Source organism: Mixophyes fleayi, chromosome 4, assembly GCF_038048845.1.
Source record: "Mixophyes fleayi isolate aMixFle1 chromosome 4, aMixFle1.hap1, whole genome shotgun sequence".
NCBI lineage: Eukaryota > Metazoa > Chordata > Amphibia > Anura > Limnodynastidae > Mixophyes > Mixophyes fleayi.
In genome coordinates this window covers 10,441,894-10,586,072 of record NC_134405.1, presented here as the reverse complement: position 1 = coordinate 10,586,072, position 144,179 = coordinate 10,441,894, and the positions used below count along the sequence as shown (strand labels likewise).

Here is a 144,179-nt window from a genome sequence, read left to right as displayed (position 1 = left end):
GATTCAAGTCCACGTGGACCAAAATCAAATATTCAAAAGTTACTTTTAAAACTTGGAAAATCTGTCGAAAAAAGGTGCCCGAACTCAGTTCCCGTGAGTTCTATGACAAAAAAAGCACTGGTCACAACTAAAAGCTGGAGAAGGTGAGAAGCTGACCTATTCTCTTTTTTCACTAACAGGGAAATTGGATCAGCAACTCGTAAGACACCTTTCCTGTCGCAAAGTGTCTGCAGGTACTGTAGAGCAGCTAAATGAAATAATACACTCATAGGCAAACCGAGGGGGGATTCCTAGTGCCTGGAAACCCAAGCCTGGGGCACTGTATAATTGAGGCTGGACCCTACCTCCGCTTCACACGGCTCTGCTTGAAAAGGGAGAGCTGTGTGTACCTAACAGTAGTGCACGCAGCATTGCCCATGTATATTATGGGGATAGGAAAAGTTGGAGAGCAGCCAAGCACTGTCTAAAATGATAGCCACGCCCCCATGCATGGTCACACCCACTGGCGGCGTGGTGTGAAAACCCCCCTCTACAAATCCTGCGTTTGCCCCTGACACTGTATACTTCAGTATCTTTTCCCTAAACACGACATTTGTTGTGACAACTGAGAATGCTGAATAAATGCTATAATCTATGGACCAACAAGATTCATGCTATGGCAAAAGAAGGCCATCCGGTAACATTTATAAATGGCTTCAAACCTTCCGTGTTCACATGAGCAAAGGGACTGATTTATTGTAGGCAACAATTCTGCACCTCGAATGTACACATAAAAATATGGCCACACAATTGTAGTGTAATGTGTGCATTTGGAGTTGTCCATATCCTAAGAGGACCTGGTTGATGTTAATTCTTGACCTCAATGTTTCCACAGTAAAAAATGATGAACTAGGATTGTACTTTATGTGTGTCCAAATTTACCCGGTGCTCGGCACTGAGGAGCACTGGTCTCCTTTCAAATAAACACTATTAATAATAATAATAATTATGGTTACCTATCCATAGTGGTGTTTTTAAAGTCAGTACCTTAAAGCATATCATCTTCAGTGGGATACAAATGAAACAGTCTCTGTGTAAATAAATGTACTGTACATTACCCTAAAATGTCTGGCTAATCATTCGGACTATTCATATAGATCACTGACTTTACACATCATATTAGCAGAGGTACTGTCCATCAAAGATAAAATAAATTCAATTATTATGAAAGAGTGTAAGTGTATTCTCAGTTCCAGAGTAATATTTTTCCACCAATTACGTGACATTGGTTTGTTTCAATGTACAACTTTTAATGATTTGCGCTCTGAGACAGAAGATAATTATACTCCTGGGTCACTGGGATTATTATAAAACAGCAGCTTGATATACAATGATGAGGATCCTGGATGTCAGAGTATTATGTGTCAGACAGGTAAGAGACAGATATACACACCTCAACATAGGAACCATGTTTGCTACTTTTATTGTAAAAACATGATCGAAGAAACGGTGACTGAAGTATGAGTGTGACACCTTACGACACATTAAGGAATGTTAGGGGAATTAAAGCTGACATAAAATTTGTAGAGGATTTGTAGAATTAGATTGTCACACCTAGTACTATGCCGGTGATATCCACTGACTGGCAGAAATACATTTACAAAATCAGCAAAGAAAGGGGTTCTTTACTGTAAAGGTAGTAAGACTTTTTATAACGCTTTAACTAAGGAGCTGATGATTAGCAATTAAGGATGGAACTAGCACTTCATATCAACTCTCAGATTCATGTTTTTAAATGTAGAAGAGAAAGGTTTTGAGAATTCTTAGATATGGGAATCGTATATGAAATATTAGTCACTTAACTAAGCAACTACACAATCATGTAATATCATGTCCTGAAATAAGATTTACAACCTTCTTTTGTTTTCACACACTTGTTTGTAACAAGGGAGTTAGGGAAGTGGAAAACAATTACCTTTACTCCGGCAGCCTTGTGATCTGCAGGGCACAAGCAGAATCTGGGGGCAGCATCATGCAACTTTAATTCTCTTGATTCACAGAGCGATTTAATATCACACTGGAACCCAATATTATTAATATTCTTATCTACTATTTCTAAGGTTCCACAAGGCTTATGCAGTGATGTACATATGGTGTTTAGAACATACAACAAATTACATAAGTACATTCAGATAAGAACAAGGGGTACAGAAAATCAGACCAATAAATTTATCAATTTATTTAACTGAACAAATCATAGGGCTTTCAAAATCAATTTAGCATAACACAAAACAGAGACAGAGAGGAGGAGGGAGAGTGAGCAGACATGAGAGATAAGGTAGAGCCTGAATGTCGATATTCAGTGACAAGCTGTGGGAGAGAGGAGGATGCTGGGTGCCGGCGCAGCGCGGATTGGTGAGTTTTTGTTTTGTTTGCTTTTTCTCTGGCTGGCCCGCGGCACCCCTGTGACAGCACCGCGGCACCACTGGGAGCCGCGGCGCACACTTTGGGAACCGCTGGCTTAGGTGATACAGATTCCTGGTGGGTCTAGATGGTGCCCAGTTTACAATGTCCAAGATGGTCAGGGACGAAGAAGGTGCAGGGGCCTTGTTGCTTTCAGGGGTTTAAAAAAATAAACTGCGTTCTCTGAAAACCCCCCTCTTCAGACAAGCTTATAATATTCCTCAACTGCCCTCTTAACTTCACTACATTATCCTATTACCCTATTACCATCCATTACACATTTTAACACAAGACAACTACCCCCTGACCAACATTGTTGTGTGACATTATCATTTAGCTTATGAGTCACTTTTACCTTTGTAGTCTGGCTGGACCGAAATGCAAAATGTAGACTTAACCTCATGTGTCAAACTCCCATTGTCCCATAGATTGTAAACTTGCGAGCAGGGCCTTCTCACCTCTTTGTCTGTTTTACCCAGTTTGTTTATTAATTTGCTGTGTTTGTCCCCAATTGTAAAGCGCTACAGAACATGTTGGCGCTATATAAATAAATGTTGATGATGATGTCGTATATCACACAGGGACAGATTTGTTGACACCATAACAGATGACGTAAGATCTGATAGTCAAATGGAGCTGTGGTGTGGGTCCCTAGTTAACAACACTAAGTAGAGATTTCTAAACATTTCTCACCTCAAAGTGGACACTAGGGTTTGTAAAGCAAAAGATTAGTTCTGAGAACGAAGTCCTTAAAGGTGAAATTGAGGCTTTATTTAAAAATATAGATCTGTATTGAGCCACCTTGCTTCCCTAAAGTACAGTCATGGGCAAAAGTTTTGAGAATGACACAAGTATTGGTTTTCACAAAGTTTGCTGCTTCAGTGTTTTTAGACCTGTTTGTCAGAAGTTGCTATGTTATACTGAAGTAAAATTACAAGCATTTCATAAGTGTCAAAGGCTTTTATATTTGCAGTGTTGACCCTTCTTTTTCAAGACCTCTGCAATTCACCCTGGCATGCTGCCAATCAACTTCTGGGCCACATGCTGACCGATGGCCACCCATTGTTGACTAATCAATGCTTGAAGTTTGCCAGAATGTGTGGGTTTTTGTTTGTCCACCTGCCTCTTTAAAATTGACCACAAATTCTCAATGGGATTAAGGTCTGGGGAGTTTCCTGGCAATGGACCCAAAATTTTGATGTTTTGATCCCTCAGCCACTTTTGCCTTATTGCAAGGTGCTCCATCATGCTGGAAAGGGCATTGTTCGTCACCACCAAACTGTTCTTGGATGGTTGGGAGAAGTTGCTCCTGGAGGATGTTTTGGTACCATTCTTTATTCATATCTGTGTTCTTAGGCAAAATTGTGAGTGAGCCCACTCCCTTGGCTGACAAGTAACCCCACACATGAATGGTCTCAGGATGCTTTAATGTTGGTATTGACACAGGACTGATGGTAGCACTCACCTGTCCTTCTCCAGCAAGCGTTTTTCCAGATGCCCCAAACAATCTGAAAGGGGATTCATCAGAGAAAATGACGTTACCCCAGTCCTCAGCAGTCCAATCCCTGTACCTTTTGCAAAATATCAGTCTGTCCCTGATATTTTTCCTGGAGAGAAGTGACTTCTTTGCTGGCCTTCATGGCACCAGGCCATCCTCCAAAAGTCTTCGCCTCACTGTGCGTGCACATGCACTCACACCTGCCTGCTGCCATTCCTGAGCAAGCTCTGCACTGGTCGTGTCCCAATCTCACAGCTGAATTAACTTTAGGAGACGGTCCTGGCGCTTGCTGGACGTTCTTAGGCGCCCTGAAGCCTTCTTCACAACTATTGAACCTCTCTTCATAAAGTTCTTGATGATCCGATAAATGGTTGATTTAGGTGCAATCTTACTAGCAGCAATATCCTTGCCTGAGAAGCCCTTTTTGTGCAAAGCAATGATGACTGCACATGATTCCATGCAGCTAACCATGGTTAACAGAGGAAGAACAATGATTTCAAGCACCAGCCTCCTTTTAAAGCTTCCTGTCTGTTATTCTACCTCAATCAGCATGACAAAGTGATCTCCAGCCTTGTCCTCATCAACACTCTCACCTCTGTTATCGAGAGAATCACTGACCTGATGTCAGCTGGTCCTTTTGTGGCAGGCCTGAAATGCAGTGGAAATGTTGTTTTTGGGATAAAGTTCATTATCATGGCAAAGAGGGACATTGAAATTAATTGCAATTCATCTGATCACTCTTCATGACATTCTGGAGTATATACAAATTGCCATAAAAAAAACTGAGGCAGCAGACTTTGTGAAAAACAATATTTGCGTTATTCTCACAACTTTTGGCCATGACTGTATACATTTTCTCTTTCCTTTGTGCTCTCCAGCAGCGCACCATGGATATTAGCAAGAACCTAACTCATCAGCTGCTCATAGGTCCCGCCTGTACTGCTTAATGAGTTTACGTATCTTGTTCCACGTGGCCACTCTGTATATCACCACTGAAAGGACCTACCCAATCAGTGGCAGAACTACCATTGGTGCAGCAGGTGTCGTGCATCGGGTGCATGGAGACAATAGGGCCAGAGGTATGGAGAACTAGTGAGCTGTGGGCCCTGGATCCCTCCTCCACGCTTCCCTGTACCGGGGCCCACAGCTCACTAGTTCCGCTTCTGTACCCAATATCTCAAGTGTCTTCAGAGATCGACCCACATGTAATCCTCCAATGTATAGCGCAGACAAATTGAATCTGTTAACTACCAATCTTTGTATTTTTTATAGGATTTAGATGTTATAAATATTTATAATATTGGGCTCATTCAGGGTTGAATCATTGCAATGTATTTTTATATACATGGGGTGTAGTGGGAGATGGAAGTATGGAGAATTATTGTGGCAATGGTTGGGTGGGGAAGTTATAAGCCAGAAGAGAAAAAGGGACTTTGGCCAGAGGCTGGCTGGCAAATTCTAGCCTGGGGGGGGGAAAGACTTGGCTCAGCAGCCAATTAAATGTTAAATGAAATAAAATATAGATAGCCCATTGACCCAGCCCAAGAGAGCAGATGCCCTTCTTCCCCCCAGCCCAGCCAGCCCCTGGCCTCGGTGCATAAAATGTAAATCTGTGCCTGGAGAAGCTGCAATAACTCTACTAAGTGGCAGTAAAACTGGGGCTACAGTGACAGGCAGTGGCCGGTCCACATCTACCAGTTCACAAAATTATCAATTAAAGAAAATCAGTATTGAGAAACTACAAACTGAAAAGATCAAACATTCTGCCTGGGTGCAAAATGTGGCTTCCATTAGTTAGCAGGTGACCTGGATCAAATTTGATCCACACTCACACTTCAAGTAAGTAGCAGTAAGTGTAAGTAATGCATTAAAAAACTTTTCTCCAATGGCCACATTGTTTTCAATGTCAGCAACCACGAAACTAAGTAGCTTGATGCCACCTCCGAGCACATTCTATAATCCTGAGTGGCACTGTAGGAGGACACTATTTGTGTGGAGTTTGTACGCTCTCCCTGTGCGTAGGTTTCCTCTTACAATCCAGCAACATACTGGAAGATAAAGTGTCTCCTGAGAAACATGGAACTAATTTGTGCAGTAGGAAACGTAGTCTTTGAAATAGCAGCACAATCTGCACCGGGTATTACTGCATCCTGGGTGACTTCTTATTAAGTCCACAGATCAAATTAGTAAAATATTTACTGGTGGAGCTTCTTTAGTAAAATGTTTTTCTTGCCAAAGCTAATACTAGCGAAATGCGCATCGCTGGTTTGTTCTGACCTATCTCCTACAATATACTCACTATGAATGAATGTAATGGGGGTATTGTAACTATGGCGCCATGTACAATGTAGAACCCTTTATAAAGTACATTATACATGGCCCCATAGTTACATTACCCCCTTGAGAGCAGTGTTAACGGCGTTGCCTATGTCAGTGACGTCATCCAGTCCCGCCGGAGTCTACTTTCTTCGGGATTGCTTCAAGTCGCTTCACGGAACAGTCGTGATGGATCCTTGTCGGGAAAGCAGCCGTCCGAACTCAAGATGCCATGGTAAGTCTTGTCGGTACAATCAGCACCGTTATTCCGTACCCCACCCATCTGCCTTACATGGCAGGAGGGTCACTTACATAGAGCTGTCTGATTGATGTCTATCCATTGAGTAGAAGGGGGAGCAATTACTAACTTCATCTATACCTATTTAAGGAGTGATAGGAGAGGAACAGCTCCCTAATAGAACAATTAGGGGGAGATTATTTTATTAAGAAATTAATATGGCTCCATTTAAGACTAATTCAATAGCTATATCTCACATTCAATTGGTAACAAATTAGCAGTTTACCAGCAATCCCCCTGTAACACAGGATTATATGTGACACATTTTGAAAAGTGCTCATAAGGGGAACACATTGTTATATTGAGCGAGATTATTGAGATATATTTGTAGTTTCTAAAATCCCAGAGTTTCCTGACATACACATACTCCATCTCTTTCTTTTCTCTCTATATTTAGTGGAGTAAGATTTAGAGTATATTTATTAAACTGCGTGTTTGAAAAAGTGGAGATGTTGCCTATAGCAACCAATCAGATTCTAGCTGTCATCTTGTAGCATGTACTAAATAAATGATAGCTAGAATCTGATTGGTTGCTATAGGCAACATCTCCACTTTTTCAAACCTACAGTTTAGTAAATATATCTCTTAGACTCTAAAATGTCCAGGGGGGCAGGGACTGATATGAATGATTGAATATTCTCTACACTGTTTCATATGGTGGCATTATACTATGGAATGATAATAATAAGCATGACACAACTTCTCATCCAGATCAGATGGCTTTATTTAGATGACAGATAATGTAAAAACTTACATTTCCTCTCTATTGTGTTTTTCCTGGCTTATGTGCTGTATTGTGTGTTTTGTGGTGTATTTTAGATTTGTAAAATTTATATATTTTTTTTTCCACCACTAAAGATAAAGAAAACAATGGACGTCCTAAACAAGACACAAGTGAGAATATTTGTGTTTTCCGGTCTGACAGACAATGACAAACTTGTTCCATTCCTCTTCATATTCTTCTTGCTTGTTTACATGGGCAGCATAGTTGGCAATGTTGGCATGATTGCAGTTGTCCATAGCACCTCCAACCTTCACACTCCAATGTACTATTTCCTGAGTTACCTCTCCATGGTGGACCTCTGCTACTCCTCAGTGATAACACCTAAAATGCTCTTTGACCTTTTCTCCCAGATAAAGTCCATCTCGTTCAATGGATGTGCTCTTCAGTTCTTCTGCTTTGCTGTCTTAGCAGGCACAGAGTCTCTCCTACTCTCTAGCATGTCATATGACCGATATGTGGCAATCTGTCAACCTCTCTATTATGTCTCAATAATGACCAATACAAAATGTTCCTGCCTTGTTCTACTTTCTCTGTCTATCGCTTCATTGCAGTCATCAGTGCAGACCAGCTGTGTATTCAGTCTCCGATTCTGTGGATCAAACCTTGTAGAACACTTCTACTGTGATGTCCGTCCTTTACTCACATTGTCCTGCTCTAGTACTCTCCCGTGTGATATAGTAATGGTTTTCTTCACGTGTTCTTGTGGCATTGGTTCCATGATGACCATCCTGATCTCATACACTCTAATCGCTTCTTCCATTTTACGTATAAAATCTGCAGAGGGCAGGCAGAAAGCGTTCAGTACTTGTTCTTCACATCTCATGTGTGTCTCCATCTTCTACGGGACAGTTTTCTTCATTTATATACGACCATCTACCAGTGTTTTTGAGAAACAAGACAAGGTGGTCTCTGTTTTCTACGCAGTGGTGATACCTATGTTGAACCCACTTATATACAGTCTGAGGAACCAAGAGGTGAAAAGGATCATAAAGGAAGCCTTAAGAAAATTACATTCAAATGGATAACATGTTCCACCTGTCCACGGAGCTTTTCTTCTTAGTTTTTTCCACGACTCAAGAAAGCCATCTGAGAAATAAAACAAATAACACAGTATAATGTTCCATTGATCTCTGTGTCATATATGATTTGGACTAGACATTCATTTCTTGCAGTAACATCAAAGCCACATAATAAATTGCTGTTGCCCATCCCAGCACAGCTACCCTCTTCTACCAATGCACAAAAGTCGCTACTGATACTAGATTATGACAGGGTGCATAGACAAACCGAAAGGGGTTTCCTAGTGCCTGGAAACCCCCCCCCCCCCTCCAAGCCTGGGGCACTGTATAATTGAGGTGGCTGGACCCTGCTCCCACTTCACACGACTCTGCTTGAATAGGGAGATCTGCGTGCACCTAGCAGTAGTGCATGCAGCATTGCCCATGTATATTATAGGGATAGAAAGAGTTAGAGAGCAGCCAAACACTGTCTAAAATTATAGCCACGCCCCCATGCATGCTGGTCACACCTACTGGCGGTGTGGTGTGGAAACCCCCCCTACAAATCCTGCGTTTGCCCCTGGGGTGTGCTGGTAACACGATAGCGTTGGGCCCCATGTAATAATGTCACTCAGATCCAGGGCATTAGGGCACCTCTTCATCCCTGTGTGGTGTGCATTGGAGTAATACATTGGTAAAAGATAGATATTAGCATATTCTACTACTGCACTACTGGACCCAGCAAGCCATGGCAGTCCTAAACTGTTTTGGTGCTTGAAAACCTACAAGTGACCGTAAATCCAGAATGTAGAACTACAAGCACCAGTATGTCCTGGCATCCTTGGCCAAATGGGAGCGGTAGTGCACTTGCAAAGAAATATACTGCAAAATAAACACACTGACACCATGAGATAAACACATAAAAACATTCATAAAATGTATTGCTGAGCTTAACCCCGGGGGCTGGTTTGGTCTTATCAATACAAAAAAGCTCCACTCTGGTTTGTCAGACCATGAGAATCCCGCTCTATTGGTTAGTGGTGGTTACAGACAATATGGGGAATAACCCTTATGTATTACTATGAATTACATACTGCAATGTTATTCATTGAATGTATAAATTTGCCCCTACCAGCCTAGGTTATCATCAGGTAACCTGATGATAAGCCTAGGTTATGACTTATTTGGAGGGGGGATCTTGCTTTTTTTGTTTTGTTTTTATTATTTATAAACTTTTTTTCTTTTTTATAAATTTGCGTATTTTATGCTAAGCTAGCAGGTGTACCCCCAACTCAGCATGAGCCTCTCTATGTACTAACTTACATAGTAGCAGCTAGAATGTATAAAGACGTCAATACGTGGTTTGCGTTTGGGTTGTAGGTCTTTCTCGGCAAGCCACCACACACTCCCTATTGGGGGACTATTATGTGGCTCCCTGATTAAATCGTTAATTGAGGAAGGTGGTCAGTCTCCAGTCAGGTTATCTGACAGTAGACCCAAGTGAATGTTTCATTTTTTAGGGCCTAATTTAGAGTTGGACATAAATCTATGCATATGTACCAAAATGCACCCATGATTCAAGTTGACCGTATTGTGTTCATTACTGGTGTAATATCCAATTGTCACTTTAATTAAATTTTTTCCCCTTTTTTCATTACCCACAATAAAATATATGAATCTTTTTCAGAATAAAGTTTCTTCCTTAAATCCTCTGACTCACTATTATTTTGTATTATATCCTTTATTTTTAGAGCCTTTGTTTATAAACGTATAAATCAAGAAACCTTAATGAATAGAAATATAAATCCAATATGTTTCTGACTTAATTAATTATTTAGGAACACCACATATCATAGGGATTGTACTGATATCTCAGCATTTCTCTACTTGTTCTCTTGTAATTTTCTATTCCTATATGACAAGGGTAAAAATTATCCCCTATTGAATGTACAGGGGCAAAATATTCCCTTCAGATACACATCACCTATTTTGAATCATTGGTTTAAGAGGAAAAGTTATGCTGCCTAAGTTGTATGATTCAGCTAACTCGTCAGGCTGAATCAACAGCCATAAGGTACGTATATAAGGCTCAAATTACAGAAGTCTAGCTTAGTCCTATGGTCTCTTATATAAAACACCCATTTGTAATATCATATGCGGAATCCATGGATGTTTAAATAGATTAGCTGGATCCAATAATATTTAGATATTTAGTGACATGTACAGGGTAGAACAGCAGACGCAGATTCTGATGACACGCGTTTCGCTATAAACTTTGACAGGGCTGTACTATGACTTAGTACATTTTTGTGCTTTCGGGGTTTATGTACTTCTAAACCAAAGAAATACATATGTGGATACAAAAATATTTTTTAATTTCAGAATTGGAAGAAATAGTGAACTATTAGATAAAATTGCAAGGGTGACAATTTTGTTTGCCAACAAATGTATATCACATATGTCAGATGTTACAGAATATGTGGTAGCATGCTATTAAACCTTCAAGCGTTCTCTGAAAACCCACCTCTTCAGACATGCTTATTATATTCCTCAACCACCATCTTAATCTCCCTTATTACCATACTCTACACAGCTAATACAAGATAACAACCCTCTGACCAACATTGGTACACACACAGCCAACTCAGTACTTTTACCTTTGCAGTCTGGCTGGTCCAGTGTGCAATATGATGTAGCACATGTCCTTGTGTGTCAAACTCCCATTGTCTCATAGATTGTAATCTTGCGAGCAGGGTTCTCTTTCCTCTCTGTCTGTATGTATTACCCAGTATTGTCTTATTAATGTTTGTTCCCAATTGTAAAGCGCTACGGAATTTGCTGGCGCTATATAAATAAATGATGATGATGACTATGATAACGATGATAATAACAACATGGGGGAGTCTATTAATGTCATTGGCTGACAATAGCAGACATGGCAGACTGCTTTCATTGATCAACTGGATTTTCTCCTTGACTGATAGATTCTGATCAGATCACAAATGACTTTTGACATTGACCCAGTTTAGCCTAACTCAAACAAACTGTCTGTCCAAACTGCTGCATATATCGACAGATGCCCTGCAATATACAATAACATACATCAGTATATATCAAATGTTAGCTGCAATCTGTATAGCAGTTAGTAGAACAAGTGACACAATAAAAACAACCTGGACATGTGTGACATGTAGGTGTGAAAAGGTAATCAAAAAAAATTGTCTGACCTGTTTAAAGCTGGGTACACACTACAGTTGTTTTTGTCCAATAATCGGCTTAACCAGCCGACATACAACCGCTCGTTCGAAAGTCGGGCCAGTGTGTGTAGTAACACGATGGTCGAAAGTCTGCCCAAATGAATGATTGTGGCCTCATTTGGTTGGTCGTATCGTTGAATATTTTGGTTACAGTCTCCTTTCCGTTGTGTAGTGTGTATAAGTTTCCGACCGATCCACGACAGTAAATACGAAATTACAATCATTGCTCACGACAACATGGCTGTAAAAAGTCGCTAACGGGACAGCTGCTCTTCCCTTTATCATCCTAAACAAGGCTAGTGTGTATACAGTCCATGGACCGAGTGATCGGACCATCAATCGGATGTAAAATCGATCGGCATAAAAAGTTGGTGGAAAATTCTGTAGTGTGTACCCAGCTTAAAAGTGACTAAAACATCCTAAAACTCTCACGCTCACTGTTAAAAACAAAACACTGACACCACTAAGACTTAATTTAAGAGCTGTCACTCTTAGGAAGTCTTCAGTTACTCCTTGACTTGCCAAAATGCAATACAACCCTATGTAGCAAAGTCACTGTAAATCAAGCAATATCCTGCACAAATGTAGTATTACAAAATCCATGACTATCTGACACATGAATTATTTAAGACGGAACATTATTAAATGTGGTTTAATATGACAAGAATGTAAAATTGCATATTGAATACAAATAGTTATTAGGAATTTGAAATACAGACATATGTAAACCAGTTTTTAAACTAAAATGGAAACAAAACACACAAACTGCAAAATTGGACTCACAAAATTCTAGAGAAATGTGTGACCTGGTGAAAGGATAGAAGACAACAATATTTGCCTTTCTTGTCCAAGCTCCTAATCACTGTGCTCTTACTGAAAGAGGTGTTCTGGTATGCTAATATGTTTCACAATATTTTTTTCTTTTAGCCTTCTGATTCAAGATCATTTCTATTTAGGGCTCTCAAAAATATACACTACTGGAAAATAAAGGATATATGTTATTAATTTCAATAAACCTGGTATAATTTTCTGCCCATATACATATGAAACATGATTTAGTTGTATTGATTTCTAAGAAAGATACTCCCAAAAGGTTCCTTATGGAGAGCACATGTATCAATGACACATATTATTTTGTTGTTTCAGATGATATACATTTATGAGTAAGTGAGTCTTCACAAACTTTTGTTCTTTCTGGCCAAAGGAAGTGTCCTTTGAATAATAAAACAAAATGATTGCATCTCTATGATAACATATCAACTCGGCATAAACTCAAGGCAATGTGAAAGCAGTTTCTGAAGTATGTTTCCGTTATCAAAATACATTGACCCCATGTTGGCTTATAGGGAACTGTTATTTACTGAAGACCATTTTGAGTACAGTAACTCCTGATGTTAGAATATCATGACATTATTAACATATTATTTGCACAATTATCCTCATTAAGCTTTAATCAATTGACCTTAGTCTCTCTCTCTCTCTTTCTGTGTATGTTAGAGAATTTAGACTGTAAGCTCCAATGGGGCAGGGATTGATTTGAGTGAGTTCTCTGTACAGCGCTGCGAAATTAGTGGTGCTATATAAATAAATGATGATGATGATGATGATATCATCCCCCTTTCCCTTCTCTGCTCCAAACTATACATATTAAGATCTTTTAGTCTTTTTCGGGTAAGTTTTGTGCTGTAGGCCATGCACCATTTTAGTTGCCCTTCTTTGTACAGTTTCTAATGTATTTATATCCTTCTGGAGATATGGCCTCCAGAACTGAGCACAGTATTCTAGATGAGGCCGTACCAATGACCTATACAGTGATATTATTACTTCTTTCTTTCTGCTACTGATTCCTCTCCCTATGCAACCAAGCATCTGTTCTATGTAGGAACATTTGGTCATGACCCAAGCAGAGTTGGTGAGTTAGGAAGTTGAAATGCAGGTTTTAGCTTTTGTTTAGTAAGCTGGAATCCGAATCATAGATTTAAAGTGTGACTGTATAGTGACACTACGATCCCACCATACCTCTTCCAGTACATAGAAATCCCATAGCTCAGAGAGAGTGATACATTTTCTCAGAAGGCTCTTGATAAATCACCAATGTAAACAATGTATTTTATCCCTACCCCTTATAGTCTGTCTAAAGTGATCTGCACCAACTTGCTTATGATCCTTAGAGTTACTTTGATGATATTCTGGAAATGTGTCTGGATATGCTATAGACATATTTAAGCATTATTAAATGTGCTGGGGTGTATTATTCTGGTTAATAATCATAAAACAATCAAAAGAAGAGCTTGGTGGCAAGGTTTAAGCATTGCATATTTTATATGGCTCACAGAAGTCCTCCAACGCCTTTACTATATTGAGCAATACACTGTTCAGACAGACAAAATAATTTTTAATTGACAGAACATTGTCGTTTTCACCCAAATATATCTCCGCTCATATGACAAGAAAACAGCAAGTTCTTTGTTATCAGTCTTTGGCATTACAATGAAAGTACTTCATAGCTCTACATTTACATAACTGCTTCTCTGCAATATCCAGGCTTTAAATGTGAATTAAGAAAGAAATAAGTTTATTCAACTAATTTAGTTTGTTCAGTGATTGATATGAACAACACTGTTACTGTGTACCGACTTATACAGGTGGAAACTGCTGACTTCAAGGAAAAGATGCAGTAAATTAACCTGGAGAAATGGAAGCAGAATGCGATTGTCTTGACCTTAAAGTGTATTATCCCGAACAAAGTGCTAAATCGGCTACATATATGATTTACGAGAGTTTATCATGATTGATAGAATCTCAACTTATCTCTAATAAATAACAGAACATTGGTAACATTGCGTATTCCTCCTGTAATGACTCTCTTCACCTCTTGGTTCCTCAGACTGTATATAAGTGGATTCAGCATCGGTGTCACCACTGAGTAGAAGACAGCAGCTATCTTGTCTTGTTTCTCTAAGACATTTGAAGGAGAGCGTAGGTAAGTGAAGAAAATTGTCACGTAGAAGATGGAAACACACATGAGATGAGAAGAGCATGTACTGAAGGCTTTCTGTCTGCCCTCAGCAGATTTTATCCGTAGAATGGAAGATATGATGAAAGTGTATGAGATCAGGATGGTTAAGAATGAACCCATCCCACAAGAACCTATGAAGGAAAGAGTAAATATGTCACAGGAGAAGGTATCCGAGCAGGACAATTGGAGCAGTGGAGGCAAGTCACAATAGAAGTGGTCTATAAGGTTTGATCCACAGAATTGGAGACTGAATACACAGCTGGTCTGCACAGATGACAGAAAGAAGCTAAACGAGAAAGCCAGGACAACCAGATACCAACATTTTTTCTTGGTCATTATTGAGACATAATGGAGAGGGTGACATATGGCAGCATATCGGTCATACGACATACTTGAGAGAAGTAAAACCTCAGTACATGCCAGTGCAGCAAAGAAGAAGAACTGAAGGGCACATCCATCAAATGTGATAGTCTTCCTCATGGACATAAGGTCAGATAACATTTTAGGAGTAATAACTGAGGAGTAGACAAGGTCCACCAGAGAGAGGTAACTTAGGAAGAAGTACATCGGAGTGTGGAGGTTGGATGTGTTATGGACAACAGCCATCATACCGATGTTACCCACTACAGTCACCATATAAACATGCAAGAATAATATGAAGAGAAACAGGGCAAGTTCTCTATTGTCAGTAAGTCCAGAAAACACAAAGACTGTCACTTGTGTCTTGTTAATGATGTCCATTGAGATCTCTCTCTCTCTCTCTGTAGTGGTGAAATGAATATAGATTACAAATATCAATAATAATAAGTCTACAGCTAGTTGTAAAACAGACAAGGCCACATAAAGCCAAGAATACATAATACATCCTGCAACAAGGGATTTTGTGCAGGAGCATGCACAGAATCACACTGTGTCATCAAGAGAGTATTAAGTCATTTCAACATGTGGTCCACGAGATAGACTTTCAGCAGTAGATGTGTGTAAGGCCCCTAGGTCTATGCTTTAATCAAAAAATGTCTGCAAAAGTTTGGTGGGGAACCTGTAAATAAAACATGTCTCAGATTGGTGTTCTTGTTGCTGTAACATCTGAAATATAAAAACTGGTTGTATTAGTTTGTCACGATCATCATCAACATTTATTTATATAGCGCCAGCAAATTCCGTAGCACTTTAAAATTGGGAACAAACATTAATAAAACAATACTGGGTAATACAAACAGACTGAGAGGTAAGAGAACCCTGCTCGCAAGCTTACAATCTATGGGACAATGGGAGTTTGAAACACAGGGGCCAGGCGTCATGGTGCCGCTGGAGGAAACCCTACCAGGATAGGGTTGGTGTGAGCCAGTAACCCAGGCTGAGAGACACCATAACTGTTTTGCTAATCGGTAGTGGTAATATTGCGGGAGGATAAGACCCTGAAAGAGACAAAGATTATTACTTTGGAGTGCTGACTGCAAGAGGCTGCTGGAGGACACATGCTACCATTTACCCTGTAACTTGTGAACATCTTGTGGTGTTGTGCTGTAATAATAAAGTCTTATTTTGGATATATTCTGGTCTAATCGAGTGAGTTGAATCCCACAGAGGGTAACTGCCATCCCAGCTAAGGGTGGTATCCTCACACCATCAGTCCTTTATAAAATTACGTAGACTGACTGGTGTCAATTTACTTGCGGAGTTTACTTTTGGAATCACTAGTATATAATTAGCATATTCAACTGTGCTCCTAGGTACAATTTATACAAAGAAGCAAATTTATATGCAAACAGTCCAAAGTGCACGAAGGATGACAGAAAAGGAGAATTGTGGGGGCCACCAGGGTAACTGGCTGGCTCTGATCTATGGGCAATTACACCAAATCGAACAAACTGCAGCTGTGAATGCTATAAATGACCATTAGTGACTCTGTCTATCTTTATGATTGTAAGTACTGTTTACATTGTAGTAACAGGTACCAGACATGGGATATAAAGCGACATTTCTGCATGACTTGTTCATAGACAATGTATAAGGTCATCGATAGATTTCAGTAGAGCCATTGCTGAGTTCTGAAAAGATCCAGGGTCTCTCCCTACAACCAAGCTCAGCACACTGAAGTTGTTCCTATCACACCCACTCAGTGACACTAATAACAGTGGACGCTCCTGATGATTGTTGAGTAATTCGAAGAAGATGATAAAATCATTTAAAGTAATAATAACAGTGATTAAAATAAAATCCACTGTCAAAAAATGATCCTGGTGTCCCTGTATCACATCAACCTGTTTCCTGTCTTACAATTATATAAAATGATAAATAATATGATACCTGTGGTAAGAGATGAATATTGGCTCTTACCTGTCTGCATATAATAGTTTGACATCCACACGGCTTCTCACTGCTGTGACTGATGATCCTTCTTTATATAAAACTCAGTGACCCAGGAGTATAAATCTCTCCTGTCCCAGAGAACATATCACTAATTATTGTAATGTAAAAACAAACCAATTAGTGAGTTTCCAGTAAGTGGTGGATTAATTTATCTCTACATTAAGGAAAACAGTTATATTCTATTTAATATTTAATTAACTTATTGTGTTTTTGACTTGTGTTATGGGTAAAGGAAAAAATATATTTATGTCAACATTGATCTGTTAATTACCTACATTGTTCAAAGGTGTAAATCTGCAGGAAGCCCACGGCAACCAATCAGACTTTTACTTTCATTATCCAACTTGCACCAGACAGATAAATACTAGTTAAGCTCATTTCCAAAAGTGCAAAACCCCCTAATTCCCCGCCAACCCCACTCATAGGTGTAAGTCCAGTGTTCGAAAGTGCCCTGAGAAAATCGGTCACCACACACACACACACTCATTCATACAGACACTCACACATGCTGTCTTTCTAGGCCAGTTTACACAAACACCCTTTTCCCACCCACTGGATGTTTAGAACAAGTGTCTTCTTCTGACATGACCTCATTAGAATGATGGGAAGAGTTAAGGAGAATTCCAAATTGTGATTTTTCCGCAAAAACTCAGTGGTTGTGGCACTGACACAAGGGGCTGCCAAGGATGTCACTTTAACCAGAAGTCCATTCTCTATTCGGAGTCGATGATTTGCCTGTTTGTCTTGTTCTAGTCAGGCTGAAAGCATTCAACAGAAAGAAAGTAGCCCAACAAAAGAAACTCTGCGTTCGATCTTTTACAAAGCCCTCAACAACATCACGCCTTCATCTCAGTCTCATCTCAGAATACTCTCCATCTCACTCTCTTAGGTCTACTCATGACCTGCGATTCTTCTATGCTAACCACCTCTCACTCCTGCCTACAAGACATCTCTCGTGCTGCTGCCCACTTATGGTATTCACGATCACGAGCCGATCAGTTTCTCCAACAACCTTCACACCCTCACAACCGTCTCAGTATCCACTCTGAGCAGGGGAGGGCTGGCAAGTTTTAGACTTGACTCAGCATCCTACTAGGAATATTTAAAAAAAATTCAGGTGGCCCAGTGACCCATCCAAAGGTAGCCCACTATGGGTCCGGCCTCGGGGGCAGATGGCCCTCAGCCCAGCCTGCCTCTGACTCTGAGCCACACTCTCAGGAGCAGAGTCCTAAGGTGTTTATTTCATCTGTGATATTCAAAATCTTAGATAGGGTTGTGGAGAAGAATGTCAGCAAGGTTGGACCTTTTATTGATTCTGAACATGAAGATTATTTCTCCTGAATCTATTTTCCAGGTCATCTAATTTGTTCAACATTTGCTTTTGAATTTTAAATATGGTGTCTTTGAGAGGTTTTCATTTTTCTATTTCATGCATATTTTCTTCTATCCTTCACTCATTAAGCGGGACTTGATTCTCTGTTTGGGAGACTTAGGGGTATATTTACTAAACTGCTGGTTTGAAAAAGTGGAGATGTTGCCTATAGCATCCAATCAGATTCTAGTTATCATTTATTTACATTCTACAAAATGACAGCTAGAATCTGATTGGTTGATATAGGCAACATCTCCACTTTTTCAAACCCGCCGGAAAAGTCTCAGCTTGATACATATACCCCTTGGTCTCTTATCTCTTGTATCGCTGCAGTTAGCTTATTTACTTGTGGTTTCCTGAGCGGTTCCATAGTTTCATTGAAGAAAACAAAAAAAATCCACACAAGGTTAGGATTATACTCATCCCTACATTGTCATTATTGATTAAGGTGAGGGGGTGCTCTTCCCTATTAGCAGACATTAAGGAAGAAGAAAAGACATGGATACAAGAAGGCACTCCTATCCTATTTTGACAAATATATTAAAATACATTGGTTTTACACCTTTATTAATTATATATTTTTTAAATTATATAGTTAACCCCGAGCACTTTGTTAATCCTTGGTCCATAGCGGTAAAATATTAAAACATAGAGAGAAATATGTGAATAGAAAGAAAAAAGTGTGTTTAAAATGATCAACCCTTAAGTGAAGCCAGTAAATGGGATCCTTAACATTAAACAGTTACTATGTAACTGAAATTGTTACATTTATTAACATATATTCTTATCATTTGTTTGTCACATATGTGACTTCTAATGAGGTCAATAAAAATGTTCCACATTTGCCAGTTATGTCAATAAAATGTACAATTGCATGTATGTATTGCTGTCATTTTTATTATGCATTTGCAGAATATTTACATATTCTAAGTATTATTGCTGTTATGGCTCACGCCCCAGGTATCAACTCCTAGAACCGCTTCAGAGGTCTTCGCCTTTAGCAGCCGCCTTTCCCGTAGAGCTGAACTTGCTCACAGGTACTCGGATGCCCCCAGGTCTTGTTCTCCAGTAGTAGGAGCTAATAACCTGAGATCGTAGCGCAGGTGATTAAGAAGAGGAGGAACTCCTGGTGGAAGGTGGTATGCAGTATTGAGACTTCCTTCAGCACTACAAAGCCCAGGCTTGATGGACTGAACACATGGTAGATCTGTGTCTGAATCCAGGCAAAGGACCTTGGTAACTGATGAAATACCAGTGTCAAGTATCCAGGCAAAGGTTTCAGGGTCACAGGCAAATCAGCAATGTCAAAATCCAGGCTAGGGGTCAGTAACAGAAATACAGAAGACAGGAGGAACACAAACAGCAGGAGAAGTATGCTTGGGAGCAGGGACTATAACCGGCAGTGAGGCCTTAAACACTTTGATGGACAAATCATAAAGGAGAAGGACAGGGCTGACAATCAGCCTCAGGAGGCTGCTAAATAATTTACTAGCTTAGAACAAGCATAGGTCATATCATAAACCAGGAACATGTATAATTATATAAACGAACAAATTAGAATCATGCAAGAGCTCCCCTGGAGTTGGAGGATGTCTCTACACCCTCCTACTCTATGGCACAAAGATAACAGTGCATTGTAACTAATGTGTATGCTCGGCTGCTACATCACGCCAGGATGCGGCGTACCGTCGCGGCTCGTGATATTTGCAGACTTGTGGACACCATTAATGAGCTGTCAATAATTACTCATGATAGTATAAAGGATTCCCTAAATATTCACACCCCAGCACACACACAAAAAAATATGTCCAAGGGATTCAGATTTCATTATTCCCTTATTAATTATTTTTAATCTGTGTTATCTCGGCCAGAATAGTTTCCAAATTATATTTCTCTTGCAATACCATTCACTGTCCGTTATTATAAATATCAACTCAATAGTCTCTCAATATCTATCATGGAGATGTGGCTTTTCAAATAGATATGTGGCTCGTATTAGATAAGGCAATAACCTATTACATAAACCCCAGACCTTCTATCGCTGGTTAACCAAAAGGAGTACCAGTCTTACGGCCAAGTCTCTACCTATTATATATACACAGTGAAATGACAGCTAGATGTATAGATATAAATTCAGAGGTAACTTTATATTGGATCAAAAATGCTATGATATGTATCGGTATTCAAATTTGTTATAGCGCTTGCTGGGGAGCGCTAGCGGCACTGCCACTTTCCAGGTGGTGACATCATACATGGCGTTGATTACCTGACGTACATTTCACTCTTTATAGCTTTAATCCCTTGATAAAGCTATACCTTGATAAAGCTCTTAAAAGAAAGAGTTGTAGAATTTCTCAAATCCAGTAACTTAAAAAAGGATAACAAATAGCATGTATAAAAATATAAATGAACCAGTTTAAATCATATGAAAGCTCTCTCTGGTGTTGGAGGATGTCCCTACACCCTCCTACATCTATGTCACAAGGATAATAACAGAGCATAGAAACTAAAGCACGCGCCGGGCTGCTAGTTCACTCCAGGATGCGGCGTAAATTAGGGAATATCTAGGTTAACACTAATGAGTTGTTTTCACCTATTGCTTTTAACTTCATATCTCCTAATTTATATTAAAACATAATGCACATTACCATTTTGTCTCTGAAATACAGTACTTCATAGTGCTACATTTACATATCTGCTTCTCTGCAATATCCAGACTTTAAAAGTGAATTGAGAAAGAAATAAGTTTATTCAACTAATTTAGTTTGTTCAGTGATTGATATGAACAACACTATTACTGTGTACCGACTTATACAGGTGGAAACTGCTGACCTCAAGGATAAGATGCAGTAAATTAACCTAGAGAAATGGAAGTAGAATACGACTGTTTTGACCTTAAAGTGTATTATCCCGAACTAAGTGTTAAATTGGCTACATATATGATTTCCGAGAGTTTATCATGATTGATAGAATCTCAACTTTATCTCTAATAAATAACAGAACATTGGTAACGTTGCGTATTCCTCCTGTAATGACTCTTTTCACCTCTTGGTTCCTCAGACTGTATATAAGTGGATTCAGCATCGGTGTCACCACTGAGTAGAAGACAGCAGCTATCTTGTCTTGTTTCTCTAAGACATTTGAAGGAGAGCGTAGGTAAGTGAAGAAAAGTGTCACGTAGAAGATGGAAACACACATGAGATGGGAAGAGCATGTACTGAAGGCTTTCTGTCTGCCCTCAGCAGATTTTATCCGTAGAATGGAAGATATGATAAAAGTGTATGAGATCAGGATGGTTAAGAATGAACCCATTCCACAAGAACCTATGAAGGAAAGAGCAAATATGTCACAGGAGAATGTGTCCGAGCAGGACAGTTGGAGAAGTGGAGGCATGTCACAATAGAAGTGGTCTATAAGGTTTGATCCACAGAATTGGAGACTGAATATACTGTTGGTCTGCACAGATGACAGAAAGAAGCTAAACAAGAAAGCCAGGACAACCATATACCAACATTTTTTCATGGTCATTATTGAGACATAATGGAGAGGGTGACATATGGCAGCATATCGGTCATACGACATAATTGAGAGAAGTAACACCTCAGTACATGCCAGAGCAGCAAAGAAGAAGAACTGAAGGGCACATCCATCAAATGAGATGGTCTTCCTCATGGACATAAGGTCGGACAACATTTTAGGAGTAATAACTGAGGAGTAGACAAGGTCCACCAGAGAGAGGTAACTCAGGAAGAAGTACATCGGAGTGTGGAGGTTGGATGTGTTATGGACAACAGCCATCATGCCGATGTTTCCCACTACAGTCACCATGTAAACATGTAAGAATAATATGAAGAGGAACAGGGCAAGTTCTTCATTGTCAGTAAGTCCAGAAAACACAAAGACTGTCACTTGTGTCTTGTTTATGACGTCCATTAAGATCTCTCTCTCTCTCTCTGTAGTGATGAAATAAATATAGATTACAAATATCAATAATTCATAAGTGTACAGCTAGTTGCAAAACAGACAATGCCAAAGCCATAAAGACCAAAGACATAAAGCCAAAAATACATAATACATCCTGCAATAAGGGATTTTGTGCCGGGGCATGAACAGAATCACATTGTGCCATTAAGAGAGTATTAAGTCATTTCAACATGGAGTCCACAAGATAGACTTTCAGCAATAGATGTGTGTAAGGCCCCTAGGTCTATGCTTTAATCAAAAAGTGTCTGCAAATGTTTGGTGGGGAACCTATAAATAAAGTATGTCTCAGATTGGTGTTCTTGTTGCTGTAACATCTGAAATATAAAAACTGGTTGTATTAGTTTGTCACGATCATCATCAACATCATCAACATTTATTTATATAGCGCCAGCAAATTCCGTAGCGCTTTACAATTGAGAACAAACATTAAAAAAACAATACTGGGTAATACATACAGACAGAGAGGTAAGAGAACCCTGCTCGCAAGCTTACAATCTATGGGACAATGGGAGTTTAAAACACAGGGGCCAGGCATCGTGGTGCCGCTGGAAGGAACCCTACCAGGACAGGGTCGGTGTGACCCAGTAACCCAGACTGGGCGACACCATAACTGTTTTGCTATTTGGTAGTGGTAATATTGCGGTAGGATAAGACTTTGAAAGAGACCGAGATTATTTTTTTGGAGTTCTGACTGCAAGAGGCTGCTGGAGGACACATGCTACCATTTACCCTGTAACTTGTGAATGTCTTGTGGTGTTGTGCTGTCGTAATAAAGCCTTATTTCCTCCCCCCAAACTCCCCTCCCACCACAACCTCTCTATCGTTGTTAACAACACCACCATCTCCTCTGTTACCCAGCTCCGTTGCCTGGGTGTCACCCTTGACTCCTCTCTCTCTTTTGCCCCCCTTGTCCAATCCCTTGCCCAAGCCTGTAGACTCCAACTTCGCAACATAGCCCGCATCCGACCCTTCCTCTCCCAAGACGCCACCAAAACCATCACCCATGCACTCATTATCTCCCGCCTCGACTACTGCAACCTTCTCCTCACTGGCCTCCCCCTCTCTCATCTCGCCCCCCTCCGCTCTGTACTCAATGCGGCTGCTCGACTCATCTTTCTCTCACGCCGCTCCGCCTCTGCTTCCCCTCTCTTTCTCGCCCTACACTGGCTCCCCATCCCCTACAGAATCCTCTTCAAACCCCTTACCAACCGTTACAAAGCTCTCTCCCAGTCTACTGCCCCCTACATCTCCGACCTCCTCACCCTTCACACTCCTGCCCGATCCCTGCGCTCTGCCACTGACCGTCGCCTCTCTTCCACTCTCATTACCACTTCCCACTCCAGAATCCAAGACTTCTCCCGAGCTGCCCCCCTACACTGGAATGACCTCCCTCGCTCCATCCGTTTCGCTCCCAAGCTGTGCTCCTTCAAACGAGCACTTAAAACTCACCTGTTCCTTAAAGCCTACCAATCATCCACCTAACCCTTCACCTACTCTGCTCGCTCTTCCCTCTCTCCCCTGATATCACCGCTCCCTCTTGTGTCTGTTTCGTCCACCCTCCCTTAGGATGTAAGCTCGTTTGAGCAGGGCACTTCTTCCCTCGTGTCTCCACACCTGTTCTTCTGCTCCGTCCTTACTCCATTTGTCTGTCCCGGAGTTTCTGAAGCACTGGTACTTTGTGTTTACTGTTCTGTACTGTTTAACCCTGTATGGTTTACTGTTTGTACTATGTACGGCGCTGCGGACACCTTGTGGCGCCTAACAAATAAATGATAATAATAATAATAATAATAATATATTCTGGTCTACCCGAGTGAGTTGAATCCCACAGAATGTAACTGCCATCCCAGCTAAGGGTGGCATCCTCACACAATCAGTCCTTTATAAAATTACGTAGACTGACTGTTGTCATTTTACTTTAGGAGCCTACTTTTGGAATCACTAGTATATAATTGGTGTATTCAACTGTGCTCCTAGGTACAATTTATACAGAGAAGCAAATTTATATGCAAACAGTCCAAAGTGCATGAAGGATGACAGAAAAGGAGAATTGTGGTGGCCACCAGGCTAATTGGCTGGCTCTGATCTATGGGCAATTACACCAAATCGAACAAACTGCAGCTGTGAATGGTATAAATGACCATTAGTAAATCTGTCTATCTTTATGATTGTAAGTACTGTTTACATTGTAATAACAGGTACCAGACATGGGATATAAAGCGACATTTCTGCATGACTTGTTCATAGACAATGTATAAGGTCATAGATTTCAGTAGAGCCATTGCTGAGTTCTGAAAAGATCCAGGGTCTCTCCCTATAACCAAGCTCAGCACACTGAATTTGTTCCTATCCCACACAGTCAGTGAAACTAGTAACAGTGGATGCTCCTGATAATTGTTTGAGTAATTCGAAGGAGATGCTAAAATCATTTATAGTAATAATAACGGTGATATATAATAAAATCCATTGTCAAAAAATTATCCTGGTCCTAGTAATGTCCCTGTATCACATCAACCTGCTTCTTGTCTTACAATTATATAAAATGATAAATAATATGATACCTTTGGTAAGAGATGAATATTGGCTCTTCCCTGTCTGCATAGTCTGACATCTTGGATCCACACTGCTGTGACTGATGATCCTTCTTTATATAAAACTCAGTGACCCGTGAGTATAAATCTCTCCTGACCCAGAGAACATATCACTAATTATTGTAATGTATAAACAAACCAATTAGTGAGTTTCCAGTAAGTAGTGGATTCATTTATCTCTACATTAAATAATACAGTTTTAACCTCTTTAATATTTAATTAATTTATTATATTTTTGACTTGTGTTATGGGTAAAGTAAAAAATATATTTATGACAACATTGGTCTGTAAATTACCTACATTGTTCAAAGGTGTAAATCTGCAGGAAGACCACAGCAACCAATCAGACTTTCATCATCCAACTTGCATCAGACAGATAAATGCTACTTAAGCTCATTTCCAAAAGTGCAAAATTCCCCGCTTACCCCGCTCATAGGTGCAAGTCCAGTGTTCAAAACTGCCCTGTGAAAATCCGTCACCACACACACACTCTGATCCTTACAGACACTCACACATGTTGTCTTCCTAGGCCAGTTTACACAAACACCTTTTTCCCACCCACTGGATATTTAGAGCAAGTGGCTTCCTCTGACATGACCTCATTAGAATGATGGGAAGAGTAAAGGAGATTTCCAAATTGTGATTTTTCCGCAAAAACTGGTTGTGGCACTGACACAAGGGGCTGCCAAGGATGTTACTTTAACCAGAAGTCCATTCTCTATTTGGAGCAGGGATGTGCACCGGCGACTTTTGGTGTGTCGTGTTTTGTGTTTTGGATTCAGATTTGCTTGAGGTTTTGGGTTCGGATTTGTTTCGCAAAACACCTGCCGAAAGGTTTTGGTTCGGATTTAAGGTTTTGGATTCGGATTTTTTTTGAAAAAAGCATAAAAAGTTCAAAAATCAAGTTTTTGGGCTTATTTTCACTCCTACGCTATTATTAACCTCAATAACATTCAATAACAATCATTTCCACTAATTTACAGTGTATTCTGAACACCTCACAATATTATTATTAGTCCAAAATGTTGCAACGAGGTATCTTTCTGGACTGCGTAGTGGAGTGGTCCCCACAATATAATAAGAAAACCGGCATCAACGGGTCTTAATTACACCAAAAATTGTATCTGGACTGCGTAGAGGAGTGGTCACCGCAATATAATTTAAAAACCCTCAAATGGTCTAAATACCACCAAAAATTGTACCCGGACTGCGTAGAGGAGTGGTCCCTACAATATAATTAAAAAACCCTCCACGGGTCTGAATTCCAAAAAAAAAGTTTCTTGACTGCGCAGTGGGGTGGCCCCAGTAGACAATTTTTTACCGGGGCCACAATATAATTAAAAAACCCTCCACGGGTCTGAATTCCACCAAAAAAGTTTATGGACTGCATAGTGTAGTGTTCCCCACAATATTATTTAAAAATTTTGCAGCAACAGTCAACGTTGTTTAATATCTGATACACCTCGATCTGGACTGCATAGTGGAGTGGCCCCGGTACTAAATTTGGTACTGGGGCCACAATACCTCCTTAAACTTCCAAGTGTAGTGTTTATAACATATAAACACTACAGTAATTCTAGCACGTCAATACCTCTTGTTTTAAATTATGACAGGGCATTTTACTTTTGGTTTAATTTTTTAAATTTGTTGACATTTTGTTTTACTTTTTGAACATGGCAAACGACTGTTGAATGGTCACATAATGCCAAAAAAAGAGTTGCAAGATGGAATTGTCCTTGGGCCCGCCCACCCACCCTTATGTTGTTGAAATAGGACATGCACACTATAACAAACCAATCATTTCAGCGACAGGGCCAACCAAACAACTGTGGCTGAAATGATTTGTTTGTTTGGGCCCCCACACCAAAAAAACAATTCATCTCTCCCTGTACAAACTAAACAGGCTCTACTGAGGAAAGATGTCATCCTCATCCTCAACCTCTGATTCCTCTCCCCCTACAGTGTGTACTTCCTCCTCCTCACACAATTCGTCCCCGCTGGACTCCACAACCATAGGTCCCTCTGTACTATCTGGAGGGCAGTGTTGTACTTCATTGATGAATTGATTATTCATTTTTATAAACATCATTTTTTCAACGTTGTGAGGATGCAACCTCCTTCACCGCTCACTGACCAGGTTCCCCGCTGCACTAAAAACTCTTTCTGAGTACACACTGGAGGGGGGACAACTCAGGTAAAATAGAGCCAGTTTGTACAGGGGCTTCCAAACTGCCTTTTTTTACTGCCAGTAACAATATGGACTGTCAGACATGTCTATTTGGATGGTGTCAGCAAAATAATCCTCCACCATTTTTTCAATTGTGACAGCATCCAATGCAGCGACAGTAGACATGTCTGCAATGGTTGGCAGGTCCTTCAGTCCGGACCAGATGTTATCAGCATCCCCGCCAGCGCCTCTTTTAGGAAAACTGAGCTTTTTCCTCGCAGCCATAGATGTGGAAGAAAATGAGGGTGGAGCTGTTGGCATGTCACGGTCCTCTTCAGAGGACAATCTCCTGACCAGCAGGTCTTTGCACCGCTGTAGACTTGTGTCCGCCGGAAACAGAGACACAACATACGCTTTAAACCGAGGATCGAGCACGGTGGCCAGAATGTATTCCTCTGACTTTAAAAGAGTGACCACCCTCGGATCCTGGCAAAGCGTACGAAGGGCTACATCCACAAGAGCTACATGCTTGGTGGAATCGCAATGGTTTACCAGCTCCTCTCTCACTTTCTCCAGGTGCTTCTGCAACAGCCTGATCAGGGGAATGACCTGACTCAAGCTGGCAGTGTCGGAACTGACTTCTCGTGTGGCAAGTTCAAACAGCTGGAGAACCTTGCACAACACGGAAATCAGTCTCCACTGCGCTTGACTCAGGCGCATCCCCACTCCTTTGCCTATGTCGTAGGTGGCTGTGTAGGCCTGAATGGCCTTTTGCTGCTCCTCCATCCTCTGCAGTATATAGAGGGTGGAGTTCCAGCGCATCACAACCTCTTGTTTGAGGTGATGGCAGGGCAGATTCATGGTTTTTTGATGTGCCTCTAGTCTGCGGTAGGCACTGGCTGAATGCCGAAAGTGTCCAGCAATTTTGCGCACCACTGCAAGCATCTCCTGCACACCCCTGTCACTCTTGAGGTAATGCTGCACCAACAAATTAATGGTGTGGGCAAAACATGGGACGTGCTGGAAATTGCCCATATTTAATGCCCGCACAATGTTACTGGCATTGTCTGACACCACAAATCCCCATGAGAATCTAAGTGGGGTAAGCCACTGGGAGATAATTTCCCTCAGTTTCTCTAATATGTTGTCAGCGTTGTGCCTCTTATTAAAGCCTGTAATACACAATGTTGCCTGCCTTTGCACGAGCAGCCATTTTGTAGATGCTGCTACTGATGCAGCTGTTGCTGTTGCTGCGGAAGGGGATGCATCTACCCAGTGGGCTGTCACAGTCATATAGTCCTTCGTTTGCCCAGAACCACTTGTCCACATGTCCGTGGTTAAGTAGACAGTGGGTACAACTGCATTTTTTAGAGCACTGAGGACACTTGATTGTACTTCTCTGTACATTTTTGGTATCGCCTGCCTAGTGAAGTGGAATCTCGACGGGATTTGGTACCGGGGACACAATACCTCCATCAACCCTCTAAATCCCACTCCACTGATGGGGGACACCGGGCGCACGTCTAACACCAACATAGCAGTTACAGCCGCAGTTATACGCTTTGCAATAGGGTGACTACTATCGTATTTTGTGGTCATGGCAAACGACTGTTGGACGGTCAATTGTTTTGTGAAAGACTTAGCGGTCTTACGACTTCCCCTCTGGGAAGATGACCGACTAACAGCAGCAACAGCAGCAGTGGCAGTAGTAGGCGTACCGCTGCAGGATTCCTCGGATGAATCCCGTATTGAAGAGGACTCAGTCTGGCTGCTGACTTGGGCTGCAGGACTGAATCTGATGGAGATCGTGGAGGAAGTTGACGAGGAGGGTGTTGCTGGTGTGTATCCAACTGGACCATGGGATTTAGGTGTCCCTGTACCGATGACGGTCCTAGCCCCAGTTCCTGAACTAACCACTGAACTATGAAGGTTATTCAGGTGACGTATAAGGGAGGATGTCCCTAGGTGGGCAAGATCCTTACCCCTGCTTATTTGAGCTTTACATAAGCTACATATGGCAATACAATTGTTGTCCGGATTGGGATAGAAATAACTCCAGACCGAAGAGGTGCATTTTTTGGTCTTCTGACCCAGCATGACAATGGGCTTTTTAATCCCATGGACATCAGCTGTTTCACCCACTGCTGCCTCATTTACAATAACCACATCAGTATCATCATCATCAAGTTCCTCCACACCGCCAGCTACATCAATAGCCTCCTCCCGAGCCACCTCTTCCCGTACAGTGATGGGAAGGTCAGGCTTGACAACCACCAACACCCTTGGACTCGCCTTGGAGATTTGTGATAATGTTTTTTTAGAAGGCCGAGTTGTTTGCTGTGTTGTTGCTGACAGCATAACTCTCTTAAATTTTTTGTAGGGGGGGGAGGAGGAGGGCTTAGTTCCTTGGGTGAAGCTGAACCACTAGTCATGAACAAGGTGCCAGGGGCTAATCCGTTCCTTGCCACTGCGTGTCTTAAATGGCATATTGGCAACTTTACGCAGATGATTTTAAGTTTCTCTTTTTGCTACTTTTACTTAACTTGGGCTTTTTGGATTTTACATGACCTGTACTAGGAGATTGGGCATCGGGCTTGGAAGACGACGTTGATGGCATTTCATCGTCTATGTCATGACTAGTGGCAGCAGCTTCAGCATTAGGAGGAAGTGGGTCTTGATCTTTCCCTACTTAGTCCTCCAAATTTTTGGTCTCCATTATATGTAGCACAAGATACTGCAGAATGTGTGAACTTGGTAATATTGCAGTACCAATGGACTTATACTGCTGGATTGGTTTTGCAAATTTTGGTATAATTACTTTTTTTTATAAAAAAAAAATTGTATTTTTTTTTATTTTTTAAAAACTTGGAAATAATGGGGAAATAACTATGCCCTTAGAAGCACAGAGCACAGGACACAGCACCACTGGACTGAACAGGACACAGCACAGGACCCAGCAGCACCACTGAACTCAGAAGGACAGAGCACAGGACACAGCACCACTGGACTGATACTGCAGAATGTGTGAACTTTGTAATATTGCAGTACCACTGGACTTTTACTGTTGAATGTGTGAACTTGGTAATATTGCAGTACCAATGGACTTATACTGCAGGATTGGTTTTGCAAATTTTGTTGTAATTAATTTTTTTTTAAATTATTTTTTTGTATTTTTTTTGTATAACTTTTTTTTTATTTTTTTGAAAATGGGGAATAATGGGGAAATAACTATGCCCTTAGAAGGACAGAGCACAGGACACAGCACCACTGGACTGAACAGGACACAACACAGGACCCAGCAGCACCACTGAACTCAAAATTGACAGAGCACAGCACACAGCACCACTGGACTGATACTGCAGAACACAGCACAGCACAGCACAGCACAGAACTAAACAGCACAGCACGAGATCTACCAGGACAGAGGACCACCTAACACACCCTCCCTCTACCCTGATCAATGCCCGAGTGAAGATGGCGGCGACTAGCGGGGAATTTATAGGATCCGAGTATCGCGAGATCCGACAGCGGGATTATGACTCCGAGCCTCGGTTTCAGGTTTTCATTTGGCGCCAATACCCGGATTTGTCTCGGATCCGGCTCGGATTCACGAAATCCGAGTGCGCTCATCTCTAATTCGGAGTCGATGATTTGCATGTTTGTCTTGTTCTAGTCAGGCTGAAAGCATTCAACAGAAAGAAAGTAACCCAACAAAAGAAACTCTGCGTTCGATCTTTTACAAAGTCCTCAACAACATCACGCCAACATCACGCCTACATCCCTGGGCCTGCCCTGTCTCTATGACCCACTCCTCGCCTCTCCCTGAACTCTGGTCCCTCCGGTCTGCTCTGATTCCCTGGACTCTTCTGTTCCTCCTGGAACAGGCTCTCTGCAGCCATCCATTATTTCTAACACCGTGTGTTTCTCATTTAAAATTTACCTTAGCTCATTTTAACTTTATTTTACGTTTACTATTTAATTTTTATCTGATTGTATTGTATTTCACCTTAACTTTTATTGCATTTTAATTTATCTCCATTTTATTTTAATCTCTATGGCACTTTACATTGCTTTTGCCACTGCCTTTTGTGCTCGCTCCATTCCATTGTCCCTTCAGTTTTATCCTTTGACTTACTCTGCTCTGTCAGTCCTTAACTTAACTTAACCGCTCTGGTCCATTTCACTCCCCTATTGCTGCCCTCACCTCGGTGCTAATTACCCTGTTCCTCCTAGTACAGGCTCTCTGCAGCCATCCATTATTTCTACTACCATGTGCTTTTCATTTTAATTTTACCTTAGTCCATATTTTACTTTTACAATTTTATTTTATCTGATTGTATTGTATTTTCCTCATTTTATTTGCATTTTAATTTATCTCCATTTTATTTAATCTCTATGGCACTTTACATTGCTTTTGCCTCTGCCTATTGGCTCTGCCTTTTGTTCTTGCTCCATTCCATTGTCCTTCTCAGTCCTATCTTTTGTCACCCCCCCTCTCTCTCCCAACTATGCCTCCCCGCTCTTGTTCCATACCCATACTCTCCCCCTGCCCTACCTCTCCCGCTCCTCCCCGCCCTCCCCCGCACACTGCCCATCTTGCTAACCTCATCCCCATCTCCCCCCTCTCCTCTCCCCCTTTCGCATGTGCCCTCTGGAACGCTAGATCAGTCAGCAACAAACTGACTACTTTTCATGACCTCTTTTTATCCAACTCCTTTAACCTTCTTGCCATAACTGAAACCTGGCTCTCCGATTCTGACACCGCCTCCACCGCCGCCCTCTCAAATGGTGGCCTCTCCTTCACCCACTCCGCCAGACCTGGTGCCCGCCCAGGCAGGGGGGTGGGCTTCCCCCTATCCTCCACCTGTACTTTTTGTGTCATTCCCCCTGAACCCTCCCTCTCCTTCTCCTCCTTTAAAGCCCACTCCATCCGCCACTTCTACCCTATCCATCTCCGTGTCACTGACATCTACCGCCCCCTGGCCGCATCTCCATCTTCCTTTACAACTTTGCTGCCTGGCTTCCTCACCACCTCTCCTCCGACCTCCCCTCCATCATCCTCGGCGACTTTAACTTCCCCATGGACAATCCACCAACCCAGCTTCCAGCAAACTGCTCACCCTCTCTTCCTCCCCTGGTCTTACCCAATGGACCTCCTCCTCTACCCACTGCCTTGGTCACTCACTTGATCTTGTCTTCTCCTACATATGTAGTCTCTCTGACTTCTCCATCTCTCCCTTTCCTCTATCCGATCACCATCTCCTCTCCTTCTCTCTCTCCTCTTCTCCTGCTCCCCTCCCCCTTCCCAAACCTACTCTGTCCATACGAAACCTCAACGCTCTTAACCCGGCCTCTCTGTCCTCCTCTATCGATACCCTCCTTTCTCCCCTTTCCTCCCTGGCCTGCCCAACCAGGCGGTCTCCCTCTACAATCTCACCCTCACCTCTGCTCTGGATGCGGTCTCCCCTGCCCACTCCGTCCACACTCGCTGCTCCAAACCCCAACCCTTGCACTCCTAATTTACCCGCTTCCTCCAAAATTGCTCCCGTACCACTGAACGCCACTGGAGAAAATCCCGCTCCCTCGCTGACTTCCTCCACTTTAAATTCATCCTTTCATCCTCCAGCTCTGTCCTCTCACTCGCTAAACAATCTTTCTTTAAATCCCTCATCTCGTCCCAATCCTCTAACCCCCGCCGCCTCTTCGCCACCTTCAGCACTCACCTGGCCCCACCCCCTCCTCCCTGACTGCCTCCGACCTCGCCTCCTTTTTCTCCTCTAAAATTGAGGCCGTCCGACTTGAAATCTCCTCCTCCTCTCTCTCATCCACCCCCACTCTTCCGTCCTCCCCCCCTAGCCACCTTCCTCTCTACTCCTTCCGCCCCACCACGGGCGAGGAAGTCCTCTCTCTCATTTCATCCTCCCCTCCTCTACCTGTCCCCTGGATCCGATCCCCTCCCACCTTCATCGCTCCCTTTCCCCCACCACCTGCTCCAACCTCGCTCACCTCTTTAATCTTTCCCTCTCCACCGGCATCTTCCCCTCCTCCTTCAAACATGACACCACTTCTCCCTCCAACTATCTCCCCATATCTCTCCTTCCCTTTGCCTCCAAAATTCTCGAAAGGCTTGTCTGCAGCCGTCTCTCCTCCTACCTTTCTGAACATTCCCTCCTCGATCCTCTCCAGTCTGGTTTCCGCCCCCTTAACTCCACTGAAACTGCCCTGGCTAAAGTCACCAATGATCTCCTCTCTGCTAAAGCCAGGAGCCACTTCTCCCTTCTCATCCTCCTTGATCTTTCTGCAGCCTTCGACACCGTCGACCACCCCCTCCACACCCTCCAATCCTTTGGCCTCTCCGGCTCAGTCTTTTCCTGGTTCACCTCTTACCTTGCTGACCGTCCCTTCTCTGTCACCACATCTGTGTCTCTCTCCCCCCCATCCAACCTTCCAGTCGGGGTCCCTCAGGGCTCTGCTCTGGGACCCTTACTCTTCTCTTTATACACCTCTTCCCTGGGTGAACTCATCAGCTCCTACGGCCTCAACTACGACCTCTACGCTGACAACACTCAACTATACCTCTCCTCTCCTGATCTCTCTCCCTCCCTCCTCTCTAGGGTGTCCGCCTGCCTCTCTGCCATCTCCTCCTGAATGTCCTCCCGATTCCTCAAATTCAACCTCGCCAAAACTGAACTCATAGTCTTTCCTCCCCCTCACACCTCGCCCCCTTCTGACCTCTCTATCACTGTCGACAACACCTCTATCTCCCATGTCCCCCAAACTTCACTGCCTCTGTGTCATCCTCGACTCCTCTCTCTCCTTTGGCCCCCACATTCTCTCTCTTGCTAAATCCTGCCGCTTCCAGCTGCGTAACATCGCTCGCATCCGGCCCTTCCGCCCCCAAGATGCCACCAAATGTCTTATTCACTCTCTGATCATCTCCTGCTTGGACTACGGTAACCTCCTCCTCACTGGCCTTCCCCAATCTTATCTTGCTCCCCTTCGATCTGTTCTTAACGCAGCCACTAGGCTTATTTTCCTTTCTCGCCGCTCCTCGTCGGTCTCCCCCCTCTACCAATCCCTTCACTGGCTTCCCTTCCCCTACAGAATCCTCTTCAAGCTCCTCACTCCTACATACAAGTCCCTCGCCAACTCCACTGCACCCTACATCTCCACCCTCCTCACTATTCATGCTCCATCCCGCCATCTCCGATCTGCCTATGACCGTCGCCTCTCTTCCCCCCTGATCACCTCCTCCCATGCGCGTATCCAAGACTTCACCCACGCTGCCCCCCTCCACTGGAACAAGCTCTCTCCCTCCATCAGAACTTCCCCTAATCTGTTCAGTTTCAAACGGGCTTTAAAAACCCACCTTTTTCTTAAAGCCTTCCAGTCTCCCACTTAATTTCCTACCTTTTCTTCTGCCTCTTCCCCTTCATTCCCCTTCCCTTATCCTTATCCTCCATTCCTTCTTCTCTCCCTCTCTCCCCCATGTCTCTCTGTCTGTCTACCCCACCCCTTAGATTGTACACTCCTTTGAGCAGGGTCACCTCTCCTCCTGTCTTCACCACTTTTAACTCTGCTCTCCAGCTACCATGCCCTTCTCAAGGACCCTCTCCCCCCCATCCCCTCTTGCTCTGTCCTCTCCCCTCTGGGGGTCTCCCTGTCATCCGTGCCCTCCCTCTTGGGCTCCGTCGTATGCGGACCTTCCCCTCTCCCCTCCCCTGCCCCTAGCTGTGCTTTGAGCTCACGGAGTTACTGTGCTTATTGTTTACTGTACTGTGCTGTCTCTCCTCGTATTGTAATTTCGTTTGTCCCTGTACGGCGCTACGGACATCTAGTGGCGCCCTATAAATAAAAATTAATAATAATAAAAATAATAATCTCAATCTCATCTCAGAATACTCTCCATCTCACTCTCTTAGGTCTACTCATGACCTGCGATTCTTCTATCCTAACCACCTCTCACTCCTGCCTACAAGACTTCTCTTGTGCTGCTGCCCACTTTTGTTATTCTCAATCACGCGCCGATCAGTTTCTCCAACAGCCTTCACACCCTCACAACCGTCTCAGTATCCACTCTGAGCAGGGGAGGGCTGGCAAGTTTTAGACTTGACTCAGCATCCTATTAGGAACATTTAAAAGAAAAAAAAAAGGTGGCTCAGTGACCCATCCAAAGGTAGCCCACTATGGGACCGACCTCGGGGGCAGATGCCCCTCAGTCCAGCCCCGTCTGACTCTGAGCCACACTCTCAGGAGCAGAGTCCTAAGGTGTTTATTTCATCTGTGATTTTCAAAATCTTAGGTAGGGTTGTGGAGAAGAATGTCAGCAAGGTTGGACCTTTTATAGATTCTGGACGAAGATTATTTCTCCTGAATCCATTTTCCAGGTCATCTAATTTGTTTAACATTTGCTTTTGAGTTTTAAACATGGTGTCTGTGAGAGGTTTTCATTTTTCTATTTCATGCATATTTTCTGCTATCCTTCACTCATTAAGCTGGACTTGTTTCACTGTTTGGGAGACTTAGGGGTATATTTACTAAACTGCAGGTTTGAAAAAGTGGAGTTGTTGCCTATAGCAACCAATCAGATTCTAGCTATCATTTATTTAGTACATTCTACAAAATGATAGCTAGAATCTGATTGGTTGCTATAGGCAACATCTCCACTTTTTCAAACCAGCAGTTTAGAAAATATACCCCTAAGTCTCCCAAACAGTGAAACAAGTCCAGCTTAATGAGTGAAGGATAGCAGAAAATATGCATGAAATAGAAAAATTAAAACCCTGAGCATATTGTTAATCCTTGGTCCATAGCGGTGAAATATTAAAACAGAGAGAAATATGTGAATAGAAAGAAAAAAGTCTGTTCAAAATTATCAACCCTTAAGTGAAGCCAGTAAATGGGATCCTTAACATTAAACAGTTACTATGTAACTGAAATTGTTATATTTATTAACATATATTCTTATCATTTGTTTGTCACACATGTGACTTCTAATGAGATCACTTAATATTTACCACATTTGGCAGTTATGTCAATAAAATGTACAATTGTATGTATGTATTTGTGACGATTATATAGTATATTTAATGAATGATTGTTAATTTCTGTTGAATTCATGTATGACCATGTATATTGTATGTAACCTCATTAATCTGTTAAAATCTGTTGAAAATAGCCAGAACAGGGAGAGATAGGACACACCAGGGGGTAAATGTATCATACTCCGGTTTCTTCAACTTGCGGGAGTTCGGCGAGATGACAGCTAAAATTTAAAGCCGCTTTCAATTTTAGCTGTCATCTCGCCGAACTCCCTCGAGTTGAAGAAACCGGAGTATGATACATTTACCCCCTGGTCTTAACTAATATAAAGTAACTCTGATTTTATTTCCTATTTTATTTTCTGAAACTTATTTGTGCAAATATATTGTATGTATTGTTATTCATTTTTGAAACTAAGCCTTGGAAAAAAATTTCAGATTAAATAAATTAAATCTAGTGTGTTCTCCATGATTCTTTGTGAACTTACGAAGCCCAGGGAGGCTCATGCTACATGTGTATGTGTATTTAAGTGTGAAACATTAATATTCATTGCTAAGTGACTAAGGTGACGCCAGTCACGGCCAGCTGTTCAGATTGCTGTACCTGTGACAGGCTGGGTGTTCGTGACAGTATTGCTGCCATTTTTATTATGCATTTGCAGAATATTTACATATTCTAAGTATTATTGCAGACTTGTGGACACCATTAATGAGCTGTCAATAATTACTCATGATGGTATAAAGGATTACCTAAATATTCAATCCCCAGCATACATATAACAAATATGTCCAAGGGATTCAGATTTCATTATTCTCTTATTAACTACTTTTAATCTGTGTTATCTCGGTTAGTATAATTTTCAAATTATATTTCTCTTGCAATACCATTCACTGTCCGTTATTATTGTCACTCACCGGACCGTGAGTGCCTCTGCGCTGGTGCGTGGCTCCCTAGCCTTCCTGCCGGCACCTATCCTGAACCGCGGCCGTCCGCCATCCTGATGGTCTGCGCATGCGCAGCTCCCAAGAACTCTTGTGACTGTTGCTTTTAATCCAAATTGGTTGATCAGGCAACTCCCTATTTAAGGCACCTGTGTGCATTACCTCATTGCCTGATCTTGGAGTCTCATTCCCTGTGAGTCTCTGAAGGTGTTCCCTGTGTTCTACTAGTGTCTTCAGTTTCCTGCTGATTCCTGATCTACTCATCGCTGGTTTCCATACCCGCTACTATCTCCTGTGTACTACTAGTGTCTTCAGTTCCTGTGGATTCCCTGTGCTACTCATCGCTGGTTTCCATACCTGCTACAGTCTCCTGTTTCCTGCTTGTGTCCTCAGCTGGACTCTGATTACCGGATCTACTCACCTGTGGTTCCTACACTCGTCTCTGCCGTCCAGCGTCTCTGCAGTTCCTGCATCTCCCTGTGGACAGACTGTTCTACTGAATAGCGGAATGCCTATCTGTTATTGACTTTCTACGTTTACTCTGCATATTCGCTAGGACAAGTTTCCACGCTCAACAGCGGTATCCATACCCGCTATAGACTGTTATTGTTACGCTGCATACCTGTTTGGAATTAACCGTACTACTCAGTCGTTATATGCATAACTGTGATTGACTATCCATTATTGGCCTGCATATCTGTGCTGAGCAAGTCTCTACCAAGCAGCACCACACATACCGTTATATAGACTTTGTTGGATACACTGCATACCTATTGGGATCAAGTTCCTCTGTGCTCTCAGTGTCTGCATCCTATTATCTTTGTATGCTTCCACTCATCAACACTTGTACACATCCTCACCTATTAAGCAGTGGTACAACTTGCTATACGCAGACCACTGACTTCCCCGCTACCTACCTGCACCTGGACAAGTCTTCTCACCATAAGCAGTGGTACAACTTGCTATACGCAGACCACTGACTTCCCCGCTACCTACCTGCACCTGGACAAGTCTTCTCACCATAAGCAGTGGTACAACTTGCTATACGCAGACCACTGACTTCCCTGCTACCTACCTGCACCTGGACAAGTCTCTTCACCATAAACAGTGGTACAACTTGCTGTACGCAGACCACTGACTTCCCTGCTACCTCCCTGCATCTACTCACGTCCATCCTGATCTCCGTGTTCAAATCTGCCTTTCCATTATATCAGCTAGTTGCTGATTCTTTGACCAAAGATTGCTGCAAGTCACTGACTTTCCTATTATTCATTGGCATTCTCTCTCCATCTGCTGTGATATTTGTTCCGCTAGTCACCCTGCTACCAGAGGACCGTTGTGTGAGCTTCACTACTCTGGTAAGCCCAGTCATCTGGTGAAATCCTGGGCAAGACTCCTAGTGCCCGTGACAATTATAAATTTCAATTCAATAGTCTCTCTATATCTATCATGAAGATGTGGCTTTTCAAATAGATATATGGCTTGTATTAGATAAGGCAATATCCTATTACATAAACCCCAGACCTCCTATCACTGGTTAACCAAAAGGAGTACCAGTCTTACGGCCAAGTCTCTACCTATTATATATACACAGTGAAATGACAGTTAGATGTATAGATATAAATTCAGAGGTAACTTTATATTGGATCAAAAACGCTATGATATGTATTGGTATTCAAATTTGTTATAGCGCTTGCTGGGGAGCGCTAGCGGCACTGCCACTTTCCAGGTGGTGACATCATACATGGCGTTGATTACCTGGCGTACATTTCACTCTTTATAGCTTTAATCCCTTGATAAAGCTATACCTTGATAAAGCTCTTAAAAGAAAGATTTGTAGAATTTCTCAAATCCAGTAACTTAAAGGATAACAAATAGCATGGATTTACTGGGGCGGGGGTTCCTGTCAAACAAATCTTATTGACTTTTTTGACTAGGTGACTAAAGTAATAGAACAAGGGGGGCCATAGATGTAGCTTTTCTAGATTTTAGTAAGGATTTTGACACTGTCCCACATCGCAGACTGTTAAATAAACTTGAGAGCATGGGATCGGATTCAAAGATGGTTGAATGGATAAGATGTTGGTTGCAGGATAGAAAACAGAGAGTTATAGTAAATGGAGTGCATTCACACGAGGGAATGGTTACCAGTGGAGTACTCCTGGGATCCATACTTGGACCAGTGCTTATTAATATCTTTATTGGTGACATTGCAAATAGTATTGAAGGGAAAGTATGTCTTTTTTAAGAAAGCACAAAGATATGCAACAGGGGAGACACACCCGGAGGGGTAAAAAATATGAAGTTTCGGATGCTTGCCCCGGAAGCAGCTCTTAATGGTGGCGCAGGGATTTTTCAGAATTTTCTCTCTAAAAGTGAACCTGATTGGCTATTGGTACCACAAGGTTTTGACGATTTTTACCTTCGTCTGTGTTGCTCATTTTCTTCTTCTGCTCGACCTTCAGCTAATTCTTTTTTGTTTACAACCTAGAGAATTGTGTGATTCCAACTTTGTGGCATCAATGTGGGGAATGTCCTTTCCTGCTTCAGCACGACAACTTCTCTGTGCACAAAGCAAGGTCCATCAAAAATGGTTTCCTGAGTTTGGCGAGAAAGAACTTGCTGGCCTACAGAGAGCCTTAAATTTAACCCCATCAAACACCTTTGGGATGGATTGTAATGCTGACTGCAATCCAGACATTATCACCCAATGTCATTGCCCAACCTCACTAATGCCTTTGTGGGTGAATGGATGCAAATCCCTGCAGTCATGCCCCAAAATCTAGTTCTATGTTCGGGTGTCCACATACTTGACCAGGGGGTAACCTGTAATCACTGGACACTATAGCAAACATTTGGAGGTGGGGGGGGGTTACGATTTTGGATCCGAACAATTAGCCATTTGAGTCAACAGAAGTGTTCAAAAACTTAATTTCCATTATGGCTGCATGAGGCCTACAAAGACGTTCTTTTGCAGGACACAGGAATCAAGATAGATTTCAGACGGATCCAAGAACCCAGTTTAGAAGTATTACAGTAGTAGTTGTCTTGTGCTACATTGCACCAGGTCACACCTCAGCTCCAGACGGAAATTGGAAATGTGACTGTGCCTGATTTACTGCCTTAGTGGTCAGGTGGGAGAAATGCGTTAAAGGAAAGGAAGATTGCACGTCCACTGTGTGACATGGCCATGCCCCCACATGACAGCGCCCTTGTTTCTAAAAGTGGACTTTCACCATGCTGAGAGGTATGGCAGGACTACTCTTATCCTGTAGTAAATTTCTATGTAGTTTAATTTTTTAGGCAAGGAAAACATTTTAATGCAGCACTTTCAAATGAATCCAGTCTTGTCCTCAGACTATAAGAGCTTATGCACCCTTGCTTTATGGTAATCTTACATGCTGTCCCTCACTGGGCCTTTAATGTGAAAAATAGACACAACGGAAGCTGCTGCAGGACCTGTCTTAACAAGCGCTCATCAACTAAAAATATATTACACGCTGCACCGCTTGCTCTTTCCATGGTCTCTTCTCATCATTGTCCTCTTCCTGAGACGTGATAACTTTTATGAAAAGACTTCATTGATACAATGAACTTCATTTATAGCCCATGTGGGGTCTACATGCAAGTGGCTTTCCTTAACTGTAGCCAATAATTGGATACTTGTGGACTGGGCCATTGGCTGTTTTTTGTGTCGTGGCTCCTAATGAAGCAATGTGATCAGCATTCTTTAGTGTTCTGTTTTTCTTTTAACCAATGGATCACAAACAGATAATTCTAGGAAAGAAGAAAAGAAGATTCCTACGGATTAGAAGAGTAATATATAAGGCAAAGAGGTAATGAATGAGTAATTAAAATATAATATTTTCTACACAGTGTCTGTGTCTCTACTGACTAGTAGTATTCTATGTGGAACTACTGGTCACACCACACCCTGGCGGACAAGAAATGCTGGCACTTGTTGTGTATCAAGTGCCAGTATGCTTCTGACAGCCAGGCCCTACCACAGGAGGGGTCTAGGGGGGAAATTTCCCCAAATGTTACGACTTACTGTTTTTGTATTCATTTTTTTTTCTTTTTCTTTTTATTTCTTGTTAATATATATTTATCAATTTGATGATTTGTCAATTTCCAAGTAATAAATGTTCAAACCTAGAACCTAAACATGTTACTTGGTTAAATTGGCACAAACCGCAGCCGTCATGAACTTATTGCTCTCTCTGTGCACGTTGCATCTATCCACACAGACACCTGAGAACGTCACTTGTCCTTGAGATTTCGCAAGGGAAGAGTTTGTTTTTAATTAGGAAACCGGACTGGACTATTTGCTGTTCAACGTTTACTCAAAGAATTGCAGAATTGGCCATTTAATTTCATAATTTTTTATTATTACTAGCTCATGCTTGTATAGAAACAACAGGTTTTGTTTTTATTAATACATTTTAAAATATCCCTTTTTTTTAGTGAACAACTGAACGCTTTTAAAGGTAAAAAGCCATAATTTAGGTAATAGGACCGTAACTAGGGTGGTGCGGCTGGAATATTCAAAGGAACTTTTCGAGTTCTTGTTTAGTTCGTTCAGTGAGCCCATTGGACTGGGGGTGATACACTGAAAAATCAAGCTTAATTCCCAATTTGGAGCAGAAGGACATCCAAACCTTGAGATAAACTGTGACCCCCGGTCAGATACAATGTTCAGAGAGCAAACATGAGACAAAACACGTATTTTATAAAAAGATCAGCTAAAAGTGTAGAGGATGGAAGTCCCATGAGTGGTACAAAATGGGCTGCTCTTGATAAACGAACAGTAATGACCCAGATGGCAATATAAGACTTGGACGGAGGCAAATCGGTAATAAAATCCATGGAAAGCTGAGACCAAGGAACTTCAGGAATAGGTAAGAGAACAAGAGGACCAAAAAGACAGAAGCACCTTATGTTGGGCACATACAGAGCATGTGGAGACAAAACTCTTAACATCCTTCAACAAAGACGGCCACCAACAATAGTGGGTGGGAAGTTCTCCAGTCTTCTTAACTCCAGCATGACCCGAAAAACAAGAGACATGAGCCCTTCGTAATAATTTGGAACCCAAGTGTGGTAGGATAAACATTTTGCCAGGCAGGCAAGAAATGCTTTCAAGAGGTGTAGAAGCTAGAATACAATTGGTATCCAGAATGGGCTTAATCTCCGCAGGGTAGTCCTGGTCATCCGCATTGAAAGACCTGGAAAGCGCATCAGCTTTCTTAATTTTTGATCCCGGACGAAATGTCAAATTAATATTGAATCTTGAAAGAACAATGACCATCTGGCTTTAGTGGATTCAAACACATAGCAGAACGAAGATAGAGAAGGTTCTTGTGATCTGTATAAATTGTTACTGGGAATAGAGCCTCTTCTAGCAGATGATCATTACCACCACAATAGAGGGACAGTTTGTTTTTAAATCTTCTTTCCCTCTCCTCCGGAGAAAGATAGACCCTGCCCAACTGCATAGGCACCTCAGGGGGTGTACTAGGTGACTGGCACTGGGAGGCAAGATGGAAAGTAGGGCGCCGGGTCTGTTCCTTCTCCTGAGATCTCTCTTTGAACCTTAAATCCACTTTGACACATAAGGATATAATTATTATTATTATTATCCTTTATTTGTTGGGCGCCACAAGGTTTCTGCAGTGCTGTACACAGTACAAACAGTAGTTAAAAAACAGGGTGACAAAGTACAGAACAATAAACACAAAGTACCAATGCTTCAAGAACTCCAGGAAGACATATGGAGTAAAGACAGAGCAGAAGAACCGATGTGGAGACAGGAGGGAAGGGGGGGCCCTGCTCATAAGAGCTTACATCCTAAGGGAGGGTGAAACAAAAACAGGCATGAAAGGGAGCCAGTGAAGCAAGGACAGAGAAGAAAGGGGCCAGGGGAGAAAGGGAGAACGAAAAGAGTGGATGAGGGTTAGGTGGCTGGTTGGTAGGCTTTAAGGAACAGGTGGGTTTTAAGTACATATAAGTACATCAAGAGAGGATCGGAGACAACAGGAAGCCAACTTGTCTTTAACCTGGTCAGACAAGCCTTGCCAAAAGGTAGCCACAAGCGCCTGGTTGTTCCAGCGCAGCTCAGAGGCAAATGTTCTAAACTGAACGACATATTGGCCAAGTGATTGCGAGCTTTGTCATAGACGAAGAATCCCTGTGGCGGCACTGGAAACTCGCCCAGGTTCATCAAAAATGAATTCGGCATAGTCCTGTAAAACTGGATCATTCCTCTCCCATAAAGGTGAAGCCCAGGCAAGAGCCTGTCCCAAAAGATGAAAAATTATATATGCGACTTTAGCCATCTCAGTAGGGAAATTTACAGGCAAGAGTTCAAATTGGATTGCACATTGGTTTAGAAAACGTCATACAGTGCAAAATTGTAGCAAAAAACATTGAGATTCCAACCGAGTTCTCCACCAGTTGCCACTTACCTACTCAGTCTGATGCCGAAAAGCACTATGAGAATGGAAACCCGCACTCTGGGTTCCCCTGTTACAATCCAACCAGCTGAGCCAGTCATAGCCTGGTGCTGGTTGCATCTTTTCCTGGATGACTGTTCATACCCCTGCATGGAGCAGAACGGGTCCCCACAGAAAAAGTCTCCTTGGGCTTTACTGGTCATAAGCGAAACTGACCCATACTCAGAAGAGTCCCCTGTTACGCTATTCTGAGAGCAGAGCACGGGACTCGGGAGGGTGCTGATTTATACAGATGGAAACTACTATCTTCAGGGATCAGTAAATTAACCATTGAGACATAGTAGCAGAATGCCAAGCCTCAAACTCTGTTGTAAAAATCTCTGCACTCACCCACCTTCATTTACTGAACCATAAGTTCCCAGCTATCCTCTGTGAGACCATCTTCACTTTAAAATTTGTTAACCCATATTGGGTGTTTCAGGGGCTACATATATGGTTTCTGTAAGTTAAACATGACAACTCTATACTAATATATGACAGAATATAAGTAAAAATGTGCATTACTTGTATAATGGCTCTTTTCACTTCTTGGTTCCTCAGACTGTATATAAGTGGATTCAGCATCGGTGTTACAACTGAGTAGAAAACAGCAGTCACCTTGTCTTGTTTCTCAAAGACACTGGAAGGAGAGCGTAGGTAAGTGAAGAATATTGACATGTAGAAGATGGTGACACACATGAGATGGGAAGAGCATGTACTGAAGGCTTTCTTCCTGCCCTCACCAGATTTTATCCGTAGAATGGAAGAAATGATGAAAGTGTATGAGATCAGGATGGTTATAAATGAACCTAGGCCGAATGAAAGAATGAAGAAAACAGCTACCATGTCACAGGAGAAAGTATCCGAGCAGGACAATTTGAGTAACGGAGGGATGTCACAACAAAAGTGGGTTATAAGGTTTGAACCACAGAACTGTAGACTGAATACACAGCTGGTGTGTATGGATGACTGCAAAAAGCCAAAAGTGAAAGCCAGGACAACCAGACACCAACATTTTTTCTTGGTCATTATTGAGACATAATGGAGAGGGTGACATATGGCAGCATATCGGTCATACGACATGTTTGAGAGAAGAAAAACCTCTGTCCCCGCTAGAGTAGCAAAGAAGAATAACTGAAGGGCACATCCATGGAATGAGATGGTCTTCCTCATGGAGATAAGGTCAGAGAGCATTTTAGGAGTTACAACTGAGGAGTAGAGAAGGTCCACCAGAGAGAGGTAACTCAGGAAGAAGTACATCGGAGTGTGGAGGTTGGAGGTGCTATGGACAACAGCCATCATGCCGATGTTTCCCACTACGGTCACCATGTAAACATGTAAGAAGAATACAAATAGGAACGGAGCAAGTTCTCTATTGTCCGTAAGTCCAGAAAATACAAACACTCTGACTTGGGTTTTGTTTATGACGTCCATTGAAATCTCTCTCTGTAGGGGTGAAATAAATATTGATTATAAATATCAAACTTTAAGACATTCTGTCTTCGTCTATGGGCAGCACGGTGGCTCAGTGGTTAGCACTTATGCCTCACAGCATTGGGGTCATGAATTTGATACCAGACCATGGCCTTATCTGTGTGTATGTTCTCCCCGTAATTTAATTCAGTTAAATTAACTCTAGTTTCTCTCAGCTGTGTGTGTATGTTAGGGAATTTAGACTCTAAGCTCCAATGGGGCAGGGACTGATGTGAGTGCGTTCTCTGTTCAGTGATGCAGATTTAGTGGAGCTATATAAATAAATAAATGATGATGATACTCTCTCCCTCCTATGCTATATCTATTGTTCTACTTACTAATCTGTTTGTTTAATTGTATTCTTGTTGCCGTTAACATCTGAATATACTGGTTTAGTAATATCCCTGTATCACATTAACTTGTTTCTTGTCTTACATTTATCTAAAATTATAAATAATATGGTACCTCTGTTAAGAGATGTATATCGGCTTCTTACCTGTCTGCATATAATTGTCAGACATCCGGGATCCACACGGCTTCTGTAAAGAGTCTTCTTTATGTAAAACTCAGTGACCCGGGAGTATAAATCTCCTCTGTCCCAGAGAACATATCACTAATTATTGTAATGTAGAAATAATCTAATTAGTGAGTTACCAGTAAGTGATGATTAATTTATCTCTACATTAAGGAATATAGTTATACCCTAATTTAAAATGTAATTTATTTATTGTATTCTTGACTTGTGTTGTGATAAAGGAAAACATGTTTTTATGTTAACTTTGAGTGTTATTTACTAAGATTGTTCAAAGACACAAATCTGCAGTAAATCCACAACAATCAATCAGACATTTGCTTTCATTGTCCAACTTGCACAGGACAGATACATACTAATTAAGTTAATTTACAAAAATGCAAAAGCCCCTAATTCTCTGCCAAACCCCACTCATAGGTGCAATTTTGGTGTTTGAAAATGCCCTGAGAAAACAAATCACTACATAGCGTCTGATTCATACAGACATTCACACATGCACCTGGATTTTTAGAGCAAGTGGCTTCTTCTGACACGACCTCATCAATGCAGGATGAGATGTTCAGGTCAGGATGTGAAAAACCTCACTAGAATGATGGGAAGAGTTAAGGAGAATTCCAAACTGTGACATTCCACAAAAACTCAGTGGTTGTGGCATTAACACAAGGGGCTGCCAAGTATGTTACTTTAACCACAAGTCCACTCTCTAGTTGGAGTCGATGATTTGTATGTTCTTGTTCTATTCAGGCTGAAAGGATTGAAAAAAGGAAACTCTGGGTCGATCATTTGCAAAGCCCTCAACAACACCAAACCTTTATCTCAATCTTATCTCAGAATATTCTCCATCTCCCGCTCATAGGTCTACCTATGACCTGCAATTCTTCTATCCTAACCACCTGTCACTGATGCCTACAAGACATCTCTCGTGCTACTGCCCACTTATGGTATTCCTGATCACGTGCCGATCATGTTTCTCCCAAAGCCTTCACACCCTCACAACTGTCTTGGTATCCACTCTGAGCAGGGGAGGGCTGGCAAGTTTTAGACTTGACTCAGCATCCTATTAGGAACATTTAAAAAAAAAAAATTCCGGTGACCCATCCAAAGGTAGCCCACTATGGGTCCAGCCTCTGGGGCAGATGCCCCTCAGCCCTGCCTGCCCCTGACTATGAGCCACACTCTCAGGAGCAGAGTCCTAAGGTGTTTAGTTCATTTGTGATATTCAAAATCTTCGGTAGGGTTATGGAGAAGATGTCAGCAAGGTTGGACCTTTTATAGATTCTGGACGAAGATTATTTCTCCTGAATCCATTTTCCAGGTCATATAATTTGCTTAACATTTGCTTTTGAGCTTTCAACATGGTGTCGGTGAGAAGTTTTCATTTTTCTATATCATGCATATGTTCTTCTATCCTTCACTCATTAAGCTGGACTTGTTTCGCTGTTTGGGAGACTTAGGGGTATATTTACTAAACTGCAGGTTTGAAAAATATATAAGCAGCTTTGTGAGAGCATCTCACTGCCAGTCTATTTTAAATGTCTTAAGCGCACAGAGACACAATGGGCCTGAATCATCAAGAAACGTATCTGCCATTTTTGTGTGTATTGTATGCTAAATTAACCTGTGCATGCCCAGAACCGCACCATACGCAGCTAAATGCAGCAATGTTCGAGTCACCTTCGTATGCAAAGGACACTCACTACAACCTATGATTTCCGGGGCAGGGAAGGGACATACGCCCGTAGTCAATGTAAAGTAAGGGAGAGCCAAACTCGAGCGAGCGCGGCATCGTCCAATTCAAGCCTTGGATATCTCAAAGTTACTTGTTTTTCCTGAAGTATCTCTTGCTCCAGCTACAAGGCTAGTCTAAGTCCTGATTACTAGTGACGACGGCTGTGTATGCATGCTATAACAGGTGGTTGCAATCAGGAGCAGGTGCATATATTATTTTATCTTCTTTAGACACTAAGATCATCTGAATAATGTTTGCTTAGTCTATTAACTGTTGACATTAATTTAATTGGCTGTTTTCTTTCTGTGCGTCCTTTAATGAATGTATATTCTACATAAGCATTGGCCGCATCCTGCAATGTCTTCTGTAGTGGAGCAGACTTGCACCTATTCATTCATCACCGCACGTATCTTCACATCCGTTCCTTCGTGAATTCGGGAGTACGCAGAACCGATTTTGCATTTTAAAATAAACGCACAGGCCCTGTCTTTCCTCACCTATTTCCATTTGGGTTCCTCTAGGATTTGTACTTTACACCGAAAAAAAAAATGGTTCTACTGGAAAATTTACCACCTCAAATAGATGAGTGGAAATCAATTTGCACATTGTTACACTACTGAATTGTGAACAGTACACACTATATAATTTTTTCTTTATTTTGGGTCCATTTGCAGCAGAAAAGTCAAATGATTAAATGCCTCATCATGCTGCTCGCCTCTGACGTCCGCACACCCCTCCATGGCTGCGTCCTCCTCGTGGTCTCTCACCTGGTCCTGACTTCCGGCCGCCGAGATGATTGTGAAGAGAGAGTCCTGGCCCTGCCTGAGCCTGTGTCAAGCCGCCATGTGACCGCTGCTTCCGGGCCCCGCTGACTGGTCTCCTGACCGCCACTTCCTCCTACCTCCTACCTCCGGCTGCCGTAACTTCCTGCTACTGCAGGCCGCTGCTTGGGCCTACCACTCGGCTGTTCCCTGCTCCTGCTGTCTCCAATCGGGTCTCAGGGTCCTGCCTCCTCCAGCTGTCCCGGACTCCTAACGCCTCTCTGCTGCCTGCAGTCTCCTGCTTGATGCCTGCTTGTTGCCACCTACTGCCTCGGCTCTCCCCGCCGCCATCACCTTCTGCTTCGGTCTCCTAATGCCTCCTGCTCCAGTCCCCTCAGCCAGCCTCCTGACGCCTGTTGCCTCCCTGGACCGGTCTCCTCATCCAGCTTCCTGATGCCTCCTGGTTCCCGCTCCTCCAGCCCTGCTTGACTCCGACGGGATTCCACGTGCCCATCCCTGATTTGGACCTCTTTTCCCGCCTGCTCTGGACTCTGTGGATCTCTTTGGACCTCCTCCCTGCTTTGGATCTTTTCCAGCCTGGTGCTCCACTGTGATCCGTCCATCCACTCACCGCTGACCCCTGCTCCTGGGGACTCTCATCCCGGTCCTCCTGCTCTCGTGGGCACCCATCCTGGACATTCTGCTCCCGTGGACACTCATGCTCCGGATGTACTGGTGGTCACTCTGCTCTCCTGATTGTTTGCTTCGCTGACTGTTATTGCACTATTTTTTAGCTGTACATGACTGTTTTTGCTCTGATTATCCGTTTGCTCTGCCTTCTCATTACCCACTATTGCTGTACCTTATTGCTTTAATTGGTCATTTATTATTATTGTTATTGTTCCCCATCCACTGTTCTATTGTTATTGTTCCCCATCCACTGCGCTTCATAGTAACCTGTACATTAGCTTCCTCTTCCGAGTGCTCCTCGCCTCTCTCCCCACACTCTGTCCTCTCCTTCTCTCCTGTGTTGCTCCCTGCTCCAGTCTCTCACCATGCCGCCCCGCTCGGATCCTATACCCATCCTCTCTCCTCGCCACCTTCATGGTCCCAACTCTCATTGTCCCATCTGTCCCTTCTCTCACCCCCCCCCCTCGCTCCATCAATCCTGATAATCTTATCCACATCTCTCCACTTCCCTCCCTCCCCTTCTCATGTGCCCACTGGAACTCCAGGTCCATCTGTAACAAACTCTCCTCCACCCATGACCTCTTCATCTCCAACTCTCTTAACCTCCTCGCCATCACTGAAACCTGGCTCTTCTCTTCTGACACCGTCTCACCTGCTGCTCTCTCCTACGGGGGTCTCTCCTTCACCAACTCCACCAGACCTGATGGACGTCCAGGAGGCGGAGTGGACCTCCTCCTGTCCCCTAGCTGCACTCTGTCCTTCTCCCAGGCTCCCACCTCGCCAAAATCTACCTTCACTAGGCGCAACCTTGATGCCATTGACCCCGCCATATTCTCCTCCTCTCTCGATACTCTCCTTTCACCTCTTCCCTCCCTGGCCTGCCCTGACCAGGCGTCCTCCCTCTACAACCTCTCCATCACTACTGCCCTGGATGCTGTCGCCCCGACCTCCTCTCTCCGCCAGCGCCGCCTCATTCCCCAACCCTGGCACTCCAAATTCACCCGCTTTCTCCAAAAGTGCTCTCGCACTGCTGAACGCCTCTGGAGGAAATCTCGCTCCCTGGCTGACTTCCTTCACTTTAAATTTATCCTCACCTCCTTCTGCTCCGCTCTCTCCCTTGCTAAACAATCGTTCATTAAGTTTCTCTCTTCTCAAGACTCTCTTCTCAGTCCTCCAACCCCCGCCGCCTCTTTGCCACTTTCAACTCCCTCCTCTCTCCACCCCCCCTCCCATCCCGACTTCCCTCTCAGCTTCTGACTTCCCCACATTTTTCTCTTCCAAAATTGAGGCCATCAGACTGAACATCTCCTCCTCCCATATCCCTCCATCCTCCTTTTTCCCCTCACCTTCCCCCAGCAACCAACTCTGGTGCTCCTTCTGCCCTACTTCAGGTGAAGAAGTTCGCTCACTTATTCTATCCTCTCCACCCTCTACCTGTCATCTCGATCCTATCCCCTCTCGCCTCCCCTGCTCGCTCTCTCCAACTGCCTGCTCTTACCTAGCTCACCTCTTCAACCTATCACTCTCCTCTGGCGTAGTCCCCTTTTCATTTAAACACGCTCTCATCTCTCCCATCCTCAAAAAACCCAATCTTGACCCCACCTCTCCTGCCAACTATCTCCCTATCTCACTTCTCCCCTTTGCCTCTAAACTACGTGAGAGGATTGTCCGCAGCCGTCTCACCAGACACCTCTCGGACTATTCCCTCCTCGATCCTCTCCAATCTGGTTTCCGCCCCCTCCACTCCACCGAAACTGCCCTGGCCAAAGTTACCAATGATCTACTTTTAGCCAAATCCAAGGGTCACTTCTCCGTACTCATCCTCCTTGACCTTTCTGCGGCCTTTGACACCGTAGACCACCCCCTCCTGCTACAAACCCTTCTCTCTCTTGGCCTATCTGGGTCTGTCCTCGCCTGGTTCACATCATATGTCGCTAACAGCTCCTTCTCTGTATCCACGTCTGGCTCCTCCTCCACCCCTTACTCTCTTTCTGTCAGATTCCCTCAGGGCTCTGTTCTCGGCCCTCTACTCTTTTCGCTCTATACCTCCTCCCTTGGTGCTCTCATCTCCTTCTTCAGTCTTCAGTATCACCTTTATGCCAATGACATCCAACTCTACACCTCCTCGCCCGATCTTTCCCCCACCCTCCTCTCTCGTGTATCCGACTGCCTCTCTGCCATCTCCTCCTGGATGTCCTCCCGTTTTCTCAAAATTAACATCTCTAAAACTGAAATCATTTTTTTCCTCCCCCCAGGCTTTCCTTCCACCATGACCTCTCTATCACCATCAACAGCACCACCATCTCCTCTGTCACCCAACTTCCCTGTCTGGGCGTTACCTTCGACTCCTCTCTCTCTTTTGCACCCCACATTCAATCCCTCGCCCAAGCCTGTCGCTTCCAGCTTCGCAATGTTGCCCACATCCGGCCCTTCCTCTCTCAGGATGCCACCAAAATCATCATCCACGCACTCATTATCACCCGCCTTGATTATTGCAACCTCCTCCTTACTGGCCTCCCCCTCGCCCACCTCGCCCCCTCCGCTCTATTCTCAATGCGGCTGCAAGACTCATCTTCCTCTCTCGGCATCCCCCCTCTGCCTTGCCCTACACTGGCTCCCCATCCCCTACAGAATCCTTTTCAGACTCCTGACCACAATGTACAAGGCTCTTTCCCAGTCCACTGCCCCCTATATCTCTAACCTCCTCTCCATTCACACTCCTGCCCGCTCCCTGCGCTTGGCCAATGACCGTCGCCTCTCCTTCACCCTGGTCACCTCTTCCCACTCCAGAATCCAGGACTTCTCCCGTGCAGCCCCCTTCACTGGAATGACCTCCCTCGCTCCATCCGTCTCTCTCCCAATCTAAGCATCTTCAAACGGGCACTTAAAACTCCCCACTTCCTTAAAGCCTACCATCCTTCCACCTAACTCAGTATCCCCTCTCTCCTACCTGTCCCCTCTCCCTCCCATATGCGTCAACTGACTCCCTTTGTGCCTGAGTCTTGTTCACCCTCCCTTAGGATGTAAGCTCATTTGAGCAGGGCCCTCTTCCCTCCTGTATCTATACCTGTTCTTCTGCTCCTTCCTTACTGCATTAGCCTGCCTGGAGCCTCCGAAGTTTGGTATTTATTGTTTATTGTTCAGTAATGTCTTACCCTGTATAGTCTACTGTTTGTGCAGTGTACAGCGCTGCGGAACCCTTGTGGCGCCAAACAAATAAAGGATGATAAAAGTAATCATGTATTCCACTTCCCAATTGACTTCCTTTCAATAGGTAGTGTAAACACAATGAACCACTAAATGCAAATGACAGAGCCATATGCCTAAGTGAGATCCTTGTAGACACAGATAGCATTTGAAGACTGCCTATGAAGATATATAGATATATGAGCTTCAAAGGAAAATTTCTTCATAGTTCATATTTTAGAAAATCTGGGTGCCATTCCATACTGAGGAGCAGAAATCACAGCAGGGTTGTGAATATCAGGTACTGGTGGTGTCTGGGAACAGTTATAATCACATAACTTTGGAAAAGGTATTTCACATTGTCATAATTCCATCATGTTTGCTATCAAAAGATGGACAAATTCATAAGGGATGTATTAAAAGTTAGGTCACATAGTAGAATTGGGTAGAAAATCAGGCAACATGCAAATGGTGATTGAAAAAAGTATCACAGCCACAACCCCTGGGGGTGGGGATAGGTGTCTTTAAAAAACTGAGACCAGTTACAACAAATTGTCAGACTTGTTGGGAAATCAATTCACATTGATAAGCTGTCCATCTTCCATGCCAATTTTCCTTGGCCAGAAAAGGCAATTCACGCAAGTGCTACTCTGAATGTAACCGCCTTTTATTTTAAACTGTTTTGCTTGTTATGTCAATCTATTAATTATTTATTCATTATTTGTTTATATCTGTATGCCCTGTACTTTTGTATATTAAATATATAATTTAGCATCTTGCGTCCTTGATACTCTAACGAATCCATTAGCCTGTTAAGAAGAATATAGCTGGGCAAGTTAACCCTTTGAATGCCAGTGTGGGATTTGTTGATACATTTGATTTACAAGCTGTGTGTGCTTGCATTTACATTTGTGTAACAGTCTGTAGGTGTGAAGAGTTAACCCTTTGCTTGCTGCTATGGGTCTTGCTAGTCTATGGATAGCTAGAAGCCTTGTGGGCCAGTGTGGGACAGTATATTGAGGTCCTATTGCCCGTATTCATTCGGTGGTGGCAAACCTGAAGTGTGTGAGGTGTGAGCGCTGTTTGGGGGTGATTCAGTAGGTCTATAACCTGTGTGATAAGTATAGAGAGACTGCGGGCTACAATCGTGTGACCTCATACAGCGAACACCTCAAAGTCACGGCAGCTGGAAGCGTGTTCGCAACACTGTTTATCCTTTCATCTTTACCATTTTCTTTTGGCCTCTTCTCATCTTTACCATATTCCTGGAGAATTCTCCTATGTTTACCCTCTTCCAACTGCCTTCTTTTATCTCTACCCTGTTCGTCGCGCCTCCTATCACCTTAACCATATTTCAAGTGCCTCCTCATCTTTGCCTTCTTCCTGCTGCCTTTTCTCATCTTTTATTATTATCATAGGTTTGTAAAGCGCCACAGTGCTCCACAGCACCGTACAGTAGGGAAAACCGTACATACATAAAACAAGGACATACAAGGTAAACAAAATAAATGCAGACATAAAAACAAAGGGTATGAAGGATCCTGCTCATTGGTGAGCTTACTGTGTAAGTGGAAAAGGGAACAGCTGAAACAAGAGGAGCAAATATGGCTGAGTGAAGATTGGGACAGTTGTGAGGGTGCATTAGTGTGAATAGTGTTATTGGGGATAAGGTCACCTCTAAAAAAAGAGATGGGTCTTCAAAGAGCATCTAAACATTTGAAGGCTGCGGGAAAGTCTGATTGAGCATGGTAGGGAACTCCATAAGTGGGGAGCAGCACGGGAGAAATGTATGAGGGATTGAGAGGTTGTTATCAGAGATGAGACAAGGCGCAGGTCAGAGATACATCAAAGGGGGCGGGAGGAAGAGAATTTTGATATGAGATTTGAGATTTATTGCTGAGGACTTTGGGCCTGATTCATCAAGGTACGCAAACTCATGTTTCATACTTTGAGTGACGCAAACCCTTATATTTGCATTGGAGTTTGAGATTGAGTTGACTTTGAGTGCCGTATCTGCTCTGTTTGTGCTGCGTATGTGGTGTTTTACGTAGCTCAAGTCCCGTTTAGCAGATGCGTATGAGTTTGCGTACCTTGATGAATCAGGCCCTTTGTTGGTAAGGGTGAGCAATTTGAATTTGATTCTGGAGGACACAAGGAGCCAGTGTAGGGATATTCAAAGTGGTGCAGCAGATGTGGAGCGGTGAGAGAGGATGATGAGCCTTGCAGCAGCATTTAGGATGGATTGAAGTGTGTATATATGGTTGTCAGGAATGCCAGATAGCAGGAGGTTGCAATAGTCAAGACAGGAGATGAGAGAATGGATAGGAGTTTTGGTAGCATGTTGAGTAAGGAAAGTGGAGTTGAGAGGACTGGGAAAAATCTTTACCATATTCCCCATGCCTTCTCTCTTCTTTTGGTCTCCTCTCATCTTTTACCCTCTTTCCATTGTCTCTTCTCATCATTCTCCTCTTCCTGAAACGTGATAAATTTTATGAAATGACTTCATTGGTACAATGAACTTCATTTATAGCCTATGTGGAATCTACATGCAAGTGGCTTTCCTTAGCTGTAGCCAATGATTGGATACTTGTGGACTGGGCCATTGACTGTCTTTTGTTTCGTGGCTCCTAATGAAGCAATGTGCTCAGCATTCTTTAGTGTTCTGTTTTTCTTTTAACCAATGGATTACAAACAGATAACTCTAGGAAAGAAGAAAAGAAGATTCCTATGGATTAGAAGAGTAAAAAATAAGGCAACAAGTTAATGAATGAGTAATTAAAATATAATATTTTCTACAAAGTGTCTGTGTCTCTACTGACTAGCAGTTTGCTAATATGGAACTACTGGTCACACCACACCCTGGCGGACAAGAAATGCTGGCACTTGTTGTGTATCAAGTGCCAGTATGCTTTTGACAGCCAGGCCCTACCACGGGGAGGAGCTAGGGGGGAAATTTCCCTGGGCTTCTGACTGGCATTGGGCTTCAAAATTTTCTGACTTACTGTTTTTGTATTCACAATTGTTTTTCTTGTTTATATATATTTAACCATTTGCAAGCTATGGGCACTGGTTCTGGTTTCATGCAGCTTTTAGTATTTCTAATTTTTTTATATATATATATTTTAGTCACCAGTCATCAAGTTGATGATGAAGACTGGTGCATGTAATGTGCAGCGACTTCACACCTCTTCCCCTCTCTCCCTTCCCTTACCCTGCGTTCCTCCATCTCTTCCTCTCGCCCTCTCTCCCCCGTGTCTCTCTCTGTCTGTCTACCCCACCCCTTAGATTGTACGCTCCGTTGAGCAGGGTCTTCTCTCCTCTTGTCTTCACCACTTTTAACTCTGCTGTCCAGCTACTTAGCCCTCCTCCTTGAGGACCCTCTTCCCCCGTCCCCTCTCGCTTCCTCCTCTCCCCTCTGGGGGTCTCCCTGTCATCCATGCCTTCCCTCTTGGACTCCGTCATTGGCGGACCCTCCCCCCTCCCCTCCCTCGCCCCTCTAGCTGTGCTTTGAGCTCACTGAGTTACTGTGCTTATTGTTTACTGTACTGTGCTGTCTCACCTCATATTGTAATTTTGTTTGTCCCTGTACGGCACTACGGACACCTAGTGGTGCCCTATAAATAAAAATTAATAATAATAATAATCAAGATATGCTAAAGATATGTGCAACTTTAAATATACACATAAAATAATCGACGATAATAAAAGTTCCTTACTGATATGTATATATAAAAAGAACCTTTATTTACTGAAGCATAAGTTCCCAGCTATGATCTGAGGGACCATCTTCACTTTAAAATTTGTTAACCCATATTGGGTGTTAATTGGGCTACATATATGCTTTCTGTAAGTTAAACATGACAACTCTATACTAATATATGACAGAACATTAGTAAAATTCTGCATTACTTGTATAATGGCTCTTTTCACTTCTTGGTTCCTCAGGCTGTATATCAGTGGATTCAGCATCGGTGTCACTACTGAATAGAAAACAGCAGCTATTTTGTCTTGTTTCTCAAAGACACTGGAAGGAGAGCGTAGGTAAGTGAAGAATATTGACATGTAGAAGATGGTGACACACATGAGATGGGAAGAGCATGTACTGAAGGCTTTCTTCCTGCCCTCACCAGATTTTATCCGTAGAATGGATGAAATGATGAAAGTGTATGAGATCAGGATGGTTATAAATGAACCTAGGCCGAAAGAAAGTGTGAAGAAAAGAGCTACCATGTCACAGGGGAAAGTATCCGAGCAGGACAGTTTGAGTAACGGAGGGATGTCACAACAAAAGTGGGTTATAAGGTTTGAACCACAGAACTGTAGACTGAATACACAGCTGGTGTGTATGGATGACTGCAAACAGCCAAAAGTGGAAGCCAGGACAACCAGACACCAACATTTTTTCTTGGTCATTATTGAGACATAATGGAGAGGGTGACATATGGCAGCATATCGGTCATACGACATGTTTGAGAGGAAAAAAACCTCTGTCCCCGCTAGAGTAGCAAAGAAGAATAACTGAAGGGCACATCCATGGAATGAGATGGTCTTCCTCATGGAGATAAGGTCAGAGAGCATTTTAGGAGTTACAACTGATGAGTAGAGAAGGTCCACCAGAGAGAGGTAACTCAGGAAGAAGTACATCGGAGTGTGGAGGTTGGAGGTGTTATGGACAACAGCCATCATGCCGATGTTTCCCACTACGGTCACCATGTAAACATGTACGAACAATATGAACAGGAATTGGGCAAGTTCTCTATTGTCAGTAAGTCCAGAAAATAAAAACACTCTGACTTGGGTTTTGTTTATGACGTCCATTGAAATCTCTCTCTGTAGTGGTGAAATAAATATTGATTGTAAATATCAAAGTTTAAGACATTTTGACTGTCTTAAGTCTTCTTCTATGGGTGGCTCAGTGGATAGCACTTCTGCCTCACAGCACTGGGGTCATGCGTTAGATTCACGATCATGGCCTTATCTGTGAGGAGTCTGTATGTTCTCCCCGTAATTTAATCTAGTTAAATTGACTCTAGTCTCTCTCGGCTGTGTGTATATTAGGGAATTTAGACTGTAAGCTCCGATGGGGCAGGGACTGATGTGAGTGAGTTCTCTGTACAGCGCTGCGGAATTAGTGGAACTATATAAATAAATGATGATGAGGATGCTCTTTCCCTCCTATGTTATATCTTTTGTTCTACTTACTAATCTGTTTGTTTACTCAAATCCCAATGTTTACCTCATAAATATTCCTCTTTTGACTGACTAATTATCTACCTCAATGCTATCAAAATCTCTTATGTTGTCTTTTAATCTACTCCCTCTCCTCTCCGTCTTCACTGCTTCTTATAATCCCACTCTAATGTCCTTTACTCACACTCTGTTACACTTCTCCTTTTCTTAATAATCTCCCTCTATCATTTCTGTCAACTGTTTTTTCCTGTAGTGCTGTGTGAGGACCATCGCAGTGTGTATCTCATCTCCTGCATGTCTTCATCTAAGTCTTGTGATGTTTTCATGGCAATACATATAGTATATAATATATGTAGTATATAATCCATGCTTCAAACTATCACAATGTTATCAAAACAATACATTTTCACACCGTGTGGTCTTCCTGAAAGCCACTACACCTGGCAAACCTAACAATATTAACACCTCACGAAATGATCACCAATGCTTAATACATTAAATACTGTAACACCAATAAACATCTTTACATCATATTGTTATATAAATAAATGGTGATGATAATGTATCTTCATGTCAAGAATTCCTCTACAGATATATTCCCTTTGTATCACTTTCTAAGGGGCTGGCTGTGTTCTACAATGATCATGAGTGCTTTTTAGGACTGATGTGATTTGCTTGATTATTGTTCATGGAAATGGATATCACCCTCTGCTGCCTAATCACCAACATCTCTTTGCTCTTGTTGTTCCTCGCCACCAAGATAAGTCTTCAGTAGGTTGTACTTCTTTACCAAAAGTCTCATCTTCCAATGTGATGCAATGTGTTGGTGGTCTGCACTCAGAATTACTTATACCTTTTATGAGTTTTGATGGCAAGTTCTATCGCCTTCTGGTTAAAGGGGCCATTTACTCACTCTCTGAGAAGGGTTCTCATACTTTTATTTAACATATATGATAGAAAAAAAAAACAAGTCTCATCAAAAATGTGTTTTACACTAAATACCCTCTAATATGTGCAAACATATTTAATGCATCCCCTAATCTGAGAAAAATATATCAAATCATCACCAGTTATTTATATAGCGCCATTAATTCCGCAGCACTGTACAGAGAACTCATTCACATCAGTCCCTGCCCCATTGGAGCTTACAGTTTAAATTTCCTAACACACACACACAGACAGAGAGAGACTATGGTCAATTTGATAGCAACCAATTAACCTTCTAGTATGTTTTTGGAGCGTGGGAGGAAACCCACGCAAAAACATGGGGAGAACATACAAACTCCACACAGATAAGGCCATGGTTGGGAATTTAACTCATGACCCCAGTGCTGTGAGGAAGAAGTACTACCCACTAAGCCACCGTGCTGCCCAATTATCCTTATTAATTTACATTTCATGGGGTTCTTCTTGTTAAAAAAAAACCCTCATGAATAGTTGTGTATGTTTTATTCCTTACGAATACATGTGATCGATTTTAGGTATTTATTTTAAAAGACGGAAGTATCCTTAATCAGTATATTTATTGAAAACAAATTCATTAGTTTCCATCAGATCTTTTCAAAATAAAATGGTTCTTTTTCTAATTTGATTCACCTTCATGATTCATTTGTTACAAAACAATATCAAGGTTAAATAAGGGGGTTTATGAGGCTAATAAAGATAGTTGCCATTACTGGGAAGTACCTACAATAGGTCCAAGACTGGTGACATGTCCTTAGTCACTACAATTACTGTAGATAGTCCTATAAATGACTCTGTAGGAACTGTCCATTACCGTCTCCGATAACTGAGTCTCGGTAGAATTTCTAAACAATCAAAATATTCGTCATCACTAGGAAATCACTTCGAATTGTCTTCTACATCGTGAACAATCTTTTCCCTTATGTAGCACTAACTAACTCCTCCAGTTCCGTTTTTCCATTCTCATAAACTCAATGTATTTTATAGACATTAAGGTTTCTGCAAAGTAAACAGTCTTTGAGTCTCTTGTTCACACAGGTACCTCTTTCTCAGTATGTTGTGTTAGAAGGATTGATAGATAAAAAGAACATTTATTCAGTATTTATTCCCACCTTTATTTAATGATGGAGTGCACCAGATAGACTTTCAGCAGTAGATGTGTGTGTAAGACCCCTAGGTCTATGCTTTAATAGATAATTTTCTGAACAAGTTTGGTGGAGAACCAAGAAATAAAGTTTGTTTCTGATTGGTGCTATTCTTGTTGCCGTTAACATATTAATATACTGGTCCTAGTAATGTTCCTGTATCACATTAACTTGTTTCTTGTCTTACATTTATCTAAAATTATAAATATAATGGTACCTGTGTTAAGAGATGTATATCGGTTTCTTACCTGTCTGCATATAATTGTCAGACATCCGGGATCCACACGGCTTCTGTAAAGAGTCTTCTTTATATAAAACTCAGTGACCCGGGAGTATAAATCTCTCCTGTCCCAGAGCATATATCACTAATTATTGTAATGTAGAAATAATCAAATTAGTGAGTTACCAGTAAGTGGTAGATTCATTAAAATGTCATTTATTTATTTAATTTTTGACTTGTGTTGTGATAAAGGAAAAAATGTATTTATGTTAACATTGAGTGTTATTTACTAAGATTGTTCAAATGCACAAATCTGCAGTAAATCCACAACAACCAATCAGATGTTTGCTTTCATTATCCAACTTGCACAGGACAGATACATGCTAATTAAGTTAATTTACGAAAATGCAAAAGCCCCTAATTCTCTGCCAAATCTCACTCATAGGTGTAATTTCTGTGTTTGAAACTACCCTGAGAAAATCAATAACCACACACCATCTGATTCATACAGACATTCACACATGCACCTGGATTTGTAGAGCAAGTGGCTTCTTCTGACATGATCTTACCTCTCTGTCTGTATGTATCACCGAGTATTGTCTTATTAATGTTTGTTCCCAATTGTAAAGCACTACGGAATTTGCTGGCGCTAAATGTTGATGATGATGATGATGATGATGATGATCTCATCATTGCAGGATGAGATGTTCAGGTCAGGATTTGAAGAACCTCACTAGAAAGATGGGAAGAGTTAGGGAGAACTCCAAACTGTGACTTTCCACAAAAACTCAGTTGTTATGGCACTGACACAAGGGGCTGCCAAGTATGTTACTTTAACCAGAAGTCCACTCTCTAGTTGGAGTCGATGATTTGCATGTTCGTGTTCTAGTCAGGCTGAAAGGATTCAATAGAAAGTAATCCAACAAAAGAAACTCTGGGTCGATCATTTACAAAGCCCTCAACAATACCAAACCTTTACCTCAATCTTATCTCAAAATACTCTCCCTCTCACACTCCTAGGTCTACCTATGACCTGCGCTTCATCTAAGCTGACCACTTCTCACTCCTGCCTACAAGACTTCTCTCGTGCTGCTACCCACTGATGGAATTCCCTACCATGCCCGATCAGTTTTTCCCACGACCTTCACACCCTCACAACTGTCCCAGTCTCCATTCTGCTCCTCTTATTTTAGATGTGCCCTCTTCCAATTAGAATGTAAGCTATCTCAGCAACAGGGTCCTCAGTTTCCTTTGTTCATATTTGCATTTATTTTGTCTACCCTGCTTTATATATGCCCTGTTTTTCCTTACAAATCAACAATAAGTGTAAACACTTAAGGAAAGTGGTGTGGTTTGGCTTAGCATTGAGTAGAACGTTAAGCTTCTTCTCTTCTGCAATATCCTAAAGCAAAATCCTTTTTCTACACTTTCTGTTGTTTAGACCTTTAAATAAGAGGTTCTCTGCAGCTCTCTGAGGCTCAAGGTGCACTTTAATTCAACACCATGTCGTTGGACAATTTCATCGACATTGCACCATAGAGCCTGGCTGGCAGCACCAATTATCCCTGCAACAGGGTAGGAAATAGGAGTATATTTCCTCTGAGAGAACTTCTTTCCTGGCTGCCTGACCCTCCTTCCCGGTTTAGTGCCACAGTTACACTTACCTCGATGAGGCCGCCATTACCAGAGACCACGTCTGTGGCATGATACCACCACCGGTGACTTGAGGTAGACCCAGCCAGTGCAGAGCTTCAAAGGAGGAGGTAGAAGCCGGGAGGTGGGATCCATTGGCTGGGGAGGGAGATCTTGTGAGCCCCCTAGTCATTTGGTAGGAACTTTTGGCCGTCATCTTGGAACGAACCGTGACTTTAGTCCCCAGCTGTAGAAGTTGGAGACCCACAATCACCATTATTGCACTTGTGCCAATTATTTATTAGCTCCTCAGTCCTGACATCTAAAATGGTAAATAAACGATATATATCATCAGAGTTGGGGTTCAGCATGAGTTGCTTGTCTAACCATTTGTCAGCTTTGACCAGCACTGTGATTGCCCTCTCAGGGTTTTTGATCATACCATATATAGTGGCAAAAACTTGCACTTGAAATATCTGAGCTCCTGAAATACTCAGATCTACAACCAGACTATTAACTTTAGAGCTCAGTACTAATCACTGGGATGAGCACTGCTGTCTTTTGCTGCTGAGGAAAAAGCATACGAGTGTATACTTTTGCAGCCCAAGCGTTGCCTTTACTGAGGAGACTTTGTACAGACTGGGATCTAACCATTGTTGGATATAGCTGTTTATACCAGGAGATGCCTCAAATGTCGCAGTTTGTCTACAGTAGAAGGCATCGCCAAACTTTGGGGCTGCCTTGGTGTGTAACTCCATTTATATTTGGCTCTATTTACTCACCTGGAACATCAAGGGCTTTAATGATAGTGTAAAATGTTCACCTGTACTGGTACAAATGAAAAAATATAATCCTGATATCACGTATCTGTCACACGCCGGGGACCTGCTAGCTGGGACCCGGCTCCCTCCAGTATTTAAACCTGCCTCTTCCTCTCCTCTGAGCCTGTTCTTTGATTCAGTTGGGATTTTCCTAGTGAATGCATCCTGCAATCTGAGCTACTCCAGGCTCCATACAGTTTCCGCTATCCCAGCGGTCATCCTGCAATCCGCAGGCTCCATACAGCTTTCGCTATCCCAGCAGTCATCCTGCAATCCGCAGCTGCTCCATACAGCTTTCGCTATCCCAGCGGTCATCCTGCAATCCGAAGCTACTCCAGGCTCCATACAGCTCCCGCTATCCCAGCGGTCATCCTGCAATCCGCAGCTGCTCCATACAGTTTCCGCTATCCCAGCGGTCATCCTGCAATCTGCAGCTACTCCAGGCTCCATACAGCTCCCTTTATCCCAGCGGTCATCCTGCAATCCGCAGCTGCTCCATTCAGCTTCCCCTATGCCAGCGGTCATCCTGCAATCCGCAGGCTCCATACAGCTCCCGCTATCCCAGCGGTCATCCTGCAATCCGCAGCTGCTCCATACAGTTTACGCTATCCCAGCGGTCATCCTGCAATCCGCAGGCTCCATGCAGCTCCCGTTATCCCAGCGGTCATTCTTGGATCCACCAAACTCTAAACTCACTGAACTCCGTGGAACCTGCCCCACTAACAGAGGACCGCGACCTGCGTGGCGGTTGCCGCAAAGTCCATACCACCTTGCGGCGGTTCTTGGTGAAGACCAGCCGCTACGTTAGACTTCGCGCCTCTGGTGAGTGTTAATCTTGGCAGGTCAGGGGTCTGTATTCCAGTTATGATTACAATAAGAACAGGCCATGTCGGAACCCTCCACGGAGCCCTCAGCAAAAGATCTACTCCAGCACTTGGTCTCCCGAGTAGAACAGCAGGATGCAATACAATGACAATTATTGCAGTGCTTCCAAGCCTTGATCACCCGTGTGGATTCTCTGCAAGTCTCTGCCGCTCCTGCCGTTGTGGATCCCCCTGTTGCCGCTCAACCCACCGAGCACCTTTCTGCTTCTGCCCTGTATACCCTGCCTACTCCTACTAAATTTGAGGGAGATCCGAAATCCTGTCGGGGCTTCCTCAATCAATGTTCTATCCATTTCGAGCTTCAACCTCAGAACTTCCCCACTCATCGCTCCAAGGTGGCTTACATTATATGCTTGCTCACCGGACAGGCCTTGGCTTGAAACTCCCCCCGTGGGAGAGAGACAACCCACTTTTGAGCGATAGCGCCGCCTTCATTGCGGCTTTTCGAAGAATATTCTACGAACGCGGGTTTCCTCAGCGGCCTCCAGTCTCCTCCGGCTCCGTCAGGGTACTCATTGGGTAGCTCAGTATGTAATCCAATTCCGCACCTTATCCTCTGAACTCCAGTGGAATAATGATGCCCTGATGGCCGACTTCTGGCAGGGTCTTTCTGACAAAGTCAATGACGTTCTGGCTTCTCAAGAGCTACCTCCCACCTTGGACGCTCTAATTTCTCTGTGCAACCGGCTTGATCTGAGGTTCCGGGAGAGATCTTCGAGGAAGGAATCTTCCTTCTGCCCCTCCACCAGAATGGCACCTCGGTTCCAATGCCCGATATCTCCCGTGGAGCCCATGGAACTGGGTCGTTCTCGCCTAACTCCGGAAGAACTAGCGCAGACTGAGAAACAAGCTTTGCATCTATTGTGCTGATCCGGGTCATCTGCTGAATTCGTGCCCCAAGAGGCCGGGAAACTTAAAACCCTAACCTGCTCCGCGGAGGTCAGGCTAGGGTTTTCCGAATCCTCTCCTATTCGTTCTGGCTCTAAAACCTGTTCCTTTCCCGTATCCATCTTGGTCTCCGGGAACTCATTTACTACTACTGCACTAGTGGATTCCGGGGCAGCAGGCAACTTCATATCTCAGTCTCTTGTTACTCAGTGCGCTTTACCTTTACCTTTATCCCCCTGGAGAGGGCCATTGTAGTTACGGCCATTGATGGTTCACGAATACCTAGAGGAATTATTACTGGACACACTTCCCTGCTCAGCCTTCAAGTAGGAGTTCTACATCAGGAACAAATCTCCTTCCTGGTCCTAGCTGTTGCTACCAGTCCGCTCATCCTGGGCTTACCCTGGCTTCAACTTCACTCCCCGCAAATAGATTGGTGTTCACCACAAATTCTCGCTTGGGGTTCCGCCTGCCATCAGAGATGTATTCCTCGTATTCTGCCTGTCAAAGTTGTTACCCCTCTTTCACAAGGTCTCCCTTCTCAGTATGCTTCCTACACTGATGTATTTGATAAGGCTAGCTCCGAACACCTTCCTCCTCTCGACCTTGGGATTGTCCGGTGGTTCTATAACCTGGGAAGATACCACCCAAAGGTCGTGTATACCCACTTTCGTTGTCAGCCAACGTCAAAGAGAACCTCCACCGCGGATTGATCAGGCCCTCTACTTCTCCGGCTGGAGCAGGCTTCTTCTTCGTCAAAAAGTAAGACGGGACCCTACGACCATGTATCGTCTATCGAGGCCTTAACGCCATTACAGTCAAGAGCCGCTACCCCATACCGCTTATCACGGAACTCTTTGATCGTATCAAGGGCGCACAGATTTTTACCAAGTTGGACCTCCGTGGGGCCTATAACCTCATTAGGATCAAGGCCAGCGATGAATGGAAGACGGCGTTTAACACCCAGGGTGGTCACTACGAATACCTCGTTATGCCGTTTGGTTTGTGTAATGCCCCGGCCGTCTTCCAGAGCTTCGTGAACGAGATCTTCCGGGACATCCTCTACGTTTGTGTGGTCGTCTATCTGGACGACATATTGATATTTTCTCAAGACCTCCTTTCTCATCGGAGACATGTGGCCGAAGTTCTTCTCAGACTCAGACTGAATCAACTATTCTGTAAATTGGAAAATGCTCCTTTGAACTTCCACAAATTCCCTTTCTGGGCTACCTGGTCTCCGGATCCAGTCTCGAAATGGACCCTGAGAAAGTATGAGCTGTCTTACAATGGCCATTTCCCACAAGCCTTATAGCTATCCAGCGCTTTTTAGGCTTCGCCAATTACTATCGGCGCTTCATTCAAGGTTTCTCCACCATTGTTGCTCCTATAACTGCCGTCACCCGCAAAGGGGCCAATACTAAATCCTGGTCTCCCGAAGCCTTACGGGCATTCCAGTTTCTAAAGAACGCTTTCTCCACTGCTCCGATGCTTCAGCAGCCTGAGACGTCTCGCCCGTTCTTTCTCGAAGTCGATGCTTCCAATATCGGCATAGGGGCCATCCTGTCCCAGAAATCTGAACAAAACAAATTCCATCCCTGCGCCTTCTATTCTAGGAGCCTCCTGCCAGCCGAGAGGAATTATACCACCGGAGATAAGGAGTTATTGGCTATTAAGGTGGCTTTGGAGGAGTGGCGATATCTCATGGAGGGAGCTCTGTATCCAGTTACTATTTTCGCTGACCATAAGAATTTGTTGTATCTACACTCTGCTCAATGTATGAACTCTCGGCAGGCCTGTTGGTCATTGTTTTTCTTCCGTTTCAAGCTCATTATCACCTTTAAACCTGCCACCAAAAACAAGAAAGCTGACGCCTTATCTCGGGCCTTCATTTCTACCTCTGACTCGGAAGAACCAGTTAAACGCCCTCTCTTGGACCCCAGATGTGTGCAGTTGTCTGCCTCTACTCCCTATACTCCACCTGTGGATAAGATTTTTGTTGCTCCCGCTTTTCGAAAAAGAATCCTCTCTTGGTACCACGCTTCTCATTTCTCTGGACATGTTGGAGCCCGGAAGACCCTGGAGATCCTATCCAGAAACTACTGGTGGCCTACTATTCAAAACGATGTAAAGGACTTTGTAGCTGCCTGTGGTACATGCGCCCAATCAAAACCCTCCCATCAAGCTCCGGCAGGTCCTCTTCAACCGCTACCTATTCCTTCTCGGCCTTGGTCCCACATTAGCATGGACTTTATTATGGATCTCCCTCCCAGCAAGAGATTCAACACTATCTGGGTCATCGTAGATAGGTTTTCCAAGATGGCTCATTTCGTTCCTCTGGTGGGTCTGCCTTCCTCTCCTGTTCTAGCCAACCATTTTATCAAGGAGATTTTCCGACTTCATGGATGTCCTTCCGAGATTGTGTCAGACAGAGGAGTACAGTTTGTTTCCAAGTTCTGGCGGGCTCTATGTAAAGTTTTGGGTATCCGCTTATGTCTGTCATCTTCTTACCATCCACAATCTAATGGACAGACCGAGAGGGTCAACCAGGATCTTGAGGATCTTTTCTTCTGCTAACCAGGATGACTGGGTGGACCTTCTACCTTGGGCAGAATTTGCGCATAACAATGTATACCATGAGTCCACGTCCTCTACTCCTTTTTCCACTGTATTTGGAATTCATCCACTTCTCCCTGAACTTTCGTCCCTCCCTCCCACCCAGGTGCCTGCCGTGGATTCTGTACGTCAAAGATTTTCTTCCATCTGGACTCATGTTCGGTTTGCTCTCAAGAGATCGTCTTCCAGATACAAATTTTTTGCTGACAAGCGGAGGCGGGACGTTCCTGCTTTCAAGGTCGGGGATCGAGTCTGACTTTCTACAAAGAATATACGCCTCAAGATGCGGTGTATGAAGTTCGCACCTCGTTATATAGGTCCTTATAAGATCCTGCGAATCCTAAATCCAGTCTGCTTTATGTTACAGTTACCCCAGATTCTTCGTGTCTCAAACTACTTTCATGCCTCCCTGTTGAAACCTCTTATCATCAACCGTTTCTCCACTCCCTCCTCTACGTCTTCAACTGTCCAACTCCAACGGGATGAGGATTTTGAGATAACTCACATCTTGGACTCAAAAATTTCCAAAGGTCGCATTTGGTATCTGGTCCATTGGAAAGGATTTGGTCCTGAAGAGCGCTCCTGGATCCACGCAGCCGATATCAACACTCCAGGCCTTCTGAAGAAGTTCCATTCTAAGTTTCCCGGTAAACCTGGGCCAGGTGTCCGGTGTCCACCCTTAAAAGGGGGGTACTGTCACACGCCGGGTACCCGCTAGCCGAGAGCCGGCTCACTTACCCCTCCAGCGCTCCGATGGAGTACCGCTGGCGGCCACCATCTTCGACGGGTCTGCGCATGACCCGATTTCTGTTTTAAAGGCTTTCTCAGCCTCCTATTGGATGGAGAATCTCCCTCCAGTATTTAAACTTACCTCTTCCTCTCCTCTGAGCCTGTTCTTTGGTTCAAGTATAATAGATACACATATGTGCTCAGTAACAGACTACAAGACTTCTTTTGTTCTTTTGTTCTTTGGTTCAGTTGGGATTTTGAATGCATCCTGCAATCTGAGCTACTCCTGGCTCCATACAGCTACTGCTATCCCAGCGGTCATCCTGCAATCCGCAGCTAATCCAGGCTCCATACAGCTCCCGCTATCCCAGCGGTCATCCTGCAATCTGCAGCTGCTCCATATAGCTTCCGCTATCCCAGCGGTCATCCTGCAATCCGCAGGCTCCATAAAGCTCCACATAACACACACTTTCCCAAATAAATGTAATTATTTTATCATATAGTTTAGCTTCTCTTGTTTAAGATATAGAACACCTAGCTAGAGGGATCATCAGACCATTTCCCAGAAATGTTCTCCATGGACATTGCAGCAGATAAAGGGGAATGTTTTTGCAAATTTAACCCATTTTGGTTAAACTCAAAGGTGGTTGATTCTGAAGTAATCCATTTGTGAGAAGGTTTCTTTAATGATAATTACCAGTTGTCTAACCGGGGGGAACCATCTGGGATGCCTTTAAGTCTTTCCTTAGAAAAAAATTAATTAAAAGAATTTTAATGAATTTAAGGCGAGCTCAGGGAAGACAAAAACCTCCCATGGAGCAGAAGATTCATACACATCCGAAAATTCGGGGGCTTCTAGTTGGAGAGGACACAGATGCCATAGCACTATGCTCGAACAACATGCTTCTGTTCTTGCCAGATACGGGGAACTTGTTGGATGACCTTCTTCACACAGTAGATGACTTTGTCCAGTTACCAGGCCTCAAACTAGACTGGTATAAATGTAGTCTATTCATATTGCATGTACAACCCCAGTTTGTGTGAAGTCGCTCCACTCCCTGCAAATGACCCTGCTCTTTATGTACCTGGGAGTCTGGATATTCAATTTGCTCACAGAATTTATTACACAAAATATTCACCCAGTAACAGACTTTTTTTAACACATAATCTCACTCGTGGAAGAAACTTCCCCTTAATGTGACAGGCAAGATCAATCTGTTTAAAATGATTGTCCAACCCAACTATCTTTATCTATTAGATCATCCATATCAGAATATTCCAAAACATTAATAAATATATTTTCACTTGTCTGAAGGGGATAAATGGGCCAAACTCAAATTGGGCACACTTAGTAGATCTAAGGCTTCAGGCGGCCTCAAATTGTATCACCTTGTGGCACATCTGTCAAGTTTAACCGAGTGAGTGAGGGGCTCTCAGGGGAGTACTCTGGTGGGCTTCCTGGGTGAGCAGACTGGGCCTCCTTTAAATTTGCTACAGGTCCTTCTTGCTGGTAAAAGGTACAAAGAGGTTGACCGTGATCATTGGTGAAGCAATTGAAATATGGAACACAGCTCATAATATTTTGGGGGTGAGTGTTGTGAACCAACCATGCCAATATGGAATAATAGTAGACTCCCTGAACTGGATCAATTGAGGCAGGTAACATTTTGCAAAAGTCCGGTATGCTTGCAATGGGTCACCTTTGTCTTGATGGATATTTAGAACAACTAAGACAGAAATTTGTGCTTCCCAACTAGGCTTCTTAACATTACTTGCAACCGAGATGTGCTATTAACACCCAGTTTGGTGTCTCTCCGTCTCACATTATGGCCTCTCCTATCAAAAATATATTTTTTAAATGTGGTTCCTTGTAAAACAATATCTATTATATATACTCATCTTAGCTTTCATATAGCTCCAGAGATATTACTGACTCTTAAAACTAAATGTGAGGACGACTTGGGACCCCTCTCTACTGAGAATTGGAATCATATAAATAAAAGTATAAAATTTGCCACAACACGTCTATGGTATGAACAGATACATTTGTATGTAGTTCATAGGGTATATCACAGACCAGTAGGCTTATACATGGGTAGAAGAAATAATATGTCCAAAATGTGGATCCAGTATGAGTTCATTTGGTATAGGCTGTGGGTGTGTCAGCTGGTGAGAGGATTCTGGATGAGGGTTTGGGAATGTAACACAGCATTTGCAGATCCTCATCTTGATCCCAAGGTGTCTAGCTATAAAATGGTCTATAAATATACATTTATCTTGGTGACTTTGGCAAGGTTCATCATAGAGGGAACTTGACTTGATACAGAATCTCCTGACTTCAAGAAACGGAGAGAACTTGTTGGTTATTATTAATCTTTTATCCATAATGTGCTACAAGACTTCCGCTGTACATAGGTTAGAACATACAACAACATTACATAACTACTTACAGATAAGAACAATGGGTACAGATAAGCAGAATAATAAATGCATGGAGGAGAACGGAGAGTAGATAGACATGATACATAGGGTACATGTATGAGACATAGGGTAGAGGACACCGACTGTGAGAGCTTACATTCTAAAGCGAAGGGAAAATGAGAGACAAAAGGAGCAAATGGGAACAATAGGCATAGATTGGTCCACCATGGAGCAGAGGTCTGCAAGATACTAAGACCATGATGTAGAGAGGCCTAGATGGGACCATGATGGTGCAGGGGCCTAGGCGGTAGTGTCCTGGAGGGTCAGATGGTGCAGGGGCCTAGGCAGTAGTGTCCTGGTGAGTCAAATGGTGCAGGGGCCTAGGTGGTAGTGTCCTTGAGGGTCATATGGTGCAGGGGCCTAAGCGGTAGAGACTTGGAGGGTCAGAAGGTGCAGGTGCCTAGGTTCAATTAATGGCTTGATGGCTTTTTTTTTGATGAGGTAATAAAAGGCAGGAGGTTAAAGGAAGAAGGTAGGGAAAGCTGAGGGAAAAGGGGAGTCAAAGTAAGGTATTGTCACCGGGAGACATTGGTAAATTAAGACCATAAGTTCCAGAATTTATAATAAGAAAGTGATGAGTTTCTCAAGACACTGGTCATCAGCTCCATCTCAAGAATGGACCAGATTGTCTGCACAGGGCACTCGCAGTGGGTGGATTCTGTTTTTTCCAGCAGAGGGCAGTCAAGCAGGTTGCTGCACTTAGAAAATGCCTGATAAGCTGGGTAAGATGTTTTGTGGGTCTGGGACAGACAGCGGCAACAGAAAGTGCTTGGGTTGAAAGGAGATGTCTGTGGCTGTTATGGACATGATAAGGTTAGGGACCTCAGCTCAGAATCTCTGCAAGGTTGGGCAAGATCACCATATATGAAGGAAGGAAAATGATTCTTGGCAACCTCTCCAACACAGGGGAGAGGTGTTGGGGCACATTTTATGGAGTCTAGTAGGCACTAGGTACAACCAGCATTTATAGCTAACCTCTCCCAAATATCGAACCAGTTGTCTATATCCAGCTCCTCTTTGAAGGCCCTTTCTTGATTTTTTTCATGTGAAATTTCTGAGACTCAGTAGAGGTCAACATGGAGTGATACAATGAAGAAATGAGATCTCTAGATGAGCCACAGTGCAGGTAATGGTGCTCAAAAGAGGTCAATGGTCTAGCAAAGATTTTAGTGGACAAGGTCTGTTAAAAGTGCCTAATTTGAAAGTCCTGGTGATGAGTAAAATTCAGGAGATCCTAAGTGTCTCAGAGTAGATCAAATGTGGGGAATATCTCCATTCATGTAGTTATAGAAGCATCAGCATGCCCACACTGTTTAGGGCAGCGTGGGCTGGCTGGGACTTAGTTCCACAAAACAAAATGGCGGCTGTTTGCTTATTTAACTACTGATTTGCCGATATTACCCTACACACACTGCCCAGGGGTGTAGGAAGAGTCCTAGTGCTTTCAACACTGGGCTGGGTGTCCCTGGAGAGGGGGGGGCACTCTTTTTTTCCGGCAGATTTTTTTTTTTAACATTTATCTATTAACTTTTGACAGCGGCCGAATCTGCGGCTGAATAGACAGTCAGTGGAACAGTGATATGCTTACTAATCACGCTGCTAGAATGCAGCGTATGGTATCTAGCGATTTTTAATGCAAACAAGGGAGAGTTTGTTTAATCGCAGCTTCATACATTTGAGACTTGTACAGCTGAAGTGGTAAACAGTCGGGACTTTGATCTCTATCGATTTTTGAAATAGCAATTTTGACAGAAACACAACTCTGGTGATTTTACATAAAATCTCAGGATCATACATCTGCGAGTTTCAACTTTCCCGAGAAAATCGCTGGATTTTCAAAATGGCAGCTTCATACATTTACCCCCTGGACTCGTAACATAAAAGGCCAATTTATGCGATCAAAGGTTTTTTTCTGCGTCCAAAGCCATTAAAATGGAAGGGGTCTTAGTGGTGTTAATTTGGTCAAGTAAATCGATTGCCCTTCTGGTGTTGTCCAAGGCTTGATGGCCAAGGACTAACCCAACCTGGTCATGATGGATCAGACTAGGAAGCCAGTTATTAAGCCTATTAGCCAATATCTTAGAAAAGATCTTTAGATCAACATTCCGGAGGGAAATCTATCTAAAGCTCCACACAACAAGAGATATTTACTTTCTTTATGAATGACAGATTGTGGTTGTTGTAGTGGCTGAACCAGAAGATCCTTCATCCCAAACAGAGTTAAAAAAGTCAGTTAGTCTAGAAGTGAGGAGTCCACTAAATTTCACAGCCTCTGAAGTCCACATGGGTAGATTGTAGCTAGTCAAATAGTTATCAATTTTCTCCTGTAAAGCCTGGAGGAATCTTCCAGATTTGGTCAATTATACAATTCATTGTTAAAAGCACGGATTTCTCCAGTTATTTTTTGCAGGTTGTAAGTGGACCCAAATGGACTCACTTTTTTCATAAAACCTTTGGTTCAGCCATTTAAGTGTGTTAGCCACTTTATTTTTAGCACGGATCATATTAAATTGGCCTCTCAATGAAGCAAGGAGTCTAAACGGTCTCTTGGTGCCGGGCCCGGGCAGTCTGAATCTGGAGTTCTAGAGCTTAAATACAATCACGTTCCTCATTTTTCTTAGCTGCAGTTATACTGATTATCCTGCCTATTATGGTCGCTTTATGGGCATCCTATAGGATGGAAAGGGAAATATACTCAATGGAATTTAAAGTGAAATAATCTTTCAAAGCTTCTGAGATCTCAGAACAGACAGCCAAGCTCAGGAGCAAGAAGTCATCTAATCTCCAAGAAAAGTGTCTTAGCTGGAGAATGTGTCATGTTGAGTAAGATTACATTGACTGCATGACCCATCCACAAGAAGGGGACTATGTACTGTATGCCCTCTGTTCTTGCAGAGCAGGTCCAGATGGCTCAGTGGTTAGCACTTCTGCCTCACAGCACTGGGACCATGAGTTCAATTCCAGACACTGGGCTTATCTGTGTGGAGTTTGCATGTTCTCCCTGAGTTTGAGTAGGGACTGATGTGAATGAGTTCTCTGTACAGCGCTGCGAAATTAGTGGTGCTATATAAATAATGATGATGATAGTGTCAACAAATAGTATATCTATCCATGAATAAGTTTTGCATGGAACAGAGAAGAGAGTGTCCTCTCTAGATTCAACATTGGCCAGCCGTCAGGAGTCAACTAATGAGTGCTCTGTGAGAGCGGAAGCAAATTTTTTAAGGGAAGTCTGATTGAAATCTTTTTAGGGGGGAGCCAGATTGCCGAGACTCCTCCGGAGAGGAGTCTAATTTTAAATTACAGTCGCCTCCAAGAATCACATGTCCCTTTGTCAAATAAAGAAAGGTGGCCAGTACTTGGGGCTCAACAAGAAACCTATCTATCTAACCTATCTACCTAAGGAACCTACCACAATGAGAAACCTCCCCTCGCGGTCAGAGTATCAGTGTGATAAAGTAAAATATTCTGAATTACCTTTACACTCAACGTTTGCCAAGGGGAAAAATGTTTGGGAGAAATGTTATACACATCTGTGGGCAGCACGGTGGCTCAGTAATTAGCACTTCTGCCTCACAGCACTGGGGTCATGAGTTCAATACCCGACCATGGCCTTATCTGTGTGGAGTTTGTATGTTCTCCCCGTGTTTGCGTGGGATTCCTCCGGGTGCTCCGGTTTCCTCCCACACTCCAAAAACATACTGGTAGGTTAATTGGCTGCATAGGGATTTAGCTTGTAAGAGATATCTTTTTTATTGTAGTACAAACACTCAATTTAAAAAACAATGGAGCCCTGAGGCTGAAGATGGAGCTGTCAGTAGCCGCGGGCACTGCCGCAACTCTCCATGGCCTGCTTGTCACGTCCCGGCTGTCTTCAGGATGACCGGGGTGTCACTTCCGTTTCCTGTGTCCCGGTTGCCTAGACAACAACTGGGATGTATCAGGCTCCCTGCCGCCGTGCCCGGCCAGCTGTCAAACAGCCGAGCGCGCTCCCTCAGGGCTGTTCAAGTTCAGCCTATTAAGGCTGATTAGGTCGCAGCTGGGCACTCTGCTTTGTCACTGGCAGCATTGCCAGCAATTTATTGTACTAAACCTGGGAGCACTTGCAGGGCTCTGCCCTGATTGGTCCTTAGAATTATTTAGGGCAGGGAGGTCTGAGCCTGACTGCCGGTTATAGCGTTCTGTCCCAGTACTGCTGCCTGCTCCTGTGCTTTATTGGTGTTGTTAACCTTGGATTGCTTTCTCCATGTATGACCTCTGCCTGTTCCTGGATTCTGAACCATTGCCTGTGACCCTGACCTTCTGCCTGTACCCGGACTCTGGGGCGGGGCCTAAATCGCCCCCTTACCCTTAAATCGCCCCGGGTAAAACTATTTTCTACATCCGCCCCTGATCTGGATGTGGCTGCATTAGTAAAATCAGTCTCTGAAATGTCTACTGAACAGCAGGTAAATGCAGGAGGAGCAGAACACTTACAATTCAGGGGATATGTAGACACAGGTAAATGCTGAGAACCAGATGCTGGAAGAATGCAGGCAAACTGTCAGTTTGGAATGGTGGTAACGGGTACAGCCGAGGATACAAGGAGTTTTTGGTGCTCTGCTTCTTGCTGTTTGGTTTCCATAAAGGACTGTATAATAAGAAGCTCTTGCAAAATTATACCACAGTTGAAGTACAAAAATGTCTGAAGACCGCTCACAGTGAGGAAATCAATGGATCATTGTAGGACAAGTTTATGTTCATGGAAGGCAGAGGCATGACCTGCACTAGTGGATATAAATATATTATGCAGTTGGTTAAAGTGCCAGAGTTGTAGTGATGGGAGTACTTCACACTATACCCCACAGGAGGGGAAAGAAGAATTATGATGTTGTATTACAGAAGGACTGATCAGCAGGTGACCCTAAGAGACAAACACCAGGGGGTAAAGCAGTTTTTCACAGACAATTACTGTGCCCGATTGGAGAGAGAGAACGTAAGCCTAGGAATGCTAATGTGCGAACTTCTACAGATGTAGTCTTAGGTACTTAGTTTCACATTTCATCAATGAGAAGTCCAGAGCTTCTGCAGAGATCACATCAGAGTTCTTTTGCAAACACAATATAGCTGGCTGTACGGACTTTAGCAACCAGCAGGTGGCACCAGTGCAGCAGCGTAAGGCTGGAGAGCCTGCAAATGTTGGACACTGCAGCAACAGATATTTTAGCTGGCTGTCAGCTCCAGAATAGCCAGCAGATGGCAGCAAAGACTTTGCTGATATGTGTGATTGCTGTTTCCATAAGATCTTGTGATCCAATGATGTAAAACTTATAATACAACCCTAGTTCAGTGAGTAGGCAGACCTTGCTGGATCGACTGAGATCCTTTTTCCTCCTCTATATAGACACTCCTAGAAATCTGAGGGCTTAAATCATATATTGTTAATTATTGGAATTCAAAATTTTATTGAATCTATTCAAAATTTCTTTGAAACAGGTGGTGGTACAAAATTTGTACCACCACAGAAGGCGATTAAGAATCTCCATATGATCAAAGGAATTAAGTAAAATCCTAATTAAAAAATGCATTGGAAAGATGTGAGCCTTATTTCATCATGTCTGCATTGTGGGAAACTAGTAGGCTTATCTGAGAGAGCACAAATGAATGACTTGGAAGGACATCAAACAAGTGGTTGGCTAGCTTGGATTGTAGTTACAGGTTTGGTATAAAACCTGTATAAAATTCTCTTGGACAGACAAAAAAAAAATTAATAAAATGATAAGACTTGCTGAAAGCTGCACAAAATGAACACATGGAAATTGATTTAAGCCCCAATGTAAAACCATCCAAAGCAGCTCTAATGGAGTACCAGATGGGGCCTGATTGTTGTGCAAGGCTCTAGTTAAGCATCTAATAATAATGCAATTGACATATATTTATATATATGTGCCTCCATGCTTTTGTTCCCTTCTCTTACTTTCCTCACCCTATGTGCCTCCATAGTTTTGTTCCCCCTCTCTTACTTCCGTCACCCTATGTGCCTCCATAGTTTTGTTCCCCCCTCTCTTACTTCCGTCACCCTATGTGCCTCCATGCTTTTGTTCCCTTCTCTTACTTTCCTCACCCTATGTGCCTCCATAGTTTTGTTCCCCCCTCTCTTACTTCCGTCACCCTATGTGCCTCCATAGTTTTGTTCCCCCCTCTCTTACTTCCATCACCCTATGTGCCTCCATAGTTTTGTTCCCCCCTCTCTTACTTCCGTCACCCTATGTGCCTCCATAGTTTTGTTCCCCCCTCTCTTACTTCCGTCACCCTATGTGCCTCCATAGTTTTGTTCCCCCCTCTCTTACTTCCGTCACCCTATGTGCCTCCATAGTTTTGTTCCCCCCTCTCTTACTTCCGTCACCCTATGTGCCTGCTATTTTACTTACAATTTCTATTGACTTTTTCTCTTCTTTTTTCTTCTTCTCTGTTCTTCTTATCTTGTTTTCTTTTGCTGCTGCTCCTCTCTGCTCCTCACTGAAAATGACGTCGGGCGTGATGGTGTCATGCCCGACATTCAGTGGGAGAGAGGAGGAGGGGAGACTGGTGGGAGCTGCCACGCGATCATGTGATTGAAAAAAAATCACATGACCACTGGCGGTGTGTCTCGGCAGCATTACCCCCAGGAAATACATTATTACCCCATTTGGGGTAATTTATCCCGGTTCCCCGACCACTGGCTTATGGCAACTGAGGGTAATCTGTGAGGTTGTGTTGCTGGGTGAATCCATATGCCCTGAGAATCAAAGGGAAGAGCGACTTAAGTAGAGTTCAGGCCCAAGACCTCAGAGTCGTCCCAATCTGGAGTCTCCGGAGAGTCAGGAAGGTTATTGGTGCTACCTGGGAGGGGGGAGGTGAAGCTCTCATAGGTGGCTCCAGCCACTCCGCTCCGGGGTAACAGACGGCCTGATACTAATGTTGACATTACACCCATGTGCCTACGCCCACATACACCCGTATACAATTACAAGCAGATGTCAAGAAATGTTTCCATCTGAATCTTGGTGTATGCTACACATGTATATGGGCAACATAAAGTGCCATCAGAACGCATGCAAAAAAATGAATAAATAAATAAATGTACAACTATTAATACTATAATCATAATAAAAATACATGTGCAAAAAATATCTTTTTAATTATGTTGTACATGAAATACATACATCAGTATGTTCCTAATGCGTACAGTACATAAAATGCATTTATATCATTTCTCTTGCTTGCAAACACATGTTGTGGCACACATACGTGTAGTCATCACTATCAGTCGGCACCTACACCTGCCCTGTAACTGGGGACAGTGATACGGCAGAGTGGCCCAGAGCTTGAACCGGATGACTGTGCGGGCGTTTGACCTTGGCACGCCCTTACTGAACATCCCCCATTCCCCCCTTCAAGTCTTAGGCAGTCGTGTCATTTGCATTTGGAATTGGATGCAATTATGTTCACTGGCGTAAAGTCCATTTCTGAGCATGTGCACAGCAATTTCACGCAAGATACGGCACACAACAGGACTTACCTCCGAACGTGTGTCCGGCACGGTGGCTCAGTGCTTAGCACTTCTGCCTTGGTCTTATCTGTGTGGAGTTTGTATGTTCTCCCTGTGTTTGCGTGGGTTTCCTCCGGGTGCTCCGGTTTCCTCCCACACTCCAAAAACATACTGGTAGGTTAATTGGCTGCTATTAAATTGCCCTTAGTCTCTCTCAGTGTGTGTGTGTGTGTTAGGGGATTTAGACTGTGAGCTCCAATGGGGCAGGGACTGATGTCAGTGAGTCCTCTGTACAGCGCTGCGGAATTAGTGGCGCTATATAAATAGATGATGACGATGAGTCTCTTCACTCCTGCTCCTGCCCCTGTCGATTAACTGCTCTACTGCCACTAATATTCCCTCACACTATTTTCTCATTGCCTTTGTATTTTGTGCTCTTTCCTCTACCATTATTGTAATACATTGCTGCTGTCACTGTACTGCTCTACTAGAACATTGCTTTGCAAGATATTGCCTTGCTGTTATTTTACCACTTATTACATTGCTGATTACTGATTACATTGTCACTGTAACACCTCCCTTGTTACCATCCAGTACATAGGCCAGACACCATCTTGGCCCCTGAACCTCCTAGGCTCCTGCAACATCTTGGATATTGCCCAAATAGGCCTAATCACCATCTGACTCTCCAGGACTCTACCATCTAGTCCTCTCTACATCACGGTCTCAGTATATTGCAGTAATCTGCACCATAGTGACCCCCACTATGCCTATTGTACCCATATGCTCCTTTGTCTCTCATTATCCCCTCCCTTTATAATGTAAGATTACACGGGCAGTGTCCTCTATCCTATGTCTCCTGTCTATACCCCATGACTCATGTCTATACCCCATGTCTCGTGTCTGCCCTACATCTTATGTCTGTACCCCAGGTCTCGTGTGTGCCCACTCTCCGTCCTTTTCGCTGTCCGTTTTGACTTGTGCTGAATTGTTTGTATACACCATGTGATTTGTTCTGGTAATTGCAGCAATGCATTTATAATTCTGCTAATCTGTACCCATTGTTCTTATCCATCTCTTCTTATGTCATTTTGTTGTATGATCTGACACCCTACGTACGACGGTGCTGAAGCCGGGTGGCCCCTTATAATAATATAGTTAGGCTGAGAGGTCTCCCCAGAAGATTCTTCTGGCTTGGGTTCCCCAGTCTCCATATTCTAATTCATATGAATAGAACCATCTATTGCTCACTTACTGTTTATACCAGCGGTTCCCAAAGTGTGCGCCGCGGCTCCAAGGGGTGCCGCGGCGCTGTCACAGGGGTGCCGCGGGTCAGCCATAGATAAAAAAAAAACAAAAAACACAAAAACTTACCAATTCGGGAGGCGCCGGGACCCAGCATCCTCCTCTCTCGCGCAGCTTGTCACTGAGTGTCAAGCTGCGCGAGAGAGGAGGATGCTGGGTCCCGGCCCCGCGCGGATTGGTAAGTTTTTGTGGGTTTTTTTTGTATCTATGGCTGGCGCGCAGCAGAGGGGGCAGAGTGAGAGGGATTGTGGCAGCGTGGCAGAGGAGAGGGACAGCGGAGGGGGACAGCGGGACAGTGTGAGAGAGGGCAGAGGCACTGGGGGCAGCATGAGAGGGCAGAGGCACTGGGGGCAACGTGAGAGGGGGCAGTGTCTGGATACAGAGGGGGCAGAGTGGGCATTTTTGCATACAACTAAATAAGTATTTCTGTCCTGACCTAAATACTTATTACAATTTTTTGACCCAACTACTTCCAAAACAGGACTGCTCGGTAATTATTTTGGAGGGGTGCCTTGAAAAAATTATGGAGACCCTAAGGGTGCCGCGAACTGCAAAAGTTTGGGAACCACTGATTTATACTATATTGCTTCGTCATGTAAGCAACTGCTAAATTTAGACACCTTATGGCTCTAGGAGGAGGGGGGTTCTTGTTTTGTTTCTATCTGTACTTGTTTTGTTATGACAATTGAATAAAAATTGTCTGACAAATAAAATATGAAAAACGCAGAAGGCGTGACTTTACGTGGAGTGAGAATTTAAGGTTTGTGGCAATTATCAAAATGTTGTCAAGATAATCTATGAAAAATGTTTATATAGAAGATTAATTGTTAAAATCCTTGTCTATGGAGAAAAAAAAATCTTCCTGACATGGTCCGGAGGACAGAAGGCATTCCTGAGAGGCAGGAGGTGGCTATTCCTGGGGGTATATTTACTAAACTGCAGGTTTGAAAAAGTGGAGATGTTGCCCATAGCAACCAATCAGATTCTAGCTGTCATTTATTTAGTACAATCCACAAAATGACAGCTAGAATCAGGTTGCTATAGGCAACATCTCCACTTTTTCAAACACGCAGTTTAGTAAATATACCCCCTGGTTTTAAATAATCTAGTCCTTTTCCTTGTGGTGCTGAGATTATAAATTCCAGTTAGGCTAAGACAATCAGAGCAAGCAAACTGTGTGGGTCTTTTAAAGTCTGGCGCTACGCATTTATGAAAACGATCAAGAGAAGTCATCTTTTATGTCCCTGGTCGGCATTTACAACGTGCCTGCAACTTTTCAGTCATGTTTGGACTCCAGGGGGTATATTTACCAAGCTGCCAGTTTCTGGTGGGTTTGAAAAGTGAAGATGTTGCCTATAGCAACCAATCAGATTCTAGTTATCCTTTATTTAGTACAATCTACAAAATGGCAGCTAGAATCCGATTGGTTGCTATAAGCAACATCTCCACTTTTCAAACCCACCGGAAACTCGCAGCTCGATACATTTACACCCAGGAACGTTGAAATACAGTTGTTGAACCTAGATGTTGTGATTGTATTCTCCAAAGCCTTTGTTAAACACCTCCAGTACTTGAATGAAGTATTAGGAAAGTGGCTTGTTATGGTTTAAACATTAAGGGGTATATTTAATAAGCGGCGGTTCTGACGAACTGACGTTTCTCTGCACTTTGCTGCTATTTTTCCAAAGGCAATTTTAATAAATACAAAGTCCATCGGGTTTCGTCTTTAATAAAACTGGCATTTAAAAAAAAAAAAAAAGCAGAGAAGCAGCAGTTCGTCAGAACCACCACTTAGTAAATATACCCCCCCCGAGACTCGCATATGCCATCTGTTTAAAGACCAAACGAGTTATTTGGGTCACATCGCCAGAAGACATGGATTTGCTCCTAACCCAAAGTTATCTCTAAATACTGTATATTATAAAAGGTCACTTGACGAAAAGTGGCCTCGGCCACTCTTACTTCCCGACATTGAGCACTCTTTCAGCCACATCCTGAAGGAAACATGCTTTTTCTCATATTAAATCACATTTGATAACATTCTGTCTTTGTGTTCTTAAACAATTCACATGTCAGGTAATTTTGTTTTTTTATAATGCTACATTTATGCAGGGAAATGCTCAATTTACAGTATCTCTGATTAAATTAAGTTGTGATTTAATTTCAATTCTTGACCAGGTAACACCGTCAACCTTCCCTGAGCAGGAACATTTAAAGTTTTTGTAGCGGTAGATGGTAAACCTGTGTGTTTTGTTAGCACATGGCTCATGTGGAGGAGTTATTGGCTGCTTAATTAATGTTCGTTTTTAACAGACAGCTCTGCTGTTCTTGTTTTCGCCTGCAGAGGGGGCTCTGATGCTGAAGAGGTTATGCCTGGAATGTGGAGTGTGTTTATAGGACTGGCAGCCTGCTGAGCCCTCAGCTGCCTCTTCCATCGCTGGCCCGTCTCCAAGATCTACCCAGTACATATGGCAGCAGTGATACCTCCAGAGCAAGTGTCCAGACACTGCTGACTTCACAGACAAAGTATGCACATTTTGTTCCAGTTTTAAGTGCGGTGTTCAACCCAGTTCCCAAGAATCCAGCAAAAACCAGGAAAGGTTAATTAGAGTCAGACATTGCAGTTACCGTGCTGAGAGACCAGTGCCGCTGAAATTCAGTGATTAACCCGTATCAGTGCTGGGCAATACTATGCAACATGTCCTTCTGCACTCAGTGGGTTAAATATGTGGGTTATATGAATGTTCTAACTCTCTGATTGGCTACAGGTTTGTATAAAACCCTGTGAGCATTTCAATGCTCTGATTGGCTACAGGTTGATAGAATCCTACGAATATTCTAATGCTCTGATTGGCTGCAATCTGGTTTATAAATGTTATAAAGCATTTCAAAAGAACTACAGGCACCATGTTGGCTTTTAACTGACCATCATGCAATGTGTTTCACAGACAAGAATGAGTGAGTTAATCTGTTAGCCAGTATTCAATTAAGATTTGCGGCTGCGCTTGTAAAGTGCCATTACGGTACCGCAACATTGCGGATTTCATGGGCACAGAAATCCACGATGTTGCGGTAACGGGACCCGTGCGGCCGCACGTTATCGCTTCCGCAAATCCTAATTGAACATGCTCCTAAAAATAGGTAATTATAGATGCTTAAGCCAATGAAAATCCCCCTTCTCAAAAAAAATATCAAATCAGCTGCACTGGGGGATTCCAATACACTTAATGTGAAAAGCCACCAACAGCTCCTCTGACCAGTCTATGACACAGTTATATTATAAGTCTGCTTTATTTTTCAGCACAAGTAAAAAAAAGTGTTCATCAAGTTATCTCAAAAAGACGTATTTACACATATTACACCCAGCAGGGAAATGTCTCAGACCGTCCACTTCAGGCACCTGGAACAAAGCAAACACAAGTCACAAGCGTTATTGGGGTCACACAGATAAAGACAGAGAACATATTAGGGGGACAGATATAACAATAGATATACACAGAAATATTATCCATCTTATAAATACTCATATATAACCCATGGCCCGCATGAGGCCGGCACGCCCATTTTCTGGTGGAGCCAAGAAATGTGTTAGAGGGGAGGGGCATGGCTCACTCCCTATGTGACATGACCACACCCACTATGAGGAACGGCCACACCCCCTCTCTTCTATCCCCACTCTCAGCAATGACTACAATTTCCCACTGCACCTCTGGGATAGACCACGGGGTAGAGTTACCTGGTCTCCTGGTGGGTGCCCAAACATTTCACACAGCAATACCGAGATCCACAAGACACACAGCAATAGTTGGAGGGCAATCCACACACAGAACAGAAGTGACGTTGGGGGAAGTTTGAGGCAGGTGCACAGGCCGTCAGATAATTAGGTCCCTCACTGGTGCTCAGATTCTGAAATTAGAATGAAGGAAATCAGATCTTAAAAGTAAATATCCCTCCCCCTGCAGGGTGACACGGAGAGAAGGGAGCTATGAGCCTGTCCCTCCTCCTGCTGGGTGACACAGACAGATATAAGGGAGCTATGAGCCTGTCCCTCCTCCTGCAGGGTGACACAGACAGAAGGGAGCTATGAGCCTGTCCCTCCTTCTGCAGGGTGACACAGACAGATATAAGGGAGCTATGAGCCTGTCCCTCCTTCTGCAGGGTGACACAGACAGATATAAGGGAGCTATGAGCCTGTCCCTCCTCCTGCAGGGTGACACAGACAGAAGGGAGCTATGAGCCTGTCCCTCCCCCTGCAGGGTGACACGGAGAGAAGGGAGCTATGAGCCTGTCCATCCCCCTGCAGGGTGACACGGAGAGAAGGGAGCTATGAGCCTGTCCCTCCTCCTGCAGGGTGACACAGACAGATACAAGGGAGCTATGAGCCTGTCCCTCCTTCTGCAGGGTGACACAGACAGAAGGAAGCTATGAGCCTGTCCCTCCTCCTGCAGGGTGACACAGACAGAAGGGAGCTATGAGTCTGTCCCTCCCCCTGCAGGGTGACACAGACAGAAGGGAGCTATGAGTCTGTCCCTCCTCCTGCAGGGTGACACAGACAGAAGGGAGCTATGAGTCTGCCCCTCCTCCTGCAGGGTGACACAGACAGAAGGGAGCTATGAGCCTGTCCATCCCCCTGCAGGGTGACACAGATAGAAGGGAGCTATGAGCCTGTCCCTCCCCCTGCAGGGTGACACAGACACCGTCAGAAGGGAGCTATGTATTAACAGTTGGAAAGGGTAGTCAAAGAACATATCTTACTATGGTGGCCATGTTAGGACATATCTCCTTTATACCAAAGTGGGGCAAATTTAAGTTACTTCACATGTGTTGAAACACTGCATTTGAACAATGCTCACAGCTTCTCTCCTTCATTTCTTTCTTGATCTATCCAGTTTTCTCGGCCAGACATTACTCTGCTCACAACACAGGAGGAAATTTATGAAAACTGTTCTACTGGAGATGGTACAGCAAAGGAGGTAATTTATACACCCCTGTCTCCGCTTACCCCTTCCTAGTCATAGGAACAGGGCTTGATACTTATGTCCCCTTTACAGCAGCCATTTTGTTGAAGCCGATTAGAAAACTGAGGACACTTTATACAGATGACCTTCTCTAGTGATCCCAAAGCCTGGACTTCATACAGAAGTAACCAGCCTTCCAGGTGACACAGTGACACGCACCTGTTCTTCTAGCAGCGCCTGGAAATTCTTGCGGAATCGTTGCTTGAAGTGATCTCCGCGAGTTTTCTTCTTTTTCTTTCCTGCAGATCAATTACATTACAGGAAATAAAGAAACGTCATTCTCACGTCTTACCACACGAGGGCAGCATGACCCTAATGTAGAAGCTGGCCTGATACAATACGTCTTACACCAATAACGACAGACGTTCCTTATTTAGAGCAGAGATGAGCTACATTTTTAAAAATAATAAAAAGGGGAAGACAATTAAATAAGCTCCAAGGTGTGAAAATCCTGGATACTAGGAGACCTAGCAGACACTCAATCACACCGATTTCATCCAATCACAACTCTTTGTTGTGCCAGTGAGGAGCATAAAGAGGTGACGCCGGCATCTCAATGACTAATGAGTATATACAGACAGGAATCAGAAAGCACAGCCCCCAGGTACAATGACATACGCACCGGTCTCTGTATCGTCATCAAACTGGGGGAGGCGTTTGAGCTGTGGGAGGTTGGCGTGGGGGTCGTCCTGAAAGTTGTCCTTCTCCAAAGCATCCAGCTGCCGGTTCAGACGCCGCTGGCGGGTGGCAGAGTCCAGCACCCGCCGCTGGGACGGGTCATTAGAACGGACTGAAAGACATAACATCACGGATGAGCACAGACGGACACGCACAGACTCGCTTGCCCTAACGTTCACAGACTAATGTACACACCGCACGTACTAAATTATCCTCAAGCACTACTGCAGAGCCACCGAGGAGCAGCCTCCTCCCACCCTTGTAACTCCTCCCCTTGCGCTGCTAATGCAGTGATGGCAGGAGAAGCCCAGGTGCTGGATGGCTCTTCTGCAAACAATGGGTACGGTGAATGAGTCATGAAAGGGCGAGGTCATCCCTGCACAGTCCTCTGCTCCCCACATCCAGTCTGTCTCCATATCCTGTTAAATACAACTAAGAAACATCTCCAGAATACGCACATCTCTCGCACAAGACACTGCAGAAACACTAATTCATGCACTCATCATCTCCCACATTGACTATTGCTCCTATGACTATATCCTCCTTACTGGTCTTCACCAAACCAAACTCTCACCCTTACAATCTGCTTTGCACGCAGAGGCCTGACTGATTTTCCTTGCTGAGCCCCTCTGTCAATCTCTGCATGGGTTGTATATTTACTACTGAACTCAATATAAAATACTTCTACTAACACACAATATGTATGCACAAACGTACAGCATCCACTCAATACCTGCTCCCATTCCCGGTTACAGGACTTCTCTCCGGCTGCACCCACCCTGTGGAATTCCCTCCCTCATACAGCAACACTTTCCCCAGACCCCAAACTCTCTACAGAGTCCCTGCCGCGTCATCTCTTCAGGTAACTCCTGAACAAACATCTACCAGATCACCAGCCCTCTGCACAGTTCACTCAGATTCACATATAGGTTCCTATTTATCAATCCGATGCCTTATCAGCCATGTGGTTGATTACTTATAGCAGTTATATCTCGTACAGCACGGTGGCTCAGTGGTTAGCACTTCTGTCTCATAGCACTGGGGTCATGAGTTCGATTCCCAACCATGGCCTTATCTGTGTGGGGTTTGTATGTTATCCCCGTGTTTGCATGGGTTTCCTCCCACACTCCAAAAACATACTGGTAGGTTAATTGGCTGATATCAAATTGACCCCGTGTGTGTGTGTGTGTGTCTGTGTTGGGTCATTTAAACTGTAAGCCCCAATGAGGCAGGGACTGATGTGAGTGAGTTCTCTGTACAGCACTACGGAATTAGTGGCGCTATATAAATAAATGATGATGATGACGACATCTCAAGTAACGAATCAGCGATACTCAGCTGCCCAGTAGCAGTAAAGGTAACATTTCACCTGATAATAAATCAGCTTGTAAGTCACCTTCTATACACAAACAGCCCCCTGCCCAGCGTTGCTGTATGACGGGATATCATCACCCAGTCACCCAGCAATAATTACCCTGTTATCACATTCTGACATTACAATTCAGCTGCACTAATATACAATTTGAAGCACTTACCCTCATGTATCACACCCCCCTCTGTCCTATAGGTGGTGAGCAGCGCCCTCTTATCACTTTGTCTCTACTACCCAGTATAGTTGTATTACTGTGTGTATCCCCATTTGTAAACCAGGGGCACAGTATACTTGTGTTATGTTAATGAATGCTAATAATAATAATATAATGTACAGTGGGGAGCACATAGTGACCTTTATACATTGGTGATTTGTTTTGCATTAAGAAGATCACTAGTGTCCTGTGCTGGATATATAGATATATATATAGATATATAGCACTGGGGTGAGACTCAGGCACCCTGGGGGTTATATAATACATAGGGGGTAATGTATCACAGCTAGGGGGCACTATATACCAGATTACTGAGCTAGGGAGCACTACAAGCCCCAGCCTGGCGATACCACAGGTCACACTACAGCCGGTACCGGGCTCACCTGACGGCTTCTTACTCTCCAGCATGCCGGTTCCTCCGAGCTCCCGGGGCTGGGGGCTGCTGCGCATGCGCTGGCGGCTCTAAGTGAGATCCACGCATGCGTAGAGCTGCTGGTTGGCGGCAGGGACAGACTTCCGCCAACCAGTGGGATTACAGACACGCCTGCTGCTATGCTGTATGGCCGCTAGAGGGCAGCAGCGGCAGCGCAGGAAACTTTATCACTGCAGCTGGTTTTATGAGAGAGGAAAATCTGCAAATAGTATATATATATATATATATATACTGCACATCACTCTGCCATGTAAGATGGGATCAGTGCAGGGAGGAAGGGCAGGACAGTTGCTTTCATTCATATTTTGATCTACAAGCTGACAGTGAATGCTGGGACTTGCAGTTCCACAACAGCTGGAAAGCAACATGTGTCCCCATCTCTATGTATGCTATAAGATAATAGCAGAGTATGATCCTGTTGCTATATCTGTTTATGAAGAGGTTTAAACACCAATATATTGATGAGGATAAATGTCATAAAACTAACATAAAACATCCTATTTATTTGTATTTTAAAGTCCTTGAAATGTATAAAATGCATTATGGAAAATGTTTATTTCTAAAAAAAAAAAAAAAAAAAAGGGACTGTTCACTTCAATTATATTGGGAGTTCTACTCAATATTTCATATTTTATCCTCGTCCCTGCTGAAGCCACTGACGTAGGTCTGATCACTGCACAATAATACACAAACATCTCCAAAGACAGGTTATACAGATTTGTCTGGGATAGTGTGCCTTATAGTTTGTGGTCGTTAAATCTCGATATCTGTTTTTATCCTGTCTGTAGGATAAATGCACAGTGCCACTTCTCTGGTTCTGAATGTTGGCTGTAATTCCTGGTAACTGTTCCGGATAGTTGCGCAGTTCTCTTGTAATTCTCGGTATCTGTGATGATTATGTACAATTACACAATGTCACAATACTCTATATACTGCACACTTAGTGTTGCTTTATACAGTATCTCTCTGGTGAGCGGTTTGGCAGCATCTGCAGTAATTACATCCACTTAGAGGAAGAGATTGTGCAGGAAGTATCTTGTGTAACACAGTTTCATAAGATCAAGCACCATTTGTTTCCTCAGCTGTGTAAACACTCATCAGCATTATACAACAGTTACAGGGGGCACTTACCCACTGAGCCAGCGTACGTCACGCGTGATACAGACCCCCCAGCACTACAGCCACAATCGCCTCATGTTTAGTATCAGACTCTTCGTTAATAAATGAGAAACTTCTGAAGCTTACAGAAAAAATAGGGACTTCATTGTGTCCTTTGTGAATTCTGAAAAGTAGGGACATTTCTTGGGGCAAATTTTTAAAAGCTGGGACTGTCCATGAGGAACCGGAGAAAGTTGGCGACTTTGTTACCACCGCAGATAAGATGGGGAATGGGACACTTCAAAAATGTGGGGAAGCATTCGCCCTGGAGACCAACCCTAGTATTTGGATCAATGGACCGGACCCAACAAGTGACTGAATTATAGGTGTAGTGTATTATATGTTGGTGTTGGTCCATTCCAATAAACATCTTATTTTATTTTATTTTATGTCTCTTTACGACAGGGGTTATCAAGCTGGGGTCCAGGGATCCCCAAGGGGTCCGTAGATAGATTTCAGGAGGTCCATTAACTTGGACGGGAGGAAAAGTACCGCATTAGATTCATTAACCTTTAACTGAAATTTACCATTTCCTTCAATTATTACATGTGTGTCCCCCTGCCAAAAACCACCACACAGATTAACGTTCCTATTCAAACCAAGCAACAACAGCCCCCACGCTGATTACACTCATTAAAGATATTTACAATATTGAGGCACACTCTCAGTCCCACCGAAGCCCCCCCCCCCCCCCCCCCTTGTCTTCTGTCTGGTTTACTGGTGTTAACGCTTTTATAATCAGTATATACGGATAACTGCTCACTACCACCCAGGAGAGGTGTTTCCTAATAAGAGGAAATTAGAAGACTTGTCTATTAGACCAGCTTGTTGTTATGTTATATGTTGTCTATAATCAGGCTGAAAGTTTTGGGGGCAGTAATTTAGAAATAACAATATTATCATCATTATCATCATCATCAACATTTATTTATATTACGCCAGCAAATTCTGTAACGCTTTACAGTTGGGGACAAACACAGTAACAGACAATACTGGGTATTATAGACAGAGAGGTTAGAAGGCTTTGCTCACAAGCTTACAATCTATTATACTTGACTTTTAAAGTGCACACAGCTCAGACGTAGATGGTAGTGCGTATAAGGGATCAGGGTGTTATTTTCGTTGCCATCTGAAGCAGCAGATTGGGTAGTCACACCCTAGGGTGTTAGCCATCGCACATAACGATTATGTTACTGGTGCCCAAGCCCATTTGTCTCATTATTTCCATGTCATACAAGGCTACGGGGTGTTCCATAGCCAGATGTGTTGTGCTGGAGAAATACGTCGATTTGCCGCGAGCCGTCTACTATTCCTGAGCTGGCCTCGTTTGTTTTCCCTGGAGAATTGAAACCTGTATTATAATCACACTCATTAGATGGATGTACGTATGACATCACCCACATGGCGAAGGCATTCATTTAGCCAAACTTATTTTATTTATTTTTAAATAAAAAATAATAATATTGAATTATTCAATATGAAAATATGTGATTTTTTTTTAAAGGAAAGAAAAATAAATAATGAAAATGATCAAATGATTGAAATCGCTCTGCGCGCGGCCAGAAAGTGATCGCAGACATATGCACCTTTGCAGACTTACACAGTCTCTGGCACTTGCGCCCGTCTGTACTTAGACAGATGAAGTGTGGGGGGTGAGGGGCGCGCAAACGCAGTTCAAGGCGCGTTTACGCACTTGCAGAAATACTCATATACACCTGTTAGGAGGTAATGTTTGCACCTGATATAGGGGAAGTGCAAATATTATCTAATGATGACTTATGTCAGATGGAAAAAAGGCGGATGCATCTGTGCTATTTTTTTAAGAGCAATTTACTCCATATTTTGTGAAAAACTCTGCATCAAACCCATTTATCTTCCATGTACTGTTTAATGAATTGCTAATTCTATTAACCATGAATATAGGCAAACTGAGGGGGGGGGGGGGTTCCTAGTGCCTGGAAACCCCCCTCCAAGCCTGGGGCACTGTATAATTGAGGTGGCTGAACCCTGCCCCCACTTCACACGGCTCTGCTTGAAAAGAGAGAGCTGCGTGCTCCTAACAGTAGTGCATGCAGCATTGCCCATGTATATTATGGGGAGAGTTGGAGAGCAGCCAAGCACTGTCTTAAATTATAGCCACACCCCCATGCATGCTGGTCACGCCCACTGGTGGCGTGGTGTGGAAACCCCCCTCTACAAATACTGCGTTTGCCCCTGAATGTTATAGGCCCAGTGATTATTTTACTGCTCATTTTCAGCAACCGTAACTAGTAGCTTTCTTTCCCCAGTCACATAATCGTGGAGACCACGCCGTCTCATGGGTTCGCTGCTCCCTACTTTTTTTTGCTGATCTGTGATGGTGACATCATTTGGACATATCTGACCGCTTAAGTATTTAAGCATTAGTATTTGGCTCATGTGAAACCCTCAGTTCATTCCACTGTTAATAAGCAACACTCTTTGGGATATATTTACTAAACTGCGAGTTTGAAAAAGTGAAGATGTTGCCTATAGCAACCAATCAGATTCTAGCTGTCATTTTGTAGAATGCACTAAATAAATGAAAGCTAGGATCTGGTTGGTTGCTATAGGCAACATCTCCACTTTTCCAAACCCGCAGTTTAGTAAATCTAGCCCATTGTGTCTCTCTAGAACAGGGGTCAGGTAATAAATTTCAGGGGGTCTGTGAACGTGGATGGAAAAAAAATGACATTATATAATTACATTCGCTATCCTTTTAGTTGCCTACTCTCCCCGAATTTCGGGGAGTCCATCCCAGATGGCCAGGCACTCTCCCGGATCCCAGACGGAGCTGGACTTAATGACACAATCTGCGTTGCCGTCCCCCACTGTGCCAAAAGTTGGCAAGTATGACTAACCTTCACTTACGACACGCCAAAGACCACCTCACAGTTTAATGTAAATAATTAAGCTAAGCAACGCCGATTTGTATTTCAAAAAATGTAATTTCATTTAACTTGCCTATATTTTAATAGTGTTGTCTTGTTATTTAGTGCCTTAATAAGAAACATCTCACTATACCACATATTTGTTTTTTAATACTCTGGAAACTCTTGGAATATAATTGTTTTCTTCTGTGATTCTGTGTATTTTATATTATGCATTTAAAACCATTATTCTGAGAAGTGGTCCATGGGCTGCACCAGGACGCCAAGCAGGGTCCGTGGCACAAAACCGGTTAAGAGTCTGGCTGTAGAAATTCCTGATCTGGTTACAGCAGCCCCCCTGCTTGTTCTCTGGTGGGGTCTATAGTTCCACAGTGTGTGCAGGAGAAAGTATTTGTGTGCAATGAGCAAACAGCACATAACTGCTACAATAGGAAAAGAGGAGGGGATCCGGGACCCCCTGACACCAGAGTGTGGGCTACAGATAGACAGGAAGGAGTAACAATTCTGTCCCAGGAATAGAGGAATGCAATAAACCCCACACACTGTAGCTGTGCTCAGTTTAATAGAAGGAGAGTTCAGCTAATAATATGTGTAGCTGGGAGTTCTGGCTTCCACTGACGCACAGGATCCCATAGAGAGATGAGGGGCCGGGTATATAGACCTGTGAATCCCAGAGCATTCCCTCTCCTAGCAGCTATATAACCTTATTTACTGTCTATCGCAGCCAACGGTAACTCATTACCTATGGCGGGGTCCCAAAATTTATTCCTGGAATTGCATACCCTTGGGGTGTCCCTATTTTCCATTAATGACCAATTGCATAATAAAAATCATGATATTCAGCAAGATGGATGCTATGGTCGCTATCTATTCCTAATCTCTGAGCTTTTATAATGTAATATTTATTGAATTGGAGAATTGCACAAAAAAAGCGCAGTACACACACACTAAACATCTTTGTGTGGTTTACATTATGCGGGGGAGACCACACACACACACACACACATATACACACACACACACTCTATAAAGCTCTGCATCCAAACAAAGAAGGGATGACCTAGAGCCAAACAGCTTGTATAACGAGGATGTACCAGATGTTACAGAAATCTTTCCCAGCAATGTAAAGGGAGTGACAGATATGTCTAATTCTCCCACGCACCGGTTTGGCCACATGTATGTATCGGGCAGCGTACGTCCTAATTGCTGAGCTCGGGCCGAATGCAGAGCACGTTGTCAAGTAGTAGACATTGTCCGACCACATTTCTCGACTGATGCCAATAGACATACAATTGCTCTTTACATACGTCTCATCTGTCTGGTCTAAGTGGGACAGTCCCGGTTTGAGGGCTCTGTTCCATCCCGTGAACACCTTGGTCCTACGGTGGATTAGAATTAGGAGGCATGACCAGTTCAACGCAGCTCTGCATGCCAGGGAGGCAGTGAACGGGTGCTACACACACCTGCCACTATTGCACATGGCGATACATTGGTCTTTTGAAGTGAGTGGAGAGGGGTGAGGGGTAAGGGGCGGCCAAACGTTTTGGAAGCACTAGTCACGCTCCCATCAGGGGCAAACGCAGGATTTGCAGAGGGGGGTTTCCACACCACGCCACCAGTGGGCGTGACCAGCATGCATGGGGGCGTGGCTATAATTTTAGACAGTGCTTGGCTGCTCTCCAACTCTTCCTATCCCCATAATATACATGGGCAATGCTGCGTGCACTACTGTTAGGTGCACGCAGCTCTCCCTTGTCAAGCGGAGCCATGTGAAGTGGGGAAGGGTCCAGCCACCTCAATTATACAGTGCCCCAGGCTTGGAGGGGGATTTCCAGGCACTAGGAAACCCTGCTCCCCTTGGTTTGCCTATGCCCATCATGACATGGCTGGAAGCCAGATATTGATCAAGACTGACAGATATTTTGGGAGCACCGAAGGCATAAAGGCAAACTTGCCTTTACAAGCCAGCGCCGCTTTAAATTTTAGCTGTCAACTCGCCGAATCCCGGCGAGTTGAAAAAGACGAACTTTAATACATTTACCCCAGGTTGTAATCCAATGTGGCGCCTGATAAACAAACGGTAGTCCCAAGGCCAAAGCAAATGCCCCAAGACAGCTCCAATAATTCAGGCAGGGATATGAGATCTTTTATCTTTTACTATGCAACAATATAACTTTCAGAGGTTTATTCAAAAGTCAGGCAATGCCGAAACTATTGCATAGAGAGAAGGAGCTGGTGAAAAGTGGGAGATCTAAAAAACTCTGGCACCTAAATCAAATCTCCCCTCTCTAGTTTCTGCACTGGAAAAAGGCTCTATCTAGCAGGAGTTTCCATCCGCTGAGAGTCATCCCTTCACCTCCACTGTGTGTGAGGGTTATCCCTTCATCTCGACTATGTGTGAGGGACATTCCTTCATCTCCACCGTGTGTGAGGGTCATCCCTTCATCTCCACTGTGTGTGAGGGCTATCCCTTCACCTCCACTGTGTGTGAGGGTTATCCCTTCATCTCCACTGTGCGTGAGGGTTATCCCTTCATCTCCACTGTGTGTAAGAGTCATCCCTTCATCTCCATCGTGTGTGAGGGTCATCCCTTTATCTCCACTGTGCGTGAGGGTCATCCCTTCATCTCCATCGTGTGTGAGGGTCATCCCTTCATCTCCATCGTGTGTGAGATTCATCCCTTCATCTCCACTGTGTGTGAGAGTCATCCCTTCATCTCCACTGTGTGTGAGGGTGATCCCTTCATCGCCACTGTGTGTGAGGGTTATCCCTTCATCTCCACTGTGTGTGAGGGTCATCCCTTCATCTCCATCGTGTGTGAGGGTCATCCCTTCATCTCCACTGTGTGTGAGGGTCAACCCTTCATCTCCACTGTGTGAGAGACATCCCTTCATCTCAACTGTGTGTGTGGATCATTCCTTTATCTCCACTGTGTGTGAGTCACCCCTTCATCTCACTACGTGTTAGAGTCACCCCTTCATCTCCACTATGTGTGAGAGTCATCCCTTCATCTCTACTGTGTGTGCGAGACATCCCTTCATCTCAACTGTGTGTGAGGATCATCCCTTCATCTCCATCGTGTGTGAGATTCATCCCTTCATCTCAACTGTGTGTGAGAGTCATCCCGTCATCTCCACTGTGTGTGAGGGTCATCCCTTCATCTCCACTGTGTGTGAGGGTCATCCCTTCATCTCTACTGTGTGTGCGAGACATCCCTTCATCTCAACTGTGTGTGAGGATCATCCCTTCATCTCCATCGTGTGTGAGATTCATCCCTTCATCTCAACTGTGTGTGAGAGTCATCCCGTCATCTCCACTGTGTGTGAGGGTCATCCCTTCATCTCCACTGTGTGTGAGGGTCATCCCTTCATCTCCACTGTGTGTGAGGGTCATCCCTTCATCTCCACTGTGTGTGAGGGTCATCCCTTCATCTCCACTGTGTGTGAGGGTCATCCCTTCATCTCCACTGTGTGTGAGGGTCATCCCTTCATCTCCACTGTGTGTGAGGGTCATCCCTTCATCACCACTGTCTGTGAGTTTCATCCCTTCATCTCCACTGTGTGTGAGGGTCATCCCTTCATCTCCATCGTGTGTGAGATTCATCCCTTCATCTCCACTGTGTGTGAGAGTCATCCCTTCATCTCCACTGTGTGTGAGGGTCATCCCTTCATCACCACTGTGTGTGAGGGTCATCCCTTCATCTCCACTGTGTGTGAGAGTCATCCCTTCATCTCCACTGTGTGTGAGGGTCATCCCTTCATCTCCACTGTGTGTGAGGGTCATCCCTTCATCACCACTGTGTGTGAGGGTCATCCCTTCATCTCCACTGTGTGTGAGAGTCATCCCTTCATCACCACTGTGTGTGAGGGTCATCCCTTCATCTCCACTGTGTGTGAGGGTCATCCCTTCATCTCCACTGTGTGTGAGAGTCATCCCTTCATCTCCACTGTGTGTGAGAGTCATCCCTTCATCTCCACTGTGTGTGAGGGTCATCCCTTCATCTCCACTGTGTGTGAGGGTCATCCCTTCATCACCACTGTGTGTGAGGGTCATCCCTTCATCTCCACTGTGTGTGAGAGTCATCCCTTCATCACCACTGTGTGTGAGGGTCATCCCTTCATCTCCACTGTGTGTGAGGGTCATCCCTTCATCTCCATCGTGTGTGAGGGTCATCCCTTCATCTCCACTGTGTGTGAGGGTCAACCCTTCATCTCCACTGTGTGAGAGACATCCCTTCATCTCAACTGTGTGTGAGGATCATTCCTTTATCTCCACTGTGTGTGAGTCACCCCTTCATCTCACTACGTGTTAGAGTCACCCCTTCATCTCCACTGTGTGTGAGAGTCATCCCTTCATCTCTACTGTGTGTGCGAGACAACCCTTCATCTCCATCGTGTGTGAGATTCATCCCTTCATCTCCACTGTGTGTGAGAGTCATCTCTTCATCTCCACTGTGTGTGAGGGTGATCCCTTTATCTCCACTGTGTGTGAGGGTTATCCCTTCATCTCCACTGTGTGTGAGGGTCATCCCTTCATCTCCATCGTGTGTGAGGGTCATCCCTTCATCTCCACTGTGTGTGAGGGTCAACCCTTCATCTCCACTGTGTGAGAGACATCCCTTCATCTCAACTGTGTGTGAGGATCATTCCTTTATCTCCACTGTGTGTGAGTCACCCCTTCATCTCACTACGTGTTAGAGTCACCCCTTCATCTCCACTGTGTGTGAGAGTCATCCCTTCATCTCTACTGTGTGTGCGAGACATCCCTTCATCTCAACTGTGTGTGAGGATCATCCCTTCATCTCCATCGTGTGTGAGATTCATCCCTTCATCTCAACTGTGTGTGAGAGTCATCCCTTCATCTCCACTGTGTGTGAGGGTCATCCCTTCATCTCCACTGTGTGTGAGGGTCATCCCTTCATCACCACTGTGTGTGAGGGTCATCCCTTCATCTCCACTGTGTGTGAGAGTCATCCCTTCATCACCACTGTGTGTGAGGGTCATCCCTTCATCTCCACTGTGTGTGAGGGTCATCCCTTCATCTCCACTGTGTGTGAGAGTCATCCCTTCATCTCCACTGTGTGTGAGAGTCATCCCTTCATCTCCACTGTGTGTGAGGGTCATCCCTTCATCTCCACTGTGTGTGAGGGTCATCCCTTCATCACCACTGTGTGTGAGGGTCATCCCTTCATCTCCACTGTGTGTGAGAGTCATCCCTTCATCACCACTGTGTGTGAGGGTCATCCCTTCATCTCCACTGTGTGTGAGGGTCATCCCTTCATCTCCATCGTGTGTGAGGGTCATCCCTTCATCTCCACTGTGTGTGAGGGTCAACCCTTCATCTCCACTGTGTGAGAGACATCCCTTCATCTCAACTGTGTGTGAGGATCATTCCTTTATCTCCACTGTGTGTGAGTCACCCCTTCATCTCACTACGTGTTAGAGTCACCCCTTCATCTCCACTGTGTGTGAGAGTCATCCCTTCATCTCTACTGTGTGTGCGAGACAACCCTTCATCTCCATCGTGTGTGAGATTCATCCCTTCATCTCCACTGTGTGTGAGAGTCATCCCTTCATCTCCACTGTGTGTGAGGGTGATCCCTTTATCTCCACTGTGTGTGAGGGTTATCCCTTCATCTCCACTGTGTGTGAGGGTCATCCCTTCATCTCCATCGTGTGTGAGGGTCATCCCTTCATCTCCACTGTGTGTGAGGGTCAACCCTTCATCTCCACTGTGTGAGAGACATCCCTTCATCTCAACTGTGTGTGAGGATCATTCCTTTATCTCCACTGTGTGTGAGTCACCCCTTCATCTCACTACGTGTTAGAGTCACCCCTTCATCTCCACTGTGTGTGAGAGTCATCCCTTCATCTCTACTGTGTGTGCGAGACATCCCTTCATCTCAACTGTGTGTGAGGATCATCCCTTCATCTCCATCGTGTGTGAGATTCATCCCTTCATCTCAACTGTGTGTGAGAGTCATCCCGTCATCTCCACTGTGTGTGAGGGTCATCCCTTCATCTCCACTGTGTGTGAGGGTCATCCCTTCATCTCCACTGTGTGTGAGAGTCATCCCTTCATCTCCACTGTGTGTGAGGGTCATCCCTTCATCTCCACTGTGTGTGAGGGTCATCCCTTCATCACCACTGTGTGTGAGTTTCATCCCTTCATCTCCACTGTGTGTGAGGGTCATCCCTTCATCTCCATCGTGTGTGAGATTCATCCCTTCATCTCCACTGTGTGTGAGAGTCATCCCTTCATCTCCACTGTGTGTGAGGGTCATCCCTTCATCACCACTGTGTGTGAGGGTCATCCCTTCATCTCCACTGTGTGTGAGAGTCATCCCTTCATCTCCACTGTGTGTAAGGGTGATCCCTTTATCTCCACTGTGTGTGAGGGTTATCCCTTCATCTCCACTGTGTGTGAGGGTCATCCCTTCATCTCCATCGTGTGTGAGGGTCATCCCTTCATCTCCACTGTGTGTGAGGGTCAACCCTTCATCTCCACTGTGTGAGAGACATCCCTTCATCTCAACTGTGTGTGAGGATCATTCCTTTATCTCCACTGTGTGTGAGTCACCCCTTCATCTCACTACGTGTTAGAGTCACCCCTTCATCTCCACTGTGTGTGAGAGTCATCCCTTCATCTCTACTGTGTGTGCGAGACATCCCTTCATCTCAACTGTGTGTGAGGATCATCCCTTCATCTCCATCGTGTGTGAGATTCATCCCTTCATCTCAACTGTGTGTGAGAGTCATCCCGTCATCTCCACTGTGTGTGAGGGTCATCCCTTCATCTCCATCGTGTGTGAGATTCATCCCTTCATCTCAACTGTGTGTGAGAGTCATCCCGTCATCTCCACTGTGTGTGAGGGTCATCCCTTCATCTCCACTGTGTGTGAGGGTCATCCCTTCATCTCCACTGTGTGTGAGGGTCATCCCTTCATCTCCACTGTGTGTGAGGGTCATCCCTTCAACTCCACTGTGTGTGAGGGTCATCCCTTCATCTCCACTGTGTGTGAGGGTCATCCCTTCATCTCCACTGTGTGTGAGGGTCATCCTTTCATCTCCACTGTGTGTGAGGGTCATCCCTTCATCTCCACTGTGTGTGAGGGTCATCCCTTCATCTCCACTGTGTGTGAGGGTCATCCCTTCATCTCCACTGTGTGTGAGGGTCATCCCTTCATCTCCATCGTGTGTGAGGGTCATCCCTTCATCTCCACTGTGTGTGAGGGTCATCCCTTCATCACCACTGTGTGTGAGTTTCATCCCTTCATCTCCACTGTGTGTGAGGGTCATCCCTTCATCTCCACTGTGTGTGAGGGTCATCCCTTCATCTCCACTGTGTGTGAGGGTCATCCCTTCATCTCCACTGTGTGTGAGGGTCATCCCTTCATCTCCACTGTGTGTGAGACTAGTGTCCAAAATTGTATTTAAAGAGCCCTGTTTTACAGTGAAATGTATTATAACATCTATACTTCTGGATTATTATTATTATCATTTATATGTTAGGCGCCACAAGGTATCCGCAGCGCCGCACACAGTACTAACAGTAGACTATACAGGGTGAAACCATACAGAACATTGAACAAAAAGTACCAATACTTCAGAAACTCCGGCTAGTCATATGCAGTAAAGAGCGGAAGAACAGGTATGGAGACAGGAGGGGAGGGGGCCCTGCTCATACGAGCTTACATCCTAAGGGAGCGTAAACAGACCAGGCACAAGAGGAGCCAGTTGAGGCAAGAGGAGAGAAGGGAGGACGAGCTAAATGGAGGAGATGGGGGTTAAGTAGATGGTTGGTAGGCTTTGAGGAAGAGGTGAGTTTTGAGTGCACGTTTGAAGGAGCACAGAGTAGGAGAGAGACAGATGGAACAAGGGAGGTCGTTCCAGAGAAGGGGGGCTGCACGGGAAAAGTCTTGGATTCTGGAGTGGGAAGAGGTGATAAGAGTGGAGGAGAGGCGGCGGTCGTTGGCCGAGCGCAGGGAGCGGGCAGGAGTGTGAATGGAGAGGAGGTTAGAGATATAAGGGGCAGTAGAGTTGGAGAGAGCCTTGTAAGTGATGGTGAGGAGTTTGAAAAGGATTCTGTAGGGGAAGGGGAGCCAGTGTAAGGCAAGGCAGAGAGGGGAGGCAGAGGAAGAGCGGTGTGAGAGGAAGATGAGTCTTGCGGCCGCATTGAGTATAGAGCGGAGGGGGGAGAGACGGGAGTGGGGGAGGCCAGTGAGGAGGAGGTTACAATAATCGAGGCGGGAGATGATGAGTGCATGGATGATAGTTTTGGCGGCATCCTGAGAGAGAAAAGGACGGATGCGGGCGATGTTGCGTAGTTGGAAGCGACAGGCTTGGGCAAGGGAATGAATGTGGGGGGCAAAAGAGAGAGAGGAGTCGAGAGTGACACCCAGGCAGCGAAGTTGGGTGACAGAGGAGATGATGGTGTTATTGACGACAATAGAGAGGTCATGGTGGATATCACTAGTACCTCAAACTAGTGTAACTGTCATTATTAGGACACTTGAATTAATAAAATATCACTGCTTCAAGAACCTGTTTTGACGCCTACTTACCTGCTGCAATTCCTGTGATTACAGATTAGACCACATTCAATCTGTTTTCCTGCTGTTCTGAGATTTGGACCCAGCATCCAGTACCACCGCTCTGCCGGCTACCCTGCAGCTCTGGTCAGTGTGATAGGCCAGGGGGGGCACCATCCACAGCAACCCGGATCTGAAGGCAAGAGGTCAGGGGTACCAGCCCAGGTGCCAGGCAAGGGAGTACACTAGCAGCGAGATTTGCCCAGAGGGACGCGGTCCTAGGTACCGCGAAGGAGCCTAGTGGTTGCAGCAGCAAAAGCCCCTCCTACTGCCTTTAGAGGGCACATTTGGGATAAAGAAAGGGGACGGTGGCAAGGCAAGCCCAGCCGGTCCCCAGCCACACAACAGACAGGGTGGCCTAGGAGGTACATCCTGACACAGCTATGTACCTAATGAACCATCTACAGTGCAGCTCCTCATGATAGACACCTGTTATCATGTAGGCATATTATCAGCAAGGCCAGTACATACAGAATATTGAATATTTTGCCTGAATCTAGACTCTCCCCATCTTAAGCCCTATCGTCATCATCATTTTCAACATTTAATTATATAGCGCCACTAATTCCGCAGCACTGTACAGAGGATATTTGTAACTCACATCAGTCCCTGCCCCATAGGAGCTTACAGTATAAATTCCCTAACACACAGACACAGGGCCTGATTCATTAGCGGACTTAAGCTGTCCGTAACTTGCAAAGAGTATTTTAAGTGCAAACCGGGAGATAGGAAAGGAGCGACTCAACAGGGAACGGAATTCAAGATACGTACGAAGATGAATCTCTTCTTAAGTCACTTACGGAACGTAAAAATAATACGCAGCATAGAGATGCAAACATCTACGGATCTTCAGTAGTAAGTTCAACTCCCATTATGAACCGTTTCTTACTTAAAGATAAGTCTGTAATTATGGAACGAGAAATGTGGGAGGTGCAAAGGGTTTGTTTAGAAATGTTAAAACACAATCTGGAGTGTATTGTGCAGAATTGTTGTTGCCTAATTATTCCGATTAGCATTTATAGAATTATATAACTTGGGACAAATGTCTTTAAAGTGTTATTGTCAATATTAATCACAAACACATACAGCGGTCAGAGAAGGGCTAGAGAGCTTTAATCAGAGGGGTGGGGTGGGGAGGTCCACATATTCCTAGGGAATGTGTGGAAAGACAAACCTCATTCATTACACTCATAAGAAGGGGAGGATGTTATAGTTTGGGGATACCTTCTACCCTCCTCACAAACTTCCTTCTTACTAAAAAATACCTGGGAGTTAATATCAGCATGTTACCTTAGTGGTTAGCACTTCTGTCTCACAGCGCTGGCATCATGAGTTCGAATCCCAACCATGGTCTTATCTGTGTGCAGCTTGTAGGCCTGAATCATTAAGGACAGGAACTATACCCAAACAAAATGTTTTTAATTAGCAATGGGTGAATATTAGTATAGTATTTGCACATAAGAAAAATAATGGTTATTTTTTTCATGTAACACACAAACACTTGATAGCTTTATTTTTACTCTGACGTTTCAAGTTGACCTACGACACGCTCTACCCCAATTATAAATCTGTCCTCATATTTTACAAGGTGTATTTTTTATTTATGACACAGGACACATTCATTCACATTATGTGCAAGCTGCCATCTATTACAATGAATGCCCTAACACTTGGAGGGGACAGGCTCCTTTGAGGTAAATGCAACTATTATCTGCAAACCTTGGGCCTGATTCATTAAGGATCTTAAATGAAGAGGATTCTTATTTCAGTCTCCTGGACAAAACCATGTTACAATGCAAGGGGTGCAAACTAGTTTTCTGTTTTGCACATAAGTTAAATACTGACTGTTTTTTCATGTAGCACACAGATACTTGATAGCTTATTTGTACACTGAAATTTAAAGTTGATATTTGTGTGCTACATGAAAAAACAGTTAGTATTTAACTTATTTGGTGCAAATTAGTTTTCTATTTGGCACATAAGTTACATACTGTTAGTTTTTACATGTAGCACACAAGTGTCCAAATAAGCTATCAAGTATTTGTGTGCTACATAAAAAAACAGCCAGTATTTAACTTATGTGCCAAATAGAAAAATATTTTGCACCCCTTGTATTGTAACATGGTTTTGTCCAGGAGACTGCTTACTACATTTTTAAATTAACTTCCCTTAATGAATGAGGCCTAGAGGTATAATTGTGCTCGGACTTGTCCTAGTTGAACTTTACATGTCAGTGTATAATTAAAGTTTAAAATTTTTGGGGGGCCTACCTGAAAAATATTACTGTATTATCTTTATGTTCCCAAAAAATACACCATTTGCTGCCCCATGCTTTGTGACATGGTTTAGCAAAGGTGAAAAGGGCCCCATTGGTTACTTTCCTTCATGAATCAGTCCCTCTAGGTCACAGCATGGCCGTGCAGGCATGGCGTTTTCTTGGGCTTGTAGTACTAGTGCTACTTGGGGTCGACATGCCCATCCTTGGACCTATACTGGTCCAGTGTCCAGTCACCTATGTACAATGTAGAAGGCTTTGTAAACTACATTGTACATAGGCGCATACTTACATTACCTCATTTAGAACAGCGATAATCCCATCGCCATGGTGAATGATGTCATGAAGAGGAGCCGGCTTGTTACTTCTTCGTGATTGGTTCAAGTGGCTTTCAACAGTAGTCGTCATCGCTGATCATCGGTAAGGAGCCCTTCGGAATCATGTCATGGTAAATGTTGTCGGGGTAGTCAGCATCAATATGCTGACTACCACCAAAATCAGGGTCAAACGATTCACTTCTATTTTTACTTCTTCATTTTGATCGTTGTTTAAGCTGCCGAAGGGATTTTAAATGTGAAATATGGTTTATCTTGGTCTGTAAAAATGTAGGTGTTTTATGTAAAGCTAGATCTATAGACACCGACTAGGCTCGTCACTAACGTACTGATGACTATAAATGTACAGGAGTTAATATGTGGCAGGAAGAGAGCAATGTAAGTTAACAATGTAGGATTAATCTAAACATAGATTTTTCAGGCACCACAGTGCTTTGCAGCACCATACATTAGGGGAAAACAGTACAGACATTAAACAGGGACATACACGGTAGATCCAATAAATGTAGACATGAAAACAAAAGCCATTAAGGAGCCTGCTCGTTAGAGCGCTCACATTCTAAGTGTAAGAGGCCATGTGGAGATTGGGACAGTTGTGAAGGTGGATTACGTGTAAATATTGTTCTCATGGCTAAGCTCACCTGCAACAAAGTGATTTCTTTGCCAAGACCATCTAAAGATATGAAGGCTGAGTGCAAGTGTGATTGAGCATGGTACGGAATTGCATCAGTGGGGAGCAGCACGGGAGAAGAACTGTAGGTGGGCGTGAGGGGTGGTTACCAGAGACGAGAGAAGGCGCAGGTCAGAGGTAGATCTAAGAGGGCGGGAGGGAGAGTGTTTGGATATGAGATGTACGCAGGGGTAGTGCGGTTGCTGGCACTTATCATCTCTCGCATTGACTATTGCAATTCCCTCCTTACTGGTCTTCCCCAAACCAAACACAAACCCCTACAATCTATTTTGCACGCTGCGACAATATTGATTTTCATTGCAAATCGTTATTCTTCTGTTGAATCACTCTGTATGTCTCTACACTGGTTGCCTGTTTTCTACCGAATCTAATATAAAATACTTTTACTAACCTACAAGGCCATCAACAAAGCTGCACCAACATACATCTCCTCTCTTATCTCAAAATATCTCCCAACTCGGCAACTCCGTTCTGCACAAGATCTGCGTCTCTCATCCACCCTCATTACATCCTCCCATTCCCGTTTACAGGACTTTTTTCGGGTGGCACCCACTCTATGGAATTCTCTCCCTCGCACAATAAGACTCTCCTGTGGTCTACAAGCTTTCAAGCGTTCTCTGAAAACCCACCTCTTCAGTCAAGCTTATAATATTCCTCAACCACCCTCTTAACCTCACTACATTACCCTATTACAACCCATTACACAATTTCACACAAGACAACTACCACCTGACCAACATTGTTGTGTGACAGGATCATTTAGCTTATGAGTCACTTTTACCTTTGCAGCCTGGCTGGGCCGAAATGCAAAATGTATACTTAACCTCATGTGTCAATCTCCCATTGTCCCATAGATTGTAAGCTTGCGAGCAGCCTTCTCACCTCTTTGTCTGTTTTACCCAGTTTGTTTATTAGTTTACTATGTTTGTCCCCAATTGTAAAGAGCTACGGAATATGTTGGTGCTATATAAATAAATGATGATGATGATGATGACTTGGTAGGTAAAGGAGAGTAATTTGATTCGGATTCTGTCGGACACAGGGAGCCAGTGTAGAGATTGGCCAAGTGGCGCGGCAGATGTGGAGCAGTAAGAGAGGAAGATCTGTGTAGCGGCAGCATTTACGATGGATTGATGTGTGGATATATGGGTGTCAGGAATGGCAGATAGCAGGAGGTAGCAGAATATAAGACGGGACATGATGATAGAGTGTATTACAGATTTAGAAGCAGGTTGACTAAGAAAAGGCTGTATTTTGTCAGTTCTTTACCGGTGAAATCAACTGGACTGGGAGAGAGTCTGGATGTGAGGAGGTAAAGCAGAGGGTGGACTTACTCACTAAGGCTAATACTCCTCGGCCAGCAAGGTTTCAGCCTTGTTAGATTGGGAATTTTGTTTTTCTAAATAAAATTTAGATTTAGATAAGAAGGTGAACAAAATAAATAAATATGTAACATGGGAAAGGGCAAAAAACACATGAGCTGCATCTTTTAAAAAAAGACAACACATAGTAAAATGCACATTACATGTGAAAATAGAGGTGCACTGTTATTGTGGCACATACAATCTGAAAAAGAAAAACTTTTGCAGTGTCTAAAAGAGTAAGAGAAAACATAAATCTCAAGACAAATAAAAGTCCACTATACAAATCCACACCAGTAAACTCCACTAGACTCCTAACCAACTTCAAGTGTGCCTGAGCCAGTGTTTTATAGTGGTTTGTAATGAGCTAAGTATATGCAGGTGTACGAGCAGGCCCGGCGCTCCCATTAGGCATGGTTAGGCAATTGCCTAGGGCGCCGGGCTCTGCAGGGCGCCTCAAAATTAAAAAACATTGACTATTGTCGTCGCACAGCTTCCGAGACATCCACGGGGAGGGGGGAAGGGGCTAGGAATCTTACCTGCATTAAGCTGCTCCTCTCTGCTCTGTCTTCTCCCCTCCGCTCACTGACTGTCGGGCGTGACATCATCATCATCACGGCCCGACAGTGTCTGTGAGTGGAGGGGAGGAGACAGAGCAGAGAGGAGCAGCTTAATGCAGGTAAGATAAGGAAAGACGTGGGGAGGGGAGGGAAGCACCGATTTTGACAGGGTACCGATACCGGGGGGGGGGGGCACCGATATTTAAAGTGTGCCTGTGGGTGGGTGCGGGGGGGGGGGGGGCGGGGGGGGCAGATTTTCACAGTATGCCTCGAGCACCAAGGACCCTAGCACCGGCGCTGTGTACGAGCCACTGTGGTAACAGATGACGAGATCTGATGCTGGGTCTATGTGACGCTGTTTACGTGTATCTCCTGGTTAGGGTTTATTTATATACTGATGACTATAATATTTGTGGTTATTTATGCTTGTGCATTATTATGAGATGCATTTGCATCCCCATTCTTATTTGCTTATTATTATTATTATTATTAATTTTTATTTATAAGGCACCACAAGGTGTCCGTAGCGCCGTACAGGGACAAACAAATTACAATCCAATGGGAGACAGCACAGTACAGTAAACAGTAAGCACAGTAACTCAATAAGCTCAATGCACAGCAAGAGAGGGCGGGGAAGGGGGAGGGAGGATCCGCAAACGACGGGGCCCAAGAAGGAGGGAGCGGAAGACAGGGAGACCCCCAGGGGGGAGGAGGGAGCGAGAGTGGACGTGGGGTGGAGGACCCTCGAGGAGGGCTAAGTAGCTGGAGAGCAGAGTTAGAAGTGGTGGAAACAGGAGGAGAGATGGCCCTGCTCAGAGGAGCGTACAATCTAAGGGGAGGGGTGGACAGACAGAGAGACGCAGGGGAGAGAGGGACAGTAGGGGGACGGAGGCAGAAGATAAGGTAGGAAGTTAAGTGGGAGACAGAAGGGCTTTAAGAAAAAGGTGGGTTTTTAGGGCCCCTTTGAAACTGGACAGATTAGGGGAAGTTCTGATGGAGGGAGGGAGCTTGTTCCAGTGGAGGGGGGCAGCGCGGGCGAAGTCTTGGTTACGCACGTGGGAGGAGGTTATAAGGGGGGAAGAGAGGCGACGGTCAGAGGCAGAACGGAGAGGGCGGGATGGAGCATGAATAGAGAGGAGGGTGGAGATGTAGGGCGCAGTGGAGTTGGCAAAGGCCTTGTAGGTGAGTGTGAGGAGCTTAAAGAGGATTCTGAAGGGGAATGGGAGCCAGTGAAGGGCTAGGTAGAGGGGGGAGACAGAAGAGGAGCGGCGAGGAAGGAAAATAAGTCTAGCGGCAGCGTTAAGAACAGATCGAAGGGGAGCGAGATGAGAGTGGGGGAAGCCAGTGAGGAGGAGGTTGCAGTAGTCCAGGCGGGAGATGATCAGAGAGTGGATAAGGCATTTGGTGGCATCTTGGGAGAGGAAGGGCCGGGTGCGAGCGATGTTACGCAGCTGGAAGCGGCAGGATTTAGCAAGAGAGAGGATGTGGGGGCCAAAGGAGAGAGAGGAGTCGAGGATGACACCAAGGCAGCGAAGTTGGGGGACAGGGGAGATAGAGGTGTTGTCGACAGTGATGGAGAGGTCAGAAGGGGATGAGGTATGAGAGGGAGGAAAAACTCTGAGCTCAGTTTTGGCGAGGTTAAGTTTGAGGAATCGAGAGGACATCCAGGAGGAAATGGCAGAGAGGCAGGCACCCTAGAGAGGAGGGAGAGAGAGAGATCAGGAGAGGAGAGGTATAGTTGAGTGTCGTCAGCGTAAAGGTGGTAGCTGAAGCCGAAGGAGCTGATGAGTTCACCCAGGGAGGAGGTGTATAGAGAGAAGAGTAAGGGTCCCAGAACAGAGCCCTGAGGGACCCCGACTGGAAGAGTGGACAGGGGGGAGAGAGACCCAGAGGTGGTGACAGAGAAGGATCGGTGAGTAAGGTAAGAGGTGAACCAGGACAGGACTGGGCCGGAGAGGCCGAAAAACTGGAGGGTGTGAAGGAGGAGGGGGTGGTCAACGGTGTCCAAGGCTGCAGAGAGGTCAAGGAGGATGAGAAGGGAGAAGTGGCCCCTGGCTTTAGCAGAGAGGAGGTCATTGGTGACTTTAGCCAAGGCAGTTTTAGTGGAGTGCAGGGGGCGGAAAACAGACTGGAGAGGATCAAGGAGGGAGTGTTCAGAAAGGTAGGAGGTGAGACAGCTGCAGACGAGCCTCTCGAGAATTTTGGAGGCAAAAGGGAGAAGAGATATGGGGCGCTAGTTTGAGAGAGAAGTGGGGTCGAGATTAGGTTTCTTAAGAATGGGGGATACGAGAGCATGTTTGAAGGAGGAGGGGAAGATGCCAGTGGAGAGGGAGAGATTAAAGAGGTGAGCGTGGTGGGAGCAGGTGGTGGGGGAAAGGGAGCGAAGAAGGTGGGAGGGGATGGGATCCAGGGGACAGGTAGTGGGGGGGAGGATGAAATGAGAGAGTGGACTTCCTCACCAGTGGTGGGGCGGAAGGAGTGAAGGGAAAGGTTGTTGGGGGGGGAGGACAGAAGAGTGGGAGGGGTGGAAGAGAGAGTGCAGGAGGAGATTTCAAGTCGGATGGCCTCGATTTTAGAGGAGAAGAAGGAGGCGAAATCGGAGGCAGTCAGGGAGGGGAGGGGGCCAGGAGAGTGCCGAAGGTGGCGAAGAGGTGGCGGGTGTTAGAGGACTGGGAAGAGATGAGGGATTTAAAGAAAGATTGTTTAGCGAGTGAGAGGGCAGAACTGTAGGATGTAAGGATGAATTTAAAGTGGAGGAAGTCAGCCAGGGAACGGATTTTCTCCAGTGACGTTCGGCGGTACGGGACCATTTTTGGAGGAAGCGGGTAAATTTGGAGTGCCGGGGTTGGGGTTTGGAGCAGCGGGGGTGGACGGAGTGGGCAGGGGTGACCGAGTCCAGAGAGGAGGTGAGGGTGTGATTGTAGAGGGAGACCGCCTGATTGGGGCAGGCCTGGGAGGAAAGGGGAGAAAGGAGGGTATCGAGAGAGGACAGAGAGGCAGGGTCAAGAGCGTCGAGGTTGCGTATGGACAGAGTAGGTTTGGGCAGGGGTAGGGGAGCAGGAGAAGAGGAGAGAGAGAAGGAGAGGAGATGGTGGTTGGATAGAGGAAAGGGAGAGATGGAGAAGTCGGAGAGACTACATAGGTAGGAGAAGAAAAGATCAAGGGAGTGACCAAGGCAGTGGGTAGAGGAGGAGGTCCATTGGGTGAGACCAAGGGAGGAAGAGAGGGTGAGCAGTTTGCTGGAAGCAGGGTAGGTGGGGTTGTCGATGGGGATGTTAAAGTCACCGAGAATGATCGAGGGGAGATCGGAGGAGAGGTGGTGAGGAAGCCAGCTAGCAAAGTTGTCAAGGAAGAGGGAGGTGGGGCCAGGGGGGCGGTAGATGACAGTGACGCGGAGGTGGATGGGGTAGAAGAGGCGGATGGAGTGGGCTTCAAAGGAGGAGAAGGAGAGGGAGGGTTCAGGGGGAATGACACGAAAAGTACAGGTGGAGGAGAGGAGGCCCACTCCACCGCCTGGGTGGGCACCAGGCCTGGCGGAGTGGGTGAAGGAGAGGCCACCATAGGAGAGGGCAGCGGGGGAAGTAGTATTAGAATCGGAGAGCCAGGTTTCAGTAACGGCAAGAAGGTTAAAGGAGTTGGATAGAAAGAGGTCGTGGATAGCAGTCAGCTTGTTGCGGACGGATCTGGCATTCAATTCAGCTTACATTACAATTTCTTAAAACTGTGCATCTACTATGATTTTTTTTGTGTAAAATTGTACATTGTACATCTATTGACATTAATACAAAAAAAAAATCATAGTGCTTTGTTATGAGAGAACTGTATGCAGGTGTATGTTGTGCATATTTAGTAGAGATGTTCATTGACCCCCGTGTTTTCGTTTTGGATCTGGATTAACTTTGAGTTTTGGCAAAACCGTCCTGGCATGTTTTGGTTTTGGATCCCTATTTTTTTCTCAAACCCCTATTTTTTTCCCTGAAATCACAGAATATGGCTCTTTTTTTGTTGTTCCTACATTATTATTATTAACCTCAATAACATTAATTTCCAGTCATTTCCAGTCAATTTTTGTCAAGTGACAAGAACACTGTTACCCCTGTTTCTGTGTGAGCAATGGCACTGAGCAATGACATTCTGCAGAGTTCTGCAGCTTGATTCTTGTTTTGGGCTACAGACAGGCATATTATCTATACAGGCTGCTAATATTGTACTTACGATGTGAGGGACCTCAATAACCTAGAATCATGCAGTGCTAGGGGGGGGGGGGCTACACAAGGAAACCTCACATTGATCTCCTCCAATAAACAAGCTTTATTCCAGACTGACAGCCCAAGTTAGATGATCGTATCTCTTACTGCAATGTCGCTACAGATATGACAGTCAAGAGAATAGACCATCTGATTTCTAAATAGGCCCCCGTTTCTCTGAGGGGGGATTCTGAGTGGCGGTAGGTGACGATGAAGGATTATATAAGGTTGTGCCTGTAACCTTATCTATTAATTAACCCAGCCCCAGTCCATATCATTAATCATTCACATTTACTAATCCCCTCGCTAGACACAATTAAGCACAAGAACATGTGGTTTAGCGTCCCTCTAATTTGTACCAGAGGAGCAAGTGGTTAGGGCTCCCCCTGTGTCCTGATTTTCCCACCCCAATTTGCTCATTTTCGTATTAATTTAGTCTCTTAATGAACCCCTATCAACAGGGATAGGTTCCCACAGCTGTTCTGATTTAGACACCAGCTTTATTGCACAACGAGTGTCCAAACTTTTCATTCCTAAATTTTGAAAGACTGTCCTCTGAGCAATTACATTTTTTGTGAGAATGTATATCAGACAGATAAGTGAAATATATAATAGATATCTAGTAAGTTGTGATGTCATAATTTATATGTGGAGAGTAGTGATGTCACTCCTGTAAAAGAGTGATGCAGACTGGGCAGCTTCAAATATCTATTTGCAAACCTGCCACCATGTGTAACTGGGGGCAGGGTGCGCACACCGTAGCGAGAGTAGGGGGTGCGGGGATGCTGCGGTGTGACCAGGACACATTTGTGGGTGTGCCCATTTCTTCGGAGGCGCTGAGCAAGCCTTCAATGCCGAGCGCACCTGGTATGTGTGACATTGAAGGGGCATCACTTCATCATCATTTATTTATATAGCGCCAGCACATTCCATAGCGCTTTACAACTGGGAACAGACTGTAATAAAACAATACTGGGTAATACAGACAGGTAAGAGCGCCCTGCTCGCAAGCTTACAATCTATGGGACAATGGGAAGTTTGATAGACAAGGGTAAGGTCCAGCGAGATACACCCAGGGGCTGGCGGGCAAATTTTAGCTGGAGAGCAAGACCATACTTACCTACTTTCTCTTTGCTTTGTCCGGGAGAGGGGCGTGCCTGGAAGGGGGGCCAAAATGACGCGATTCACCGAGAAACGTGTCATTTTGGGGTGCCAGGTGCGGGATATTTGCCAGCTCTCCCTGGAGTCCGTGAGACTGACCCGAATTTCAGGAGTCTCCCAGACATTCCTGGAGAGTTGGCAAGTATGAGCAAGACTCAGTGACCTGTCCCAAGGTAGCCCACTATGGGACCGGCATGGGAAGGGGGGGGAAGGGGCAGATGTCCCCTTATCCAGCCTCTGGATAAACCTCCCAAATGATGATGATGATGATGATGTCACCAGATATGTGACATTTGGACACTGGCCAGTCCACTCTGATAAGGAATCAGCACAGTTAGGGGTACAATGTTCCCAATATTGGGGAATTTTAGGGTAATGTCCCATTTTTTTCCAGCCCACATAAATGCAGTGTTGCATGCTGATACTTGTAGTTCCCCTGCAGCTGCCCACCCACACCTTCCCTGTGTGCAGTAATGTGAGTGACACAGTGTTGCGTGCTGATACTTGTAGTTCCCCAGCAGCTGCCCACCCACACCTTCCCTGTGTGCTGTGAGTGACACAGTGCATGCTGATACTTGTAGTTCCCCTGCAGCTGCCCACCCACACCTGCCCTGTGTGCAGTAATGTGAGTGACACAGTGCATGCTGATACTTGTAGTTCCCCAGCAGCTGCCCACCCACACCTCTACTGTGTGCAGTAATGTGAGTGACACAGTGCATGCTGATACTTGTAGTTCCCCAGCAGCTGCCCACCCACACCTCCCCTGTGTGCAGTAATGTGAGTGACACAGTGCATGCTGATACTTGTAGTCCCCCAGCAGCTCCCCACCCACACCTCCCCTGTGGACAGTAATGTGAGTGACACAGTGCATGCTGATACTTGTAGTTCCCCAGCAGCTGCCCACCCACACCTCCCCTGTGTGCTGTAATGTGAGTGACACAGTGCATGCTGATACTTGTAGTTCCCCAGCAGCTGCCCACCCACACCTCCCCTGTGTGCAGTAATGTGAGTGACACAGTGCATGCTGATACTTGTAGTTCCCCAGCAGCTGCCCACCCACACCTTCCCTGTGTACTGTAATGTGAGTGACACAGTGCATGCTGATACTTGTAGTTCCCCAGCAGCTCCCCACCCACACCTCCCCTGTGTACTATGAGTCACACAGTGTATACAGCAGGTGCACAGGGCAGTATACAGCCAGCAGTGACGTGGCACAGACCCCAGACTCAGACCCCCCAGCCCTGTCCCTATATAACACCCTCCATACAGGTTTCATAGAACCCCTCCCCGCTGATTGGACGCCTGCCAGCCACTGTCGACAACGATTGGCTGGCTGTGACAAGAGCCCTGTTCTCATTGGTTGTCCACGATCGGGTCTTCTATTGGCTGCAGAACTGCCAGACTACAGTTTCTCGTGTGTGATTGGCCGCCTTTGCCCCTCTCCAGCCTTGTGATTGGACGGAGTCACCCTACGTGGGTGGGGCCTGGAGCCCCGGTCTGTCCTGGAGCTAGAGGCCGGTTCAGAGTGAGACTGTCCCGGCCACGGAAGGATGGGTCGTCCCGGAGATGGTGTTTTCGTGTTCCTGTTGCTGTGCGCGGCTGCTGCAGGGAGAAGCTGAGCAGAGAGGCCGTGAGACCGGGTAAGGGGGCAGATAGGGGTCTGTGGGTAATGTCACCTTGTATGTGGTCTGTGACCCAGAGAAGAGCTGCTGCCTGTCACTGCCACCTACACACATGTGTAAGGACACTGATTGTCAGCTCTTGGGGCAAGTTACAGCCCTCAAACTGCCTCCTAATGCTGAAAGCTGTGATTTACTGGTAGATTGTCAGCTCTTGGGCCAAGTTACAGCCCTTAAACTATTTCAAGAGGCTTAAAGTCCACTTAACAGTCCATTTTACTGGTAGATTGTCAGCTCTTGGGGCAAGTTAGAGCCCTTGAACTTTCTCATGAGGCTTCAAGTCAGTCTCGTCGGCTTGTAATTCGTGGGTGGATTGTCAGCTCTTGGGAGCATACATACAAATGTCACATTGAATTTTTGGAATTGTATATCGCCCTACAATAGATACCGTATAGATTGTCAGCTCTTGGGGCAAATCGTGCATGTTCTGGATTCCTGCCCCGATTACCCGCACTCCTGCCTAGTTGTGCTGGAAACATCCAGAAATGTAGACTTGTCCAGACATATTAATGTATGCTTGGTGCATTTGTCTATACCTGACGGAGGTGTTGGGTTTGTAAGTGTATATATATATATAGAGAGAGAGAGAGAGAGAGAGAGCTAAGGAGAGTGAGATTGGCGGCTTGGTCCGGATTTCCTTGCTCCTATTTTTGGCTGTGGAATTTGCAGTGGTCGTGTGTTTTCCCGTAGACACAGCCGCCGTCTCCCAACACGGGGCAGGAATATCTATATTCCTGGATAGTCGGTCTATATAGGAGCATGCGTTCATCATCACGGCTGAATATATGCAGGGTCACGACCTACTTTATCTCCCCCCAGGTGTTAAATATTTCAGCACATACCAACTGCGTGTCCATCGCTGCTCCCCCTGGGCCAAGACGGAGCTCTAGACATCCCTAGGTTTTGCTATGACACATAACGTCTGTCTGGAGACACCCCATCTTTGAATCATACTTGCTGCCCAGGGGGGATAAGCCAGTACTGTCATAGGCGTATAAACTTGTACCTCACAGATGGTCTTTTTGTAGTAATAATCTGTAAACTATTAGTTACTGACCACTCTAGAGATCTGCAGAGCATTCCACTATTTCATCTACCCCCAGACATACACATACTGATATATTATACCAGATTATTAGTTACTGACCACTCTAGAGATCTGCAGAACATTGCTCTATTTCATCTACCCCCTGACAAGTAAATGCTGATATATTATACCGGATTATTAGATTACGGTCCACTCTAGTGATCTGCAGAACATTGCTCTGTTCCATCTACCCCCTGACAGATACATACTGACATATTATACTGGATTATTAGACTACGGTCCACTCTAGTGATCTGCAGAACATTGCTCTGTTCCATCTACACCAAGACAGATACATACTGACATATTATACTGGATTATTAGACTACGGTCCACTCTAGTGATCTGCAGAACATTGCTCTGTTCCATCTACACCAAGACAGATACATACTGACATATTATACTGGATTATTAGACTACGGTCCACTCTAGTGATCTGCAGAACATTGCTCTGTTCCATCTACCCCCTGACAGATACATACTGACATATTATACTGGATTATTAGACTACGGTCCACTCTAGTGATCTGCAGAACATTGCTCTGTTCCATCTACACCAAGACAGATACATACTGACATATTATACTGGATTATTAGACTACAGTGCACTCTAGAGATCTGCAGAACATTGCTCTGTTCCATTTACCCCCAGACATACACATACTGAAATATATTCTGCAGAGTATATCTATAAAAACTGGATTTATTTATCCTCTTACTCCCTGAACATTTTGATTTCTTCCAGTAACTCGATTCCTGCTTATAGCACAGTTAGTTGTCGTCCCTGTCATCACTTGTATGTAATGTTTTTTACATTATTGTGTCAGTGACTTTCACTTCCCTCCTTAGTGTGGTGTCTTATTGTGCAGTCACACTGCAGAAAATGTTACTTAGTAAACTGAGGGGCAGCGACTGTTTTTGGGGGACTTCGAAACATTAGAGAAGAACCTGGAGTATAAAAGATGGAACACTGCGGTGATCCGTAGGATTTAGAAACAGGTTCTGAGGAAGTGAGAAGTAGTTACTGACCCAGGGGTGTGAGAAGCATCAGGGTAAGGAGGAAAGAGAGACACTCTGGAACAATCTGGAATTCGGAGGAATTTACTGTGATCGGTGGAGAGTGGGATAGGGGGGGGGGGGGGGGTAGAATATTGAGCATTTGAGGACGATCTGAGGGAGGGGTCTGCTGCTCTGTCATTGCAGGAGCTTGCGGTCTGTCTCCGCTCTTATAACCACTGTAATCCTGTTTTCCTCATGGAACATTCCGCTAGAAAGTTCCTTGGAGTTATTCCAGGGACTCTGTCGTCCGGCATCCTGCACAGCTGTTATATTCATCATCCCTCTCTCTGTCCTAACTCTCCCCACCTCCACCTTCTTTCCCATGCACTCCCCTTTCCTCTGTCCCATTTTATTTATTCCTAATCTGTTTCTCTCACTGTCGCCTTCTTACATAGTATTGATAAAGTCTACATTTTCCATGGCCCCTCTCTCCTCCAGCCTGGTCCCCTCCTTTCTCCCACCCGATCACCCCCTGACTCTTTCCCTCCTGCAGTAATTGGACCTCAGACATTTCATTGAGAGAAGGGAGGTAATAATGGGCTCTTTGTCCTCTCCAAGTACCACGTTCAGTAGCATTAATACCCGAGAGGCCGGGGAGCAGGGCATTCTGGGATGGCACTATTTATTATATAGTGATTCCTCTAATCCCGGCGTGAGGAATGTGTAGTAATTTCCGAGCGTAGTACATTTACCCTTTAGTTTGTTTTCCTTCGACATAGTCGGACCACGTCATTGCTTCTGCCAGTAATATTGAAGTAAGTTGTCAAACATACAGACTTCAGTGTGTGTGAGCTTTGCTTTACAAGCGTCTCTTCTCATCTCGCTTTCAGCTGCATTGGATCCCCCGTTCCCCTCAAGAATTATCACCGTACCCCCCTTCTGTTGTACAGAGCATCGTCTCCTAATATTTTTAAGTAGAGTGTCTATTTCTTTTGTAGGATCTACAGCTTCTTTGGCAGGAGGGGTGGAAGACTTGGCTTCGGACTCCCACTGCTGAGAGTACCTGCATTGTATTCTCATGGCTTTCACTGTTCGTTTCCCCATCTTAGTATATAACACGTGCCCTTCTGCTGGTAACATTGCTTATGTTAAAGAAGAAACGAGGCAGAAGTATGGTCATAGATGTCATCATTCCCAATTGGAAATTGAGGACTTAATAGGTGTTCTGCTCCCCCCCCTTTTACTCACAGGTCTGCTCACGCTATAGCCAGACTCTCTCAAACCTCGCCCGTGTAGGAAATCGCCATTCCCCTTTCCTGAGAGACCACACCCCTTTCGGACGCTGATAAAACGGACTGTCAGAGAAAATCAGGACTGCTGGCAGGTGTGACTTAGGACTCCACCTGAATCTGTTTCCATTGCTCCATATATGTCTGGAACTTCATAGAACCTAAACCAGGACCCCCGGCACAGATTCTGTATACCTCCTCTTCCGAGGACCCCTGAGTGCTCGCTTAGTGACCGCTCCTCGGGCCTTGTGTGTCTATGCACAATACAGCGTGTAAATGCCCAGCAGTTAGTGCCCCTGGGGTACCTGCTGTAGCTGAGCAGACGCTTCAGTGTCACTGTACCAGAGGTTTTGGCGCAGCGGGAGGGGAAGGTGAAATTCTGTGTTACCTGATTGCACAGGAGCCACGGTTAATTCTGTATGGTGTTGCGTGCATTGCTCACCCACGTGCCAGCTCCCTGTTCTCCGTGTTGTCGGTGGTGTCTTCACCGAGCCCTACCAAAGTCCTACATTGGCCGGTCTATCTAACTATGGTGATGTCCAAAGTGGACAACCCCTTGAGGCATCTACCGGAACATATCCAATCGTCTGTTGTTGCTGTTATGTGGAACTTTTTTGTAAGCCGGCTATGGTTACCCAGGAAAACTGCTACACTTCCCTTATTATGGAGATAACCGCTCCATCTTGTGTTCTGTTCTGGTGATCGCCCATTGTAGTATGGATCTGGTTTCAGTATTTTCCAGAGTTGAATACATTTTAGAGCACAGCTCATTCTCTGTGAAACTGGTGGGGAAAAATGAAAAGTAAATAGTAAACTGGTAATAAGTGTAATTAGCAAACTAGCTTGATGGCTTACTTTTATTCTGCCAAAAGCATTCTCTGGTTCCCTTTAAGGCATATCTGCCCCAATAAGCTTACACTCTACATTCCAGCCCCAGGTAATCTCCTCGCTGTACCACTGAGCCAGCCGCCCGTGCAGTATGTGGGCACTGAGTCAGGATAATTGACGTTAATGAGTTTGGATATTTATACGCCCCAGGCCTGGGCATGGTGATTATAAGGCGTTGTGTGATGTAGCAGAAGATGATAGGATCCTGTACAGACAGATCCACAGAGTAACAGCTGGAAATCTGTACTGTGTCCTATATACTGTATATATTTGTTCCGTAGAGCTTACTGTCTGACCAGTGGGATTTATCATGCACTAAACCACAGCAACCAATCGGATACTTGCTTTTATGGTGTGACTTACACTAGACAGAAGCTGATGTCTGATTGGTTGATTGCCACAGGATTTTGCAGTCTGTTAGTAAATACCCCCCCCCACCTCCCCCTCAGTGTTTTACTCTGATATATGGACTATCGCTGGGTGGGTTAAAGGGACTGCTCTCCCAGTCTCTGGTTGGGGATCAATATGGTTCATGTAGGCAGCATTATTTTCATAATTCAATATTATATTTATTTTTTTCAGACAAGTTGTTGGTTATCACAGTAGCCACAGAAACTACAGAAGGGTATCAGCGATTTGTAAGAACTGCCAAGCACTATAATTACACTGTAAAGGTGAGAGCCTTCCCCCATCCCTGGGTTCCGTAAGGTCTCCTGTCTTTCTTCTTCTACCTTATTGTCTGTCAGTCTCTCATCGCCTGTCTCAGTGGCATCACCCCCCTCAGTTCTCACTATTGCTATCCTCTGTTCGTTGTCTCTTGGTTTGCTTCACGTTAATGATTGTTCTTCCTTGTGTCCAGACTCTAGGCCTGGGTCAGGAGTGGAAGGGCGGAGATGTGGCCCGCACTGTCGGTGGAGGCCAGAAGGTCCGGTGGCTGAAAGACGAACTTGAGAAGATCCACGAGCAGGAGGACCTGGTGGTCATGTTTGTGGACAGGTACGTGGCTTTGTCTAGTGACTGTACTGGTCCAGGAAGAGGGGGGGGGTGAATTAGGAGCATGTGTCCTGACAGGCCGCCCCCCGTCTTGTCTCCTATCCGCAGCTATGACGTTATTTTAGCTGGTAGTCCCATCGAGCTGCTGTGGAAGTTCCATCAGTTTGAACATAAGGTGGTCTTCTCAGCGGAGGGATTCTGCTGGCCAGACTGGGCCCTTGCAGAGAAATATCCGCCTGTCGGCCAAGGGAAGCGCTTCCTCAACTCTGGGGGTGAGTAGCTGCCCGTCCCTGTCTTACTAATGAAGCTTAATACTTCAGTTAACAGTAATTCTAAGCTGACAGAAGCATGCTCTTCTGGTCTATGCGGAATTGGTGTAACACTTTCACTAGGTGGTATAGAAGCCATAGTGGGCTAAACAAAGTTTCCCCAGCACCCCAGCTGCTTGTTGGAGAAATAACTCGACCATGAGTGCCCCAATACACATTTATTAGGATTGTGTTCTCATCGTCCCCCTTTTTTTTGGCAGTGGGTCATCCAGACCGACTGTATAATTATAGGAGGTGAAATACCGACAGACTCTTGGTTATATTTAGGTATTGCTTCTGACCTATAATCCAATTACTCCCCACAATTTGACTTGTATATGTAATTGTAGCTCTATGAAGCAAACTTGGATTTAAAAGTTCAAATGTCATTTTAATCAGCAACTTTGATCCCAAGTGGATATCCTGGGTGGATTTAAACCTATAGGTAAACATTCTATAAGCAGACTAAATGTTCTAAAACACATCCCTATCCCTCCCCCCATTCCCATATACTCTGTCCTCCCCTTTATCTTTTCCTTTTTTTAAAATTATATTTAATTTGATGGCTAGAAAAGAAAGAATACACAAAGAAATGAACAACAACTTCAATTAATACTGTTTATTCTGTTTTATTTATTGCACTGAGATTATGTAATCTAAGTTTGTGCGTCGTTCTCGTTAAATGACGTTACTGCCCCCGCTGTGAGTTTCTGGGTCCCACAAACTTCCCCTGTGGCCCCTCTCTCCGCAGGCTTCATTGGGTATGCGCCTCAGCTATATCGAATTGTTCAATTATGGAAATATAAAGATTCTGACGACGACCAGTTATTCTACACCAAGGTTTACCTGGACGAAGATTTCCGGGTAAGCGAAGGGGGGAGTGCGGTCACCTCTACTTCTATATTTCCATCCCCCTCTTCACTGCAACCCCCACCTGCCTCCAATATATCTGGCTTATTTACTATTTTTGTTTCATGTCTGACATTTTCCTCTTCTTGTCCGCAGGAGAAGTTCAGCATCACTCTGGACCATAAGTCAAAGATTTTCCAAAATCTGAATGGAGCCATTGGTACGTACATCGGAGGTCCACACTCCTTAGGGGAACTAACTAGTACCAGACCTGCAGTGCTGCCCACGCTCACAGCCAGTACCAGCACATTTCCCATTTATCCGTACCCGCTGTTAGCCTGTGTATGCGCTCGGTGGGACACCGTAATAACAGACCCCCATCGTTGCAGCAAAATCTCTGTCTCTCTAACGGAGTGACAAGAACAGTCTATAAGAATCAGTGTATATAACTAATATGTGCTCGGCCATTTCAGCTTTCCGTGCCCTGAAATGTTATAATGTCATGGTTTGTTGCTCGCTACTAACAAAGGGATTACCTTTACCACACGGAGGCATCAGTAACTCGTATATACCCAGGAGAGAAGGAAAATATCCTAAGGAATGGAGATAGATTTAATCAAACACATGTAAAAGTTTATATAAATCTTATAATGTGATCGTACAGCCTATAACTGGTTTCTGTTGTTCCGCCAACAGGCCATGTTTTCAGGATTTGTTTAACTCAAGAATTTATCTAATAGACTAAGCAATGAATGTCTCTTAGGGACTTGAGGTGCTGAGGGTTGGCAGTCTGGTGTAGTAAAGGAATACACAGGTGCCAATGGTTGCTGTGTACTGTCATCATGCTATTTCTGTGTATTAAACGCTGTTATCCCCATGTACCCCCATATAGATGAGGTCGTACTGAAGTTTGATAAGAATAAAGTGCGCGCCCGGAATGTGGCGTTTGACACTATTCCTGTAGTAATCCACGGGAACGGACCCACCAAGGTACAGCTCCACCTCCTCTCTTGTCATGTCTCTCTAAATACATCACGCCTCCACCTCCCCTCTCCCTACATTCACCACTCTCTATTCTCATGTCTCTCTACATACATCACACCTCCACCTCCCCTCTCCCTACATTCACCATTCTCTATTCTCATGTCTCTCTACATACATCACGCCTCCACCTCCCCTCTCCCTACATTCACCATTCTCTATTCTCCTGTCTCTCTACATACATCACGCCTCCACCTCCCCTCTCCCTACATTCACCATTCTCTATTCTCATGTCTCTCTACATACATCACGCCTCCACCTCCCCTCTCCCTACATTCACCATTCTCTATTCTCCTGTCTCTCTACATACATCACGCCTCCACCTCCCCTCTCCTTACATTCACCATTCTCTATTCTCATGTCTCTCTACATACATCACGCCTCCACCTCCCCTCTCCATACATTCACCATTCTCTATTCTCGTGTCTCTCTACATACATCACGCCTCCACCTCCCCTCTCCCTACATTCACCACTCTCTATTCTCGTGTCTCTCTACATACATCACGCCTCCACCTCCCCTCTCCCTACATTCACCATTCTCTATTCTCATGTCTCTCTACATACATCACACCTCCACCTCCCCTCTCCTTACATTCACCATTCTCTATTCTCATGTCTCTCTACATACATCACTCCTCCACCTCCCCTCTCCCTACATTCACCATTCTCTATTCTCGTGTCTCTCTACATACATCACGCCTCCACCTCCCCTCTACATACATTCACCATTCTCTATTTTTGTGTCTCTCTACATACATCACGCCTCCACCTCCCTTCTCCCTACATTCACCATTCTCTATTCTCATGTCTCTCTACATACATCACGCCTCCACCTCCCTTCTCCCTACATTCACCATTCTCTATTCTCGTGTCTCTCTACATACATCACGCCTCCACCTCCCCTCTCCCTACATTCACCATTCTCTATTCTCCTGTCTCTCTACATACATCACGCCTCCACCTCCCCTCTCCTTACATTCACCATTCTCTATTCTCGTGTCTCTCCACATACATCACGCCTCCACCTCCCCTCTCCCTACATTCACCATTCTCTATTCTCGTGTCTCTCTACATACATCACGCCTCCACCTCCCCTCTACATACATTCACCATTCTCTATTCTCGTGTCTCTCTACATACATCACGCCTCCACCTCCCTTCTCCCTACATTCACCATTCTCTATTCTCGTGTCTCTCTAAATACATCACGCCTCCACCTCCCCTCTCCTTACATTCACCATTCTCTATTCTCGTGTCTCTCTACGTACATCACGCCTCCACCTCCCCTCTACATACATTCACCATTCTCTATTCTCGTGTCTCTCTACGTACATCACGCCTCCACCTCCGCTCTCCCTACATTCACCATTCTCTATTCTCGTGTCTCTCTAAATACATCACGCCTCCACCTCCCTTCTCCCTACATTCACCATTCTCTATTCTCGTGTCTCTCCACATACATCACGCCTCCACCTCCCCTCTACATACATTCACCATTCTCTATTCTCGTGTCTCTCTACATACATCACGCCTCCACCTCCCCTCTCCCTACATTCACCATTCTCTATTCTCGTGTCTCTCTACATACATCACTCCTCCACCTCCCCTCTACATACATTCACCATTCTCTATTCTCGTGTCTCTCTACATACATCACGCCTCCACCTCCCCTCTCCCTACATTCACCATTCTCTATTCTCGTGTCTCTCTACATACATCACGCCTCCACCTCCCCTCTACATACATTCACCATTCTCTATTCTCGTGTCTCTCTACATACATCACGCCTCCACCTCCCCTCTCCCTATATTCACCATTCTCTATTCTCGTGTCTCTCTACATACATCACGCCTCCACCTCCCCTCTCCCTATATTCACCATTCTCTATTCTCGTGTCTCTCTAAATACATCACGCCTCCACCTCCCTTCTCCCTACATTCACCATTCTCTATTCTCATGTCTCTCTACATACATCACGCCTCCACCTCCCTTCTCCCTACATTCACCATTCTCTAGTCTCGTGTCTCTCTACATACATCACGCCTCCACCTCCCCTCTACATACATTCACCATTCTCTATTCTCGTGTCTCTCTACATACATCACGCCTCCACCTCCCCTCTCCCTACATTCACCATTCTCTATTCTCCTGTCTCTCTACATACATCACGCCTCCACCTCCCCTCTCCCTACATTCACCATTCTCTATTCTCCTGTCTCTCTACATACATCACGCCTCCACCTCCCCTCTACATACATTCACCATTCTCTATTCTCGTGTCTCTCTACATACATCAAGCCTCCACCTCCCCTCTCCCTACATTCACCATTCTCTATTCTCGTGTCTCTCTACATACATCACGCCTCCACCTCCCCTCTCCCTACATTCACCATTCTCTATTCTCGTGTCTCTCCACATACATCACGCCTCCACCTCCCCTCTACATACATTCACCATTCTCTATTCTCGTGTCTCTATACATACATCACGCCTCCACCTCCCCTCTACATACATTCACCATTCTCTATTCTCGTGTCTCTCTACATACATCACGCCTCCACCTCCCCTCTCCCTACATTCACCATTCTCTATTCTCGTGTCTGTCTAAATACATCACGCCTCCACCTCCCTTCTCCCTACATTCACCATTCTCTATTCTCGTGTCTCTCTACATACATCACGCCTCCACCTCCCCTCTACATACATTCACCATTCTCTATTCTCGTGTCTCTCTACATACATCACGCCTCCACCTCCCCTCTCCCTACATTCACCATTCTCTATTCTCGTGTCTCTATACATACATCACGCCTCCACCTCCCCTCTACATACATTCACCATTCTCTATTCTCGTGTCTCTCTACATACATCACGCCTCCACCTCCCCTCTCCCTACATTCACCATTCTCTATTCTCGTGTCTGTCTAAATACATCACGCCTCCACCTCCCTTCTCCCTACATTCACCATTCTCTATTCTCGTGTCTCTCTACATACATCACGCCTCCACCTCCCCTCTACATACATTCACCATTCTCTATTCTCGTGTCTCTCTACATACATCACGCCTCCACCTCCCCTCTCCCTACATTCACCATTCTCTATTCTCGTGTCTCTCTACATACATCACGCCTCCACCTCCCCTCTACATACATTCACCATTCTCTATTCTCGTGTCTCTCTACATACATCACGCCTCCACCTCCCCTCTCCCTATATTCACCATTCTCTATTCTCGTGTCTCTCTACATACATCACGCCTCCACCTCCCCTCTACATACATTCACCATTCTCTATTCTCGTGTCTCTCTACATACATCACGCCTCCACCTCCCCTCTCCCTACATTCACCATTCTCTATTCTCCTGTCTCTCTACATACATCACGCCTCCACCTCCCCTCTCCCTACATTCACCATTCTCTATTCTCCTGTCTCTCTACATACATCACGCCTCCACCTCCCCTCTACATACATTCACCATTCTCTATTCTCGTGTCTCTCTACATACATCAAGCCTCCACCTCCCCTCTCCCTACATTCACCATTCTCTATTCTCGTGTCTCTCTACATACATCACGCCTCCACCTCCCCTCTCCCTACATTCACCATTCTCTATTCTCGTGTCTCTCCACATACATCACGCCTCCACCTCCCCTCTACATACATTCACCATTCTCTATTCTCGTGTCTCTATACATACATCACGCCTCCACCTCCCCTCTACATACATTCACCATTCTCTATTCTCGTGTCTCTCTACATACATCACGCCTCCACCTCCCCTCTCCCTACATTCACCATTCTCTATTCTCGTGTCTGTCTAAATACATCACGCCTCCACCTCCCTTCTCCCTACATTCACCATTCTCTATTCTCGTGTCTCTCTACATACATCACGCCTCCACCTCCCCTCTACATACATTCACCATTCTCTATTCTCGTGTCTCTCTACATACATCACGCCTCCACCTCCCCTCTACATACATTCACCATTCTCTATTCTCGTGTCTCTCTACATACATCACGCCTCCACCTCCCCTCTCCCTACATTCACCATTCTCTATTCTCGTGTCTCTCTACATACATCACGCCTCCACCTCCCCTCTACATACATTCACCATTCTCTATTCTCGTGTCTCTCTACATACATCACGCCTCCACCTCCCCTCTCCCTACATTCACCATTCTCTATTCTCGTGTCTCTCTACGTACATCACTCCTCCACCTCCCCTCTCCCTATATTCACCATTCTCTATTGTCGTGTCTCTCTACATACATCACGCCTCCACCTCCCCTCTACATACATTCACCATTCTCTATTCTCGTGTCTCTCTACATACATCACGCCTCCACCTCCCCTCTACATACATTCACCATTCTCTATTCTCGTGTCTCTCTACATACATCACGCCTCCACCTCCCCTCTCCCTATATTCACCATTCTCTATTCTCGTGTCTCTCTACATACATCACGCCTCCACCTCCCCTCTCCCTATATTCACCATTCTCTATTCTCGTGTCTCTCTAAATACATCACGCCTCCACCTCCCCTCTACATACATTCACCATTCTCTATTCTCGTGTCTCTCTACATACATCACGCCTCCACCTCCCCTCTCCCTACATTCACCATTCTCTATTCTCGTGTCTCTCTACATACATCACGCCTCCACCTCCCCTCTCCCTACATTCACCATTCTCTATTCTCGTGTCTCTCTACATACATCACGCCTCCACCTCCCTTCTCCCTACATTCACCATTCTCTATTCTCATGTCTCTCTACATACATCACGCCTCCACCTCCCTTCTCCCTACATTCACCATTCTCTATTCTCGTGTCTCTCTACATACATCACGCCTCCACCTCCCCTCTACATACATTCACCATTCTCTATTCTCGTGTCTCTCTACATACATCACGCCTCCACCTCCCCTCTCCCTACATTCACCATTCTCTATTCTCCTGTCTCTCTACATACATCACGCCTCCACCTCCCCTCTCCCTACATTCACCATTCTCTATTCTCCTGTCTCTCTACATACATCACGCCTCCACCTCCCCTCTACATACATTCACCATTCTCTATTCTCGTGTCTCTCTACATACATCAAGCCTCCACCTCCCCTCTCCCTACATTCACCATTCTCTATTCTCGTGTCTCTCTACATACATCACGCCTCCACCTCCCCTCTCCCTACATTCACCATTCTCTATTCTCGTGTCTCCTACATACATCACGCCTCCACCTCCCCTCTCCTTACATTCACCATTCTCTATTCTCATGTCTCTCTACATACATCACTCCTCCACCTCCCCTCTCCCTACGTTCACCATTCTCTATTCTCGTGTCTCTCCACATACATCACACCTCCACCTCCCCTCTCCCTACATTCACCATTCTCTATTCTCGTGTCTCTCTACATACATCACGCCTCCACCTCCCCTCACCCTACATTCACCATTCTCTATTCTCGTGTCTCTCTACATACATCACGCCTCCACCTCCCCTCTACATACATTCACCATTCTCTATTCTCGTGTCTCTCTACATACATCACGCCTCCACCTCCCCTCTCCCTACATTTACCATTCTCTATTCTCGTGTCTCTCTACATACATCACGCCTCCACCTCCCCTCTACATACATTCACCATTCTCTATTCTCGTGTCTCTCTACATACATCACGCCTCCACCTCCCCTCTACATACATTCACCATTCTCTATTCTCGTGTCTCTCTACATACATCACGCCTCCACCTCCCCTCTCCCTACATTCACCATTCTCTATTCTCGTGTCTCTCTACATACATCACGCCTCCACCTCCCTTCTCCCTACATTCACCATTCTCTATTCTCGTGTCTCTCTACATACATCACGCCTCCACCTCCCCTCTACATACATTCACCATTCTCTATTCTCGTGTCTCTCTACATACATCACGCCTCCACCTCCCCTCTCCCTACATTCACCATTCTCTATTCTCGTGTCTCTCTAAATACATCACGCTTCCACCTCCCTTCTCCCTACATTCACCATTCTCTATTCTCTATTCCCGTGTCTCTCGCCATACATCACGCCCCCACCTCTCCTCTCCTTACATTCACCATTCTCTATTCTCGTGTCTCTACATACATCACGCCCCCACCTCTCCTCTCCTTACATTCACCATTCTCTATTCTCCTGTCTCTCTACATACATCACGCCTCCACCTCCCCGCTCCCTACATTCACCATTCTCTATTCCCGTGTCTCTCTACATACATGACGCCTCCACCTCCCCTCTCCCTACATTCACCATTCTCTATTCTCCTGTCTCTCTCCATACATCACGCCTCCACCTCCCCTCCTCTCTCTTTAACCACTGTCTTTATCCAGCTGCAGTTGAATTATCTGGGGAATTATGTCCCGAATGCCTGGACCCATGAAGGCGGCTGTGAGATTTGTGACGATGATCTGTTGGACATCTCCGAGGTTGAGGTGAGAACACCTTACCAGCAATTGCCCACTTTACAGCAGCGGTGCCACCCATGGGGCGTTCTACCGAGCATTGCATGACCGTGAAACAACTTTTGGCGTCCGTTGACCATCATGGGATTAGTGATTGTTCATCCCGTTTTCATTTTAGGAGATTTGAGACAGGAAATGCTACTTTGACCTGCATGATGAGATTTCGAAGCGATTAATCACACAACATAGTTCAGGGTTTTGTAAGAGATTCGTCTCATAAGATTGGATTGCAAACGACTAAATCTCACTTAGTTCAGGCCCCAGTTCTGTTAGGATATCTTGTGAAACAGGCGTACTGACAATACCTACAAGATGCCTGCTGTATATTTTTTCTCTATTTTATAACTAACGGAATGTATTTGATTAGTTCTTTGGTTTTGAGTGACGGTAAATGTTCCTATGATAGCTTTCGTGAAACAAATATCCTAGTAACACGGTAAGGCCTGAGTTTGGCTGACTGTAGGAATCCATCTTGTCTCTCACAGGATGACGATCTTCCTCACATTCTCCTGGGAGTCTTCATCGAGCAGCCAACCCCGTTCCTGCCTCAGTTCCTGGAGAGACTGGGAGCCTTAAACTACCCGCAGAACCGCCTGTCTCTCTACATCCATAATAGCGTGAGTATGTTCCTCCCCCCTATACACAACCGACCTGTATCCAGATACTTCACCCTGGCTGTCTATAAATTCCCCCCACCCTGACTTATCGCAGCGTTGTCAGCTACTCTCCTCCAACAATCACCCACTTCTACTGATATCACTGGAGTAGAACAACGGCTATAACTATTACTTGTCTAATAAAGATGTCCTATAGGGCTCATCGAGGGGGTCTCTTGTATCAAGCAGCTGACTTGCTTTCAGGATGTCTCTTTATCAGTGGAATTTCTGACCGTTTTCTCTTTTTCCTACAGGAAGTTTATCACGAGAAGCACATTCAGACCTTCTGGGAAAATCACAAAGACGAGTTTTCAAATGTTAAAATTGTGGGCCCCGAAGAAGCCCTAAGCCAAGGAGAGGCCAGAGACATGGGGATGTATGTACTGCTTATCTGATCTGGGTGGGGGGGTTTAAATCAAGCTGCACTACCACCTAAATCTTACCAACCTTCACATCCACACGGCCAAAGCACTGGGGCTACTAGGTGCAGGGTCTTCTTATAATAACAGCTGTGGGACAGTATGAGCGGGAGGAGTGAGCGACCCACCCCTACTCCAACTCTTCCGGCATTTTAAACTGGTGAATGAAGTTGATTTGCCGGTTCTCTATTAACAGAAAGTCTGGTAAAGGTTAATCTGACGGGGGCTGGGAGCTGGATGGAATGACAAATGTTACCCAGGAAATATCGGAATTGGGGGCAACCTTAGGGCAGCCAGAGGGAGGCAGCATAGGGTCACTAAGGGTAACCATTTCATAGTATGAATAATATGACTTCTTCCCTCGCAGGGACTTGTGCCGGCAGGACAAGACCTGTGACTTCTACTTCAGCCTGGACTCCGACGTGGTGCTCACAAACCCAGACACCCTGTACATCCTCATTCAGGAGAACCGGTAAGTGTGTGCGATAAGAAATAAAGGTTATGCCTAGGCCACTACTCTGTTCATAGCTAGAACCTAGGCCACTACTCGGCTGCTAGCTAGGCCTAGGCCAGTACTCGGCTCCTAGCTAGGCCTAGGCCAGTATTCGGCTCCTAGCTAGGCCTAGGCCAGTACTCGGCTCCTAGCTAGGCCTAGGCCAGTACTCGGCTCCTAGCTAGGCCTAGGCCACTACTCTGCTCCTAGCTAGGCCTAGGCCACTACTCGGCTCCTAGCTAGGCCTAGGCCACTACTCGGCTCCTAGCTAGGCCTAGGCCACTACTCGGCTCCTAGCTAGGCCTAGGCCACTACTCGGCTCCTAGCTAGGCCTAGGCCACTACTCGGCTCCTAGCTAGGCCTAGGCCACTACTCGGCTCCTAGCTAGGCCTACGCCACTATTCTACTCGGCTCATATCTAGGCCACTATTCTACTCGGCTCATAGCTAGGCCTAGGCCACTACTCGGCTCATAGCTAGGCCTAGGCCAATATTCAACTCATGTAACCCTCTCATTACAGGAATATCATTGCTCCTATGGTATCTCGCAGTGGGAAACTCTGGTCCAACTTCTGGGGTGCGCTAAGCCCTGAGGGATATTACGCCCGATCAGAGGACTATGTTGATATTGTACAAGGGAAAAGGATGTGAGTAAATCTTTTTCACCCTGCATGAGGGGAGGGGCACACTCATAGCTCCCTTCTGTCTGTGTCACTCTATGGGGAAGGACACACTCATATCTCCTTTCTGTTTGTGTCTTTCAGTGGGGTGTGGAACGTACCGTACATCGCCCACACCTACCTTATTAGGGGGGAGACTCTACGGAAAGAATTCTCGCACAAGAATATCTTCACGCTGGCCGGGGTAGACCCAGATATGTCTTTCTGCAAGAGCGCGAGAGACAAAGTAAGTGTCTGCACTTGTTCTACAGATATAACGTATGGAGCAGGAGATAAACAATTGTTTATCTTGTGGTGATGTCCCAATAAATGAACGTTTCCTGACCAATAAAGTCATATGACAGGGATGTATTTCTGTCTGTATAATAGATAAGGGCTCGTTCACTTCTGCTAGTTGTTGTACCTAACATGTACATAGTGCAGGACACCTGTGATACGATAACAGGAGTGTGTTTCATTTTTTTCTAGAGCATATTCCTGCACATCAGCAACAGAGATGAGTTTGGGCGTCTGGTCTCCACATCCAGATACAACACCACCCATCTACACAGCGACATGTGGCAGATATTTGAGAACCCAGTGGTAAGGCTCTCTTACTGACAGAGGTACCAGCTCACACCTCAGACCATTCCCAACCATTAATGTTGTCTCCCCTCTGCAGGACTGGCGGGAAAAGTACATCCATGAGAACTACTCCAAGATTTTCGAGGAAGATTATTTTGAGCAGGTAAGTTTTAGATGACTTTATATAACAGCTAAGTTGTAGAAATTCATAAAGACAGAGGGTAAATGTTCTCGAACGCTGCAGCCTGCTTCAATATTAGTCATTTTTGGAGCATATACTGGTGTGTGTCTCTCTCTCGCTCCTGTATATACACACACGCAGGAGACGTGTACCGGTCCCTGTATATACACATGATATGTACGGGGGTATATATATTTATAGATCTGATGTTATGTGTTTATGTCTGTAGCCCTGTCCCGACGTGTACTGGTTCCCCATCTTTAAAGATGTGATGTGTGACGAGTTTGTGGAGGAGATGGAAAACTTTGGACGGTGGTCTGGCGGAAAGAACGAGGTAACGTTATCTGCATCTCGGTCCCCTCAGGAATCGTTACCCGTTTATTGTCTGTGTTATATGAAGGGTTTCTTTACACGCTTTAGTGGATTTCTAGTAACTTTGATTACCGGCCCTTTTGTATTCTTCCTGTGCACATCCTTGAGTCTGACTTCACCCTTCTGCCACTGAGCCCAGGCAAGCAACGGGAGACAGTGTCTCCCTGCTTCCAGCTGGCTCAGTCCTGATACCTGGTGGTGTTCAAAGTGGCACAGTCCCACTACGGTCTGCCAGTAGGTAAACCATCCATATTCGTACTCTTAATAGTCCAATCTGATGGGAATAGAAACCCCCAGAACATAGAAAAACGACATCAAAAGACCCTGCTCACAAGACTTTCAAGACTCAACTTCTCCCACTCCCCAGGTGACTCTCCTTTGTCCATAGAAACCTGATTCTCTAGTAGGCTGGAGACTCGAAGTTAACGGACACTTGGTCCTTCAACCACCTGTTGAGGTATCTCTGGAGCTGTTGGTCTACAAGCCATCGGCAAATTAGATTTTCCCAAATTAATTTATCCAGTAACAGGATCAGCATTAAGGAGTAGTGGGATAACAATATTACCCTTCTCAGTGTGTTAAACACAGATTTGGTTACCTGTTGGGGCACATGCAGAGGACTGGGTTAAAACATAACTGGTACTTGGTGGTAAAGAGGGGTTCCGATTGGGCCATTAGACCTTCTACTACATGGCCAGCTATCCTTATTTAGCCACATCCTTGTGATTACCTAATGTGGGATGTACGCTAGGTCCTTGTACCCAGAGGAACTGAACCGCCACCTCATTTTTTTTTTTTTGGCCATTCAGGACAAGCGTCTGGCAGGCGGCTACGAGAATGTCCCCACCGTGGACATCCACATGACCCAGGCTGGATTTCAGGAAGAGTGGTTAAAGTTTCTGCTGGAATACATCGCACCCGTCACTGAGAAACTCTTCCCAGGATACTACACCAAGGTAACCTAACCATCAGTGGGTTGGGCCAGTTATTATTTGGGATAACTGTGGTTTTCACGCTTTTCTATATTCACTACATCATTGTGTGGAGTCTACGCTCACTGATGTCTTTTTCTTCAGGCGAAGGCACTACTGAATTTTATAGTCCGATACCGACCAGACGAGCAGCCCTTCCTGCGTCCTCATCATGACTCCTCCACGTTTACCATCAACATCGCCCTCAACAGCAAAGGGATCGACTATGAGGTGAGGGCACATAGGTTAAGGGGTTTAAGAGAGGTGTTCTGTTACCTCTCAGTCCCCCCTTTAAACCATGATATCCATAATCTTACTCTCTGTACTCCATGTCCTAAGATCCCAGTTCTCGACCTCTCACCATGCTCCGCTCATCTTTACCTAGTCTCCGTTCTTCTTCTCATCGATCTCTCTCCCACTCAGGGCGGCGGCTGCAGATTTCTCCGCTACAACTGCCAAGTGGAATCTCCGCGCAAAGGATGGTCCATAATTCACCCAGGCCGGCTAACCCATTACCACGAGGGTCTTCCCACCACCACGGGGACTCGCTACATTATGGTGTCATTTGTAGACCCTTGACCCAAAGTTTCCTCTCAAAAGCAAGTTAGGACACTGCGACCAAGAGAAGAAGGACAACCTACCTTTCTCTCCAGCTGAACTGTAGCACCAGAGTGTCGGATATACCCGTAATAATCTCGGATTAGGGTATTTAGACCATTCAAACCTGCTGGTGAATGAAAAGCAAGACGCCATCTATATTCACTATACGAAGGCGCTCTTAATTGTGCTCTCTGTCGATTTTGTTGTTATTTTTTTCTCCAGCCATAAGAATCAGCCAACAATTACAAAACCCTTGCTACTGCACTCACTGACGCTGGGGGTTTTATCTCATGGGCAATTAAGTGCACTCTCCTATCTGTCCAGTTTGAAGCAGTAAAACAATGGCCCGTTCTATTCCCGAGACACTGAGATCTGCTCTGTTTGTGTCCCTATAACTATCCTACTTCTACCAAAACAAGATCATCGGTCATCACACCGACCTTGCCGATTTACCTCACGCTGCCTTCATTTTGTCATTTTTATGTTATTTTTTTTCATTTATTTTATTTTTTTTGCACGGAAAAGCCAAATTTTTTTGCACAGTAACCAAGAATTGGCAGATGGGTTTCTATTCCTCAGCTTTCAAAGTTTAATTTGGGAAGTGGATTCCAGAAAGGCAGCGTCCTATCTGTCAGCACCCTAACGGGGACCGTGGAGTCATTTCAACGGGCCACGGGGTTTTTGTTGTCGATTTTTTTAAATGATTTATAAAGTGCATTTGCTGGCTATGTACAGAATGCTTTAAGTTATTTGCTGCCTACAGGTTTTTTTTGTATTAGAAGTAATTTTAAAGACAATCACATATACACTTTTACATTGTTTAATAAAATATTTCTCTACTTTTAAGGTGTGAAGTGTTTAGTTCCGGTCCGAGAATAGAATAGTGTTCTGCAAACTCGTAGTAAACTGCGGTATCGGCTCACATCCCTGCCATCCAAACAAGACAAATTGACGTGTTGTGTCGGTGCTTAGACCACTTGTGATCACACAGAGCTGGAAGTGCAGAAGAGATTGAAGCCTGCAATCGAAAAATGGATTGCGACAAGCCATAGGCGGGAGCGACCCCTGCTGGTAGCCGGGTGAAAAGGCAAAAAAGCCTCCAGCACCTGGTATTCCCAGCTGGTCTCTCGTCCAAGTACTAACTTCATCCAACCCAGCCTAGCTTCCAAGATCAGATTTTATTGGCCGTGTTCAGGGTGGTCTGGCTGTATGTGGTGGGTGGTTTTCTTCTAGTCACCACCAGCCTCGGTCAACCTCCCCGTACTGGTACTAACTAGGCCTGACACTGCTTTCAAGATCAAACGAAGTTGCACGTGATCAGGGTGGTGTAGCTGTATGTGGTGGTGGCGGTCCTCTCTTAGACCTCTCTACTAGTGATCACCAGGTGCGTCGACCTCTCCATACTGGTACTAACCAGACCCGACATAGCTTCCAAGACTAGACGGGGTTGGACGTGTTCAGGGTGGTGTGGCTGTAGGTGTTGAGGACCTCCTCTCTTAGACCGCTCTACTAGTGATCACCAGGTCCGTCGACCTCTCCATACTGGTACTAACCAGACCCGACATAGCTTCCAAGACTAGACGGGGTTGGACGTGTTCAGGGTGGTGTGGCTGTAGGTGTTGAGGACCTCCTCTCTTAGACCGCTCTACTAGTGATCACCAGGTCCGTCGACCTCTCCATACTGGTACTAACCAGACCTGACATAGCTTCCAAGACTAGACGGGGTTGGACGTGTTCAGGGTGGTGTGGCTGTAGGTGTTGAGGACCTCCTCTCTTAGACCGCTCTACTAGTGATCACCAGGTCCGTCGACCTCTCCATACTGGTACTAACCAGACCCGACATAGCTTCCAAGACTAGACGGGGTTGGACGTGTTCAGGGTGGTGTGGCTGTAGGTGTTGAGGACCTCCTCACTTAGACCTCTTCTGCTTGTGACCCACCTCGGTGGCCTAGCTGCAACTGAGTCGTGTATGTTTATTGTGCAGTGAGGGTTTTAAGTATGAAAAATAAACTAGATCATTTCATGGGTAACTTTGGCACAGACAGGGCAGTTAAGTATTTGTCCTTGCAGATTTCAGTACTCTGGTGGTACAGAATATGGTGGATTCACCATTAATGCATTTGTATACAGTTGTGACTGCTTTTTGTGGGCTTAATTACTGTGGACCTGTCTCCACACTGATGCCTTTAAAACAAGAAATAAGGATCGTCTGACTTTTACAATAACAATGACCGCTGCTTGACTTATAAGTTGATCACTGAAGACGCAGCTTGTTGTTTTCTTGTGTGACCGGCTCCTGAGTATCTTGAAATGGACTGTGGCACTGGATGGGGTAAATCACCGGCGCTAGGCACCGCGGGAAAGGTTATAAATGACTTTTTTTTTTATTAAATAAAAATGTTTTATATGTGTGCACTGCAGCGTTGGCTGGATAACACCCAGCGCTGCAGCAACGAAGGGGTTAACCCCCGGTGCCTATTTATAATTTAAATGTAAAATATATGTAAGCGCTGCAGCGCCTGTAAAGAACCGGCGCTCAGCATTGAAGGGGTTAACTCCCAGTGTAACTACATATTGTCAGGGTTCCCAAGGTAAGACCACGGAGAGAAAGTAGGTGAACGAAGTGGTTTCATTAGAAACACAGGTAATACAGGTTCAGGGTGCAATAACTGGTAAGGCAGTAATATAACCACAGATCTTAACAGCGGAATAGGCAATACTGTAAAGTGATGGTGAGATGCAGTACCCACCAGAGAGAGATGAGTAGCCTGCGGGATGCAGGGTCGGATACCACTGGAAAGGTGGGGAGATGAGTAGCCTGCGGGTTGCAGGGTCGATACCTCTGGAAAGGTGGTGAGATGAGTAGCCTGATAATGCTGAAACAGACAGCAGGTAAAGGTGGAAGTAAGCTGTACAGGTTACACTGAGAAGCAATGAGCTGCAGAGAGCAGAAGCACAGAGATCCACACAGGTGTTTAACTCGGGAACCGGATAGATGATGAGCTGTGTCTGCGACACTGGAATGAACAGTAAAATCACTAGTCAGGTACACAGGTAAGAATAACCAGGAACAGGAGTCAAAGGAGAATGCTTCCTATCAGGTAGAGTGACCTGATGATGTGGTCTAGACTGCTGGGTGAGGCAGTCTTTTAAGGAGTAGCAGCAGGTTTAAATCATGCTGAAAAAACGAGCTTAGCGTGATTGCAATGTATGTGGAGGGATGTGTATAATAAAAAAAATTTACCTCACCTGTGCTGGGGCTGCATGAGCAGCCCTGGATCACCTTCACCCCCCCGTCAGTCAGCTTCAGTGGCTGCCGAAGGGACTTCCAAACCAGCCTCCTAGAATCCAATGGGTTCAGAGGTGCAGCGCCTCCTGGGGGTCCCAGGAAGCTAAGTCCCTAGCTGGAGCCCAAAGCGCTTCAACTAGCGACAGGACAGGGGCTGCTTCCCTGGGACCTGGTCTCTCCCTCTCTGGTTCTATTTTTGGCCAGGGAGCAGAGCCAGACCCCGGAGCCCGGTCCCTGAAAGTCAGTTTCGGCGGGAGATTTAAAAGATAAACCTCTCGCTCTATACAGACAGGCACCAGGGGAGAAGAGTGGGCTGAGCACCCCTCTCCCTGGGACCTTGTGGACAGGGGGGAGGGTGGGTATACTCCCCCTGCCACTAGCAGTAATGTTAAAGGTGTTAAATTCTCTGGGTTGATTCACGTGCAGGCTGCATGGATCAGCCCAGATTGGTTGAAGGTACAGGAGGACGGATTACCTCCTGCTAAGACAAGTCTCCAAATGTGTATTCTTCTTTCATCTGACCTGATCACTGGTACCTTTTAACCAGTGTAAGAGCAAATAAACATCAATTGCTTCAAAGACCTGCTTGGAAACTTCTCTATCCTGTGACCTACAGATGACCCAACTCTAATCCGTTCGCGGCTGTTCTGAGATTTGGACCCAGCATCCAGTACCACCGCTCTGCCGCTACCCAGCAGCACTGGCCAGTGTGATAGGCCAGGGGGGATCCATCCACAGCAACCCTGATCCATAGTAAGAGGTCAAGAGTACCAGCCCAGGTACACTAGTAACTGGATACACTCACAGCATCAGTTACCCAGAAGTAACCCGGTTCTGGATGCCGGTATAGGAGTCCAATGGTGGCAGCACGTGTAAGCCCCTCCTACTGCGGCAAGAGGGTGCATTTGGGATAACGAAAGGGAACGGTGGCAAAGTAAGTCTACCCGGTTCCCAGCAACAACAGACAGGGTGGCATAGATCTATATATAATGAGACTTGTACATTATGTCTTGTGCGAACCTTTAATGTGGACGAGGCCCAGTGGGATTAGATGTGTATTGGTCAGATTTGTATCTTTACATCATCATTGTGTGTCCATCGGTAAATGTAAATATCTGTACTGCATATTTCAGGTAGAGGTGAAGAGATGGTCTCAAAAGTGAGAACATTAGTAAAATATTTTTAAAAGTACATATATAATGTCTCACCTACAGGAGATGCCTTGACGTCCGGCAGGTGAGCTTAACCCCAATATAGCTATATTGTGCACAAAATTTTCCTTTATGTTTATGCTGACACAGTGATTTTTAAATTCTGTTTGTTTCTGAGTGCCGGACAACATTTTTCTTTTATTTGCACTTGCACATTGGTCCTATTTGTCCTTGGCTGCCGTTTCAAATGATTTTATACACTTGTACACATTTCATTAATTTAAAGAAGCGCCCTTTTTTCCTTTCACATATATAATGTAGTTAAATCTTCCTTTAAATGTCAAGGAGTTGCAGAAAATAGTTTTGTTAATTTGGTAATCCGAAATTACTAAACAGTAAAACCATGGAATTTATATATACACCGGTCTGCCACGACATTAAAACGACCTGCCATATATTGTGTAGGTCCCCACCGTGCTGCCAAAACAGCTCTGACCCATCGAAGTATGGACACCACAAGACCTCTGAAGGTCTCCTGTGGTATCTGGCACCAAGACGTTAGCAGCAGATCCTTTAAGTCCTGTAAGTTGTGAGGTGGGGCCTCCATGGCTCAGACTTAGTTCCAGCACATCCCACAGATGCTCGGTCAGATTGAGATCTGGGGAATTTGGAGGCCAAGTCAACACCTTGAACTCTTCGTCAGGTTCCTCAACAAGTTTTGCAGTGTGGCAGGGTGCATTATCCTGATGATCAGGGAATACCGATACCATGAAGGGTTGTACTTGGTCTGCAGCAATGTTTAGGTAGGTGGTACGTGTCCAAGTAACATCCACATGAATGCCAGGATCCAAGTAAAACACTGCCTAGAGTATCACACAGCCTTTTGCCTTCTTCCTAATGCCATCTCTTCCCCTGGTAAATGACGCACACATACCTGGCTGTTCACATGATGTAAAGGAAAATGTGACTAATCAGACTAGGCCACCTTTGTGCATTGCTCCATGGTCCAGTTCTGGCACCCACGTGCCCATTACTGGTGCTTTCAGTGGTGTACAGGAGTTAACATATGCACTGTGTGTTCTGACACCTTTCTATCACAGCCAGCATTAACCTTTTAAGCAATTTGAGCTACAATAGCTCTTCTGTGCGATTGGACCAGACGGACTAGCCTTTTCTCCCCACGTGCATCAATGAGCTTTGGGTGCCCACGCCCCTGTCATCGGTTCACCAGTTGTCCTTCGTTGGACCACTTTTGGTAGGTACTGCCGTTTTGGAGATACTGACCCAGTCTTCTTACGCTTGCCCATTTTTTCTGCTTCCAACAAATCAACTTCAATAATTTACTGTTCACTTGCTGCCTAATATATCTCACCCCTTGACAGGTTGCATTGTAGCAAGGTAATTGTGTAATCTCGTGTAGTATTTTTTGTAAGAATATGAAGTTTAAGCTGTAGTGCTCGTTAATGCCACCATGTGGAAGTGTAATCCCCAAGAACTAGCAAGGAAATGATTTGAGAAATAGCCAGACTGTACAGCACCCTCCTGTGGTAACTTGTGGCACTGTGACTGCCTTGTCCCACCTCAAAAGTCAGAACTGATATTGAGGAAACTGTTGAGATCTACTGACAAGCGCTTGTCAATAAAATCAATAATTACAAAAAAATAGGTTAGCATAACCCTACCATATAAACACCCTTTTTTATAAACTCTATAACCAGCCTGACCGTGGTAAGTGAGCCGGGAGCCTACAAATTTAATGTGATTGTGAGAATTCATCGCACCCATAGGCAAACCGAGGGGGGTTTCTAGTGCCTGGAAACCCCCCTCCAAGCCTATGGAACTGTATAATTGAGGTGGCTGGACCATGCCCCAGTTTCACACGACTCTGCTTGAAAAGGGAGAGATGCGTGTACCTAACAGTAGTGCACGCAGCATTGCCCATGTATATATGAATAGGAAGAGTTGGAGAGCAGCCAAGCACTGTCTAAAATTATAGCTACGCCCCCATGCATGCTGGTCACGCCCACTGGCGGCGTGGTGTGGAAACCCCCCTCTACAAATCCTGCGATAGCCCCTGTCACCCACTCAATATGGTCCACCATGAAGCCGCTGTGCCCAAGTACAGTACCAAAGGAGACTTGGACCATCAGAAAATAAAGTAAAATGAAATACCATACAATGAATAGAGAGAAAGTATTAATAAAACTAAATTGTTGCCCGATATAAAAGCACTGTGGCTAAGTGGTTAGCACTTCTGCCTCACAGCGCTGGGGTCATGAGTTCAATTCCCGACCATGGCCTTATCTGTGTGGAGTTTGTATGTTCTCCCTGTGTTTGTGTGGGTTTCCTCCGGGTGCTCCGGTTTCCTCCCACACCCCAAAAACATACTGGTAGTTTAATTGGCTGCTATTAAATTGCCCTTAGTCTCTCTCGGTCTGTCTGTCTGTGTGTGTGTATGTTAGGGGATTTAGATTGGAAGCTCCAATGGGGCAGGGACTGATGTGAGAGAGTTCTCTGTACAGCGCAGCGGAATCAGTGGCGCTATATAAATTAATGGTGATGATGATGATTATACTTCTAATAATGTAAACATATAAATACAAACATGTATAAATCTATATAAAACATTGTTGATAAAAACAACCGCAGTGTTACAAGTTTAAAGAACGAAGATATTTCCTTTCATGTGTTTATTTGGTGAATCAACAAAACTGGCGCTCTGGGTATCACATTAAGTTTTCCAGCAGCAGATTCCTGGTCTGACGGATATATTTGTCAACATAAGTCTCACAATCGTCCCATGTTTATTAGTTCAAGTCTATAATGCATAGTTACCCTTTGGTGGCCACCAGTAGTTATATATTCGTCAGACCGGGAATCGGTTATGGGAAAGTTTATTGTGATACGCAGGGATCAAGGTTCATAGATTCCCAAATAAGCAACAACAAAGAGAAACAGGAAATATCACCGTTCTTTTTTTAAGCTTGTAACACTGTGGTTGTTTTTTTCAGCAGTGTTTATTTTGATATGTTTATATAATCATGTCTTTAGTTATAAGTTTGTATTATTAGATGGTATATTAAAATAGAGCTTTTTACCAGCCAATAATTCAGTTTTATGAATGTTTTCTCTAAAAGAGATTTGTTGACTACATTATGGCATCTATTCATTTTATGACGTTTTAATTAAAAACCTTGTTAGAAAAGGATATTGTCACGAAAGCCGGATAATGGGAATGGTCCTGATTGTTGCTGGAGCGACAACTAACCCCCAGAGAGGTGCGGAGTCTAACGGAGGAGAGGTGTTCACCAAGGATTCCTGCAAGAGAATATGGTCCTGGCTGCTCTCCACCGCAGGTCGTGGTCCTCTAGGGGGCGCCGAGCAGAGAATGTGCAGGACCACCAAGTAGTTGTTAGACAGAACAGTAGTAGTGGGGAAGAGATGCACGGCAGAGAGCTGGAGCGCTGAGGTCCACATCGGTGTATAACTCTGGAACAGAACCGATGCTCTGCGGTGAATCTACAGGTCTTGACTGTGAGTTCAGCAGAGCCAATATGGTGGTGAAGCGATGAGCTGCAGAGAGCAATAGCATGGAGAACCACACAGGTATTATAACGCTGGAAAAGGATCAATGAGGGGCGATGCTCTGCAGTGATAATGCTGGGAGCAATGAGCTGCACAGGTAACTGCTGAGTAGAGATGAGCTGCACAGGTAGTTCATGGGAAGCAGTAAGCAGCACAGGAATTCAGAGTAGCAACAGGCTGCACCATCCACTATGTCAGGAACAACAGGAGTCAGAGGAGATGCTTCTTATCAGGTAGAGAGACCTGATGATCTGACACCCATTAAAGGGAGGAGGGCCCTTATAAAGGGAACTGGCGGCAGATGAACCAATCACTGCGGAGCAGAGGTTTTGAAGGTTCCCGGGGTAACGCATGCACAGACCACTTGGCAAGAAGGCGTCCGATGATAGAGGAACGCCAGGCTGAACAGCAGATAGCGGTAACCAAGGGAAACCAAAGCACACAATGGACCACACGGAGCAAAACTTGTGAGATGCGTGATAGAACCCCCCCTAAAAAAAGGTTTTGGTTTCTCTGGATTTTTCTTATGAAATCTTTTCATCAGAGCTGGAGTATGAACATCGGAGGCGTCGATCCAGGAACACTCCTCGGGACCGTATCCCTTCCAGTCAACTAGATATTTTATTTTGCCTCGTGAGATCTTAGAATCCAATATCAGTGAAATCTCAAATTCATCTGAATGCTGCACAACCAGAGGAGCCGAAGTTGCCGGAGTAGAGGAAAACCGATTAATAATAAGAGGTTTAATGAGATAAACATGGAACGAATTAGCAATTCGCAGTGAATCTGGTAATTTCAGCTTGACTGACACAGGATTTATCACTCGGAGGATTTTATATGGACCGATATAACGAGGTGCAAATTTCATGGATGACTCGAAGTCGAATGCTCAAATGTTTTTGGTTGATAACCAAACTTTGTCTCCCACTTTCAGTGGAGGTACGGCTCGGCGTCTTCTATCTGCAAACCACTTATATCGATGAGATGCCTTCCTAAGACATTTGAGAGTCCGATCCCATATGGACAAGAAATCTCGGTGGAGTTCGTTGGCAGCTGGAACTTTATATTAGATAATGGGACAAGCGCAATGGGCAGTAACATGGGGTCTGTTCTGTACACTGTACATTATAGGTAGATGACCTGAGACTGTCTGGTGTAGGTCATGTTGGCACCTCACCCTCAGTCCTCAGTTAGCCCCTGTTCTATATACTGTACATTATAGGTAGGTGACCTGTGACTGGTGTAGGTCATGTAAGCACATGTCCCTCAGTCCTCAGTTAGCCCCTGTTCTGTATACTATAACTTATAGGTAGGTGACTTGTGACTGTCTGGTGTAGGTCATGTTGGCACCTCACCCTCAGTCAGCCCCTGTTCTATATACTGTACATTATAGGTAGGTGACCTGTGACTGGTGTAGGTCATGTAAGCACATGTCCCTCAGTCCTCAGTTAGCCCCTGTTCTGTATACTATACATTATAGGTAGGTGACTTGTGACTGTCTGGTGTAGGTCATGTTGGCACCTCACCCTCAGTCCTCAGTGTTATGGGCACCAGTGCGGCATAAACTCATAGAACAGGTAGACGAGGTCTTCACCTTTAGCAGCCGCCTTTCCCGTAGAGACTGGTTATGCTCACAGGTACTCAGATGCCCCCAGGTCTTATGCTCAGAGTAGTATGAGTTTATGCTAACACGGCAGCGCACAGGTACAGGAGGTAGCACACGGAGTAGCGGCAGGCCAGAGATCTGCGGACTGGACAGAGCACCAGAAAGGATATCAGGTACAGGCAAAAGGTCAAGGTCACATGCAGTGGTTCGTAATCCAGGGACAGGCAAAGGTCATACATGGGTAATCAATCTCAGGTTCAACACCAGACAATAGTACAGGAGCAGGTAGAAATACTGGAGACAGGACGCTATAACCGGCAGTGAGGCTCAGTCCTCACTGCCTTAAATAGTACAAACAGCTAATGCAGTGCTCAGCTGCATAATAAACAGCCCAAAAAATTAGACTGTCTCCTAGTTAGAACACCTTAATAGCCATGATCGGCTAAAACCTAAAGAGCCCTGTGCGCGCATGCCCGCCTGTTAGCCAGCTGGTCGGGAGTGCTGACAGGGAGCCTGGAGCGTCCTGGTTGTTGCCCAGGCAACCAGGGCGCAGAAACCGGAAGTGACGTCCCGGTCATCATAGCGACGGCCGGGACGCCAGCAAGGGAGCCCAGAGAGTCGCGGCGGTGCCCGCGACCGCCGCGACCACTAACAGTGGCCCCCCCTTGAGGAGGGGTCAAGGAACCCCGACATCTAGGCTTAGTAGGAAATTTCTTAAAAAATTCCCTAATAAGTCTCCCAGCGTGGAGATGCTTCTGTGGTATCCAAGATCACTCTTCTGGGCTGTAACCCTTCCAATGGACTAAGAACTGGACTTAACCTTGAACTTTCCTTGAGTCCAGAATTTTTACAATGATGAACTCACGGTCTCCATTCACAAGCAGAGGCCGAGGCCTGTTAGGGGAAGGTTGATTGAATTTGCTAGGAGCAGCAGCCTTTTTCAAAAGAGAGCAATGGAATGTGCAAAGTATTTTTTAAAGAAGGTGGTAGTTTGAGCCTAAATGCTACTGGGTTTATACATTTTTCAATGGTAAATGGTCCAATGTATCGGGGTCCCAGCTTCCTGCAGGGTTGTCTTAATTTGATGTTCCGTGTGGACAACCAGACTCGATCCCCCACTTTCAACAAACACAGGCCATGGTGGCGATCATAAAGGATTTGGATTTGTGCGACGCTTGACTTGAGTGGAATGCACCTTCTTCGGAAGAAGTTATTCCAGACAGACCTTAACCTAGATGTGAAGGCAGGCATCCCGGAATCACCAATGGAAACAGTAGAAGAGAGAGAGTTAGCTTTCGGGTGGAACCTGAGGTTACAGAAGAACGGGGAGGTATGTGTTGCGGAATGGCAGGAATTATTGTACACAAAGTCCGCCCAAGGTAAGAGAGAGGACCAGTTATCATGGAACTTGGAAACATAGATACGCAGGAACTGTTCCAAGGATTGGTTGGTTCTTTCCGTCTGCCCATTCAACTGAGGGTGGTAAGCTGATTTTGATTCCGAGGGAATTGCAAAATGACCTCCAGAATTGTGCAATAAACTGGGACCCTCGATCCAAGAGAATGTCTTCAGGAAGGCTGTGGAGATGAAAGATATGAGTAATGAATAAGGTGGCCAAGCTTCTGGCATCCGGCAGTTTGGGTAAGGGTATAAAGTGTGCCATTTTGCTGAATCGGTCAACAACTACCCAGATGGTGTTATAACCTGAAGACAATGGAAGGTCGATAGAAAGATGGCTCCAAGGTCTGCTTGGAATCGGCAAGGGTAACAGTTGACAAGAAGGACAGTTTCTAGAAGATTTATTTCTGGCACAATCATAGTTTTCCACATCAGAAGATAAGGTGGGCCACCAAAGCCAGCGGGTGAGTATTTCAATAGTTCTATGGATTACGGGATGACCTGCTGAGCGATTATCGTGGCATTCGATGAGTACAGACTTCCTCAGATGAATCGGGACAAACAATTTATTAGTGGGTGTCTGAGCTGGAGCAATTTTCTGGAAGTGGCGGAGTGTGGCCCCAAGGTCCTGGGTTAGACTAATATGAATGGAGGTCGAGGAAACAATAGGTTGTGGGTCAGGAGGCTGAGGATGACATGCCAAAAAACTCTGAGACAGAGAGTCAGCCTTGGTATTCTTAGAACCTGGACGGTAAGTGATGAGAAAGTTGAACCGGGTGAAAAACAAAGCCCAGCGGGCCTGTCAAGGATTTAGAGTTTTGGCGGTCTGAATGTGGTCAGTGAAGATGGTTATAACGTGAGTTGCTCCTTCTAACCAATGCCGCCATTCTTCAAGGGCCCACTTGATGGCCAATAACTCCCGATTTCCAACATCGTAGTTAATTTCGGCAGATGAGAATTTCCTGGACAGATATGCGCACGGGTGCAATTTCTTGCTTTGAGGATCTCTTTGAAAGAGAACGGCGCCTCCTTCTACATCTGAGGCGTCTACTTCTACAATGAACGGAAGCTCAGGGTCTGGGTGCCTGAGAACGGGTGCAGATGTGAAGGCGGCTTTAAGGGCAGAAAAGCTCGCCAACGCCTCCGAAGACCAATTAGCCGGGTCTGCGCCCTTCCGGGTGAGAGTAGTAATAGGAGCCACCAGGGAAGAAAACAAGCGTATAAACCTCTGATAGTAGTTGGCGAAGCCAAGGAACCTTTGGATCACCTAGGGGGTTAGTAGGAAGAACCCAGTCTTGGATTGCTTGGACTTTACTGGGGTCCATGGATAAAACAGATGAAGAAATGATGTATCCTAAGAAGGCCACCCTAGGGACTTCGAACTCACACTTCTCCAATTTCACGTAAAGGTGGTGTTGACGTAACTTCTCCAGAACTTCCCGAACGTGTTGGCGGTGCTGGGGCAAGGACTGAGAGTAAATTAAAATGTCATCCAAATAAACCACCACAGTCTTACCCAGGAATTCTCGCAAGACGTCATTGATTAAATCTTGGAAGACTGCCGGGGCGTTACACAATCTGAATGGCATCACCAAATATTCATAATGCCCAGAGAGGGTATTAAAAGCTGTCTTCCATTCGTCTCCCTGTCTGATGCGGATGAGATTATAAGCGCCCCGTAGGTCAATCTTAGAGAATATGGTGGCAGACTTGAGCTGGTCAAAAAGAACACAAATCAAGGGCAAGCGGGTAAGTATTTTTGACTTTGATTTTATTCAGGCAACGATAGTCGATGCAGGGTCTCAGACTGCCGTCTTATTTGGCCGCTAAGAAACATCCAGCACCTAGAGGGGATTTGGAGGGACAGATAAATCCTTTCTCCTCCACGTACTGTTCATAGCTTGAGTTTCTGGGGCAGACAAAGAATGCAGACGCCCTTTGGGCAATTTTGAACCCAGCACAAGATCGATAGCGCAGTCATAGTCCCGATGAGGCGGGAGAGAGTCAGCCTTCTGTTTACAGAACACATCACTGAAGTCCCTGTAAGGTGCAGGCAACAATTCTGGACTAGGCTGCAGAGTTCTAAGAGGCAGGGTCAAACAAGAAGTAGAGCACTCTGGACTTCAACGGACGATCTCCCCTCTTTTTCAATCAATATGGGGATTATGACTTTGAAGCCATGGATACCCCAGAATCAAAGGAGCAGAGGGACAGGTTATCAGGAAGAATGTGAGATTTTCAGTATGGAGAGCGCCTACGGACAAGCACACCAATGGAGTCTTAGCGAGTATTTGGCCCCAAACCAGGGGATTACCATCCAGGCCGCAGGCGGTAATGCTCGAATACAGTTTGACTTCAGGAATCCCAAGTGTTTGAGCCAAGAGAATGTCCAGAAAGTTACCTGCTGCACCACTATCGAGAAAGGCCGACAACTCAGTGGAACGATGTCTGAAGGCTAGGCGTGCATGGACTAATAGAGTTTTCTGAAGAGATTACTTGGAGACCTTAGCGCATCTCTTCACCAGCGCTTAGGTCTAGGCATTCCCGACTTGCTAGGACAGGAACCAACTAGATGGCCCGATTGGCCACAATACAGAGGCCTAGATAGCATCGTCTGGAACGTTCCTCTGGAAGCAGATGGTAAGCGCCCAACTGCATGGGTTCAGGGGAATCCAGAAGGGTAGGAACAGACTTGGGTGGTGAGCAAGGAGGTATAGATAATTCCCGTTCAGTTTTCCTCTCTCTGATTCGACAATCAATCTACATGACAAGCTGCATCAGGTCTTCAAGTGAGGGAGGTACAGGATACTGAACTAGGGAGTCCTTAATTTGCTCAGTGAAACCCAAGCGGAACTGACTCCGCAGTGCCGGATCATTCCAGGCACTATCAGTTGACCAACGCCGGAATTCTGCACAATACTCCTCAGCAGAACGACGTCCTTGCCTTTATGTCCGGAGATGGGATTTAGCTGAGGCCACTCTGTCTGGGTCGTCGTATAGCAGACCCAAGGCCTGGAAGAAGGCATCCACGGTTTGTAAGGATGGACTCATTGGTGGAAGGGAGAAGGCCCATGACTGGGGATCACCCTGGAGTAGAGATATTACAATCCCGACTCTTTGCTCTTCCGAGCCAGAGGAGCGTGGTCTCAGGCGAAAGTATAACCTGCAACTCTCCTGAGTTTATGCTAACACAGCAGCGCACAGGTACAGGAGGTAGCACACGGAATAGCGGCAGGCCAGAGA

At 44.9% G+C, this 144,179-nt stretch overlaps 7 protein-coding genes across 7 annotated transcripts; 2 read left to right on the top strand and 5 right to left on the bottom strand.

Annotated features, from left to right (window-relative positions):
• The first annotated feature begins 7,424 nt into the window (after positions 1 to 7,424).
• Positions 7,425 to 8,363, top strand: LOC142150369 (olfactory receptor 5AP2-like). The gene has a single exon (XM_075205565.1). The coding sequence runs from the start codon at positions 7,425 to 7,427 to the stop codon at positions 8,361 to 8,363; it is 939 nt and encodes a 312-aa protein (XP_075061666.1).
• Positions 8,364 to 14,378: 6,015 nt separating this feature from the next.
• LOC142150368 (olfactory receptor 5AR1-like) lies at positions 14,379 to 15,353 on the bottom strand. Its single transcript, XM_075205564.1, has one exon. The coding sequence runs from the start codon at positions 15,351 to 15,353 to the stop codon at positions 14,379 to 14,381; it is 975 nt and encodes a 324-aa protein (XP_075061665.1).
• A 5,935-nt stretch (positions 15,354 to 21,288) lies between these two features.
• LOC142150367 (olfactory receptor 5AP2-like) lies at positions 21,289 to 22,290 on the bottom strand. Its single transcript, XM_075205563.1, has one exon. It carries the CDS (start codon positions 22,288 to 22,290, stop codon positions 21,289 to 21,291), a length of 1,002 nt encoding a protein of 333 aa, XP_075061664.1.
• A 21,721-nt stretch (positions 22,291 to 44,011) lies between these two features.
• Positions 44,012 to 45,007, bottom strand: LOC142150366 (olfactory receptor 5AP2-like). The gene has a single exon (XM_075205561.1). The coding sequence runs from the start codon at positions 45,005 to 45,007 to the stop codon at positions 44,012 to 44,014; it is 996 nt and encodes a 331-aa protein (XP_075061662.1).
• Positions 45,008 to 55,685: 10,678 nt separating this feature from the next.
• On the bottom strand, positions 55,686 to 56,762 carry LOC142150365 (olfactory receptor 5AP2-like). The gene has a single exon (XM_075205560.1). The coding sequence runs from the start codon at positions 56,760 to 56,762 to the stop codon at positions 55,686 to 55,688; it is 1,077 nt and encodes a 358-aa protein (XP_075061661.1).
• Positions 56,763 to 81,597: 24,835 nt separating this feature from the next.
• ZNHIT1 (zinc finger HIT-type containing 1) lies at positions 81,598 to 86,095 on the bottom strand. Its single transcript, XM_075204993.1, has 5 exons — positions 85,991 to 86,095; positions 83,966 to 84,133; positions 83,503 to 83,582; positions 82,062 to 82,231; positions 81,598 to 81,725 (listed from the first exon to the last, which is right to left on the bottom strand). The coding sequence occupies exons 1-5, from the start codon at positions 86,055 to 86,057 to the stop codon at positions 81,704 to 81,706; spliced, it is 507 nt and encodes a 168-aa protein (XP_075061094.1). The 5' UTR covers positions 86,058 to 86,095; the 3' UTR covers positions 81,598 to 81,703.
• Positions 86,096 to 110,793: 24,698 nt separating this feature from the next.
• Positions 110,794 to 130,753, top strand: LOC142151039 (multifunctional procollagen lysine hydroxylase and glycosyltransferase LH3-like). The gene is given in 20 exon segments (XM_075206295.1): positions 110,794 to 110,938; positions 110,941 to 110,967; positions 115,852 to 115,943; positions 116,129 to 116,265; positions 116,371 to 116,534; positions 117,322 to 117,434; positions 117,576 to 117,639; positions 118,312 to 118,409; positions 124,841 to 124,942; positions 125,458 to 125,589; positions 125,883 to 126,004; positions 126,415 to 126,519; positions 127,061 to 127,186; positions 127,304 to 127,445; positions 127,688 to 127,801; positions 127,881 to 127,946; positions 128,194 to 128,298; positions 129,146 to 129,292; positions 129,413 to 129,538; positions 129,731 to 130,753. Coding segments are annotated over 20 exon segments (2,199 nt in total). The 5' UTR covers positions 110,794 to 110,877; the 3' UTR covers positions 129,887 to 130,753.
• The last annotated feature ends 13,426 nt before the right edge of the window (positions 130,754 to 144,179 follow it).

Coding starts and splice junctions, on each gene's coding strand:
- LOC142150369 (XM_075205565.1), top strand. CDS start 7,425: ATGGACGTCCTAAACAAGACACAAGTGAGAATATTTGTGTTTTCCGGT.
- LOC142150368 (XM_075205564.1), bottom strand. CDS start 15,353: ATGGACATCATTAACAAGACACAAGTGACAGTCTTTGTGTTTTCTGGA.
- LOC142150367 (XM_075205563.1), bottom strand. CDS start 22,290: ATGGACGTCATAAACAAGACACAAGTGACAGTCTTTGTGTTTTCTGGA.
- LOC142150366 (XM_075205561.1), bottom strand. CDS start 45,007: ATGGACGTCATAAACAAAACCCAAGTCAGAGTGTTTGTATTTTCTGGA.
- LOC142150365 (XM_075205560.1), bottom strand. CDS start 56,762: ATGGACGTCATAAACAAAACCCAAGTCAGAGTGTTTTTATTTTCTGGA.
- ZNHIT1 (XM_075204993.1), bottom strand. CDS start 86,057: ATGCGCAGCAGCCCCCAGCCCCGGGAGCTCGGAGGAACCGGCATGCTG. Junction 84,134..85,990: donor GGAGAGTAAGAAGCCGTCAG/GTGAGCCCGGTA, acceptor TATGTCTTTCAG/TCCGTTCTAATGACCCGTCC. Junction 82,232..83,502: donor AGGCGCTGCTAGAAGAACAG/GTGCGTGTCACT, acceptor TTCTAATTTCAG/AATCTGAGCACCAGTGAGGG.